Source organism: Onychostruthus taczanowskii, unplaced genomic scaffold (genome assembly GCF_017590055.1).
Source record: "Onychostruthus taczanowskii isolate IOZ18803 unplaced genomic scaffold, ASM1759005v1 scaffold12, whole genome shotgun sequence".
NCBI lineage: Eukaryota > Metazoa > Chordata > Aves > Passeriformes > Passeridae > Onychostruthus > Onychostruthus taczanowskii.
The window spans coordinates 2679102-2821677 of NW_024498351.1; the positions used below are offsets into that span (position 1 = coordinate 2679102).

General features: G+C 41.0%; 4 protein-coding genes across 5 annotated transcripts; all 4 read left to right on the forward strand.

Moving 5' to 3' along the window:
• The first annotated feature begins 8419 nt into the window (after positions 1 to 8419).
• On the forward strand, positions 8420 to 23313 carry TMPRSS11E (transmembrane serine protease 11E). Its single transcript, XM_041395721.1, has 10 exons — positions 8420 to 8516; positions 16489 to 16608; positions 17860 to 17975; positions 18403 to 18470; positions 18924 to 19087; positions 20057 to 20095; positions 21095 to 21275; positions 21494 to 21759; positions 22624 to 22766; positions 23152 to 23313. The coding sequence occupies exons 1-10, from the start codon at positions 8420 to 8422 to the stop codon at positions 23311 to 23313; spliced, it is 1356 nt and encodes a 451-aa protein (XP_041251655.1).
• A 10096-nt stretch (positions 23314 to 33409) lies between these two features.
• Positions 33410 to 72987, forward strand: LOC121331374 (transmembrane protease serine 11E-like). Its single transcript, XM_041395736.1, has 10 exons — positions 33410 to 33573; positions 41973 to 42094; positions 42767 to 42885; positions 55226 to 55293; positions 58477 to 58640; positions 67281 to 67319; positions 69306 to 69501; positions 70285 to 70544; positions 71324 to 71466; positions 72826 to 72987. Exons 1-10 carry the CDS (start codon positions 33410 to 33412, stop codon positions 72985 to 72987), a joined length of 1437 nt encoding a protein of 478 aa, XP_041251670.1.
• Positions 72988 to 79249: 6262 nt separating this feature from the next.
• Positions 79250 to 107528, forward strand: UBA6 (ubiquitin like modifier activating enzyme 6). Of its 2 annotated transcripts, none has more exons than XM_041395783.1 (34): positions 79250 to 79380; positions 79578 to 79792; positions 82024 to 82086; positions 82970 to 83064; positions 83907 to 83935; positions 84726 to 84820; positions 85326 to 85437; positions 86553 to 86633; positions 87189 to 87311; positions 89121 to 89244; positions 90487 to 90590; positions 91009 to 91071; positions 91541 to 91617; positions 92228 to 92294; positions 92692 to 92835; positions 93523 to 93590; positions 93857 to 93935; positions 94124 to 94204; positions 94544 to 94621; positions 95858 to 96039; positions 96395 to 96500; positions 97233 to 97322; positions 97432 to 97512; positions 98085 to 98213; positions 99045 to 99096; positions 99203 to 99266; positions 100115 to 100184; positions 100806 to 100877; positions 101568 to 101685; positions 102642 to 102835; positions 103969 to 104096; positions 104838 to 104925; positions 105288 to 105382; positions 106653 to 107528. In XM_041395783.1, exons 3-34 carry the CDS (start codon positions 82046 to 82048, stop codon positions 106786 to 106788), a joined length of 3066 nt encoding a protein of 1021 aa, XP_041251717.1. In that variant the 5' UTR covers positions 79250 to 79380; positions 79578 to 79792; positions 82024 to 82045; the 3' UTR covers positions 106789 to 107528. The 2 variants fall into 2 exon arrangements, with proteins under 2 accessions (XP_041251717.1, XP_041251716.1); XM_041395782.1 differs by having other exon boundaries at positions 79665 to 79792.
• A 3825-nt stretch (positions 107529 to 111353) lies between these two features.
• On the forward strand, positions 111354 to 137889 carry CENPC (centromere protein C). The gene is made up of 19 exons (XM_041427801.1): positions 111354 to 111456; positions 112282 to 112390; positions 113207 to 113268; positions 113591 to 113688; positions 114070 to 114160; positions 114264 to 114483; positions 115332 to 115535; positions 115710 to 116083; positions 116742 to 117579; positions 118119 to 118151; positions 119339 to 119406; positions 120490 to 120558; positions 122317 to 122421; positions 123234 to 123332; positions 125911 to 126009; positions 126281 to 126435; positions 126863 to 126953; positions 128362 to 128431; positions 137786 to 137889. Exons 1-19 carry the CDS (start codon positions 111354 to 111356, stop codon positions 137826 to 137828), a joined length of 2931 nt encoding a protein of 976 aa, XP_041283735.1. The 3' UTR covers positions 137829 to 137889.
• The last annotated feature ends 4687 nt before the right edge of the window (positions 137890 to 142576 follow it).

A 142576-nucleotide genomic window follows, 5' to 3' on the forward strand; every position in this document is an offset into this window, starting at 1 on the left:
TGTGAGATCATGACGTGCTCAGCACAAAGACGTTGCTGTGTTTTTATTGCAGCCCTGTTACAGCTAAGCATTCCAGATGTATGTCTCCTGCTTTAGTGTAAATATGTGCACCAGGGTGGAGGCTGTCCCCTTATATCTAAAAGAATGGGGGGGGAAAAAGTAATCCTAAATAATGCTGTGTTGCAGCTAGTAAAAAATCTTGAAGCAAAGACTCTTGGGGTTTGCAGTGGAAGGTTGCTGGTTGTAGGAAGATTCTCCCACTGCTGTGTGCACTCTTTTTGGTACTGAGTGTTACAGGGTACTCAAAGCATGGTCTGTACCTTTTGTTTCTTGCAGGTGATGAAACTCCATTCTTACTAGAGAAGTCATCTGTGATTGCTGCTGGGACGTTTTGAGAGCAGGAGGGAATTTGGATCAGTCTGCCAGAATAAACCTTCTCTGAGTACTGGAGCTGGAGGCACAGGCAGTTGTATGCAGCCAGGGCAACACTGTTCTTGCTGGGCATGGTCTGGTGCAGCTCTGCACAGCATGGACTGGAGCAATGAAATGCAACAGGTCATGGGTTGTGTCCCTCACATGTTGGTGGTTACTTGTATGGTGTCTTTGCTCTGTATTCCCCGAGTCTGGTATCTCTGGGACTGTGACTTGGCCTTCAGTGTGGTAGGAAGGTTTCTGAATCCATGAGAGTGCTGGATCCACTGGGTTAGTACTGAAGAGCTGTTCTTTTTTGCTGTCCAGGAGTTCTAACATTGGTATTTCTTTATTTGTTGCTATAGCCTTTAATTTTCCTTGCTCCTTTCTGGATGGATGAGAATAATATAAATTTCTGATTCCCCCCCCCCCCCTTTGTTTAGCTGAGATTAGTTCTTTGTCATTTGTAGGAGCCTCAGCTGACATAGGGAAGTGCTTCAAGGTTTAATTTCCAGCATTTTTGATTCTCATCTTACTGATGAGAATCTCACCACTACTTTCCCTTTCCTGATTTAGAAACTAGGGCTTTGCTCAAGATCATATCCACTTCCATTTCCTTGTGTCTCCTTCTTCATACAGACTAATGACAACCTGAAAATATTTTTGTCCTTTCGTGAACAGGTTGTTAATTTCATCGTTCACAATAGAAATAAGTATTAAGAAGAGATATTTAATTAACTAGCTTTGTAAAGCAGTTATGTTAAACAGAACACACAAATACCAAATTACTTTGCTCTCCGGAGTCATCTTTCACCCCTTAGAGACATATGTAAATCCAAAACCAAATTCTTAGGAGAGATATTTTTGTTAATTGCCCAGTTCTTCTCCCCTTCTTTATTTTGCCTTTAATGAGACTTGCAACTTGGTCTCCAAGCATGTATTACTGTCTGTACATGAATAGTCATCCCTGAAGTAATGGGAAGAAATCTTCAGCTAGTGGGTATTAGCACAGCTCTGTGCTGGGTGAAGATGAAATCATCTGAAGATGATTTGAGTCATCCAACTGAGCCTATCAGTTTCTGTTGTTGCACTAAGTCCTACCCAGGTAATTCATTACAGCAGCAGCTGATTGTTCTTGCTTCTCTGTGTTTCAAGGACTGCCCAAGGAGAGGTTAAATACTATGGTGATGGTATGGACTGTGGGCATGGCCATGTCTCAACAGCGCTTACGGAAGAAAACGAGAGCTGTCCTGGCAAACATGATGGGGAGGAGTCACAAGGGTTGCTGAAACAATTCTTGTGACACATTAGTAGAGCAGGATCTTGTTAATGGATTAGTGTTTAAGACAATTCTTCAGCATTTTGCAAGTCAGGGCAGTTCTGGATAATGTTCATTTCTCAACTAGGGAAGAGATTGACAAGGCAGCAGGAGGTTCCAAACAGAAAAATTTCTACACAGTAATTTAATAAGGAGGAGAGTTTTTTTTAGGATTAGCCTAAATGAGAGACTGATTAAATGCTGCTTGACTCAGAGCCTAAGGTGAAACTGTACGGTTTGCTCTTAAGGGCACAAAGGAAGCAGAACAAAATGGGAAAAAAAGGTGAATGTTCACAGAAATAAAAAATTACATCTGTATCCACTGGCTTTGCAATACATGAGTTCAATTAAGTTCATACTACAGCAGTAAAAAAGGACAGCTGAAGATTTAAGTTCACTTGTGCTGTAAGCTCTGCTGTAAGTAGTATGCAGCTTCTACACAAGGTGTTGGCACTGGTTGCTGCTGAGCAGAATCCTGGCTATTCTGTAGCTTGTGCTGATACAGTTTCTAGCAAAGCAACCTGTCCTGTTAGTGTTTTGTTAGGGACAAGTCAAAGCAGTGTTCTAAAAGGAGGAAGTTATCAAGTGTCTTTTCAAAGGCTGAAACAGCACTTACCTTTGTTTGCTTTTGGCTTGCTTACTGTATCCTTTATGCAAGGATAGAGAATGAAGTCATAGGATGTGGGATTATTTAGGTGACACTAAAGGTGACACTAAATGTATCAGAGCATTTGTGAATGAGGCAGGATGGTGAGCTCTTTATGGGGAAACTCCAAGCTCTGTGCATGCCCTGTAGGAAACTTTGGGGCTTAAGATAAAGCCATGAACCTGCTCTGGAATCAGTCACGTCTCTCCCTTCATGGATTTCCTTCTTTCTCTGTAACAACTGAACCAGAGTTAAGCAACATATATGCCTTACTACCATAGGGTGTTCCTGCTCAGATATCACTAACATTTTTTTTCAAAGTCTAGCTTTGTGTTGAATTTCTTCCAGCTTCAGTTCCTGCAGTTACTGGTGCTTGAGGGCTATGTACATTCTCATGTTCGGAGGGACTTGACATCAGCAAGATTATCTTGTTTGGACATATCAGGTAGACCAAGACTCAGGCTAGAGCAGATGCCCAAGGTGGATTGAAGGCTTCAAGTTCCAAGCATATTTTTTACTTTAATTAAACAGACTATTAATAAAAATAAACTTGGCAGCAAGTCCTCTGGCCTTGGTAATCAGTCAAGACCTGATGATAGCCTCAGATATCGTGGTGCGACTAAGTGAAAAAGCAAAATGTGGGTGAAGGTCCTTATGTATTGAAAACTTCTTTTGTTTCCCAAAGTTTCATAATGAAAGATATTCCCTCAATAAAATGAGAAAGGAAATGTTTAGTAGTTATTTTTTGTGTGGGCCTGATAAAGGATATTCCCTTTTGTGAAAGTACACTCAAACTGTTGCCAATTTCTAAAGTGCATTGGGTGTATACTCTTCTTTTCTCCTTACACAAAAGTTTGAATATACCTTTTCTGAACACTTTAAAATAATGATTTTAAAATATTTTTTTTGCTTAATATTTAAAATATTTTATTTACTAATGTGCTACTGTGCAACTAAAATACTTGAGTGCAACCATGAGGAAAAGCATAAACTATGGAATTTGGATTTCCCTTTGCGATGGGTAACAAGAGAGCTGTGTTGCAAACTTTTTTGTGACATTAATTATACAGATCTTACCTTTTCTATTCCAATTTTGTAATCCTGTAGGCTGCCTTTTTTTCTTCCCAACTGTGGCTGTAGACCACAACTGTGACACAGTTGCAATGTTCTGCACTGAGGACTGAACTCTCTAAACTTGAGGCTACAAAGATGTGGTGATGTGTGTGCCTCAAGAGTTGTAATTGTGTTGACTTTTTCTTGAAGGATAAGGAATTTGTCAGGCAGGAGACTCTGTAGATGCAAATATTCTTTCAGGAGTTTTCTATTCTAATGTTAACTTAGAATTCTTATGAATAAAGGAAATTTTATTTCCTTGGCAGGTGTCTTGGTAACTGGACAGTTTTGGAGGAGAAAAAATGAAAAACATACTTGGCTCATCCATCACTGATGCATTAATGTCTTCTCAGTGTCCCCATGGGAAAGAAAAAGTAACTTTCGGTCTTGACTTCAGGTAAGTGCCTGTTGTATACCATATCTCACCTGCCACATTTTGGGAGGATCTAAGGAAAAAATATGGTATGTCTGAAATTAATTTCAAAAACAAGTGGCAAATTTTGGTCATGTGCAAGATATGAGGTGCTTTGCTTTAAGCTCACTCAGATCAGAAACTCTGTCCAGCTAAAGTGGGGGTCCACAGCCCTTTCTGGAGTCTGATGTGTCATTAGGTGCAGATCACACAGAAAGGGCAGCCTATGGCCAGGAATGCCTTTTGCTGCAGAGCACAAGCCTGTCTGCACCTGGAGCCTTATGTGCTGTCAGGTGCTGAGTATGTAGTGCCTGACCTGGCAGTCAGGCTAAATGATCCCTGTAGGACCATTCCAATTGAACTATTCTGATGAGAAGTTTGCCATCAGCTGTCTAAACGAAAAGACACCAATATGTCCTTCCTGTGGCTCCTGGTCAAGGTAGGTGGATCAGACCACATTTTGCTCAGAACACAGATGGGGAAAACATAGATTCCAAGTTGGTGGTTGTTCTATCAAAGGATTAATAGTACTTTGTTATTGTTGTGAAGGAATACCTGGCAGCTAAATGAGCTAGGTTCCTGTGGAGTAATCAATGAAGGGCACCTAGAGAATATGAGATACAGCAGTCAGATTGTGGTCCTTCCTGAGAATATTTTTTAAACTTCCAGTGATATGAGTCAGGAAATTCTTGGATCACAAAGCTGAATCATCACGTTAAGAGCTCTATGTGGCATTTTCTTCCAGAAAACTTATTATTCCATTTGAATGTGCAAAATAGTTGACATTTTACATACACTGAAGCAGAGTCACATACCTAACCTCTTTTTTTATATGTCAGAATTTTCTTGTGCCTATTTTAAATTGGTCACTCTTGTTTGAAGTCCCCTAGTAATTGTATGAGGAGAAACTGTGAACAGTGGTTTCCTGTTCACTTTCACTCTTCCACATTATACTCCCTAGACCCCCATCCATTTCTATACCTTTGTCAGGTTATACAATCCTGCCTATTTGGGCATACCATACATAGAAGCTGCTTTGTTCCTTTGATCAGGTGCTCTGCTTTCTTTTACTGTTCCTCTGTATAAGCTTTGAGATGGGCAAATGGACCAGAATTTAATGCAGGCATAATATTTATTGATATTGGGATATAAGTTTGTTTCCTCTTGCTTTTCTGTTCTCTTTACAAGTAGTTTCTAGCATTCTTTTTGGGTTTCCTTTTTTTTATTTTTAATTTTTTTTGACTGCTTCTGAGTTGATATTCTCACAGGAAACTGCCTCAGTCTTGTTTCTGAAAGGAATAATAATTCAACTACTGACACCTAGGGGGTATCATTTTGAATGGAATTTTTTTAATATATATCACTTCACACTTTTTAATTCCAAAGTTCATTTGTTGTTTTATTACATGATATCTCAAAATTATGTTTCTGCAGCATGCTGTAGTATTTTTTTCTGTAATGTGATAACTGGACAGTTATTGTATGATTATCATCTCAGTATTTCTTTTTTCCAGACAATTTATGAATATAGCAGAGATTCCTATGATAATGAGCTGGCTTCAGAAAAAGCATTATCATTTATTTATTTTATTTACTTGTTCCAAATGGGTTTGTTGTTTTTAAGATACCATTATATTTGGCTTCAGTCTTCCTCAAGGCTTTTTTATTTTCCTTTACCAGGTAGGATGCATTTGCTCTAAGATTAACATTATCTTTTGAAATAGTCTGTCTCCAGAAAACATGCACTTTAAGGTTTGTGTTTTAGGGGGTTTTTATAATTTTATATAATTTCTATCTTTGAAATTCAGCATGTCAGTAGTTGATCTGGTTTTGGTGTCTTTAGAAATACTGAATCTGATGCTGATATAGTTCAGACAGAAAGATGATAAACCAGTTGTTTAAACTGTTCAGGATGGGATCAGGTGTTGCATCCAATTTTGTGGATTTGCTACTGCCTGAAACAGTTATTTACAACCTACAGAAATCCAGTATTTGTGATCAATGTAAAAGGTTTCACATTTTACTTCAGAGTAATTGAAATAATTGGAATAATAGTTCCTGGGATTCCCACATTCCATTGCCTTCCTGCCACCATGTTTCCTTTATACATGCAGTGTCCAAGTCCGTTTTTAGGGTAAGCATTCTGCGTCTGCTGTCCGTGTCTTGGAGAATCCTGTGGAACATGGAAACCATGGTTTTGGCTCTCTGTCCCTGTATCCTGTTCATATCAGACTTTTTAAAACTTTTTTTTACTATGTTACTTTTTTGTAACTTCTCTAGTAGTCTTTTCTTGAGGTTGCAGTGTCTACCATGGGATTTAGAACAGGATATGTTGTTTCCTGTGGGCACCAGTCTGCTTTCCACTTGTCCATTTGAAGCTTCTGTACTTCACATCAGGAAGACTGAAGCTTCAGTCTTCGTGATGTGAAGTGCAGATCCTGTTTCCCTCTCACTTTAAGCAGAAATTTGTTCATCCTTTGCTGGGTTTAATCCACTCTGGAAGCTCCCCAGTCTCTGGTGAACGTGAGCCTCACTTCCTTACTCCATTGCTGTAGCCAATCATTGAAACTTTTCTCCTCACCAGCTGGATTCTGGTGGGGGTCTTGATCTATGGCATTTTATGTTCTGCTTCCATGGGTCTGTCTTCTTTCTTTTATGTGGTACCCAGGTGGGCTACAACCCTGCCTCCTTCCCAGCATTTCCTAACTTTTCCAGGCTTTTTTAAAAAGTGCTGCAGTTTAGCACAAAAGGGCACATAAGAAGACTGTCTCTGGAGTCAGAAGTCAAACCTGTTTGGTATCTGGCAATGGAACCACTTGTGGTTATTGCCTGTCTCTTTTTCTCATATGAGTTTTTTGCTGCAGTAAAAGAAGAAACTCAGACACCTTGTACAGAGAGGGGACTATTGACCAGGATTATCACATTATTTAGCAGTTCAGTGCATTCCTGTCATGAAATCAGGCCTGGAGGAGCTTTTCAGTGCCCTAGAAAAGCATCCTCAGTTTAACCTCTTTCTTTAAGCAGCAACAGGGCTTTTTTTTCCCTGCAGGTGAGACTATACAAGGATTGCCATGAGGGCTCTGTGTTGTACATTCTTCCACCTATGGCACAATCAAGTCACAAGGCAGAGCTTTATGTCTGAGGATCATGGGGTGCCTGGAATTAATGTCTTTGCATCACCTGTGCTCAGGTCAGGTAATCATGTGACACTTGATACTTTACCCTGGAAATTGTCACCCTCTAGCTAGGCTTTTGACTGCATTTTGCTTGCACATCTGGACTGACTCAGGTTCCTATATGGGATAGCAATGCAGCTTCCAGTTAAAGAATTGAGAAGCAATTACATTAAATGTGTCATTAACAACTGTATTCGTCATGTTTTGTAACAAATTATGCTGAGACATTGAATCCAAATTACGAGAAGCTGAGGCTTATCTTTAGCTTGTGCTTCACTCAAAGGAAGCTGGCATTCTCCAAAAGGCATCTTCCTGTTACTTGGCTATGGACTTTATGTAAGGTGGAAGGAAGAGCTCCAGACATGTAAGGTGTATTTGCATCAGCGTGTTACTAAGCTGGTGATCCCTGAGCTGCAGAGGGGTCAAATTGAGGTCATTAAGGTGGAGGAAAAGAGTCCCTAGAGGTTAGAAAGTTTATTGCAGTAGAGCAAAGAAAATGTGTGCCACTTGTATCTTGTTGTGAGGTCTGACTTCTTTATTTTCCTTCTGAAACAGATCTGTGTGTCAGGCTATGTGGTCACATACATCTTCTAGTATGTTTAGTGATACTGAGAAAACTTAAAACTTTAAAACTTAAAGCAGCATTTCTAGAGGTTCAGAAATGCTACTTTAAATTAGAGTTTGAGCTTGTGATGGTTGTTTGTCAGCTAACTTGCTGTCACTAGCACAAGCAGAACTTCTTATTTACAGCTTGAAAATATTTATATCGCAAATGTTTATGACACAGCAGAATTTTTTCAGGACAGAAATGTATGTGTAGCTAGGTGATCACAATTAAAATGATCATCTAAGGAGTTAAAGAAGAATGAAAAAATTTAATTCAGCTGTTGTTATGAGGGCAGATTATTTTCTGGCCAAATGACCAATTTCAAGGAATTTCAAGGGAATTAAGAGGCACATACTTTTGATTCTGCATCAGTTTGTCAGCTCCATACGTGACCTAGGACTGAATGTTTTCTCTTGACCATGCAAATTTTCTGCATTGATCCTTCCCACAATTTCTGATTTGTTCTTAATTATACCAAAGAAGGAAATAAACTCTGCGTCCTTGCAAAATTTTCATGGCTCTTCTGATTTGGGGTGTTGCAGGGTGTAGCTAATGCTCTGAAAAGGCTTCGGGATTCCTGGATGAAAGGTGTGATGAAAGAAGTGTATTGTTATTGTTTTAGGGGAGGAATCATGCTACTGGGTAAGCCTCTGTCACCGAGACTTGCTGGACTTGTTTGTTCTGACTTGCCTATGACTCCTTTCTTTCTTAATTCAGGAGATAAAGCCTCAAGTCTATGCTGAGATGCTGCACAGTGTGTTGTGGTGCTCGGGACAGTGGATCTCCCAGAGAGAAGAGCTTCTTGCTGACTTCTCAGTGGTACACAGAGGTGAGTGCCACGAGCTTCTGACTTGCTTCTTGGTATTTTGGGCAGCATGGCTACATCGTGTATAGATTTATTGGGCAGTTTGAGCTTTGACCGAAGGTGTGGGGAGAACGGCAGTGGTTCTGAGCTTGCTTCTGATTTCATCTGCCTTTCATGCATCAGTAATCCTTCTGATATTTCAGCCTTTCTCCTCACCCAAAATGCATGTTTTCTGAGAATTCTCCAGCTCATCCACAGCACAGTATGGCAAATCAAGGTGGCCTATGTGGAGGGCAGGTGAGAGTCATCTCACACTGTCCTGACTGACGTAGCATTTGTGCTAGCACAGTTAGAATGTGTTGTAGGCACAACTGCTGGATGAGAGGACAAGCAGAGTACAGTTGGTAAAAGTAGTTTCTTGTGCTTTTGATTATTTTAATGAACTTTATATGCAGCCAGTGAAGTGTTAATCTGTGCAGAATCAGCTTGGAAACACACCAGATCTGGCACCTGACCATTTCACCCGCCCTGCATTGGAACGAAAATCAAACTGAAAACCCACAGAGACTGTAACTACTTGTGTGGTGTCTTGCTTTTGGAGTGGATTTCAAGGAATCAAAGAAGGACAAAAGGAGGCAGGCAGAGCTATTTTTGAGGGCTGGAAAGCAGAGATCTACTATCATCTGTGACTGCCAAACTAACAGAGCAAGATACTTGTCTATGACCAACACAGCTGGAAGGGAAGATGATGTTAAAGTTACAGAAATTTTTCCTAAACCGATTGCAGTCAGTGGCCATGTACTTAACATTTTCTTTACACTGAGAAGGCCTCTCAGTGTTCATGCAAATTGTAAGTCTTTATGTAGTGAGTAGTCCTCCTACTTCTGCTAGAACTTGTTTCAGAACATGAGAGTCTCAAGAGGTTGGCTGTGGCAGTCAGCTGTAGAAAGACAAATAAATGATAAAGGATATCTCAGTCCTTGGCATTACAGTTACATCCCACAGACTGCTGTAGTGGTATGGAAGGCTACCTCTACCCCAATGAGTAAAGAGCTCAAAACTTCCAGTCATGTGCAAAATGGATGGGGGAGTAAGGAGCAGCAAACTTTTTGTGCTGATTGCAGAGGTGATTGGATAACCAGGAAAGCCTGTATGAGCAGCATTTTGGCATCATGGATATAGTTGCTGAGAAGCTCTGACTTAAGACGTCCCAAAGACTGAATGCTGCCCTTGAATCTTGAAGCAAATGACAAGAGCTGTGTTTGGAGCAGTTGTCTTTACCCAGCTGAAGCGTGCTCTGGGGAAGCAGCAAGACCTTGGTAAAATTGGATGGTTAAGGGGAGGAGCTCAATTAGTAAGTGGCAAATACATTACTGATGCTTTATCTGACTGCAGAGGGGTGGCATGCAGCACCTACTGTTTTTGTGGGCTGTTCAAGGGTGTGGGGAGATCAAGCTGATTTAGTATGACGCATAGAAAAACGCACACTTCATTTCCCTCAGCAGATACCTTCAATGTTTGGAAGTCTTTCATTGTATCAGAATGCTTTAGGAGATATCAAACATTGAGTAATTGAGGCTGGTAGGTAACTGACCTCATCCAAAAAAGGGTCTGGCAGTACTTAGGCAGGCACCAGCTTCTTCTGCTCCAGTTCTCAAAGCAGCTGAGGTTGTTGTCCCATTCTTTTAGAAGTGCGTGTCCTGAGCATGCCACAAGAGCACAGGACAAGTGCTAGGTTGGTGTGGTTGTTTGTGGTAAAGGTGGGAGTGAAATTAGCAAGTCTTGCTTTTTCTATAGGCCTCCTAGATTAAGCCAGATGTATCCCATTTGCTGCCATTCCCAACCACCCTGCCAAGGTAGATAGCTCCAGGGACCTAGTCTGGATTTTTAAATCACACTCACCAGGCCAGCAGATTAGTCTGTTCAGTTGTCCTGTGAAAGGTCCTATTTCTAGGAAGAAAACTTGTATTGTACTACTTGTATTGTAGGCATGTACCTGAATCCATAAGCTGGGAAAACTGGTCATGACTATAAATGTGGAGAGACCCTCCCCATCAGATGTGCCACCCAAACTCTGCCACTGGCTCTTCTGAGAATACTGGATTATCAGTTGGCAGGGGTATAATAATAAAAAATATATCAATAAATGTGTTATAGAAAGACAGCAGCAGATCACACAGAAGAGGTTGCATGTTGTTTTTTTTTTTTTTTTCCTGTGGAATGTGGCAAACCACAGTAAAGAGCTGGCACAAGAATACATGGTTTGGATTAATCTAAAAGAAAATCTAGTTTGGGATGCTATGAGGTCTTAGCTTAAGAAGTCAAAAAATATCAAGGGCAGATCTATAAAGCAGAATAGGGTGGCTGTTCCCTGCTTATCCAGAAATTCCGTGACTAGGGCCACATGATAAAGTTACACTTTCTTTTTTTGTCTGAAGACATGGGTTCTGATCAGTTTGCTGGCATTGCTCTTGCTGAAGCTTTTGATAACACACAGTAACTCAACCAGAAGACATGGATAATCTCAATATAGTGAAACAAACCCTGTCAGGCAGAGGTGGGAGCTGAACTTGCATCACTTGTATTGTGAATGAATATAGTAACCTTTTAGGAAGTTTGGTACAGGTTTAGAGGAAAACCAGCTTGTCACCTGTGTATTGTGCTTGTCTTTCACTTTTGGGTAAATGTTCCAAATTCAAAGGTAAAGAATTCATTTGGGGCTGATCAAAAGTCCAACCTGAAATCCTATGTGCTTTCTCATTGGTTTCACAAGGAAGACCAATTTTAGCTCTGTAAAATTTCGGTATAACTCTTCTTCATTATATGGCAATAACTATTAATGTTGCTTTATTTCTTGCTGTATTTCACTTATTAAAATATCTTGTATCGAGGTTTGATTTAATATATCTGTTTTTAAACACAACTTTAGTGCATTTTAAATACTTAATTATATTAAAATATATCTATTTTCAAAATAATTCTTTTGGATTTTTTCTTTTCAGTACCGAATAACTTTTTAGTGATCGCAGTCTTTGTCTCAGAGCCAGGGTGTGTAAGCTAGGAGATTTAATAATTTGCTCTTCCCAACCTGAATTAGCTGTGATATGAACTGGAGCGATGCTGCTGTCTTCATGGATTATCTTGGGCCCCTTGGGAATGACTCATATTTTAAATGAGAACACAGATTGCTGGAGGAGGTTTAATGTTCACTGATAGTATTGCCAAGATAAGCAGGCCTGTACTGAAATAAAGGATCTTGGGTTTGAAACTTCTCACTAATTCACTGCAGACTGAAATCTGCCAGCTACCATAAGGAGGTGGTTTTAAGAGCAGAGAGGACTTGGCCTTTGAGATCTCCCAGTGGTGTCTGGGTCTGATCTCTTGTTAGGGTTTGCTCCTGTGGAATTTGAGTTATCTCATTCATGCTAAAGCGTGAACGCTGAATTCCCCGTTGGCCCTGCTAAGAGTTAATTTGCAGCTTACTGGAGTTTGGGCAGTAAAAACGTCAAAGCCTGTGATATAAGGAAACAAGAAACATGAGGCTGTGTGAAACATCAGACTCTAGAAGGCATCAGAGAGACAGTTGTGGTATTTGGGGTCTTCTGAGGAGAACACCTGTTAGTTAAGTAATGTCTCTTTGCTACAGGAAGAAAGGAAGGATGTATCCATGGTGGAAGGCTTTCATCAGCACTGCAGAGGATCAGTGTTTCTCTGGCCATTGCGTGTTGCTGGGTGGAGCAGAATTTGCTTGGTTACTAGAGTGCGGAGAAGACCATGTCTAATTCCTAAACATGGGGGATCCACCTGCCACTAAATTATATAACTATGGAGCAGGATGTCCCAAGCACAGAAATCCCTGTCAAGGTGGTTATTCTGGTAGTCCTGCCCTCTGTGGCACCATAGCAAAAAAGGCTAGGGAGTGAAGAGCTGGTTGGAGGTGTAATGTGTATGCATAATGAAAGCATTGAGTGGCTATAACCTGAACTGGCTCTCAGTAACCATCCTAGCCTCTGTCTCAGCAAAGCTAGGCATGCCTAGTTGTGAGATAAAACAGAAGAAAACCCAAAAAGCAAAACATGGGGGCTACTGAGCTGGGTCCCACACACAGACATTACAGTTGAAGGTTACTGGTAACTGTACACTGTGGGAGTTGATGAGTCTTGGTGCTTCCATTGCAAAATTTTTTTTTATTTTTTTCCATTCTGTTACTTAGCAAGATGGAAGTCAAAACTATCCTGCTAAAGGGAGGAAGCTGTTTTGGTTTTGAAGAGATATTTCCACTTTAGTTTGTATATCCTGTATACAAATTAATTACCTGTATGTGGATGTTGGTTGACATCTCGTGGGTGTTGGTGGATGAAAAGCTCAACATGACCCAGCAATGTGCACTCACAGCCCAGAAAGCCACCTGCCATCTGGGCTGCATCAAAAGAACTGTGGCCAGCAGTTTGAGGGAGGTGATTCTACTCTGCTCTTGCAGAGTACTGGAGTACTCATCCAGCCCTGGATAAGCTGAACATAGGAAGGACACGGACCTTTTGGAGCAAGGCCAGAGAAGGGTTGTGAAGATATCAGAGGGCTGGAACAGCTCTCCTCTGAAGACAGACTTGAGAGAATTGTGGCTGTTCAACCCGGAGAAGAGGAGATTCATGGGAGATACTGTGAAGAAATTCTTCACTGTGAAGGGGGTGAGGCACTTGAACAGGTTTCCCAGAAAAGTTGTGGACGTCCCGTGCCTGGCTGGAAGTACTCATGGCCACACTGGGTGGGGCTCTGAGCAGCCTTGTCAAGTGCAAAGTGTTCCTGCCCTTGGCAAGGGTGTTGGAACTAGATGATTTTTAAGAGTCCATTCCAACACAAACCATTCTATGATTCTATTATATGAATGCTTTAAATCTTTTTCTTAAAAAAAATGTTTAGTGAAATCACTATCAGAGGTGGCATAGGGTTTTAGTCCTTATATCCCATGTTTCCATTTCCCTCAGCACTACAGCACTTCCTAAGGTTTCTGTTTTTCTTTGCAAGTCTGTGTGATCTATGGAGAACAAGCAGTTCTGAAATATTGGAGGAGAAAGGGGTCTCTGCTGCCAGTGTTTGTGGCTGTAGCTGGTATTTGCACAAAAAGGAAATAGAGACAGATGGCTGGGAGGACAGTGCTGCCTGTGAGAGCATGAGTCTCACAGGCAAGGAGATGCTCAGTTTCTTTAATCTTAAGCTTTGTAGCTTTGGCATAAGGCCATGTTTTGAGGAAACCTGTCTGGATACAGTTCAGAAAATGCAGCAGTTATGATCCAAGAGCACAGTTGCCTCAATATCTGCAGAGTCAGCCATACACTGCCAGGGCTGTGCTGTGTGTCCTCTGTGCCAAGAGCAGTAGAGGGCTGGTGCTCCAATTGCCATTCAGGTGGAAGCCCTTGGAGTGGGGACAGCTGCAGGATGGGAACCAGTCTGATTGAGATGGATGGGAGGGGCTCAGGCTGGAAGCAAAAGCTCTTCAGTGAGGAGAGCAAAGCAAAATGCAAAAGCTGCCTCTTTCAAGCATGAGATGTGGCTACTGAGGAGGGGCAGAGGCGTGTTGCCATAGTGGGCTATTCTGATTAGCCAAGAGGCTTGTCCTCAAGAATAATAATTGACTGCCCATGAGGTGTGTTGCAATTCCCTGGGACTGGGAATTGTGTGAGATGGGTATGGGAGTGTTCTATGGAAGGTTGCAGCGTATTGAAGAAACTGAGGCAGAACAGTTCCACTGGTTTTAGGTTTTTATCTGAATCTCTTTTTCTGCTAAACTCTCAGAGCTGATGGACAGCATATACAGTGCAGGTCTAGATGGTGAGAAGTCAAGGCCCCAGTGGAGCCAGTTGAGTTCTGGTGGATGTTATTTATGTGCTTATTGCAACTTGTAGTTTGCAAAGGAGTAATCTTGGCCAGCCTGGGTTTTCAGACTCCTATATACTGCCCTATAGCCTTCACATCAGGAAACTGAGCCAGTTTGGTGGGGAAAACTTGGGCTATGCATTGTGAGAGCAGAACAAAGTAGGAACCATGGTAAAGTAGGAACCACAGAAGGAGAGGTACTGGCTTTCTCCATACCATGTGACTCTGAAGCAGAAGACTTCATCTTGGTCACCTGTCCTGTATACTTTGGTAACGCTAAGCTGCTGCTTGTGACTACCTGCAGTTGTGATGCTGGCTGAAGCTCCTCGATTTTAACATTTTCTTTCCAGTATGCCACCTCTTTGAATGGGTAAAAAATTTGCCCATTTAGCTAGCACTCTCACTAGCCAAAACCAAGATTTTATATTATGAGAAGATTAAACTTTAAGTTTCTTCCAGCTTCCCTGTCTCTTGCTGAATACACCCTTGCTGCCTGCAGATCTCTCATCTCCTTCCTCTGTAGTGCTATCTGGTTGTTGGTTTTGGTTTTTTTTTTTTTTTTTTTTTTGGGGGGGGGGGGGGGGCAGGGGTGTTTGATTTTTTTTTTCCTGTTTGTTTTTCTTGCCATTTCTTGCTTGTGGCTTTACTTGGTTTTCTTCCCATCAGAGCAGACGGTATAACACCATCCCCCTCTGTGACCACTTCAATGCCATTTGCTGTCTTGGATTTCTGCACCAGACCCTCACATTTACTGCTCATCTGCCCACTCAGCTCATTTCCTGAGGTGGAGCCTCTGCTGTTAACCTGCTCTGCTTTTATTGTGATTTCTTCTTTTCCACCTTGTAGTCAGAAAATCTACAAATTCTTATTCTCTCTGTCTGCCTTTTTTTCCTCTTCCTGCCTGCAGCTTCTCAGATTTTGCCCAGAGATGGTGGTGCCATAGGCCTGAAAAGGGGAAAACAGCATTTAGTATGTCAAGTTCACAGCAATACCAGCATGGATCAGGGGGGTGTAAAGCAGCATGGTGAGTAGCCAGCCAGTCCTCCTTTTGAGGGCTGGCTGCTGCCATTTGTCTCTCCATGATATCTGTGAGATTATCTCAGGTGTTTTTCTGATACCATGTACTAATGCAGACCATGTTGCAGGGGCTCGGTATGTGGCATGACAATTACCACATGGTGTGCTGTGGAATTACTGGGGATCTTTAATAATTGTGCATAAGATTTTGCATCATCCTACAATAAAGCTACTGAGGGCATACACAAAAATGCATTTTTCCTAATGTTCTGTTGCTTAATGCTGCACTGGAGGACGTAAGTGGAGGAAAAAGTCTTCTGTGCCTCTGTCCATGTGTGAGGCAAGTTCTCATTTTACAGGTCTCCTTGTGGCTTTCAGAGAGTTACTACTGGATCTTGTTGCCATGTCACATTTACACACAAGTACCTCTTTCTCTATAGACTGTCTGGCAGGACACAGGATGTGGTCGCTTTCAATATATGTATGGCTTTGGAGCAGTAAGCCCCAAACCCTGTAGGGACTCAAGAAATGTTACTACTCATACCAACTAAATATAATCAAAGCTATGTATGATGTGGCATCTTTGGTTGACTAGAGTATCCTTGGGGCAGAGGTTATTTCATCAGTCATGAATTATTACATTTATGTTCAGTTTAAGTACCTGTGTGGGCAGTTGGCTGCACCTGAAATCTGTGTAATATTTCTTGAAGTGAAATTGTCTCTACTAGCAAATCCTGCCCAACTTTTTCTCAGTGTGTATGTGAGGCAACAGGGACAAGTTAGAACACAAGAAATTCTGACTGAATATAAAGGAAGAGCTTTTGCCATGAGGATGGGCAGTGGCTGGACCAGAGATCTTGGGAGACTGAGTTATCTTTCTCTTTGGAGAGACTAAAAACTTGACTGGACAAGGTCTGGAGCAACCTACTTTAATGGGGCTTAGTTTAAACAGTCAGACCCTTGGAGTCCAGAGGTCCTTCCCAACCTACCTCATTCTGTGGGGTTTTTCAGCTGAGCTAAGCTGTGCCAGATATGGTTAGACTCTGGATAAACTATTGTCTTTGTACTGGAGTTGAATTTCTCCATGTTGTTTTCTTCAATACAGGCAGTGATCCAGATGGACAGAGCAGTAAGGCGCTTGGAGCCATGGAAGATCGCAGTCATTGTTGTGTCAGTGATAGTAGGCTTAGCCCTCATCATTGGCTTGATTACATTTCTTTTGTGCCACGGTAAGTGCCCTGCTATTTTGCTGTGACAAGCTTTCAGGAATCTGCTGTGTTTCACTTGCTACTGTGGTCCTGCCAGATGATTTAGGCCTGCAATTTGCCCCTGGTATGAAACTCACATGAGAACTTTCAAAATGCTCTTTGAGAGCTAGATTGATCTGAAGACCTGTAAGAATACTTGAGATGTGCTTTACTTGAAGCAGGGATTTCAGTTTTAATCCTCCTTTTGTTTCTTGCCCTGGTGTTTCCATTGGTATCCGGTGTCTCCACTGACTGACAAAAGGATAAATGTGTTCTGTATAAGCCAGAGGTGTGTCTAGTACTCAGGTTGCATAGTAAGCTTAGTCTTGAATGGGTTTTTTGCAGAAACTCAACCTGGCCCTTCTAGCTGAGAATATTCCAGAAAGAGAGAGGGCAGAGCTTTAGTCTTTTCAGAGCTCAGAACTCAGTACTGGTTGCCAAGAGCCCAGTTTCAGTAGCAGATCATAGAATTATTAAAGTTGGAAAAGATCTTTAAGGTCACCAAGTCCAACCATCTTGGCTCATGACTTGAGGACAATTAATTTCATTCCCAGTCACTTGCCTCATGAATGAAGTTGAGTCATTCCATTCCGAGTCTCTGAGATAGCAGTGTGAGCTTTTTGAAATGCTTTCCTGCTGGAATGGAATTAATCATGTGGCCATCTCAGCTCACCAAGAGTCAATGAGGCCGTGGCTTGCACTAGGACACCAGAAGGAGCAGTGGCAGAGCTACAGCTCAGCTTTGCTTTTTGCCAGCTCTGTGTTGCAGGACTCCTCTCTGCCATACACCCAAGAAACAGATTTTAAAATTAACTCAACCACTGACCAGATGCAAACAGCTCTGCCCCACCTGCCTCTCAGAAGGGCAGGAATGTGACAGAGTGCAGCTGGGGAGGGGTGGATGTGTCTGAGTCAGAAGGGCTCCTTTGTCTCGTGCTGTGCTCATCTCAGGCCAACAAGAAGATGGACTCCAGGGCAATATTGTAGTGGGTGTAATTTGGAGCGCCTTGGGATGGTCCTCAAAGAAGAAATGAGCCCTTAGATGGTCCCTGGAGCAACAGGATGGTCCAGAGCACCCTTTTACCAAAGTGCTGCTAAAGCTGTAATTTCACAGTTGACAGGATCACTGCCAGGGCCAGGACCCTTGCTTGTGCCATGTTCTGTGAGATACTGTGCGTCTTTGAATTGTACTAAAGATGATCAGCTACCTTTTCTTCTTTTTCTCCTCTGTAGATCAAGACAGATATTACAATGCATCTTTCCTAATCACCAATGTCGACTATGATCCTCAGTATGAAAGGCAAACTACAGAGGAGTTCAGGAACCTAAGTGAAGATATTGAAACCATGGTAAACTAAAAGCTTCTCTGCTTATACCTGACCTATGCCGAAGAGTTCTGCAAACATGTAATTGAAAATAGAGTCAGAGGTGGTTGTACTTCATCCCTACATGGCTGGCCTTACCTTACACACCTTGCTGTTGTGGGTTAGAAATGCATAGCTGACTTTGTACATGCAGATGGTAAGCACAGGTGCTGTCTGCTCTACAAGCCCTGTGGTGGAACTGGCAAGCACAGAGCAGAATGGAGAGAGAAATCAGCCAACTCAGCTGTTTATTTTGGATCTCCATTCCCTGATGGAAATTTAATGGTAGCTTTGGTGTAGGGGTGGAGATCTGAAGGTATTTTCATGTGTTTCAGAGGCTCATGAGACTGTTATATTGTAAAAGCATGTACTTATAGCAGGTGTATTTTAACACACTCTTTTCTTTTAACAGATATCTGAAGTATTCAGGGGGTCCTTTCTAAGTAAAAGATACATCAGGTCCCACGTGGTTAGTCTAAGGTAAGTAATGTGAAGGCCAGGAATAAGCAGGGATGTGCTAAATACCTTTTCTTCCTACCTGTTGACAATATGGAGCATTCCTGGTTGCTTGGGTTACACCAGCAGGGTGACTAAGCCTTGTCTGGTTGTTGCTGTCCTCTAGTGCTCACAACACTGAGGACTCAGTTACCCTTAGAGGTCAACAAGGAAGAGAAGTTTGGTTTTATACTTCTGCAGATTGATTAGTGTTTCCCTAACTGTTCCCAGAAAATTCCCTCTGATCACTGTCATAGCAAGAAGCTTTTGCTCCCTGCTGGCATGTCATTATCTTCCTTTACTTGAGCACAGACATGCTATTTGTTCTGGACATCTGTGCAGACCAGACCTCATATAAAGAAGGCAGGCAGTACAAAGCAGAACCAGGAACATTAGTAGGCAAGGAGAACGACACCGTTTGTTTTTGTTGGTTTGTAGCCCAGATCCTGTTGGAGTGCTTGCATCTGTTGTTCTGGTATTTAAATTTCCCTCTGCTGACAGTGAAGCAGCGACCTGGGGTCAAGTCAACCGTGTGTTACTCAGAAGGCTGAAAGCAATCTCAACAAACCTGAATGTTGACCAGTCTACCATTAAACTCACAGGCAAGTGCCTTAGGTTTGTGTTTTCAGCTTGGCATTTGTTCCTCACACTTGGCTGTTCTCAGCATAATGAGTTTCACCTTAGTATGCAAATATTCTTGTATATTCTTTTTTTCTCAAAATTGTCTGTTAGGCTGACAGCATGGGAAGTTGGAAGACGGAACATGGAAAGAACTAAAACATATTGGCACTGATTTATGAGTGCGAGCTCTTCTCCATGCATCAGAGGCTTTCCCTGTGTGACTTGGTTGTGTTGAATGAGATAGTTCCCCTCAATTAATCAAAAAAGGTCCAGCTTTGTGACCATGGGTTCACAAAAAACTTTAAGACATGCAGTAAATTGAATAAGAGCCTTTATAACCAGGCACTGAAATGCAGAGTCCTCAAGCTATTAAAAATGCAGGGCTGAGGCTGCTCCCTTCTCTATCCTCTGCCATTTCCTTTGTCGTTTGACAGATTTCTGTAGTAAGTATCCATAACAAGATCCCGAGGATAAGGGGCAATAATCCTCTCCCATGAATCTCTTGTGGAGTGTTATCTGACTCTGACAGAGGGGTTTTTGTAGGAAAGAAATTAGAAATGTTGCAGTTTCCCTTCAGACAATCCCAGCACTGAGGACTCGCGAAGACTCATCTGACCACCTTGCCACACTAAACCTGAACAAAGGCCTGTAGGCATTTGCTGGTGGCTGTACACATCGTACATGTAGGTGTAACTTGGACCCACTTGCAGTCATCTGCTGCTTTTGTTAGCTCTGAGCTGAGGCAAGAAATGTGCATCCTGTGGCCTTTCAGTGAGGAACAAAGGCTTAACTAAACTTCTCCAACAGAGCAAATTACTAGTTCTTGTACTGTCACTCCAGGCAGCAATGCAAGCCATTTAATTGTTGTATCCTGGGTACAGGAAGAAAGTCCGGGCTGGATCACGTAGCATATGTGGTAAACTTACTGTGGTCTTTGCTTTTCATTCCAGAGCTGAATAAGGAAAAAGGAGATAACCTTTTAAACAACTGTGAGTATACATTTTTTATAGTAAAGATCCAGGGACACAGTGCTGGAGGTTCTGTACTTTCATGATACAAGTTGAAAATAGAATTTGTTGCAGATATTAGAACAGTAGACAGTGCATGAGCCAGGGGAGACTTCAGCTCATGTCCTTGCTGTATTGCTGGCTCTATACATTTGTAGAATCAAACATTCTGGCTTGGTGGTGGGAAGCACTTGCTTTAATGTTGGTTGTTGGAAGTAGGGGCATGTAGGGAGCTGCTGTTAGCAAGTCTGCAGAAGGACTACAGTTTTGCTGTGGGCCATGATTCTTGCTGGAGTCCTTCAAAAAACATTTTCTCTCTGCCCTCCTCCTCCCTGAAGAAAGATTTGGCAATAGATGCCTGTCAGATTTGACCTAAACTTTAAGGAAAGACCAGGGGGTGGGAGAGGGAGAAGAGCTGTCCACACAGAGCAAGGCAGTGGCACAGCCCCGGAGAGTGACAAGTTCTCAGTCCTCCTGTTATGCTCTCCCTTGAGGTCTTAGAGCTCCTCAGGAAACTGGGAGACAGGATAAGTACCCTCCCAGGGCACTCCATCAGTCCACTGCATGGTCTTGAAGATTTTGCATGTTAGCTTTCCATCTTCAAATGGCCTCTGAAAATTAACTGGTTTGAATCTAACATTTTTCAGCTGATAATACCTGATTGTTGGCACAGTGGCCAAGGCGAATCTGGAGGTGACCTGACAAAATCCTTTTTCTTTCAGTATCTCAGATACACAGTTTTCAGGTCCCATGGGAATTCATATGGGCTTGTGTGTCTGAAAACTGGCTTAATGAAAAGTACTGACTCCTCTACCAAACTTCTTTGTTTACCCTGCATGTATCCTGAGACACTTGTGACCATGGCACTTGGTTTCCCTGCTTTAGGCTGTCTCTTGATGGAGACTCCTGCCCTGTTACACCTGTGCCTGCAGCCATGAGGGCCTTCAATCATCTAAAACAGAGCTGCCTTTTCTCTGACAGGCTGTGGAATACGAAGACAGACATCATCCTTCACAGGAGTGGAAAGAATAACTGGCGGGCAGCATGCACGGGAGGGAGAATGGCCATGGCAGGCGAGCATTCAGCTCGATGGGACCCATCGCTGTGGGGCATCAATCATCAGTAACACCTGGCTGGTGACTGCAGCCCACTGCTTTAGAGGGTAAGGCATCAGCACCTCTCATCCTACAGGCCTAGGAATCTTGGGTGCTCTGATCTTTTGTGACCCTCTAATATCTGTATCTGCTGAAAGATAATTAAGTTTTACTCTTCTCCTTCAGCAAACCTGGTCACATTGCTTTTTGATGCTTAAATGGAGACCTAACCTCCCTTAGGTATGTTGTTTTGTGTGGCTCGGGCATAACCTCAAACATCTTACAGAGTAAGAGATCCTCGGAGGTGGACTGCCAGCTTTGGAATTCTGCTGAGACCTCCAAAACAGAAAAAATTTGTCCGGAGAATTATTGTTCACGAGAGATACGGTGACCTTGTCCTTGAGCATGACTATGACGTGGCTGTTGTGGAACTTGCCTCTCCTATTGAGTTCACAAGTGAGGTGCACAGTGTCTGCCTTCCTGAAGCATCTCACGTTTTCCCAGACAACACTTCCTGTTTTGTCACTGGCTGGGGAGCTTTGGAGAATGATGGTGAGTGTCTCTTGCCTCCCTGTGCCCTGTCACCCATGTCCCTGAGAAGACTGATGTTAGTTTTATGGGGTTTTTTGTTTATTTTGAGTTCCTCAGACTTGGTGTTTAATAGGCGCATGTCCCAGTGAGATATCTTTGGACTTAATTGGCTGGGTTTTTTTCTGACTTGGCCAGTGGATCAGGAATGGGGGGAAAACCCTGAAGGTTAGTTTTACAGGGTTTAAGAGCAGCTTTTCTTAGTTTTTGTACACACAGCACTGGTTGAATACATTTGGTTCTCCAGTTCCTCTGGGTTTAGCTCTGACATGAGTTCTTCTGCTATTAAGATATTTTGCAGATGCACCATGACAATTTTCATCAGTTTTTCTCTTTTTGGTCATAAGTGAGACCTCATCCAGTGATTTGAGTGAGGTTTTTTCAAATTGGTCTGTGTCGTTGAGGTTAGAGAGGATGGGACTATAAATCTGCTTGTGAGAGCCACAAACCTGTTTAGGTTGTGTTTCATGGGAGACCCTTGGGATGTGTAGTGATTGCCCAAAGCTATGCTGCAGTTAACCAAATGGGTCTTTTCAGTCATAGCAAGGACACACTATGTAGCCTACAGTTGAATGCAGCACTGAAATCCATTTGTCCATTACACTAAAGAGCATCTGGTGATGATGAAAGATGGATAGGAGTTATGTTTGGGAATAAGTGAAGGACTTTGGGAGTTGGGGTGGGGATTGACTTTCGTAATACTGAGACATTTTCTGGGTAGCTCCCTTAATTGCCTGTGATGGCAGAAAAGTGGCACGAAAAATTTGCTATTCCTAATTATTGAGGTTTTTACCTATTTACAAATTCTAATGCCACTTCTCCTTCTAGGCTATAGTGTTAACCAGCTTCGACAAGCAGAAGTGAGAATTATAAGTACTGAGATTTGTAATAGGAGACAAGTGTACGGTGGAGCGATAACAGCTGGAATGCTGTGCGCTGGATACTTGGATGGGCAGGTGGATGCTTGCCAGGTAAGTCTCTTTATTGGTAGTAGAAAAAAGGACATAGGTGGGGTGGAAGGTGATGTTTTCTAGAAATAAAATGTACTTTGGGCAATCTTAAGTTTATGAGTTTCAATATGTTGATAGATACAAATGAAAAGCTTCAAGGCTCATATGCTGGAGTCTGCACTTCAGTTTGCATGAAGTTTATATACAATGCAGAAGTGAGAGAATGCAGATGTGAGGATATGAATTAGACACAGGCTGTGATCCTGTGTCTTGTCAGTAAACTGTGTGAGACTTGAATTATAGCTGAGGTCTACAGAAAAATACCCACCAATTGTAACAGAAGAATTTGAGCGTTGCAGTTTCATGACTGTTTACTGGTTTTGTCTGTTGACATTTTTCTCCTTAGGGTGACTCTGGTGGGCCACTGGTGCATGCGAATTCCAGAGGAATCTGGTATCTTGTGGGAATAGTGAGCTGGGGAGATGAATGTGGCAAGCCAAATAAACCAGGAGTATACACACGAGTGACTTACTATCGAAACTGGATCCACTCCAAAACGGGCATCTGAAACCTGGAGCAGGTTAAGTTCTGTGGGCTGTGTACAGCTATTCCCCTGGCACATCCTGCTCTGTGGTCACCCTCTAAGCAGCTGCTGGCTTAGCTTGTGGTCGTGTATAAAGTACCTGTAAGCTTGGAGCAGTCTGGAACTTGAAATTGGTTTGGCCTACAGCCAGACAGGAATGGACTTGATCCATGTGACATTTGTTTGTTCAGGAAGTAGTCTGTCAGAGGAACAACTGCCTTCATCTATATGCAATATATTGACCCTTTTTTCTACATGGCCACATGTCTTGGCCCCAGCTTTTATACCCAAGCAAAGTGTTTGAGCCCAAACAATCATCTACCAGCATCCAAGACAAGCTATAACTGAAACCTGGCCATCCATTTGCTGTGTGCTCACAAGGCCCATTCTATCCTCAGAAAAGCTGCAATCCAGGCCCTGACTCCAAGGCTGTTCTACTTCTGAATTCTTGAGCTTTCTCCTGCATCATTCCAGAGAGTGCACTATAATGAAGAATGGAAGATGGCTTAGAGCCAAGTCCTGGTTCCTAATATCACATTGGACTGTTAATTAAGTGAATAGAGAACTTTTCATTGCCTGAGAAAGAAATTAGTGGAAAACACCAGCTTGTGTCTACCTTCTTTGAACAAGTGAATGTATGCCTGCTCATCATTTCATATAAACAGTCTCTACCACAGCATTTGCCAGGGGAGTGATTGCTGGACTTAAGACAAAAAACCACCTTATGTTCATATCAGTTTGTTGTCATAGCACAATATTTGGCTGAATTAATTTCCAGTTTTATCTTTCCAGACTGTATTTTTCTGAATAAAAGTCCTTTGCCTTTTGTGCAGGATGGATGATTGAAACAATCTTAGTATGACCTTCGTCAAAAAAAAATTCTCGAACTTCTTATTCTTGTGAATGCTGTTCTCAAGTCTTTATAGTCTTATATGTGCATCTTTAGCTATATCCTGAAAAAAAAAAAAAAGGCAAAAAGCTTTTGCATTACAGTGGAAATGTCCCTGTCCTTCAGAGCAGGACAGGACTTCTGACAGACCCAGAAATCTTACATACAGAGCTCTCTCTTCTCATAGGAAGTAAGAACTGCCTGTTTTGCATTGCCAAACTGTAGCTGACTCATTTAATCTCAGCCACAAAAACCTCATATTCTCTCTGGCTTCATGTTTTCAGGAGCCCATGTTTCTGTCAGCCAGGGAGATATCCAATGCTTTCTACAACTCAGAAGCAGAACACACCTATTTTTGGAGGGGATGCACTCCTTGGCGTGTCTGAAAGCTTTCCAACTTAATGTGGATCCCGATCCTAACAACAGCAAGTGTTGTGGACTTAATTGCTGAATAATGAGCCACTCAACTGCTCTTTTCTTCCTCTGTGACCAGAAGAGAAAGAACTCAGGAGATGAGATACTGGCCACACTGCTAAGACTCAGAGCTAGGCCGGCATGGCAAGCAAGAAAGAACCCTTTGCCAGGCTAGAAAAGGCATACAGCAGGCTTTCAGTGTGCTGTTAGTTAGAAGGGTCAGGGGAAACAGGCCCTCAGTGGTTATAGTCTTAGGATCAGAGCGTTGTTCAAGTTGAGCTCCAGTCAGCTGGCTAAGTGAATGGCAGCTCAGGGATCCCCTTTGGACTGTGCAGCTCGCTACCAGAGCTGCCCAAATAGAGCAGTGATCCCTCCAGAGCCATGATAACAGAAGTATTTTGATTACATGTCCTGTGATCTGTTTGTCAGTCCAGAGAACAGTTTTTCTGGAGCCTCACTGGAGGTACTGGAATAGTTGGAAGCCCACAGAAGGTCTGCAGCTGTTGTGTGTTCTACACTTGTGTATACCTGGCACTTGGTTGTTTTTTTTTTTTCTCCTCCAGGAACTTTTCTTGTGGAATGCTGTGAGCTTCAGAAATGAACTTGGTGGTTTAATTTCTAGATAGGGAATAAACACAGTCAGACTGGTTCCATAGGTCTGAGCCCAACAAATTTCATTTCAGCCTCTTCAGCTGAATATGTCTTTGACATATATTGCTTGGTATAGGAAGCTTAAAAATGATATATGACAAATATACATGAAATTTTTTTCTTGGTTATAGCACTTGTCTTGCCAGGATGGTGAATGAAATTTTATACTTTTCTTCATAAATATCATTAAAATACTATGGATTTTCAGTTTTCAAACCACTTTAGGCCTGGGTTTTCAAAGGACATAATGGTTTCTCTATCTGCTGGATTTCATGGTAACTTGCACACTTCACATTTTTAGGATTGCAAACACAAACTTTCTCACTGATTTCCCAAAATAGATAAGTAAATGTCCAAAAAAAAATTCACTTTGAATCTGTGAACTTTCCAGTTTGCTTCTTTTGGGTACTACATCAGAAAGCCTTAAGCATTTAGCTCAGTCTCAATGGCTGGAGTAAATCTCATTCTCCAAAGTGGTGCAAAAAAAACTTAAAAACTCAACTTGTTATTTACTTAAGGAACTGCTATTTCTGAGGGTCTACTTGTAGAGATACAGTACCTAGTCTCTCTTATTGCTGAGTGCCAGCACAGTGCAGCCAGGAGGAGCGAGGATGAAGAGGACTTGGCTGTCCTCCACTTGGGGTGTTTTGGAAGCCTTTATTTTAGACTACCTTGTGGAGATTCTCCTTATAGCATCTGGAAATTTCAGTTCCAGCTTCTTCTGGGATCAATATAATTCACATGCTCTGAGGCCTCTTGGTGATGCAAAGCAGTACAAATGGTGACAATCAAGAAGAGCATTTGAAAGAACAGGCTTCATCCAAGGGAATATTGGTATGGTTGGACGTGATGGGCCCGAATCCCTTACTTGTGCCAAAACTACACTGATGTCAACCTTGTTTGGCTTTTCATGAGGGAAATTAAAGAAACCTGAAGCCAAAACTTTTTACTTGGTTTAGGTGGTCTAGCAGATTTGTATTTCTTTGAAGCTGCATTTTCACCAATTTGTGAAGCTACAAGCAGTTTCTCTCATCTGTGTTTTTATAGGAATTAACATCTTCACTTAAGGCAGAATGGGATATATCTAACTACACAACCATGCATGACACACAGCAATGTAATTTATATGTAAATGTAATAAAATCTGCTAAATTTACCTTCTGTTTCATGTACTTACTAATTTCCTGCATCATGGCAACTGTAAGTTGGAGACTTCTCTGTTTTAGAACTGAGGAGGTTACACTGATTCTATACCATGGATTTATGTGCTGGCTTTTATGTTCTCTTAATCATCTGGCTTTTTCGATTGTTAGAAGCTGTTAGATGAGCAAAACGTCATCCAGACTAGGATGGAATTTACCCACCTGGCCAGTGGTTACCCAAATTTTTGTGCAGGTAAACAGGTCCTGTGTCATCCACTAGAGGGTGAATCGTATTGTACAAGAGCCTTACGCCCCTGGCAGCTGGTGGTGCTCTGCTTCAACTCACTAGAGAGCAGCTGGAGGACAAGGCACTGTGTTCCTGCTGCCTTGAAGATGCAGAGATGCTACACAGTTTGCATGCAAAATCTGGGGAGGCTGCAGCTGCTTAAAGCTGGAAAATTTAAGCACAGGCATCTGCAGCACTGTGTGAGTTTCAGGCTTCTCCCATTGGAAAGCTTGGTGTCCCTCTCTCCTTTCTAAGTGTGTTAAATACAGTAGGCTGTGGCTGTGAGAGCAAGGGCTGAGCAGGTTTTGTCTGCTTATCTGCAACAACAAAGCCAGAGCTTTGTCCTGTGGAAGAGTAGACATGGTCAGGTATTTTTGGCATCGTGGGTCAGTTTTCTGAGCTTGTCAGCCTTCTTGCAAACAAGATAGCAGAGCAGCAGTAATTTTGAGAGCTTGGTAGGATTAGTATAGCGAGGTTTGCAGTGGCATGCTTTGGTCTCCCATCTTGACAATTCCTGATGATTCTTGTAGATTGAAGGCACTGATCAGATTGCTTCTTGTCCACTTCCTTGTCCATAGTGGGAAACTTGGTACAAATTGCACTGTATTCTGAGCTGGAAGGGAGATACACGCTGGAATTCAGCAATCCTGGCCTATAATACCTAACAACCAGCAGAATGAACTTGGAATTTGAGGTAATTTAAGAGGATAAAAAGGAGTTTTAAAGCAACAGCTTTATTGCAGTATTACAGGATATGCCATATTGGCTATAGATGGGAACGTGGCCATTTGTTTGAAAGAAGAGTAGCCCTTTTGTCCCATTTTACTGGGTCCAGTGCAAGAAAGGGAGTGTTAGAGACAGACTTCTTAAAGGACATAATTTTTTATGTCCTTTAATAAAATTTTATGTCCTTTAATAAAAATATTTTTATGGCTTATAAAACAGCTTTGTGCTGATTTTCTAATAGAGCCTGTGTTGTGTATGTAACACATAAAGCATTTATGAGCATTGAGTTACGTTGGTAACTGTGCCATGACCCAAAGATATGCTCAGCTGGTGTGCTTGTATTTGGCTATGTGGGTGGAGTTTCTGTCAAAGGGTTTGAAGTGAAGAACTGAAGAGAAGAATAATTCTTATGATATTTTGTATGTGTGGCTAAACAGCATCCTTCTATAAAAGCTGTCAGTATTTCAGCTTGCTGGGTGTCTGATCTATTACTGCTGCAAAGAAAACTTCAAAACTCATCTGGTTAGAAGACTTCAGAAACAAATAGAACAAATGGTAGTTAATCTGCATTATCTTTAATTTGATTTCTGATTGAACCCTTTCTTAAATCACACTTCCTTTGAAGAACACTTTGTTTGCCACTCATTGTTTTGGCTTTTTCTCAGCTGCAAAAAAATTGTTTCAATTAAGAAAGCTTTGAGGAACTTACCACCCAAAAAATGCAGCTTTATCTTTTATATAAGCATGCATAGGTCTGAGACATACATGGCATGTCTCCAATTCACTTGATTAGCTAATGAATTCCTTCCTCCCTGCAGTAAACCAGAGTTGTGCTTGCTATGTGATGTTTGTCCCTTCTGTGCCTGTGCTTTCCACCTTCCAGTTGTGCCACCTGGCTGTCCCTTACTTGAGGAAGGACTGGCCATCAGCCTGGCATCCAGAGTCTGTTTAAACCACAGATTGTTCTTTGCAAATCAATACAAACAAGCAGCAATTGTCACACATCTCTGACCTTCACCAGGCTCTTGGGATCACCTGCATCCTTTGAAGCTCTGACTCAGATAGTCTGGCACTGATCTCCAGGCCAGCAGATGACCTGCATACCAAAGGGGGCTGCTGATGGCAACATTCCTTCTCCAGTGGACAGACCAGATGGAGGGACAGTGCTAGGAAGTGATGTCTCCTATGCTAGAGCATGATGAAAATGCAAGAAAAAACTTATTTACTGTGAGAGTACTTGAACTTTGAACCAGATTGTCAGGAGAAGTTACGGAGTCTCCATCCTTGGAGATATTCAAAACACAATTGTACATGATCCTCAGCACCCTTATCCAGCTATGCTTGTTTTGAGCAGAGATTTTGGGCTAGGTAATCTCCAGAGTTCCCTTTCTGCCTCAGCTGCTCTGTGATTCTGTTCTCTCCAAGTGCCTTAGCAGCTTCAGGGAAAGGCACCTGGCCGTGTCTAAGGGGTGGGTACTCTCTTGGGTGGACTGAGTGTCCCTGTCAGCTGTGTCTGGGACAGCCAAGTGCCTTGGTAGCCAGCCTAAAGAAGCCTGACACCAGGTCCTTTTCATGCTTGACCCTTAGATGCCATATCACTGCTGTTGTCCCAGACTTCCCTGGGATTGTTGCCTTAAAATAATCAATGGAAACAGCAGGACATGGAAGGGAAAACATCAATTCTGTGCCACCTAAGTAGGAAGCAAGTTACCTGAGAGAGAGCTCAGAGAGCAGGTCTCACAGGGAGGCAGCGAACCACGTGGGACCCTCATTTGGTACTCTGCATGTTTCTATCAGAGGGACTGATCTCCTGAACTGTGGCTGAAAGTACAGCTAGAGTCAAAACAGCTACAGTATGGAGGTCTTCAGCATGATTTTCATTATGTCAAATTCAGTCTATGAAGCCTTGAAGGCTAATGCAGTGTATGATAAATCAGGTGCCCCACGGACAAGAATGCCATGTAGGATCTTGCATGCTGCTGCAGAGTAAACTGAAACAGGTAATATCTGTGGCAGAAAGCATCTCAGACTCTCTTTGGCTTCTACCAGAAAACTTAGCTGCTGACAAATAATATGAGATCAAATTCAAGCTGCGTATTTTCTGGGCATGTAGAGATGTAGGAAAAGCCTTGTTTTGTGTGTGCTGCCATCCACAAAGCTATGTCTAAGTGCTCTCAGTAAGTCCCTCTAGCACTTCAGATTGTGTGAAACAATGCTGCTCTTCCTTTCTTCAATTGGAGTTGTGCCTGTAAAAGATTTATTTGTATTTCAAAGTGCTCTCTTTCTTTATAAGCCCCATCTAAGTCATGTGAAGACCTCCTGTCTCCTTGGAGATGCTGTGTGCCTTACCAGGGAGTGAAGGATTCATGCACTGGATGTAGAGAGAGGCTTGTTAGCCTGACAGAAGAAAATGCAGGCTGCCCTGTTTCACTGCACCAAGCAGCAGCTCTGTCTGAGCAGCTGCAGAGGGCAGGCACACGTGTGCCACCTTTTTGCCTCAAACAGGGTGATGGGCTATGCATTTGTTTTTAATGACCCTGGCACTGGGGGACTTCTGTTGTTGAAGGGCGTTGCTGGTATTCTGGGCTGGCCTCCCTGGCTGCAACTCAGACGGGTGTAGCAGTTTCTGTTACAAGGGCCTGGAAAGAGGGACTGTTTGGAAAGCAGCCAGGGCAGGATCTAGCATACTTCAGAGCTTGAGGCCATTGCTGTAGCATCCCAGAGTCTCCACGTGTTCAATACCTCAAAGCCGCATGGGCCTGTAATAAAATCTTGCCCCAAGTGACTTTTCAAGGCTCAAGATACAGGTCCTGGCTTCTCTCCCAGCCCTCACATTGTCTCTGGAGAATAAGTCTATTTTAATGGATTTTCTGCTTTTGTTTTTCTGCTTATAAGTTATTAACTGCCAGCAGTTGTTAAAAGCCATGGCTGGCATTTCATGTAGCATAGGAAAGCATTGGGATAATAAACTGGTGACCTTTTTTGATCAAAAGAGTAAAGTTGTGCAGTATTCTACAGCTGAAATGAAAAAGTATAATGAAATGCAGCTCATTTACAGCTGATTTTTGAAGGCCATATGCAAGATATTTTTGTGTTTTTCAGGAGGGGGAGGCCTGAAGCCATAACTGAGGTGTCCAGGTGTGCTGATGGAAAAAGGAGTGGACTTGTCCAAGGGAAGGATTTCCTCGCAGTGTACCAGTTTGGTCTTGTCAGATGCTCACAGAGAACCACAGAGTAATTTAGGCTGGGAGAGATGTACAGAGGTCATCTTGTCGAACCCCCTGCTCAGAGCAGCTCTAATTAATTCAGGTTGTTTAACATTCAGGCTGTTCAACAGAGCTTCTGTCAGTTCTGTCAAACATCACTGACAGGAGCACTCACTTCTCAATTTAAAATGATTGATTGCTGTCTTTGGTCTGAAATTCACAGCTTGAGGAACTGGTAGACAGTTATGCAAAACATCTTTGCTTGTAAATTCCGAAGATGTTATTGCTACAGGACTGGCCCGTGGTCTTCTCTAAAGGTGTTCTTTGTCCCCGGAGCCCGCGAGGCTGTGTGAGTGTGCACACACAAACCCGGGAAGTCTGTCATTACCCCTCTTAGGCAAGCAGTCTGTCTGACCGGCTGGGCTCACTTTGCAGGGTTAAACTGAGAGAATGGTCATTACATCTTTTTGCACTTTCATTCACAAAATCCTGTGCACCCACATTCTTGGATTTCCACCCCACGCTTTGATAGCTGGCTTCCGTGCTGCTTCCCTAGTATTAACCAAAAAAAGGTTACTAATTGCCTAGCTTACTGAATGACACCCTCATACCAAGCACTGTGCAACTTGATAATTTATTGTGAGGAAAATTATTTGTTAATTATTGTCTTTTCTTGGTCTGTCTGTACCATTGTTCCTGGGGCACAGGTATGCGTAAATTGATTTTGCATCATCTGAAAGAAGCAAGTGTATATCCTTATTTCACACTGTTTTGCAGGGCAGTTCATTTTAATGTGTAATTAATTTGCAAACAAAGGCAACCTACTTAAAGTTTTATTAGTCAGGTTGAAAAATATTCTTGATTGTAAGAAAATGAAATTTTTTTTAGGAATATCTTTGTTATTCATAATGTGGACTAACCATAGGAATAGTCTGTCCTAGTGTGATCTGAAAGCTACCAGAAGTTCATTCATCTATTGTCCAATTCCTTTTCTCTGGCTCTTCTTCCTGAGAACCTTTGCAATTCTAATGAATGTTTTTCATCCGTGTTTCAGGGCTCAAGATTTCAGGTAAATGATGTCTCAAAATCTAGCAGTTTGCTAAAACCTACTTCTCCTGTAATATTTAGAATATTACATTGAATTCTAATTATATTAGAATATCCTGTTTTTTTATCTGATCCAGGTGGTCAGAGTTTGCCACTGAACTTCTGTGCACATCAGGGAGAATTCTCTGCATCTCCCAGGGTAAGCACTTCAAGGGCCACTTTTTCCCAGCATAAAAAAGAAAAAAAAGAAAAAAAACCCAACAAACAAATGAAAAAGAAAAAAAAAAGACCCCACCAAGGAATTCTAAGGTATTTTCTTGACTCCTGCATTGAATTGGTTTGTAATCAATCTCCATCACTCCATCAAGTGCTTATTCCTGTGTGGATGTGTGTGTTTCTGGGTGGAGCAGGGAATCCTTTGTGCACAATCTTTTTAGAGTTTTACTAACTTTGAGCAGGAAAATAACAGGGTGGCTGGTGGGGAATGGAAGGTACAGCCCAGGGAGGATATTAGTGCTTGACAGGTACCTCTCTCCTCAGTCAGTAAAGCCTCAGGTAAGGCAGGCAACTGCGACAATGCCCTTTCCACAGGGAGCTCAGAGAAGCCAAAAAACCCAATTGATTTGATCAAAGCAAATGAAGAAATCAGTGTTGCAGAAACAGCAGATGCTGTTCAGCAGTGATCAGCTTTTCCCACTGTCCTCAAAAGAGTCTGCCCAGATGCTTCTACAATTGCACTGAAATGCCTGTGAATGGATAACATTGGGGAAAGATGGAAAATGACTTGGTATGTTTTGGTAAAATTTTCCTCAAATTTTCCTCTTGCCTTTTTTCTTTCTTCCCCTCCCTTTATTCTGAGGCTGTTTCTGAAAGAGAGTGAATGTTCCAACAAAAATAACTGAAATCTTGAGACGTCATGGGAATACCAAATGCTTCAAGCTTTTTGGCACAAATGCAAGTGCATCAAACAGCAGAAAACAGGTTTGCTTTCTTGTAATTTTACTTTTTGTGATTTTTGATTTTTGATGTAAATGCACATTTTCTCACTAGAGAATCTCCATTTTCCCCCCTTTCCAGATGGCTCTGAAGAATCACGTTTGTGCTGGGAGAAGGGAATTCCAAGGAGATTGGTGGCCCTTTTCACAGAGTAAGCATTTTCCACAGGCGGGGTTATGCCAACCATTAAATGACTAACATGTAATTAGGAGGCTGGATACTTATAGTTGTCTTGTCCCTGATGCCAAGGGAGTCCAGGACAGCTGTGGATGAGTGAGCACCGAGGTAGATCAGGCTTGGCTGACCAAGCCATTTACGTCCATATTTGTTTCTGTGTTGGCTCTCTCAGAAGACAAGTGACTTAGCGTTGCGGACAGCGTGGTGCCTCTCCGCTGTGGGTTTTACAGTGAGCATGTGGTAGAAGGTGCAGCTACTCAAGGCAAGGCCTGCTGTAGGGATAAAAGCTGGACAGAAAGGGAGTGCTGGAAAAGGGAAATCTCACGCACTTCCTGTTCCGCTGTAGAGAAGAACAAGTCTTCTTGCTTGGGCCGGTTTATCTGCTCACTCCATCTCTGCCTGGGGAGCTCTTTGATGCGGAGCTGATCGGAAGGTTGCAGTCTCCTTATCAACTCCATGCTTACCTCTGTTTGTTTTTATTCTGAAGTTCGTTCCCTCATTTTGCAATAACCCACAGGGTGCTGGGTGTTGCGCCAACCGTGCCTCAATGAAGGATCTTCATTCAACAGCTTTCCCTTCCCGTCACACCAGTCAATGCGACTCCTGCGTTTTCCAGCACCATCCTCTGCGCAGTCCAGACTTTAGCCAAGCCTTCATTGGTGGGCAGAAAGGCTACCAGGCCTACCGGGACCTACCATGGGATCTTCAAAAGTAGGTGGCATGTTTGAACCTGGCAAGTTCAATTTGGGGGTGTAATGGTGCTAAAGGGTACTGTCTGTGGGAAAGCTTTAGGGCTTCAAGGACATAGGTCTGGAGGAGAAATCTGGTTTTTCTCTTAGCTTTGCTGCTCTGTGCTCTATCTATGCCTCTTTCATGCTTTTAGACCTGGGGTACATCCTGGATCTGTTTGAAATGTGCATTCTGAAAAGGGATGATAAACAGAGGGAAATCTGAAGAGGAAATTGCAAGATGAAAGGATGGTTTTGGAGCTTGTGGTCTGGGTGAAAAGAGTAACGTGGCTGGAGTGAGAAATGCAGAAGTAAAGCCTTCTTTTCTTCCTTCTGATCATCTTAATCTGCCTGTAGCAGGCTTTTATTGCAGCAGTGCAGAAACCAAGAAGCTCTTTTTTGTCAAAATGAAGTGCTAGTAACATGATTTTTGAAAAACATGGGGTTTGGTCAGGTGTAGTTGCAATATTATTTCCCTGAAATCCTGCAAAAAATCCTGGTTAAATAAGTGATGTCAGCACAACTACATAAGGGGAACACTATAGATATTCATCATTCTGGTTTTATCCCTTGTATTTTAATGAAGAAGCCATGATTTCTAGGGAGTAATGAATAGGTGATTTGCATCAGAAAGTGTTTCAGGCAGTCAGAGATGCTGGATATCCTTAGTTTTGTTTTACCATAACAATATTTCAGACAGCACTGGAAAGTTCAGAGTATTTTTACAAAAATAAGTCTTCCAGGTGCAGCACTCTATTATTGTATGTTGGGTCAGAACAGAGATTGGGTTCTAGATGTACAGGAAGCATCTTGGAATTTGTAATTCTGTTTAACTCACTGGGTTCTGGATTCATATGGCAATAGGGGAATGCTCAGTCTCCCGTGTGTGTTTTTTTTTTTTGCTGTCTCAGCACTTGATGAAGCTTAAAAGCATGACCTCAGGGACAAAATTCAAAATAAATTGAATTATTTTTTAAAATCCTAATGATTTGGCAGGATGGTTGAATTTTTGTGCGTGATTTTTAAAAACTACAACATTAATCTTCTCTCTGTGTTGCTTTGGACAAATGGCTGTGGATGATTGCAAGATACTACTTATTTTTTCCATCCTCGGCATTTTTAAAAGTTAGGTTTTTAAAGTAATTTCAGGGCATGCTGAAATAGAAACATTGTTTCTGGATGGGCAAAACTTATTCTTTGTGCCCACTGAAGTGTTGCTCTCATTTTGTGGAAAGAATATCATTTTAGTCAATAATCCTGACTTTGCCAGGAGAGGGTGAAGTTCATCTTTGGGCTCTGTGCTGCTTAGTAGTACCCTGCTCAATACCCAAAGATTTTCTGCCCCATTGAATATCCATAACTTAAAATATATGCTACTCTGTCTGTCAAGTAAAGAAGAAATCACCGTCAGTTGTGATTATCAGTTTGTGTTTGTTACATAAGCAGGGAAATCTAAGAGAGTTCTCTACCTAACAGAACTGAAAAGCCTTTTTTTTTTTCTACTTGGATGTAAATCTACTTGTCCTTGTGATATCAGCAGTGGTATAAATAATTTTAATGACAGTGTGCTAGAGGGTAGTTAAATAACCTCTGAGCACAGTTTGGCTGCTTCCTATTTAGGAAAGGATTTAATTGTTTAAATGGTTGTTTAAATTATTATAAAATCTAAAGTACATTGTGGGAAGGGATGAAAACTGCCTAGTCTTAATCAAAGCTCCTGTGTAACCAGAGTTCTTTGCTGGGCAGGGATGTGGATCTGAGTGTGGAGGTGTAAGTTTTGCTGTTTGAGCTCGTCCTCCTCTGCCTTAGTCCCTTGCAAGAGTGGAGTTTCACTGTTAGCTTTATCCAGTTCCAAGATGTCACCTTTTCAAAGCATTTCAAGCTAAGTAGGAACGTGTGCTCTGTAAAATCCTTCAGGAAGCAAACCTGCTGAGGAAAACTGGGTGGAGTAGACAGCCTTGCTGCTTGTGCTGTGTCCTGCACTCTGGGAAGCAGGTGCAGTGTCCTCTCTGCAGCTTCCCTGTGAAGGTCTTGTGCCCTGGCAGGGTGAGGCACAGAGTGGCTGGTGTCGTATAGGGCAGTCTAAAAGTGAATATGCAGGTGGAAATGCAGCGCCACTTGCACCAATTTGTCATGCAGTAGGTGGGCAAAATGAATGCAAATTACAGACTGCTGAGGTGTAGCAGGAAATAGATGCCAGCCCTGGTGCAAGGACACTCATGTGCCACTGGCATTAGTGGGAGTTTACCTCGATCATTGCAGGAGGCAGATGTGATTCCTGCATGGTGCCAATAAGGAACCTATCCTGCTCAGTTTGTCCCAGAGCAGATCCTGAATTTAGGAAACCCTAGTGGAATACTTTTGCTTCTGGTACAAACCACACCTGATTTGACTCATATGGAATTGGAATCGTTGATGTTTCCTTGCTGATTTCCCTTAGTTTCTGACCATTTTAGACAAGAAAACTAGAATGAGACAAGACCTCCTCCTGAGCCTTAAAATCTTGTCATCTGCATTCCCTGAGTAAGCCCCAGTGTAATCCCAGCAGCTTCTCTGGCCTTTGCTGTTCCTTTTAGAGGGTATTTTAGAAGTGTTTCCCTTTATTGGTTTTCCCATGCAGTTTTATGATTGGACATTTCGGGTCAGCATAAGCTTTGCAAATCAAGGCATTCTGCTTCCACCTCATACTCCTTCCATGTTTGTGGTTTTTTATTAAATACAGACTCTCCTTTTGAATGAAGCCAAGCTAACACAAAGCCTGGGATGGCTTAATTTGACATGTTTCTGATATAGGACAGTCTGAAAGCTTCATGTAGTCTGTGGACAGATTTGGTGATAACAGGGAGACAGATTTTATACAGAATTGAATGCAGAAATTACCCAATTTCTCTGCTAGTGGAGAGTTGCCTGGGGTTTCAATATCAGCTGAACTACCTGTCTAGGGAGCTTTCTCTAATTTCAGCAACATTTTTCCCATGAAGAAATTTGTCCATTTCTGTCCAATGAAAATACATTGCTAGATTACAGCATTTCACTGTTTATCTACCCAGCCTAGCAACTGTTTATCATATATTATGGTTTAACCTCAAACAGCAGCTAAGTGCCATGCAGCCACTCACACCTCACACACATCACCCTCATCCCCGTGGGATGGGGAGGATATTTAGGGAAAAAAAGGTAAAAACCAATAGGTTGAGATAAGAGCAGTCTACTAATTGAAATTATTATTATTAGTAATAGAGAGGGAAGAACAAAAAAAAAAAAATCCAAAGAAAGACAACTGATGTACAATACAATTGCTCATCCACTGACCAATGCCCAGCCCATGCTACAGCAGGGAATGGCCCCTTCCAGCCAACCTTCCCCCCATTTATATACTGAGCATGATGCTCTGTGGTACGGAATATCCCTGTGGCCAGTTCAGGTTAGCTGTCCTGGCCATGCTCTACCTCAGCTCCTTTCACATCTGCTCACTGCCAGAGTGTGGCAAACTGAAAAGTCCTCGACTGACAGTGAGCACTACTGAGCCACAGCTAAATCACCACTGTGTTACCTACAGTATTCTCACACTAAGCCTAAAACATGGCTCTGTACCAGCTACTAAGAAGAAAATTAGCTGTATCCCAGTCAAAACCAGGACATAAAGTATAAAGCACAGGAATAGATATTATTATCCAGAAATATAAGCATTTAAACTGCAAAGGAAGGTGGATGAACAAAGGAAGGTCAGATTCTGAGTCCACATAAGCTGTCACAATGCACACCAGCAGAAGAGCTGTATCAGACTTGCAGAGCTCCTTGGGAGTGATGGTAAGTATAGTTTTCATGTACCAGTAAAGAGATTTATTTCAGTAAACAAATTGAAGCACATCACTGTCCTACTGTTTGTGTATTTGTATATTACATTGCATTGTAATGTAATATTACAACTACTGCTATACTGATTTTTATATATTTTTTTTCTCAAAGCACCTTAAGAGATAGGTACTGTATGTATCCTAAAACAGAGGTGAAATTTTGTCGATCTAAGCATGCCTCTCTTATAGGAAGGACTAAAAACAGAGGATGTGTAATAGCCCACAAGAGATCATCTCTAGGTGACTGTTTTGGGTTTGGCTTTTCATCAGCCTGTCCTGTCAGCACCTTTCCTGAGCAGCCACTGCCAGTGGGTGCGTGCCAAAGCAGAGCCTGTGCTCTCCTTCCTGGTGCATGCTGACTTAGCTGGACACTGCCTCTGACACAAAGCTCACTGCAGGTAATGGAGGTCTCCCACTGCTGTCCAAATGTGCTTCCAGCCCTGGTGAGGAAAACCTTGGAGGTTTTTCCTCTGAAGCAGGCAGTTTGACTCCTAGATGGCAGTTTTAACTCTGCTTCTTTGCAAGAAGTGAACCTAAATTTCAGTAGGTAAAAGACACTAATTTCTTCTATAAACTAAGAGTTTCAGGCTGCAGTGAGTCAAGTGCATTTATGATTTATTTAATGCAATGTTTATAATTTGTTTATTAAACATCCTTAAAAACCCAAGTAAGGATATTAGACAATATTTTAAATTTTCCTTTGAGACTGACATTTTTCTTTTGATACTCTTCTGTTACTAAAAGTCAGACATAATTAACTGTGTCCTTCTTATGCCTTCCATAATGCATAATAGGAGGGATCCCTCTGGCTCTGCATTCATTGGTGTGAGCTCCTTGTTGAGGAAAAGGTTCCTGAAAAGCTTCTTTGTGTATGATGTGAAGGAATCAAAGTATGGAATGCAGGGCTCCAAATCACAGACCACTGTTCAGGAAAGGTCTCAGTGGGTATTTCTGGGAAAATGTCAGCTGAATTTCAGTTGAAAAAGCAGAGACAATGTTGGGAATTACTAGGAAACCAAGAGAGGACAAAGAAGTAAAATTGTTATGTCAGTGTAAACAATTCTATGGCAGTTTTTGTTGTTTCTCTTTGCCAACAAGTATTTCACTCCTTTTCCTCACTGGAAAATCTTAATCCCTTGCAGTCTTCTGTCAAGAGATGAAATCCAGTCCTTGTTTGCAGGGTGTTTAAGATTACTGCACAGACACAGTTTCCTGGGAAAGAGCAGAGCTCCTGGGAACAGGGACAGGCCACTTCAGCTGCAAGCAGAAGGGACCTTGTCAGAAAGCCCTCTGAGGTCGGTGGGGAGCTTTCATCTTCAGGTATTTGGTTCAGGCATAAAATGTCCACTTCTGCTCTGGAGGACTTCAGTGACTTTCCCAGCTGGAGTGTCTTTAACCTTATTGTGTATTTCCGTGCCTGTTCCCTTGCTTTGAGCACACTGCTCCCATGGAGTAAGCAAAGACTGCTTGGCTCTTGGTCTGAGAAAAATAAATTCACAGTGTTGAACTTTTATCAGCTCTCTCCAGAGTGTTCAAGCCCCGACAGGTCATCACATGGATTTCAGTTGTTTCAGTTCTGGCACAATAACTGTTCTGGCAAATAAATATTTCTCTTGTGTGTACTGAATCCCTATAAGTGCTGTTCAAGTTTACACAGTGGGACATGTCACATAAAAGAATTAATTTTTTGAGGAATGAACCTTAGGAGGTACAGCAAAGCATTAATAAAGTTCAAAGTTAATGGGAATAAAAAATTATCAGTTCAATAATCTTTCTGGGTTTGTCTCACAGATATCTTTGAAAACCTGGATTAGAAATCCTCTTAGTCTGCAGCCTGTCTATTCAAAATGTTTGTCCAGATGGTACAGCCTAACCAAGAATATTTTGCTCAGAAATACCTTTTGTTTTTAAAACAAAAATTCATTTTTAAAAGAAATTAGGAGTGGAGGATAAAATTTAACAGCTGTTTCTTGTTTATATATTAAAGGAAGGGGAAAGGTTTAAGATAAAAATCAAGAAAAAAGACATGCAAATCCCAAACAGCACCTCCTTCTCCTATTAAGTGACTTTCTAAGATGAATTTGTTTGAGGAAATTCAGTATAGAAGCTGGTGCTGAAACCCCTCTGCACATCTTTGAAATTATGTTCTCAAACAGGTTTTGTGAATTAGGTGAAAGTCATGTAGTGTGAGTAAAATCACATGTGTGAGTAACTGTTGTGAACTGGGGCTTCTGTTTGTTAATGATAACATGGAACTTGAAATAGAAGAAATAAAGAATAAGACTTACAAAAAATTTTACACTATATACCAGAGAATGCTGAGAAGGTTTCAAATTTATAGTACTCTATTTAACTGTGTCCCAGCCATGTTACTTCTGGTCTGAAACTGCTGTTTCACTGATATGATAGGCAGTAATTTCTTCAGGCTCACCCTACTGCGGTGCAGATGTGGCATTCAGCCTTTCAAATGGGCTTCTCCAACCCAGCATTTTGGTTTGAGGTTATGCCAGGATCATTACAGCTGAAAGACCTTCTGAGTGTTTTCCTTCTGTGCAGCCTAATCAAGACAACTGTTCTTTAAATGAGAGGATCTACAAGAAGACAAGGGTAGGTTGTCTTAAATTAAATGCATTTTTGTGTTTGTTTTGTTGGTTTTTCTTGTAACTCAGTTTCATTTCAAACATAATAGACACATTTGCAAAGCATTTAGGCCATGCAAAAGACTATTACCTGGAGTGAGGGAAAAAAAACTCCAACAAACCATAAAACAACACATGCATGTTGAACTCACCACTGACTTTATGATTTCACCTAAAAGCTACAACTTAGAAATAATCTTGTTAGTGAGGTAGAGTCCTGACTACTTATACTTTCTTTTTTTCATTTCTCCAGTTGAAGTTTTAAGGCAATTTTCATACAATAGTCTCAGAAATAATTTTGGAGGTGCTCATCTCTGAACTGTTAACAGGATTATTCAATTTCAGTATTTGCTTTTTGGGGGTCTTTTTGGTTGGCTCGTTGGTTGGTTGTTGTTTTTTGTTTGTCTGGCATTTTGGGGGTGGTTTTTTTTGCTATGGAGTCACAGATGAGTTTTGACGCAAACTTGATGAGAGGTTAATGGCTGTTATACAGGATAGCAGGAGGGAAGGGAACACTAAATAGGACATGCAGAACAAGTCAGAACAGATCCAAGTGACAAATTATTACTCCCATTTTCATTCAATCACGTATCATGATATTTGGCCTGAGTCAGTTGTTTTCCAAGCCAAAGTAATAAGATTGTAATTGTAAGGCATCACACTGGAATTAAAATGAAATATCAGCATCTGCTTTGCTATTTATGAGCCATGCACGGTTGCTTGCTGTCCCTTTCCTGCACACAGCTGCAGGGGTCACTTGCAATTATTTCAGCTTATTTGGATGTATTTAAACTTCTGGCTCATGAGGTGTGTGCTCTGGGAGTGAGCTGCGTGTACTTTGTACATGGGAACTCGCTGAGGGACCTCACACCCTGGGGGGAGGATCCCTGCAGCCTGCTTTTCTGAGGTGGGCTGCACCAGGTGTGCATGTCTGCATGAGTGAGGTGTGAGAAACAGAATGAAGGACTCTTTACCAAAAATAGTGGCTTCTTGTTCTGTGTTTTAGAATGGCTGATAATAGAAAAATGGCTTTAAGGTTCTTAAGGAGTCTTTGAGTTTATAGACAAAGACAGAATTTGCTGTAACAAACTTTTTTTTCAGGGCGTTTTTAAAATAATACTGACTGTCCATTGGCTTTTCTAATGAGTTAATTTGGATTAGTACCCATGCAATTAAGAGCACAGCAGAGAGAAGCCTCTGGTGAGGTTCCTACTCACATGTTTTTGCCCTTCCCTGTCATTCTGTCACTTCAGCAAACACTGCTTAAAGCAGTATTTGCCTTTGTGTTTAGATTCAGTCTGAATAAGGCAGGAAACATAGGCTGGCCATCTGAAATCTCTTTCTCTTTTTTGTTCAGCTCTGTTTTGAAGGCTGAAGTGGACTGAACAGCTGGAATAATGTATAGATGTGTACTATACAAAGTATGGGGTGCTTTTTCCCAATTTTACTGCACAAAGCAGTTTTGGGAGCAAAGGTTCCAGTGTGTCTGATAGATGATTTGCTTAACCAATTGAAAGCTGGATACATTGCTGTGTGAAAGTTCACCTAGCTGAAAAATAAGTTTTGGTCTTGCAAATTTCTAGTTGGGAGTCACATGAGAATCTTAGTAAGACTCTTACTTGATTTGCCCCTAATAATACCTAAAACTGTCAAACCTGTCTGTGTTCTTTGACTTCTAGCACATCCCAACACCTATTTCAAAACAGTCTTGTGTCATGGTTTCATTTTCAAGCATGTTGGGTGAGAAGTCAATTTGTATTGCTGGGAAGAATCAGCTAATGTTGAGGGAGAAAACTTTAGCTTAATTTCGGGGCGGGGGGCGGGGAGGGGGCCTTAAATAGAAAAGCATCTCTTAATAATCTCCCTTTGTTCATATTTTTCCCCAGAATTCATCAGTCAGCCATCAGAATAAGACATTTTGAGCCCTGGAAAATTGCTGTAATCGTTATTGGAACAGCAGCGGCAGCAGCAATCACCATTGGTCTCCTAGTTTATTTTCTGGCATATGGTAAGTTTTGCATAACGTCAATGCTTACTGAATTTCCTCTATGCCTGCTGTGCCAGATAATGCTATGAGTTTTCACCAGTCTGTCTAAAGCTTATTTGGGGGGAAAAACACTTGCTTCTCTAGAGCTCTCTTTCCTTCCTCACTTAGCATCTTTGCAGATCTCCTAGGAACACTTCCTGCGGCGCAGGCTGATATAGGGCTGTGGTTTCTGTTTACTTTCACTCATTTCAAATTTTTCTCATGATCTATGTTTGGGATGAAGTCAATACATAAGTGTGTGTTCTCCCTTACATGAGTGGCAGACAGAGCTTTCTGCATGTGTCTCTGGGGTGTTTCTCTGTTCCCTTTCTCTGATCACTTGCAGCTTCCTGCCAGGGCTTGGTGTTGAGTGGACAGGCAGGAAGGAAGGTAACTAAGCAGCAAGGTGCAGCTTGTGATTCTGTGTGAGCCCCAAGTGCTGTTGGTTGGCCAGAAATGTCACTGCTGGGAAAACTTGGATTAGATCACCTAACCGAATCAAGTGACTGCTCCTAGCTTTTGGAAGCAGTATTGAATGGGTTGGATACAGCTGAAGGCCCATCCACTCCCTAGAAGTCAGGTGCCAGGTGTTTCTCTAAAGTTCATTCATCTTGGTACTTTGAGTATTGCCTGTTCCTCTTCTTTTCCTTACAGATCAGAAGCTGTTCTATTACAGTGCCAATGTAAAAATCACCAACATCCGGTACAATAATGAATTTTCCAGACAATCCTCAGGAAGGTTTAGAGACCTGAGCGAGAGGGTTGAGAGACTGGTAAGTTTGGATCATTGTGCCTTTCCATTAAGGACTGTGTGATAATAAGAGTCATCAATGTGAACAGCACACTCGGAGACCACAGGGTCCGGTGTACCCTCAGTCCCCGGAGCTGGGAATGGATAACAGGAGAGGCATGATCATACCAGGCACACCAGGCACTTGGCACTTGGTGTCTTCTAGCCTGTCACTTCTCTCTGTCTCAGCAGTGGTGAGGCAGATATTTAAAATAATCTCAGCTTCCTCTTATGTCACTGATCGTAGGATCACAGAATACTCTCAAATGAAGGGGTCTCACAAGGACCATCAACTCCGGCTCTTCAGTGAAATGCTCATACAGTGATTGAACCCACAGCCTTGGTGTTTTTGGCTGTAATCAGCTGAACTAATCTCATAATTTGTGTGTGTTCTCTTTCCATGCCCTGAGCCTGGCTTTGTGATTTATGTCCCATTGTCTCTAAGGAAAGCATTCTTTTACACCCTCTCCTTTACAGGGTGGGGAACTCTACCTGTTGGGATGTTACTGTGTGTTTAGAAAACAACACACAAGCCCTTTTCCTGCGCCTTTGGTATGTTTTGTTGGGAAACCCTCCTACAAATAGCAGAGGTTGCTGAGTGGCTCTCAGTCATACAGTAGCTATGGAAATAAATAGACACATTGCAATTTCCTTTCTTGTTTTCTCTTTGGGACACTACCCCAGAGATGCTAATTACAGAGTTCATCTCTATACAGCAATAAGCATGTGATTGTGCTTGTATCTTTTTGTGTTTCATTCATCAGAATCTGATGCATATCTCTTACCTCCTGTTTGGCAACCATGCACAGATACCCAGTTAATAGGACAATGCTTTGGCCCCCACTGTCTTTTAATGTAGGGCAATGTCACTTGTCCACAACAAAATGTGAGCTGTGCTGGATATTGCTCTGCAGAAGTAGGGACTTGGCAGTGCTAGCATCTCTTCACAGCTCCACGGCTGAGGGCTTCAGTGACCTTAGTCAAGTTGTCCTCTTCTCTGTATGTGTCTGTTCTCTTTCTGCCCTCTTTGTCTGCTGGGACCTATACCAGATTTCCCAGGATGTACTTCTGGTGCATATGTATAGAGTCCTACACGAGCTGTGTTTGCTTCGGTGCTACCACTGTACAGCAATTGCCTAATAATTGCAATGATTTTCACCTTGTGACATAGGACCTTGGAGAGGGAATGTTCTCCCTGACCAAGAAGACACTGTGTATTGCTGAGGGGGAATGAAGGCAAGGACTGAGAAGGAGTCTGAGGAATAACACTTCACTGAGTATAGTTGTATCTCTTCCTCCCACTCCATTCCTTCTTCATTTATTTTTTTAAAAACATGTGCCTCCTTTGGCAAAGAAACACTCCTTTTAGCTAAGGAGTTCTTTCAGACAGTGTCCAATGCAATCAGATTTCCTTTGAACATGGCTATCAATTTAGATGCTTGAATGGAAGCCAATGCTTTGGAAACCCCATCTCCTCTCTGGGTGTTGAGCAGCTCTGACAGTAGTGACAGTAAATACCAGTGCAGGTTGAGCAGTGAGAACCATTATATCAGGGCATGTTAATTGTACCTGATAAGTAACACCATAACAAACATACACAGAACTGTGCTGTCTTTCCTTCATTCCTGTAATTTTTCTTAAGAGCTGTCCTTAATTCAGCCATTAAATTCTATGTTTCTGTCTCAAATTTTATGAATTCTTTGCTTCTGTAAATGGTCCCTGCCATAAGTTTGGCTTTTTGTGGTTTTAGTTCCAGGTGTTCCATTTAACAAGGACGTATGAGATTGAGAATTGTCTGTAATCTTATTGAAAACAACTCCATACTGTAATGAGACAATGTGTTCCTTGTAAGTCTGATTTTATAACAGCAAAACTCATCTTCTGGTGATAAAAATCAAAGCAATCTTTCCAGACACACAGTATATCCTCTTGATATCTTGACAGACAGCTGTCTCAAAACATTTGCATTTTTATTCTCAGCATCTTCACAGCAACTCTGTGACAGAGGAGGAGAAACTTGAGTTCTTTATCACATTTTCTAATTTGTCTGGATTTACCAAAACCCTTTGCAGTCTTTCCCTGGCTGGTTTTGGATGTCCAAGCCTTCCCATTGTCATAGTAGTAACGATACCTTAAGCTCATTGTGAAACAGTGAGTCAATGCAGATAAATGCAATGTCTTTCTCAATACTTGGTGCAAAGTGAACAGAAGTGAATCATCTCTGATAATCAGAAGCATTCAAATTACCTGAGTTAGTGCAACTCCCTGCCAAGTGTTCCCTTCTCTGACTCCTTCCTGATGAAGCCCTCCTTCATTTGTCTCCAGAAACACACAGAAAAGAGCTCATTTCAGAGCTGGTGTTTCACCAGGAAAAATGTTTTTGTTTCCATATGGAAGCCATATCTCGACTTCCTTGGGACCTGCAGCAAATGCCTGATGTTTGCTTTGGTTTCCAGATTTGAATAGTAACACCCATTGTGTGAACAACATTCCTGACTCTTATCTCATTGAAGGTGGGAGGGAATGCAGCCAGATCATGCCAGAGAGCTGATGAAGCTGGTGCTCCAGTCAACATCTCAGGGCTGACTGGAAAGTCTGGAAACTGTCTTCTGGGGTGGAGCTGGGGGGACTGAGGAACAGATGATGAAAGGTCTTTGCTCCTTGACTGGCTTCCTGTGAGTGTCTGTGAGTGTTTCCTTTGTGCTCTCTTGAAAAATCAGACTTGACTGAATGCCACTATGGAAAGAGAGATTCCAGCTCACCAGAGCCTCCTCACTTTTCTAGTTGGACCAGTCCCTCTTCCCTTGCCAAGCTAAAGTGCTCTGTGCCAGACTGTCTCCTCTTACACTAAAAAAGGGCACAGTCACAGCTTCTCCAAGGAGCCTCTATTTTATCGTGGGTTCGCTTATTGTGTGGCTCATCTGCACAACTTTTACACACTGTTTTTCTCCAACTCCTTCACCAGACTTGGATTTCTTTTTCTTCTCCCACAAAATATATTAACTCTTTTGGATTTCCCAAGAATGCCTTGGAGACACTAACTACTCTCTTACTAACAGTATCCTGGGGGAGATTTCCAAGGCCCTGCTTTAAGCTTTGCTTCTCCAGCCTCTCTGGCATGCCAAAGAGTGCAGGGAGCTGTGACAATCAGAAGACCTGGGTGACTGGGATGATTCCAGTCACTCTGGGCAGCTGCAGTAACTGCCCTGTGTGCAGGAAGAAGGGTGCAGGGGTGTTGTGTCTAGTGTAGAAAGTCATCTTTGACCCCAAGGAAAGGGGATGTGCAGTCAGGAGAGCTTGAAATGAGTACATCAATCTCAGTGGAAGTTGTCTCAGCTGAAGGCTGGCAAGTTTCTAGCTGTGAGAGAGAGGTGGATATCAAGCAGCCACAGCAGGTGATCCCTTGTGCATGGCTGGTTGCTCAACAGAAAGAGACATCATCCTTTAGCAGGGGTTTGTAAATGTACCTGTTGGCTCTTTTTTGACACTGTGACAAACTTCTGATACTTCCTTCTCGAAGTAGGTGGGCTTTCCCCTCCTCAAGGAGAGCCTATGCAACCCTTCTCCTTTCTCAGGCACCTTGTTATCTCCCTGTCTCCTTCTCTGGCCAGAGCTGCTCCCAGCCCTGCTGTGTGGCTGCTTCTCCCTGTCCGAGTCCATGTGTCTCTGTGGAATCTTCTGCTGGACCCTGTACCCTTCCCAGCTTCTGGGGCTTTGTCCTGTCATTCCCTACTCAGTCCTGCTCCCATATGCTGGTAAGCCCAGCTGGGAGCTGGGTGGATGGATGTTCCTCAGGTGTGAGTGTAGCATGGCTCCCTCCTCAGCTGGTTGGGTGGCTGGGGGAGAATTGAGGTGTTTGTTTTCCTTCCTGGAGTGCCTTGAGCCATGGTATAGACTGACGTGGGTTTCCCCTTTTGTCTCATAATCCAGAAGGCACCTGGACTACCCCCTTGCACCATCTGAAACCAGCACAGAACTAACTGGCTGGATCTGGGCAGAGGGCTTGGGGCTTATATTAAAACAATACCTGGATGCTTCCACTGGGAAACTACTGCCTATCCAAATATTTCTATTGAATTAACAGAATTTCATGAAGTAATTTTCACCTCAGAACTCAGCACGTGTGTGTGCCACGACATCTCCTTAGAAACAAACGTCTTGCTTCAGCTACTTCCAAGTGACAAGAGAATCTTCTATGTCCTTAAGTACAGGTGTTGGGGGAAAGTTTTTAATTAACACAGCTCTTGAAGTTTGTCCTATCTGATAGAGTTGAATTAGTGTGGGTTTAATTTAATGTCTCTACTGGGTATTGCAGAGGCACTTGAGATTCCACAGGAAAATGCTGCACAACTGTTCTGCACAACAGATGCCTGTTCTCGGCAGGTTGAAGGGCTCACTGCTGAGTCCCTCTGCTGGAACTGGTGAGGAAGAAGGCAGTTTTCTCCCTTGGCAAATGGTGATTTTAGAGGGTATTGAGACACATCTCTCACTATGAATTGGGTGGAGAAGAAACAGGAGCAAGCAGGTGTCACGCACCTCCTTGCCTCCCCCCAGCTCTGACACCTGATAACCCTGTTTGCTGGAAGGGTTAGCCTTCAACAGGATGCTTGTAACTGAAAGGCTCTCTGCTTTATACCCAGGGACAAGCTTGCATCATCCCAATATCAGGAAGTATCTTGAATCCTATAAGTTGTGAACAGATTACTGTCACATCTGCATCTGTCAAAGTTCTGATTAGGGTTTCTATCAGAGCTGGACTCCAAGGAAGCCTATCTGAAAACACCAAGAACACTGGTGAGTGAGCAGATGAGGCTGCTGTTTTATAGCACTTGGGCTTTTAGGGTCACACGTGACTCAAGTCTTCCTGGGGAGCAGAAGTGTGTGTATTTGGGAGAGAAAGGTTGGTGAAATGCAAATCCCTTCAGAGCACATAGCTGCAAAGCCAGGAGAAACTGTGCATGAGGTGTGTTTGTCACACCTTCCACGTGGGTGTTTAGATAAAGCTCAAAAGTCTGTGGCTTGCTCCATCAGTGCCTCATGGTCCTTGGGTTGGGAGGTTAATTCAGTAGGAGCAGATCCCCAAGGCAGCAGGTTTTTGAAACACTCCTAAAGAATATTTGTTCTGGGAGACCAGACTGTAAGGATCATTTTAGAGATGATGAGTAAACATGCCCTGAGAAAAGGGAGTATGCTGAAGCTCAAGGCAGTCCAACATGACTCTCATTTTTACAGCAAAAAAAAGTGCAAGTATGTGCAGGTATCTACAAGTACGATGTAGCTTCATTTGCTGTGTGTGCAAAACCCCCACTTATTTTCCCCTCTTAGCCCCTAAAACAAAAGAACATTTAATACAAATTAGCCAAATCAGAAATTGTGGTATCTGCAGCAGTCAGAATCTTCCAAGGACTTTTCAGAGTTTTTCAGCACCCAGACCAAAGTGAGTAAGAATGTTCTCTATGTAATAAATTTCAAAAGAGATTTGGTAGTGTTTATGGATAGAGATCCCAAAATCTAAAATCCAAGTCTCTATTTAAACTCAAGCATTCCTAGGCTTTGTATGTGCTCCCACAAGTAATTACATAGTACCAAAATGAAGTGAAAAGAGTAGAACTTTTATTAAAGATTTTCTTGTTCATCACTAAAGGCAATTTTATTTACAAATGCATCTATAGTACAAAAGCCAGAATAATTAAGCTTTTTAAATTTAACTTTTTAGAGAGTTAAAAAAGTATCTTTTTTTTAATTCTGAAAAACAATATTGTAAAATCAGAAAAAAATCTTTTATCTATGTAAAAAAAGTTATTTAAGGAACATTTTGAGAAGAAAAGTACCAAAATAAATTTAGGGGATTTGACAACTTCCACTTTATAAGCTTAGTTTTAAGGGAATGATTCTCACAAATAGGAAGCATTGTCCTTGGAGTAGCGTGGTACATTCGGGGTGCCCTCTATGGGTGGCTGGGGCTAGAAACAAAGCAGAAAGGATTTTCCACGGTAATTCAGCCAAGAGGGAAACAGCAATGGATCAGTGGCCAAGATGACAGCCTGGCAACATGTTTGTTTAGCTCTGGAATTAGAGGTTGACAGCACACTTGACTGTCAGTATGTATACACACAGGTGTGGCCCTAAAGAGATAGGTGAAATGCTGTACTCTGAGAGAGGAAATAACTCACAGCAAACGCCTGCATCTCACTTGTCATGCTGTTTTTAGAAGTTCCTATTGAAATTAATAGAAGAAAAAGCCCATTGGTGTAGGTATATACTGCATAGATTAAAAAACTGGCATGCTTTCTTGGTTTTTAATTTTGTTTCCAGTTTTTCCTGTTTCCATGGGTCACATGGAAACAGGAGAAACTAGCAGAGGAAAGTAAATATTGAAGAAAATATGGAGCACTTTTAAATGCTGGTGTAAGTTAACGCAGTGTAGCACATGGACCTGAGGCTTAATGCTTTTTGTCACCTCTAAGAGCTCAAACTTTCAGTGAGCTCTACCTAAATTTCATGAACTTTTAAGATGAAATCATTCATTATTAAAAATATGCCTAATATCCAACATTTTTCCTGTGTAAATTCATTGATCCTTCAACTTCTTTCATTCTTTGACTTACTAATGCAATACAATTTTCTCAAGTAAAAGGCATGCAAGCTGATTTTTCTTTTTCATTTTTTTCCTGAGTTCATCAAAGCAGAAGTTATAATATGCATGTACAAATCCAGAAAATTCATAACACACTTCACCTTCAATAAACAAGTAACTTTAGTACTGATCCAGTGTGCATCATTAAAAGCTCTCAAATGTGCACAAGGAGAATGGATGTGAACCTGAGGTGGAAAAAGGAATTCAAAACAAAGCAAAGCACAGCTATCGATAGTGTGTGTGATTAAGGGTAGAACCTTATCTTAATTATAGACTCACAATCCAGAATTACTGCATTGTTTGCAAGTAATTATATCAATGAAGTGATTCAAGATGCAAACCAGTGATCAAAATCTGGCTGGTCAAGAGAGTGGCTGCTTAGATCCTGGTTTTGTCCAAAGGGGGAATTTAAATTCAATACTGAAGTTGTGTGGTTGGTGGTATTTGGGCACTTGTAAGCTGAATACATAGCCAACGATCTCCCTTAGATTTCACAAAACTGTTATTTTCCTAAGAGGTATTTGCTCTTGTATTTCAGCTCCTTACCTCTAAATATTGCTTTAAAAAAACCCCAGAATGCACATGGTAATTTTCCTGGGGAAAGCATGTTATTTTGGGAAGAAGAAAAACCCCAACAAAAAGCCCTTCTCTAGATATTGGCACAGATGCTTTTCTCATCAAACTTGATTTTCTCTCCCAAAGTTGGAAATTGCCCCCCTAAGTGGACAAAATTTTAATAGCAGTGTGAAAGTTTTAGGAAGCTAATTATGGATAATTGAAAGCAGGGAGTAGGAATGAGAATACTTAGGTGACCTTAATTCCAGCTGTCACTAATACACATAACTATAATGAAACACTCATGTCATTACATGCCTTTGAAATTGGTTGCACCAAGAATAAGCATGGTACTTTAAATCCTGACGTTATCCCATGTATTAGTCCTCTTAATTTCTTTTATCCGAAAGACCAGTCTTTTTAGGAACTACAATTGTACAAGGACAATGATCCCTCTTTTGCAGATGTGGCCTCTGGGAACCATCTGGCTGAGCTCCTTATTTCAGTGCAGTCAGGTCAGGCAGTGCTTACTCACCCTCAGCTTTAGCAGCCCTGTTAGCTTAAACCCTCTGAGGAGTTTGTGATGCCATTTGCTGATGTTTGGGATCACACAGCTCTTGCCCACTTTGAGACCTGCTGTCCTTGTGTGTGTGGTTTCTGATGGGAAGGGTTCTGACCCTCTGGTTTGCTGGAGGCAAGGGGACCATTGTGCTTGCTCTCCTTCAGGTCTGTTTTCTTCACCTCAGGCAAGGACTGTGGCTGTAGGGCTGTGCTAGTAATTGGAATGTCTGTTTCCAAGGAGAGTGTGATGTCCACATCCTGGTTTGGAACAGTGCCACATTCTTTTTTTTTGCTGTCCCTGTCAGTCTTTCTCCTTGTGTCCTCTCTCAACCCCTTAGCTGAAATCAGGGCACTAAGAATGTCAGGTTCTCAAAGGAGCAGCTACTGGATTTGGATTATGGTCAGCTCTAGGGTGTCTCAGCATGTTGAGCTGTAAACTGGGGAGAGTCACTGAATCACGTGGTATGTTGCAATTTCTATTTATGGTTAAAAAGCTTTAAATATCACTAATAATAGGCTTTACATCCTAAGTAGCTACTGAGGTAACAGGAAGAATGTGGTATGAGGATAGCTGTTGAAGGGCTAAACTGGCAGCAGGCAAAAAAAGCAATACTATTGAGCAACAAGAAGCTTTGTGCTCCCAAGCCTATTGAATGCTTTGGAACATCCCATGCAAGTAACTCAGTGCATTCAGCAAATATTCCTGAGGAGAGTTCCGTCAAACTAGATTTAAGATAGCTTTCTGATAAACCTTGTGACACAGTGTGCAGTGGCAGAGCAGCGTGTGGTGGGAGAAAGCGAGGGCTTGACACAGCCAGCCTTGCTGGGTCACTTCCAGACACAGCTACACATCTGGGCAAGGCCAGCTTAACTCAGTTCCTACTACCCTGAAGCAATGGGATCCCTGTTGTGACCTATTTCCAGGGCTTTGCTAATTTTTGGGTCCCAGGGAGGAAGGACACACTGTGTGACTTGGAAATCACAAAGATTTTTACAAAAAGAATCAGAAAGATTTCAGTAGATTGATCATGGGCCTTAGAAGGTTGAACATGGCATGACACAAGAAAAAGAGCGTGATGAGATCTGGAGTTTTTTGAGACAGAATAGGAAAAGAAGTCTTGTTCATCAAAGTATAAAACAAATTCAGACTACAAGGAATATAGAAGATTTTCCTTTTTGTCTGGGTTTGTACAGTGGGAATGTTTTGCCCTCCTACGCATCTTTGGTGCTAGCCACTGTTCATTACTGTATTGGATGGATCAGCACTCAGGAATAAAGTCTAATTTGTCTAAGAAAATTGTTCTGCGTAGAGAGAAGTGTTGTAAAAATTTTGGAGAATATGAAATGAAACTGAGGAAATTAGAAATGTAATTTTCTAAATAAAGACTGTCAGGAAAATGCTTCTCATTTGAAAGGAGCAGGACTTGGCACTTGGTTCAGAATGCTCATAGACCTTGCCTGCAGCAACAGCTGTCACAGTTGAGCTGCTGCTAGACAAAAGCCAGGAAAAACAGTGAGATGCACTCAAACAGAGGTGAATTTAAGGGATCTGGTCACGACAGTGTCACTTTTGAGGGGCTGTAATCAAAGAAAAACATTTAAAATTAGTTTAAGTGCTTCTCGCAAGCAGGACCAGATCACACCTGGTCACTGGACAAAGTCCTAGATGCTTTTGCTCCAAAGGTTGTGACTCAAGCTGTAAAGAAAGCTATTAGCAGGCTGGAGAGAAATGTTTTCTGTTTGGTGTGTGAAAGGCTTCACCAAAAAAAGAGCTGTAAAAATATAAGGCAGAACGTTAATCTCTGAAAGTTTTTATCTGACGGCATCTTCCTACATACTCTCCTCTTATATAAACTGTGTATGAATATAAAGATTACTTTTAATAATTCAGGTTACCAAAATCATAGTTGAAGGAAAGAAGAGATTTGGGACATATTTGCCAAGTTAATTCATCAGCAGGTGAGCAGTAGGCCACAGTGCAGTGGTTTGGCTAGCGCTTCTTTCATGGTAAGACACAGTGGATTGCAAAAGTAAAAAATGTTAGCTCACATTTGAAAGTGTTAAAGGACCTGCAAGGTTCACCGAAAACAAAGCCACCCTTCAGTTATTTTTTTGTCTGTGGGTGATGTAGTGCTAAGGCAACTCTTAAGGGTGGGAAAGTTAGTGACAGTGTGTAATGGAAAAAGTGTCTACTTTCTCATTCAGATATGAAAGTGTGAAAGAGAATGGAAGCAACACAGATTGGGTATAATTTTAAATCATATGCTTCCTGTTCTCCCCATGAAAATAACTAACAGGCTTTCTGGATTGAATGTTCTCAAACCAGTGTCCATTGGTGATAGTTTAGTTGCATTTGGATTCCATAGATTCTTTTTGTTAAAAGCACAAACAAAAGTTTTGTCAGCTACCACTGGAAGTCTTTGTCTGTGCTGCAGCACATGGTGTTCCTCATCAGACTGTATGGAACATCTTGGAAGTGGTGCAGGCTGAGGAGAAAAGGACAAAGCTGAACATGTTGGGAGTACAAAAACCACAGTCACACAAGCTGCTTAGGCTGTAACAAAGATACACAAGAGAATGGGTAATGGAAGTAAGAATCCCTGTATCTGCTGCAGAAGTGCAGGTGGAAAGTGTAGCAAAAACACTCTAACATCTGAGACAGTAAGGTATCTTGAAAATCCAGCTGTCAGGAGGAGATAAAGGATTTGGGAATGTCAAATGGACACAACCCTCTCTTGCAAGGAATTGCGAATTCCTGCCCTCTTCACTCCCAAGCTGAAAGTCACTCTGCTTTCACTGTGCTTGTTAGCAATGCAGCAGCTTGAGGTGTATCTCAGCCCAGCTCAAGCCTCTCTTTTGATTGCAAAGCACTCCTCAAAGAAATCTCTGTCCCAAATATCTCAAAAGTTCTCAAAGACAGTGCAGCCAAAGATAGCACAGGCCACTGCATGCCACAAAGCTGGCAGTGCTGCTCAGCCGCATGCTTCTGCTTACACAATCACTGGTGCAGCAGGTAACACTGTGACAGAAATGATAAGCAAATGTTATCATTAAAAAAAAAAACAGGGCAAAAACCCTCCCTTTTTGTCTAAGGGCAACTGCTTCCAATAACCAGGGGAGGTTGTGGTGGAACAGGATGTGGAGTTATAGGAAACAAAACTCATTTTAACTGGATGCATCACAAAATGTAGTGGTAGCAGCTGGCAGTCTGCAAAGTGAGAGGATAAAATGCATTCTGCATATCTACAGCAGCTTGTTGCAGTTGAGATGTCTTTTTCCATAGCATTTTGTCTGTTCCAAATGCCAAACTACTTGCAGATAACTGCCAGTAAGAGCAATGTAAAACATCAGTTAAATGCATGACCATTAAAATGTTTCTTTTTTTTTCTTACTAATGTATGCTTAAAATCACCTTAAAATAATCATTGTGCAGTTTTCATCTTATAATTATTCTGCTTCAATATCCCTGTATAATGCCATGAAGCTTCATCTTGTGACAGCCAAGGCTGGAAAATAGGGGGTTTGTGTTCCTTGGGAGGAATCACCCCCAGATTTCATGCTTACATACTTGTTCCTGTATCTGACATATTTCAACATATTAATAGTTTGAGAACCATTACTTTTTCCTTTCCTTTGGAAAACAGAACATCTTGAGAATTGGCTAAAATAGACTGCCTTTAAGGGCTAAAAACTAAAAAAAAAGACAGCTTACATGATGTTGTAAAGCATTTCTGTGCAGTTTTCCCTGTAATGCATTTGATGTTTACAGGATATGTTCAATTTACTGGGTCTTGCTGGTAGGAGGAGTTGCTGCATAACTCACCAGTGACTCTGCTATTTCTCAATCCTTCAGTGATCCTGAGCCATTCCTGGCAGAATTTCATGCCATGTTATATCACACTGAGCTGCCTCAGACCGATCCTGCAATCTTGAGATGACATCCTGACAGGATGTAGTTGAGCAGGAACTGGTAAAGATGTTATTTGGGGATCGATTCCTTAGGAGTTCTGGATTTCCAGTTTCTGATGAGAATTGCTTGATGATGGTCCAAGCACGTGGAAAATCACAAGGGTGGTAGGAGAACGTGATAATCAAATAATAATTTGAAATTATTGGTGGCTTTGCTATAGATTTCTATAAGACCAAGGGCAAATGCTGTGTCAGAAAGGGCCCTTACAAGAGAGGCTGAGTGCACTGCAGAGCACAGCATCCTGTATCCATTCTGTGGGCAGTCTTTAGGAAGCTGTGCTTTGGAAGAGTGCAGCAGTGTGTTCCAAGGATGTTTGTGTATTTCTCATGCCTGGGAGAGGACAAGACAGCACTGCAGTGGCACACTGATATAGCCATAGGACATTTAGAAAAATGAGTTTCCTTTTTTATGATATGCCTTACGTCAAAGGGGAAATGGTTAGGAAAGGTTTGTGACAAATGTTATCTAGAGGCTGGGCTGCATTATGTTTCTTGGCTCTGTAAGCTGTAAACTGAATGCTGTTTTCTTAATGCTCCTTCCAGCAATATGTCCGCTTCCCTCCTTTTTTGTTGTTATCTTATATTTTTCTTTTTTCAACAGATCGACAAGACATTTTACAATTCCATTTTAAGGAAAAAATACATCCGTTCACGCTTAATCAGAGTGAGGTATGTGAGATTATAATAAATGCACGCAGCTGAGATAAAATTAAATGTACACCAAGCCCAGCTAGATCTGATTCAGTAAAGTGTGTTCGGTAAAGTGTGTGTGTAAAACCAGAGCATAATCCCTAACTGAGCATAATCTGGTTCTGAACCTTGCTCTCCTTTGGATCTTAATGCAGAAGATACCTTTTAGTCAGTCCAAATTCCAACAAGTTTGTGTTCAGATCCTGAGCAAGATTTAGTTATTAAAGCAGAGATAACTAAAGCTATCTAAAACCAGAAAAGGATTTTCAGAACTATTTCTTACACCATAATGCAGATGTCATTTCTAGCATTGCTATTGCGCTGGGCTTGTCAAGTAAAACCAGGCTGTGCTGGCTCAGAAAGTCCGACTTACCATTGTGGCTCTAAGAATGGGCATAAGTAGGCGCCCAGGAAACAGGAGCAGCACAGCAGACCTGTGATAACTGCTTCTTGGTATGCTCCCTGCCTCCAGGTATTTACCACTTGGGAGTTCTTGAAGTGGTTGTGGTTTGTTTAGCAGCCCTCGGTGGCGTTATTTCCCAAGGACTTATCTGTTGTCTCCTGGGCTCTTGAAATCCGTGCACCTCGGTCCTTTAGGAAGGAGATACTTGTGAAGAACCACCTTCTTCCAATCATTCAGTGACCCCTAGCTCCTTTCTCAAAGAGATGATGAAAAGTTGATCACTACTCCTCCTCTCCATGCAATTACTGATACTGGACACTCCCATCATATCCCTTTTCTCTTGTACTCAATAAGATCCACTCTTTTAAAATTTTTTTTTCGGTTGGAAATCCCAGTCTACTCAGCATTCTTTGCATTTCAAACTGTTTCTTATCATCCTGTTCCATACATCTCTCAGGTCTGCTGTTCCTGCTTTTTTCAGATGAAGAGGTCAGACCCACAATTGAGATTATCACTGAGCAATGTGGAGCTTTTTCCCCTCTTTTACTCTCTGTTCAACTGCCAATAATATGTAACGTTTAATTTGATTTTTTTTACCACTGTTAAGTGCTGAAAATGATCTTTTTATAGAACTATTGTAGTACTAAGATCTTGCTCCTGAGTAACAGTGCCCAACACTTTGCAAATATAGACCTTGAATGCCTTCATAATCATAGACTACAGCTGCAAGACTAAGATCTAAAGATCTAATCCTTGTGAATGTGCTCCTTTTTGTTCTTACATGGTTTGTGACATCCTGCCTCTTCCTCTACCTTAGCTTAATCCCAGTTACACACAAGTTGTTATTGGAATGCAGATTTAAGTATATTTTTTGATACTGGCTAGAGTGTTGCAAGCATAGGCAGGGTGATTTAGGGATCTGAGAGGCCAATATGTAGGGATAAGCAATATTTTTCATTACTTCTTTTTCCCAAGCACAGACTGAGGGTACTTGTGATGTTTGCTGTGTTGGATGCAAGATTTGCATGTGCCAAAGCTTGTTTGCTTTTTCAGATGTACACTCTTTGTGCCTCTTCAAGGGCTCAGACTGCAAGTTCTTTTGAGCAGGGTCATGGTTGTGAATTTACTTGGAAAGGACTGTGCATATCTTTTGGCTCAGTATAAGCAACACATCAATAATAATGCCCACTGCTCACTGAGAAAGACAATACTAATCTTGACTAGGTGTCCTTGGCTCTGGATCTCTTCTATATAATAAGTGAATCAGGGTGGGCAGTACTTAGCTGAGGGTTTCGAGAGGTGTGGTTTGCTTGCAAGAGTTGATACGGTAATTCCAGTGTGGCACAGCACAGGAAGAGGAGTGGGGGGACAGGTGAGGGAACACCTCAGAAATGCAGAGCAACACCCACGGTTGGATCAGATAATATCTGGAAAATAAACAAAGTGGCAATCACACTGAAGTTGGAACAAATGGAAAAAGCAGTCTGTTGAAAAGTTCACATACAACCTCTCAGTCTCAATTATGAGATCCTTGAGGCAAGGAGTGTGTCTTTCTGCTCACCTACAAACCACCTGGCATGCCTTGGTGTGCTTAAAGCATATGACCTTTTCTTTCCCTCCACTGGCGATATCAGGAATGTATGTTTCAATTTGGCACGTGTTCCTTTCAAAGATTAAAGCCTGATTGCATGAGTTCTGTATAAGCTGTATTCTCTTTTTCCTTTATGTAGTTACAAATTTCCAAGACAGTGAGATATAACTAGGAAATCTTCTCTTTTCCTTTCCTCGCTAAAGAAAGAGCAACCTGCTTTTAGTTCTTCCCCTATATGAACTAACTGTGATTTCATCTCTTGTGGCTTGGTTCAGGTGGGAGGAAGCACAAGAGAGAAGGTTCCTGGTGCAAGTTCTTATCTTCCCTTTGTGATGACCAGGGATAAGACATCTGCAAGTACAGAGCAAGATTTACTATGCCAGATTAGTCAGTTTGATGTTTGTAGTCTATCATTCCATCTCTTGCAATATCTGATGCTTTGAGGAAAATGAAATACAACTACCAGGTGAATTCAGCCTGTTACAAGACTTTTCTCCCTTTTCCTTTCTGTGATCTTACATTAAAACTGTGGAATTGTTTGCCTCAATGTGTGTGCTGCTTGCACTTTTCAATGAGGTGTTGAAGGCCCCTTTTGTGATCCATCTCTTTGACTTTAATAAATATACTGTGGGTATGCTGCCAAGTTTCATTTATTGTTGCACAACAAAAGGTTATTAGGAATATTCTCCAAGAGGTTGCTGCGGTGGAATTAGGTTATGTGGTCTCTCCCCAGCTCCCAAAAAGGTCCAAGTACCTTTTTGGTGATGATTGTAAATTTTTACTCTGTGTTCAGGGCCATTGAAAGGTCTGTGTAGATACTGCTAATCACTTACATCATGTTTCTGAAGTGCTGTTTATCCAGCTTTTCATTGCAATCAGATCACTTCATCCTTCCTCTGTTCTGTCTCAGGTGTGTAGTCAGCGACTGCTTTTCAGACTCTATTATAAAATTGGTCATTTGTTCACAGAAAGCATCATGCCACCTTCTAGCCTATGATGCATTTGACCATTCAGTGTTCTTGAATTTCTTTTGGAAATTTCTTCTCACAAATGTCTGAAAATGTATCTAATCTTTTATGTTACATTGCCATTGCTAGAGGAGCTAAGATAACAACTAAGAAATGCAGAAGTGGGCTGGAGGTAACGAGACTCTTTCATTGGTTTGTAGCCCAGATACTGATGGTGTGATGACAGAGGCTTTGCTCACATTCTGGTTCTCCTCTACGGATTCTAGAGAAGCACTGCGGGAAAGAGTTGGAAAGATCTTACGGAGAGGCCTGAGAAAATACACAGGGCCTCTGCGAATAAATGTCCGGTCTTCCACCGTCTCAAGTAAGTATATTACTTTTAAAAGTAATTCTTTCCATTTTCTGATTGATGGGATTTGGTTTTTTTTCCTTTTGATGATAGCTTTTGATGTTACTGTGTCTGAATGACAGTCTTTCATGCTCCTTAAGTTAGACCAAAATCAGCGGCAAACCCCCCTAAACCTTTGAAAAATACCTTAAATATGGATAACTGGGAGCAGTTACTTTGTGGTTTTGCTGTACACCCTCAGCCTTCCTCCAAACTGCAGTACCAACTTTATGTTACTGTCATGGAGCCTGAAAGTGCAGGAAGTATATTTGGATGACAAGGGGAAAGAACCAATGCACTGAAAAAATAATATTTGGTGTGAGGATCAATATCCTTGCAAATTCCCCAGAGGAAAGGGAAAGAAAGGCATATGTTTTTATCTACATGACTTCTCAGCTAGGGATTCTATCCCCTTCTTCACAAAGCAGACATAAATCTGCAGAATATGACCATTAACTGCACTACCTTCTACACTTTGGTTCTGCTACAGAATTTTTGTGCAGGCTGAGAATTTTGTCTCTGTCTTGGCTTCAGTTATATATAGTCAGCAATTTTTCTGCGTGTCAAACTTTTCAAGGATGAGTTGCTGGTTGACAGCTAGGGACAGATACTTGCTCCGTTTGTTTTTGCAGAACTGCTTGCTCCTAAGCGCAGGGGTGACAGTACAGTGATAGGGTGGGTGCTTGCTGCTTGCTGTTCCACACTAGACTACTTGAACCAGAGGTTAGACAGCTGTATTTAGAGAACAAGATACCTGGGCCAGATTCCATACTGGATGGATCCAGACTTCCTCCCACTCAGAAATGAGCAGAAGCAACTTCTTGTTCCTCCACTTGGTGCCTGAACTGGGCACATATTTGCATTGTGGTAATGCAATGGAACTCAAATATGAGCTGTCACACTCCCATTGTTTCTTGATGGGCCAACCAGCCTTCGCCTTTGGAATGGCTCAGGATGATAGGTGACATCCCTCTGGGCAAATCATCACCATTTCCCTGCAGTGTTGTTTATATGCCAGTAGTTCCTGTTCAACAAAGTGCACATGTAAATTCTCCCAGATAAAAATACTCTGTGGGCATCAGAGAGATTCAAAGAGATTTGTTTTTGTTTACACAGTTGGGTGATGAGTTAGTGAATTTTGAATCTTCAGTGTAATTTGATGCTTTACATAAAGGATAACATTGGAGAGTGTACAAAAAATATTGTTAAAAAAGGACTGAGATCTTATCAAGTCAAGCTGCTTTTATTCAGTCTGGTAAATGTGGGAAGTGAATCAAAATTGTTTTAGTTGACCTTGAACTGCACCAGGAATGTTACAGTAATGCACTAATAGCTAATTAAAAAATTGGCTAATGTAATTGAATTGCAATTTTTTCATTAAATAGTCTCACTAAGAGATGGCATCTATATCACTTTATCAATGCTGTGTGGCAAACTATGTGTTGCTTTTCTTGGCTCTCCCAGCCTAACCATAAAACACTGACTGTACAGGTCAGCTACTCATTACAGGACTAGCATTGTGCAAGTGCTATGAGTGACACAAAGGAACATAAACAATACCTTGGCATTTCTAAGAGACAACAATAAAAGGCTGTCCAAAAAAATTTTGATCTTTCTTTGTTAAGAGGATTCAGCAGGGGTATGAAGCTTAGGCCAGATCCTGAATGGTGTTGCCATTTCAGGTGGACTCAGGAGAAGAGTATAGAATGGAGAGCTCCTGTGCTTTTAGAGGAGGTGCTGGTCTCAATTTATAAAACTCATTTCTCACACCAGGGAGAAATGACAGTTTTCAACAGATCCCAGAGGTCCACAAAAGAATCTAGATTTTGCATTTTCTACTTTTCTCTCGCCTCCTGAAATATCTTGTCCACTATGAGTATTTAAACCATGGAACCTAAAAAGCCCTAGATTTTTTCCATGCTCTGCAGGCACCTTTCTAAATATTGCTTCATTGCACCTTTTTGCCAACTGGAATCCTTATTTATCCTAAGGCATTTTCAGAATGACATTTTCATAATAGCTTGTAAAAAATCATTAAACTGTTCTTTGTAACCACCTTATCAAAAGATTCTAATTTAGGGGCCATGATATAGCTCACTTTAGCTAAGCATAGCTCACTAGTTGAACAAATCTAGGTCAGGCACTCATTTATATCACATGCTAGGGGGAGTCTGATAAAGGGAACCTCCTTAAGTCTTCCTCCCCTGAAATAATCACCTTGTTGTTCAACACCATGTCTCAACCTGCGCTTCACTCACAAGTATTTGCCTTGAGAATCAGCTCCAACAAACTCCTCCAAACTGGGTGCTACACTTGAAACCTTCAAGCTGCAGTTCAGATCAGCACTACAAACATTAAGCGGTCTACCAGACCAGGGGTAGAACTTGCTTTGCCTCTGCATCCCTGAGGATTGGGAATAAAGATGGGATGAAGTCTATACTGACAATATGTTCGTAGTTTTGGGGTTTTTTTTGTTTTTTTTTTGTTTTTTTTTAAATAAAACAGAAAGAAGCTTCATCATACATATGTGAGAAAATAGAAAATGTGCAGAACTTCAAGGGAAACAATATAATACTGTCTCTGATTTTTCTGTCACTAAACTGTAGATGTTCTTTACACAGGACTGCAAAAATACATTTTTGTCAGGGTACCTTCAAATGTATCATTGCTGAAGTTCCTGCTTTCTTATTTGGCTAGACATCAGAGTCCCCTGGTCAAGGATGGTTTACATCCACACATTCCCTCTGATTTTGATAGAAAATAAGAACCGATAGAATTCTTTGCACTTTTGTACAAACCCCACTAGAAGCCAAATTTTCAGTGAAGAACTCAGCAAACCTTCCCTGAAGAGCAGTGCAAGGGCAATCAAAGTGAGATATCAAAGTGTCAGATGGCTTGGAAACACCCATGTTGGGACTTGCTCTTCCACTGGCACTGAAAGAAGATGTTGCAGTTTGCCTTCTGTATAGCTCTGGCAACAAAGAGTTCTCCTGCAAGGCTGATTTATTTTCCTGAGGGTTTCTTGGTTAGAAGTAGAGTCACCTGACAGTCTGGATCCGTATTAAGTACAGTGTAAAGCAGCTTGCCAGGCTATTTCCCTTTGTCAGGTAGCTTGGAAGTATCCCAAGATGTATTTTTGGGAATGTACTTCTGATGTCAGAAAGAAGCTGGTTGCAAGATCACTGGCACTGTTCAAAGTGAGTAGGAAGGATTCCCATCTGTTGCACAGCCAAAGGTTTTGACCATGAATAATGAGTCATGAATTGGTTTTGATCAACAAGCCAACTGTTATTGTTTCTATTCATCTGGAATCTGGGGCTTGCTAAAGCTCCTAACAACTACAAAGTACAGAACCTGGCAGACAGATTCTTACCTCTTTATCTAGTCTTCTGTGGGAGTCATGCAGATGAGTGTCTGACAGGGTTGATGAGGAATGTTCCATGTCAAATAGTGTATGGAGCAGTCTGGATATTTGCCCTTTATCAGCCACAACAGCATCTCTGGGGAGTGGAACTGAACATGCATCTGTACATTAGGAAACAGTGGAGATCTGATATTCCTCCACTTTGAGGTCACTAGTGTGGCACAAGGTGGTACATTTCAGTAAGAGTCTAGAGAGAATGACTGAAATGGGAGGGACTGAAATGTATCTTAAAATTAGTATTTTGCAAGGATATGCTTGTGATAAAGGCATTAAGCAGAAAGTCATCTTGACCTCTCTTCTCATGACCCAGATACATTAATTTAATTGATTTTCTCACTCAAACCCTGCGTTTTCCCTGCCTTGTCTGCAGAGGTTGAGAGCAATTTGGGCTGCCTTTACTGTACTAAGACATTGATTGCAGCTCAGGCATGAGTGTAGGTCAGGAAGAAAAGTAATGCTAAAAGTCTTATCTGTTTTGGTGCCTGTTACAGAACTGGTACATAGCAGATCCCTCCTCGAGCTACAGGACAACCAGATGGAGCTGTGAGGTATGGACCTATGTCTGCCTCATGGACAGGATTAAGATGCTGATGGGGGACAGTGGAGGGAGTCACAGATGTGAGGACAGGTGCAGTGAACATCAGCAGGGAGGGAACAGCTGGGTGACAGGGACAACTAGAGGCACAAAGCAGTCGTGTCTCTATCAGGTTACTCTACTCTGTTGAAGGAATGAGAATTGCATCACCTGTATCTAAGCCATGTTTTGCTACTTCTACAAGGGTGCATAAATCTGGAGAGGTAATTCCTGTTGTGAGCAGTGAAAATATGGCAAGGTTAGTGGAGAGACATTTTAGGATATATGAACTATGTAACCACAAAAGAGCATGCCTTTCCTGCTAAACTCAAAGCTCATGTTTTGCCATCTTTCATGAAATTCCTGCAGTTCCTTTAAGGTACAGTTTTTGGAACACAACTGAATCTGCTGCTCACTGCTCTTATTCCCATTTCCCCCAGTACTTCAGACCTTTGTGGTCTTTACCGTAATTAAAGAGCACTAGGGTAGAGCTGTTATCCCCACCTCTGTGTGCACTGCAGGACATGTGCTCTGTGACACTCCTCTCAGCTGCCCAGTTTGGTGACCTGCTGAACCTGGCCGGTGATCCTCTTTTTGTCTGCATGTGCAGTTGTTACCCTGCATAACTCTGGGTGAGGCCCCTGTTTCTGATGTACCTGAGAATTTTGTAATTCTCACTCCTTTCAAGAAAGTTGTTATTAAAATGTGGTGAAGGACAGTGGGAAAAATGCTTCCTCTGCTCCCTGGTGCATTTCCCAAAGCTGTGCTTCAAATGCATTTCCGAGAATGTGTTATGAGTACTGAAGCGCCTACTCTTTCTTATTTTTGTTTACAATCCTTTCCTCCATTCATATCCCCTTCAAGAAAATCTCCTCCACCTTAACCTCTCTGTGTGAAAAAACATCTTAGAACAACCAGCAAGAGGTGGGAACTTGATATAGTAGAGGATGGAACATGCAGTTTGCTTTTGAGACTAGAAGTAATGCTTTCACATCTAGAAAATCTGTAAGTGTAGAAACCTATAAAGAAAAGCAAGTTTCTTTTATGAATCAGCACCTGTGAGAAATTATGTAATTTGGTAAAACTGCATCAGATTTTTAAAGCATGTATCTTCTTTAAATTTGCAGCTATCTCTGGCCCTTTCCATGCTGAAAATACATATCCCCTAATAATTCATTTGGTTGCCTTGCTTGCACTATGTCAATTTAATGTCTGATAGTCTTATATCATAGAGTTCTGTCTGATCTTTTCCTTTTAACATAAACACTGAACTCTGTGGATAAAATGAAATGAGGCGGTGGGCACACGATGGATTCCTTTGATACAATGACACTGACATTATTTAGAGATGTAGCCAAGTGAGCACGTTTTTCCACAGGAACCTCTGAAACCCTCACAGATAAGATGTCCCTTTCACTCTGCAGTTAACTATGAGCATTTAATTCCAAGTTTGCTCAGACACATATGTTGAGGAGTAAAAAAGTTCTTTACTGATAATTTATTGGCCTTAAATAGTAAGTGCAAGTTAAACAGAAATTAAGAATTTACCCATGTTTTAGAGTTATTTTGTTTGATAAATATGTAAAATAACAATATTAACAAAATTGCTTGTCCAATTGGAGAACAGAGCCCTCTTCTGAGATGGAATCCCTAAGCTGCATTTCAATAGATTGCTGCCATTTTAATTTAGATATTTGTTTTATCATTAAAGTTAAGCAAGCTTGAATTCATTAGCAAGCTCCATTTTACAGGTATTCAACACAGGTTCGAATTGAACTTGTTTACAGTAGAAGCTTGAACACTGTTTTCCTAAATGTGGCACAAACAACTACTTTTGCAGCCATATGCGGTTGGGACAAGATATGACACTTTAATTGTCACTAATTGATGCTTTTTCTTGGTAGTGCAAACAACCAGGGCAACTAGTAAATGAGCAGGGCAGCGAAATTTTCTCTCGTGCCTTACAAGTGACTGCTTCAAGGCAGGGCTTGCAACACACTGGCTGGCACAATCTGAACATCTGTGCTCTTCAACAGGCCAAAATGTGAAGCTGGTAACAAATGAAGGCAAGCCCCTAGCAAGGTAAACCAGTAAGCAACCTTATTTCCAGTGGTATCATGTAACTCTAATGCTTTTGATCTACTGTGGGCTCAGCTTATCTGAAAATAGGGTCAGTTACTTCAGTTTTCCAAACACATTCATGTGCTCTGCATTTGGGACCCTACCCTAGTGAATACAGCACTGAATTTGCTAACAGTAATTAAAACAGGGTATCACTGGCCTTTTTCCTTCAGCAGAGGATGGGAAGGAGAGTGTAGCAGTTGCATAGCAGTGATATAGTGTAAGACATGCTGACATTCAGAGCTGGATGGACTGGCAGTGTGTGTATGGAAGGCTTGTGTATCCAATTACACAGAAGTTGTTCCAGCTGGAAGCAATGGGTAAAATTTTGCCCATGTGAGGTTTGTACTTTTTTCTAGGTGCCTCATAAAAAGGCAAACAGAGATACATGCATGTGCCTTGCAGAGCACCTATGACTCACAGCAAAACTCCATGCAGTGGGAACTGCCAATTGAATTGCTTCCGGCACTGCACTTGAACAAGCTGGTTGCTCCTTTTGTCTTCTCAATGAGCTTTGCAACATAATGTAAGTGATAATAATTGGCTGCAGGCTTTATAATTATGAATTATGAGGTAAATGTCTCTCCACCCAGAGAAAAGCTAAAAAACATTGTTGTCAGTGCTGCACTTAAAGGCAAAAGGTCCTCTTTCATTGTGAGTTACATTTGTTGGTTTCCTACCAGTTTCCAGATGTAAAGTATTGGTGGGACCCAAATGATGAACTAGTTCTGAAGGTGGTATGAATTTCTAGGAAAACACTGGATGCTCATCATAAAGAGCATCAGAAGAAACAAGTAGGGCTAGATTTTTCAAAGCACTTCTAGCCAATGTAAATATACAGGGGAAGTGGCCAAAGCCTTAGTACAGTTTGGCAAACAGTAATGTTTACACCACTGCTGAATCCCTCTGCTGACCTAGCTTTTGCTCTGTGGTGTTATTCCATTTTGATGTAAGGGCTTTAGGAGACAACCAACCATATTATCCATGGAAATTCACAGAATACAACTAGTGTTACTGAAGTGCACAAGCACGTGTATTTTTAATGTTTTCTTCCTTTTTTCATATGAATTGAGAAAGTACAAATGAGCATTTTTATTTGAAAGAGGACCTTGGAAGTTGTGTTTTGCCCACCAGTGAAATGTAATTATCTTCATCATGGGAACAGTTCCTGTTCATAGGGAATAAGACTTCAGTTCCTTCCATAGTGATTAGGCTATGTTGCTACATAAATGTCCAATGTTAACTCATCTCCCATCCTTATAAAATAAAGCAGTGGTTGCACACACAGGTGGCAGCCCTAGCACTGCCTTTGGTCTGTAACATTCCCTGCAGACAAGCTGTATGTGTGCTGGAGTTCTGCTTGTTTCCTTTTTTCTATCATAATCTGCTTACTGTCATATTAAGAAATGAGCGAGCACACGTCTGGTACTGGTGGATTGCAAACAGACAATTCACCCAACATACCTGAGGGAGTGTCAATTGTCAAGGGTTTGTATCACAAGTGCATGCAAAACACTTGTGATACAAACCCAACAGGTGACAAGTGTGAGCCAGAGCACTTTGCATTCAAAAGAGACTCCTGACTTGGTGTGGGTTTGGCTCAAAACTAGGATAATATTCTGTGTCGCAGCAAAGAGAAAGGAAGGAATTGGATAGGGATAGGGATTTGCTGAGAAAGCCTATCCAGACACAAAATATAAAGTTGTTAGAATCGCTATATAATGAAAAAACTGTATTGAAATTGTGATTGTTTTAAAAATAAATTAGTATTATTTTTTAAATTGTTTCAAATTCTGGAAACTACAGTGGTGGCTCTAGTGAAAAACAGCATTCTGGAAAAAAAGGGATTGATTTAAACCTTGAGCCAGTGCTTGTTATTGTCAGCATGGGCATGCCTTATTTTCAGTAAACACACAACAGGTATGTTAAAGGAAGGAATGCATTGCAAGAACCTGCTGTGCCATGCAATAAATTGCTATGAACTATCTGTTTTATTATTATTAGTGTACCAATAAGATAGGAGAAAGGAGAGTGAACCACTGCTATTGTAAGCAATCTGCAGTGAAATGAGTGCCAGACAGAGTACCAGATCTTCTCTGGCCCTCTCTTGGATGTAATATGTGAATTGTTGATTTTTTTTTTTTTTTTTTTTTTTTTTTTGCAAATAAGAGGAGCTTCAAAAATTTCCACCAACAAAATTGTATATCTTGAGTAATACAAGACTTGTTTTGTCTGTACTCCCCTCCAGAAACACCGGGGGCCAGCAGGATGGGCAGGATGCGTGCCTGGTCCTCAGACAACACTGACTGCAGAGGAGGCCAACAGCCAGCACTTGAACATGAACACATATGGGCTACCTTGCTTTCTCTAGCAGCCCCCTCAGCCATGCCTCCTGTGTGCCCTGTACTCAACAGCTGTTGGGGGAATGACCATGAGGATGGGGAATCTTGTGTGTGCTGGCCTGGCCTTACCCTGATTCTTTGTTTCCTTGTTTCAGATGTGGAGCCGATAAGAGCAGAAGCCATCTTCAATGACAGTAAGTGAGGCTTTTTTTAAACATCAGAAATCTCACCTCCAACTTTTAAAATTAGCGTCAAGAGTCCCTGAGCACTTTTTCTGGCCCTTAAGAGCCTTTCCTCATCCTTCTGTCTAATGAATGTGACCTTGTACTCTCAGAAATTGGGACTTTGTAATTTTCTTTAGCACCCATTGAAAGGAGAGAGGTACCACAAGGAAATGTACAGAAGTTACATCAGCCTGTGATTATAATCAAAATCTTATGGATTTTGGAATGGCTGACAGCACAAAATTGTTCCTCATGGAAATATACAGAAACGTGACTAGTCTTCTCAAGGCATTGCTGTAGGGGTTAGATAGTGATACCTTGTTTTAGAGAATTTTTTTTAAGTTTTCAGAGAAAGAAGTCAGCTTGCTTGGAGATAAAATAGTCATAAAAGCTATCTTTGCTTACAAGTTGTTTCTTTTAACTCTGAGAAGGTTTGATCAGTTCCTTAGCAATAAGCTGTCAAACAGTGAAAGATTAAATTACATAACTTTTTGGGTCTGATGTAGCTGCTGGTGCTCTGGGACTGATGGAACTGAGCTAGTGTTCTGGGACTGAGTTTATTCCCTCTGTTTTGAACATCGACTGCTCAGGTGGTTGGTAGGATTGTGAAGTTTTAGGACCAGTTACTGAGGATTACAAAGAGCTTTTAGGAGGGAAAAACATTTCTTCAGACAGTCCTATGAACTATGGTATATTCTGAAGTTTGTCTTTTACACAAAACTTTTGGGCGGGTAGATTTAGGTTGCACTGATTTCCTTCATATTGGTTTTAAATATCAGATTCTACACTGAGCTCATGAACTCCTCAGTGTGGTGTAACCTTTCTTTCTTCTTCTAAATTTATGAACAGCTTTCAGTCTGCTGTGGTATTCCTGCCGCTTTTGACCATGAAGTACTGTTAACATAATGTTGTGCAGATCCTAGCAGGAAAGGGATGAGATAACACTCTCTGTGGCTCCAGTTTTTCACTTCTGAGGACTTCAAGGGCCCTGGGGCTGGCAGCTCCTCAGTGATGAATTACCAAGTTCTGGTTTGGCCCCCTCCCAGGTCACTGTCTGGGTGACGAGCCTTGCAGCAATGGTTTGGACTGTGTGGTCACTATGAAAATAATTCTCATCTCTGTCTCTTTTTCAATGAATTGGGATAGTCCTGTGTGTCAACTTTCCTAATGTCTAGCTGAAATTGGGACCTGGATGAAAACTAGTGGGTCTTGGTCCAGGTAGGATGGATTTGATGTTGTTTGGATGGGAGAAGACAGCTGAAGTAGGTCTGTTCATTGAGGAAGTTTCTAAAGCTATGCAGGAGCTTCAGCTGCTCCTGAATATCCTCAGTTTAATAGCTGAAACTGTGGATATTTCAATTTCTCTCTGGGTTTGGATAAAAATGCTCATTTTGTGTCATGGATGCATACCATGCTGTAGGTATCCATGCATTTTGTCATCTCTGGTTGGAGTAGTGTGGTGCTCTTTGCTTGAAGTGCCTCTCCAGGTCCACTTGCAGACTGCAGTGATCAGTTGCCTGTCTCCAGGTGACATCTTGCTGATGTAATCTGCATGCATGCATGGTAAAACCCCACGACTTGGATCATTCCCATTCTAGGTTTTGCCTTTTTCATATTTTATCCTAATGAGAAATTACCTGAGACATTAAAGTTGGCAATGCCTCTATTTGGGAATTGTCTTGGGTGTATGGTGAATGTTTTGATTCCTGAGTTGGGCTGCTCACACAGCTAAGCCTGAATGTTTGACCATCATGGCTTTTCATGATAGTCAGCTGTGCATGGGTTGTGCATGAGGAGCTCGGATTTGGGGGGGCTGGTGGAAGGTACATTTTCTTGTTGATGACAATACATTTTTACAGAATAGGTGGTGTGGAATTTTACATATGTTTTCCACAGCCATTGGCAGGATTTACTAAACATAAGAATAGCTAATACTCTCTTTGTCCTTTCTGACAGTCTGTGGGTTACGGCAGAATAGATCAGTCAAGTCAATGGCAAAATCCTCATCGCTGCGAATCGTTGGCGGATTGTCTTCCGCAGAGACCGGGGACTGGCCGTGGCAGGCCAGTCTGCAGTACAATAACATCCATCGCTGTGGTGCAACACTCATCAGCAACACATGGCTGGTGTCTGCAGCTCACTGCTTCAGAGAGTAAGTTCCCATCTTAGAATCTGCAGCAGAATGTGTCCCTTCTGCATCAAGTTGTGTGGCTTTCCAGGTTTGCACCACACCCTTGACTCTTTCCCAGACAAACAATTTTGGAAGAGAAAAGTCAGAGTTAAGTAGGCCCATCAGCTGGATGTTTCAATGAGAAACCAAAGACCGGCCCTCGGGAGCAGAACTGGCAATTTTATGAGTGAAAATCAATAGTCACTTGGTGCACTGACCAAAAAAGTGCTGCAAAGGTAAGGTGTGTGAAATGGCAGAGTATTTGTTTCCTGTTAGACTTTATATTTCTTAAACATATGCCTTCATGTTACAATGGGTTGCTGCTACTGCAGACTGCTACCAGCAGCTACCATCCTGAGTTCCTGCCCCTCTGCTCAGCCGTGCACTCCCAGCATTTTTTGTTTAATGGCAATTGTGAAGCTGCAAGGTATTTTTAAATGGAACAGATTATTACTGTGCAAAAAGAGTAAGGGAAATGAAGAGTTCACAGCAGAAGAGCTTTTGGATTTGATGACACCCTATGGGCCACACAATAGTTAGATCAGGGACAAGGAGCAGGGGAGGAGTACAGGACCATGGCTGAGGGAATGCAGGAGTGCCCTCTTCTAGCAGTAGTCCACAGTTCTGCTACGGAAAGTGATGGATGCCACAACTTTCTAGCATGGAGCTGGCTTGAAGGAGTTTTCCAGTAAAGATACTCTGCAAATTTAAAGTCCCAAACACATATTTACAGCAAAATACTTACAGCACTCTTACCTTTTTCAGCATGACTCACCCTCAGAAGTGGACTGCTACTTTTGGAGCTCTTTTGAAGCCACCAAGCTTGAAGCGATCAGTCAAGACAATTATTATCCATGAGAAGTACCTCTACCCAGAGCATGACTATGACATTGCACTTGTGCAGCTCTCCAAACGAGTTGAGTTCACAAGCAGCATACACCGGGTCTGTCTGCCAGAGCCATCTCAGACTTTTCCCTACAATACTTATGCTGTCATCACAGGCTGGGGAGCTCTCACCAATGATGGTGAGTCCTGAGTCTGCTAGGTGACCTGTATGGTCCATAAACAGCAGCTCTGAGTGAACTGATACGACTTCTGTAGCCACATGTGATATGACAGCAAGCCTAATGTTTGCAATAGGTTTGTTTAGTTTATAGGCATCAGTTTCTTGTTCTAAAACCGGAGTGAATAAAGACAGAACCACAGTCCACTGGAGGAAAAAAAAAAAAAAAAAGACTCTTCTGTTTTCCCAGCCTTTATATTTCATATTGTAAATTCTTAAGACAGGTAGTCCAGCCATGCATGTGTTTATCTAGAACCTAAAAAAGTATTTTGCCAGTACTGGTCAGAAGCTACAGATAACTCTGTGAGCTTTCAGGTGAATGTGCGGAGTGAGCTGTGAATTACACGAGCTCACACTCTTACCAGGCCACACTAAGAGTACATGTAGCAATGGAATCAAATGTCTTCATTTTGTATCATCTGCTCAAGTTTCTGAGTAATTTGTCTTCCATAGAACATGGAATTTGTGTTATGGAACATGTGTAAAATATATGGCTTTACACTTAAGGTGCTGTGTACTATGTGATCATTAGTTCAGCCTTAATGGTACAGTTCCTAAGTGAGTCTGTAATTTTATGTACATTCTCCTTAAGGGCCTGACCTAGGAAGATCAACAAGCAAAATTTCCACATTAAATCAAGTCAAGCTGGTCCTCCAGAAGAGGACATTAAACACTCTTCCTGTATATTAACTACTGCAAAGTAATTATGTTGATAACTACCCAAATTGTATTTTCTCTCAGGTCCAGCCCCAAATGCTCTTCAGGAGGCAACAGTGAAACTTATTGACTCAGACACTTGCAACAGAGAAGAAGTGTATGATGGGGACATAACACCCAGGATGTTGTGTGCGGGATACTTGGAAGGAGGAGTAGATGCTTGTCAGGTAACTGTAGCTGAAAATTAGAAAGGAAAACTATTTGAATGCTGACTGCAGTATCTGGTTGACCACATCTTAATGGACAGTGTATTAGTCCCTTAAATAGGCTCCGTTCAAACAGGAATTTAGGTGTAGAGTGAAATAGCATTTAGTACACATCATTTACCACTAAATGCTGTACTAATTATGAGCTATTATACTAAAATGAGCTAAAAGTTACATGTCTTAAGTAGCTAACACCAGACATCTGCAGAGATGAGAAGGAAGAAGGTTAAGAATGTTAAGTTACCAGAAAAAATGCACTGTCACTCACTGAAATTAAATTCTGGACTGGATCATATCATAACAGATCTGTTACAATGTGATCTTTGGTAACAGACTTGGCTCAGTGAAAAGAAAACCGTCTGAAACAAAGATAACTATAAGGAAGGTAGATGTAAAAGAATGGGAAGGAAACATGCTGCAGGTCTGCAAATGTTGTAAGGAAATGTTTATGTTCAAACAAAAATATTTCCATAGTGATAACTTTTAAAAACATAATTTCTATTTATGTTATATTAAAAGATTTTACTATTAAAGTGCTGATTTAATACAGACTATTCCTGTAATCGCAGTCCTACAGATTTTTGCCCAAATACAAACTCCCTGCAGAGTAAGCCTGGGAAGCTCATTCCTCTGTTCCTGGCTCAGCACCGAAAAGACCTAAGCAGAGGGGTACAACTGCTGTTTAGTTCAGTAAATCATTTTGGTGAAAGTTGGGGAATTTGGTCTGCTGTGTGAGGATTGCCTCTCAGTCTGTAAGGTTTCTAGTTTAATTATTATTACCATGTCACACTATTAACAGTATCAAAATTGAGCCCTGGGAAGTGGATAATACCTTAAGGAGGTATCATCTAACTAGAAGACCAAGTTCTTGATGAAAGCTCCAAGCAAAAAGGAGATCTAAGCTAATTTTTAAATGTTATTGCTGAAAGTGACTAAAATTGTTTCTTTTTAGAATAGCAATTACTATTAAAACCTGTTTAAAAAAAAGGTTCATGCTCTCTTAGATTGCTGCCTGTACTGGTGTTTCCATACTCTGTACAAGGAAGAAGACAAGGCAGGTGGGAAGCAGTGTATCACAAAACAGAACAGAAGCTTTTTGTTAGGTTTTTTTTACCGAAACAGAGGTCAGGAGGTCCCCTGGCAAACAGGAAAATGCCAGACTTTTGACTCAAGTTTCAGAAACAGCCTGGATTCTGTACAAATGCCTGCTCTTGAAATACTGCTTGTTAACTTCTCCTATAGGATAGAATCTCCTGTCTATGGAGAGAATTGCATTTTCTCTTCTGATCAATTAAATATTGCTTCCCCTTCTTTTTCTAGGGGGACTCTGGGGGACCACTGGTTACTCCAGACTCTAGACTGATGTGGTACCTCGTGGGAATAGTGAGCTGGGGAGATGAATGTGCCAAGCCAAATAAACCTGGAGTTTACACGCGAGTGACTTATTTCCGTGACTGGATCACCACAAAAACAGGCATCTAATTCCGACGTAAAAAATGGATGTAACTACATAGACTAGATGTAACTCATGTCTGTAATTCTGAAAGATTATTTTTTTAGTATATATTCCTATGTAATTTTGGTTGAAGCAACCTTAGTCCACAGCAAGTGCTATCTTTGCTGTCAGAGATGCTAACCCCTTCTGAATTCATGCTAAATGTATGAAATTGCCTGCCTCATGTTTGAGCTGTGAAACTTTCCCCCTTACCAGAAATTATGAACTGACATCATTAAAATTACATTTAAAAGCTACCAATTTACCTGCTTTATAAATGCAAACATTTTCCAGTGGGGGAAAAAAAAAAAGAAAAAAGAAATTTTTCTTCAGCCATGGGCAAGGTCTGCAGTTGAATCTTCCTCCTCCAATGAAGCAAATGCTGTCACACCTGTGTTTCTAGCAAAGTGGACCCTTGATGATCATTCTTGTTAGAGACTATCATCTGCACTGACTCCAGTTGAGAACCTGGATGCTCACCTTGCTCTGTAGCCTTGGTAACTAAATGTGGATCAGCAGGACTGAGGTTGGGTCCTAGTTAAAGAAAAGAAGGATTTCTGTGCTTGCAGTAAGTTAGAAGAGTAAAGAGAAAAGCTTCATGTTCTTATTGCAAAGCACATTTTAAACAGGAATGTTTTCGTGGATTGTGTGAAGTTCAAGTTGCTTGAAGTTGCTATTGTGGAAGTGCTTCATCACAACATTGTGCTGCTACCTCTGTACCTGTTGTCTTCCAGATCTACTCTGTTCAACACACAGTATGCTTAAGATGCAGAAACACAAGCTCTACCCAAACTGTTTTTTTTTTTGTTTTTTTTTTTTAAGTGTGCCCCCATGAACAATCTTGCTGGAAATAAATATGGCATTTAAATTTGTTCTAAAGGAAAAAAAAATTGCCACAAATGAACTGGGAACTACATTTTTTGATCAAGAAACAGCACACTTTTCCACGGGCATGCCAGCCAGCAGAAACCATCTCACTGCAAAGCAAGTGATCATTGATACTTCGCTGATGGATTCACCTCTGCCATGAATGAATATGATTCTGAATATGAATGTCTTATGAGGATGAAGAGTAATTTCATATTAAAGAACAGTCCCAATAAGAACTTCAGAGTAAATGCAATCCTTACACATTGGTTAAGCACTTTTCCTACCTCTGTGCACAACCTCTCATGGATTGTTGGTGGAAGGGGGTCCTTTAGAGCCAAGGCCTTCAATGTGGGGATCCAAAATGTCACTTGTAGTCTTCAAATGGCCACTGGACTGCTTAGGCTCTGAATGCAGGACTCACAGGAGTCTATATAAGACAGGATGAAACTGCAAATGTCACAGCTGCACCTACTACAGCTGAATACTCTGCTGAAGTATCCTGCCTCCCCCACTGCTCATGACTGGATCTCTCCTCAGCCTTCCTACTGTGCAAGCTCTCCAATAATCAGCATCCCTGGGAATGAGATGTTTGGCATTTCTTGAAAACTCACACCCTGAATTACAAGTCTACATAAGAATGGAAAAAACTATGTTTAAGGCTTGGTGGTGTAGGAGGGGTTGTCTTGTTATTGGGCTACTTCCAGTCATTCTGTGTATCTTTTGAATTTTGGTAAAAGACAAGTTGCCTTATCTCAGAAAGAAATCTACTGAAGATTTCAGATTAGTTTTAGTTTCAACACAGTAGTACCTTTATTCTTATTTTCCATGTCATTGTAAAAAGAAAAGGATCTTGGGACAGTTAGGAGGATAGTTAGATGCAGCAAATCCATTTCCTTAATTTATTGATGAAGTTTGTAATTTATGCACTTTTGAGTTGCTGCTATTTTTCAATTAAGAACTTACTCCAGTCAGGGTTCAGTTACAAAACAGAAGCTTCATGGAGCTTTGGATTAGATAACCTGAACACACTGATTTCTTCTAGTGCTTAAGTCCCCTTTTTCAAAGGCATATTTTGGGGGAAAAAAAAAAAAAAAGTCACACGTAGGTAATTGTGCCTCTTATTGGTTTGAGGGTGTAAATCATGAGAAGTGTCCTTAACAATCAGCTGATGGATTGTGATTGAAAAGAAACAACAGTTCACTTTCATAGACAGCTAAGGCTTTGTTTTGCACTTAAATCTCTTCTTGCATAGCAAATGGAGGGGCAACAAAAAGGAGGTGAGGCCCAGATACAGCCCCTAGAAACTGGTTCCTACCTCACACAGCAAGTGACATGTAAATGCAATACCTTTAAAATGAGAAAGGCAGCCTTTATTTCAGATTTTCTCGTGAGTGGCTAAATAGCCAAGAGGTGTGTGGGAGAATGTCTACCTTACTCAGGGAGTCCTGAGCCAGCCAGATGCACTTTTCATAAAGTTTTTAGCAAACTGTCTGGCCTGGGTTTGTCTTATATTCTATGTCAGTGTTTTATTTATGATGACTCTATTTGTTTTCTGCCTTAGAGTAAAACAATGAGGCTACTGTGTGATTAAAGAAAGGGTTTTTAAAAGCCTTTTATTATTGTTGATGTTAAGATTTAGCAAGGATTTAAACAAAATAAAGGCAATATGTTTCATAACATTAAATGTATTTAAAAACAACTGATCTTCTTTTGTCCATTTTCTTTGCATAATAATAAGCTAAAGTTTGAATATGATGCAAAATAGACTAATCTTCCTTATTTTATATAAAACTATTCTAAAACTACAGCTTTCTGTCCATTCCCTGTCCTAGGAATCGTTTTGTTATTAACAGTGGTTGAACATTACAGGTGTTTCAGTGATGACAAGGTAAGACATTTGCTTTTCTAAAATACTCAGAGGTGAATTTCAGTTAAGATAGTACTATGCAAATTTGAGAATGGATCTGAAGCCTCATTCAAGAATTCACCACCTTACTTCTGCCCTTGGGAAAAACACATGTGACGTTGCATCCCTACAAATCTGCTATAGGGAGCTCTGTGTAGCTGGTACCAATTTTCCTGAGATTTCCCAGGTAGATTTAAAGCATCAAGAAATGTGTTCCAAACCTCTGGTTATTCCAACTGAGTTGTCTGGGGCTTTCTCAATGCTAATTTTCAGCTTGGAGCCAAAGTAGGAAAGAAAGAAGAGGCTGATTGCACAAGGCCTAATCATGTGAGGAGGTCTGGTTGAATTACATCAATCTGTCATCAGCATTTCTTATGTAAGTAAAGCTTGTAGAAAATCCCATTCTGTATCTGCTATTCCTGTTAACAAATTAGATGAGCTGAGAGCCAAAAGTCATTATTTAACCCAATGAATGTTTATCTGGCAACTTGCAGCCTGTGCTGCAGATTCACAGGCATGGAAAAGCTGGCTCTTCCTTTGGAAATGCATTCACACACATCTCAGTGTGAAATCAGCTTAGGTAATTGGTGCCCTTGTTTATCTGGAATTATCAACATTATTAACATGGTTTCTAGGAAGGTGTCACTTGCTAGAGCAGCTCTAAGTGGCAAGATCCCTCAGCCCATCCTGCTGGGAAGCTGGAGTCCTTTTAAATATGCCATCAAAACACTCCTACACAGCATGGGTTGCCAAAAAGAGGAGACAAAGCCTTGCATCTTGCTCCTGCAAGAGCTAAGGGCAAGCCATAGCCTATGGCAGGACGTTTGGAAACACTGAAAGATGCTGATGTAAATTTATAGTAACTTCTGGACTGGCCCGTGTGCTAAACTGAACTGTGTTTGCCTTAGTATTTTCCAATAACACATTTTCAGGGAAAAAAACTACAGGAGTTTTGCCTGCTAATTTGCTTATTAACTAAATCAATCAGGGAAACAAATGTATGTCTCCAAATCTCCACTATGAAGTCCCCACTAAGAATGTGAAATTGCACCTGTAAACAAGGAAATTAAAGACAAAAATACCCAAGTGGCTTGGATTTTCCTAGCAGATGAAAAGGAGATTTACAGCTACTTCAGCTTCAGCTCCATTTGAAATTACTGGCTCTAAAGATGTATTCAGTACCTGGATGCAGAATGCATCTACAGTGGTGCACATACACTGAAGTTGCAGAGATTTAGGACATGAATAGGCTCAAATCTGGAGGTGGTGATGTTCTCCTGGCCACAGCCTCATCCCACTCATTGCTTCAGAAAGTCTGTAAACTGACAGCGCTGCTTCCTATCTCACTTTAACATGATGCAAATAAGGAGCTGGGATTTCCTTTAAAATTAATTTATTTAACTAAATTTACTAAGGTATTAATGTCATATGTAATTTTTAAGAAGAAGACGATGGGGAAAAAAAGTCAATTTACTCCAGATGTTTCAAATTTTGCAGTCTTAGAAAGGTAAGGGAAAACCTGTATGTTTTTTGATTTGGTACCATCAGCCTAGAGAGTTCCTGAGTACTCCTGCTAATTGATGCATTTGGTCTCTGGGGAAACAGAATCTGTGCATTTCTTTGTGGCACTTCATCTTAGAAGGCCCACATTCATGGTTTCACTAATTGTTACTGTTTGCCTCCTTACTGTTAAAGGATTACGTGAGAATTAACTGGATGTTGCTGTTTCTCCACTTAGGCAAAAGGCTTGTCAGTATTTGCTGTGACTGTGCAAAATCTGTTTCATGTGAGATGACTGTATCAAAGTGGACTGGGTCTTGAAAAATGCAATGACCTGGACACAAAGATGGTAGGTAGCAGATTCTTTTAATTATTATTATTTTTCATAACAGTTTTGATGGGTAAGTGCTTGAAAATAAGGATGGTTATGTTAACCTTGGAAAAAAAAAAATAAAAAGATTAGGTTAATTTTTAAGGAAAGAAACCACAAATATAACAGTAAAAATCGCTGACAAGACAAAAAATGATGCAAGTGACAAAACTGAAGCTGACTTTTTTTGGTATCTTTAAACTCTTCTTCATTTCCCCACCCCTTTTGTCACTGGGACTCCTGTTAATTCCATTCATTAGATACATGCACTGCTCTTTGAAATTACTGTGTTGAAATAATGAAAGTAATTCTTCAATGTTCTGATTTTTATGTATTATGTGAAAAAGCTACAAAGCAAATACCAGCCTTAGCATCAATTCCTTTACTGATAAGGGTCGCAGTCGACACCCAGAACGGCTTTCTCCGATTATCCTGTCTCCGAGTTCGGCATTCCAGGCTTCTAGTGGCCTCTAGTGGCTCTCCAAAATTTGCCTGCATCTTCTCCCATTATTTCTGCGTGTGCAAACAGCGGTGTAGCACCCAAGAACCTTCACCCTGGTCCTGCCAAAGCACAGCCCACGTTTGAACGAGCACAGTGTTGTCCAGCTGCCCTTAATCTTTGTTAATTAAGTGCAAAGGCTATGTGCACTCTTGGATTGAGGTGTAAATCTTGAGGGTTGCTAGAATTTTGTTAAAAGCCAAAATAATGCACTGGATGCTCACGAAGAGCACAAAACTTGGGTCTTAGTTGGTTCCCCTTAGTTGGTTGGTCTGTTTGGGCTTTTTAAAAAGTTATAAATATTTTAAAATACAAGGTGACCATTCTATATTCATTGCATGCAAGGACACTTTCGAGTGCTTGAACCCCTCCCATTCTAGACAAGATGTGCTAATGGTATCAGGAATGATTTAAAGTCATCTACTCCAGCGATCGGGGTAACAAAAGGAAAGGCAGGATTCAAGGTGAAGAGAGGTTAAGCTGGATGATAAGAAGGTGGGCTGTGCTGGGATCTTAATCAAGAGTCTGGGAAACGGGAGAGAAAATATTGATGGGAGGAGATGTTGGTTTTACGGGGGTGGTGTGGAGTTGCTGGTGGAGGCAGCACAGCGACTGCCTCTCTCCTGCTTGGCTTGCTCTCTGCTGCTTAATCACCCCCAAAACAAGAGGAAAGGTTTCCACAAGCCGATATACCACCCTGGCACGGGCCGTACTTTGGTGTTGGTAACTCTTTGCCAAATTTCCTCTGCGGCCTTGGCTACAATCTAGTGTTTCGCAGTTGGCTGCCTACACGCTTCCAATGAAGTTCAGCCCGTTTGTGCGGTGACATCTGCTGGTGCTCCCCTGCGAGATACACAGGCAGGAGTCGCAGCAGCAGGGCCCGGGAGCGCTCTTCATCGTCTAAACTGCTCATGCTTGAACCTAAGGAGGATTCATTGATTTTATTATTCTTAACAGCACGGTGCTGTTAAGCGCTTTTCGGACAGAAAATGGCGAGGATTTCAATGGCTTAGGCGGCTGCGGCCGGGCAGCCGGCGCGCAGCCCCTTCCGCTGCTGAGTCGCGGCGGTCCCGCCTCCTCAGGGCGGCACCGGCCCGGCCCGGCCCGGCCCCTCATGTCGGCGCAGGCGGGGAAGCGCCGCGGCACCGGCGCTGCCGCTTCCCACCCCTTTCCTGCCTCTTCCCCCGCCGCCGGCTGCGCTCGGGCCTGGATCGCCACGCCAAGGCCGCCGCGGGGTGAGGAGAGCGGGCGGCAGCGAGGCCGGGGCCGCGGAGGCGGGCGGGGCATGGCGAGCCCGGGGCGGGCGGGCGGCGGTGCCCAGCGCCGCGGGAGCGCCCGGCAGCGGCGAGTGGGGGCTGCCATCGCCGGGCTCTGCTGCGGTCGGGGTGGTTCTGAGGCAGCCCGTGGGCTCTGTTGGGGCTCCCCGCTGCAGATCCGAGGTGCCGGTGTTCCCGCATTAGCCCGGCTGGGCAGGAACCGGGTTTGAGCTTCCTCTCCCTCTCTCCCGCCGACTGAACAGGGAGCCTGCATCGACTGGGATCAGCCGCTGGAAGCTCCGGGTAGGTGGGATGAGTCCAGGCCTCCGAGCCATCCCGGCGTGCTGAACAGCGAGTGGTTAACACTGCTTCAGCCTGTGCTGACTCGGAGGTAAGAACGCTGTGACACGAGCACGCCGCTACAGCTCCTGTGCCTTTGCTGCTCTTCAGAGCATCTCAGTCCTTCCCGGCAACATGCAGCTTCTCGGTTTGTCCCTGGGTTATGTCATGCAAGCAGCTGAGGCTTTAAAACATGAAGAGCATTACTTAAACAGTTAAATACAAGGTTGACGTTGAAACTGATAGTGTTGGCTTTTAAAAGGAAACAGACAAGTGTGTAAATGTTGGGCCTCTGGTAAGAAGGAGGACATAATGTTAGAATGACTTTTTTACATGCATTTCTTTGAAACAGATTGAATACCAGTGGAACAAAAGTGAGAAATAACTTGGATGCAGAAATACATTAAAACCAATACATTAACCAAGTTTGTTCTACAGTCGCTTGACCGTAGTGTCATTAGATCCTCCTTGTGGAAGGAGGTATTTTTCTCTACCTGGTGGGTGCACTGGCAGCATCTCAGTGCTGTAACTATGATTGCAGGAGGAGAATGGGGAATTAAATAGTATATTGAGAGAGTCACTGTTAAATGAGTCTGTGTGAAACAGGTGGCTGAGTTTCTCTTGCCAGTTGATCACACGTCCTAGTTGTTTACGGAAGACTGGGAGGGCGTAGAGATTGAGATGGCTCTCAGCAACCACAGCAGTGGAAGCTGAGCATTTTTATCCAGGGGTGGATAACCTTCCCCATCTTAGTACCGCAATCCTTTTATGTTGTGTAGTCCCAGAGTGGCAGTGCTGTTTGTGGAGGGTGGCTGTGGAGCAGCAGAACAGCTCTGGTCTGAGATGGCTTGCTTTGAAGGGGACCTTCAGTCTGGTGTCTCAGGCAGCGGCTGAAATGAAAGCCCTTATTTAAGCATGGACTGAAGTCTGTGACTGACTGTAAGGTGTGGTGTGTTGCACTCTGGCTTGAGATCTGGCTCTAGTAAAATGGTCATTGCTTGTCTTCAGCCCATGTGGTGTCAAGGGCATGGGAGCTGCTCTGAAGTGGCTGGTGGTGTGGACTGTGGTGGAGCTGCCTCGAGTGCTCGCTGAAGTGCAGGAGTTAATGTCCACGTGGTGGAAGAGCTTTGTGGATGAGATTGTGGCCTGTGTCCAATGTCACTGTCCCTTGCTGTGCTATTTCAGCGCTTTCTAAAAACCAGAAGGGTGAATTTTGGGTCAGAGTGTTGCAGTCTCCACATTGTGACACACTGCAGATACCATTCTTGAGAAATGTTAAAATGTTTGCCAAAGTCACCTGAACAGGAATTAGATTTTGGGCAGATTTGGCAGCCGTTTTAGGGTATATCTCTGCTCTCCAAAAAAAATGTCCTTAGTATGTCTGGGCCCTTACTTTTCAGTCTCAGGAGAGAGAGTTGTCAGCTATGTGTAGTTTCCAAGGCAGTTTGTAGAAAGCTGAAATATGTGACCCAGAACATCAGTTCCTGTCACTGCTACAGAAGTACACACAGGGTCTGTTTTGGTCATCCTGTGTTTGGTGACTGCCAGGTTCAGGAAGCACCAGTTCCCAGTGTGCATAAGTAAGAAACAAGGTGCCCAGGGCAGATTGTTCCTGATCCTGGTGCTTAGTTATCACCAACTTAACAATGAAAACATCCTTGTTAGTGGCTGAAGGCCTTAATAGCATAGATTACATTTTTTCTTACAGTCCTATCAAACTGTCTAACTGCATGTTTGAATTAAATGTTGCAGTAATTCAGATCTTTGGGTGTTGGTTTCTTCAGTTAGCTGAAATACTTGTTTCTTAAAGGTTTTCAATTAACATAGAAATAATGCAGCATAAATGCCTATTTCAAGCCATTCAGTGATCTTCTATCTTCTTTAAAAAAAAAAACCTACTGATCAGATGGATGCAAGTTGATCAGCTTGGAGCTCTTAATATAAAAAGAAGTTGCTCTTTCAGTAAATCTAACTGTAGCAAATATAATAAGTAAGTCTTGCATTTCCTCAGTGGGGAAATTAATGTCAGTATTTTGAAAGCATTTATTGAAGATTTGCAGATTTTTTGCTGGAGTGTGGGTTTTTTTTGGCTGGAGCATGTTTTCCTTACCCAGGTGCTGTGATGTTCCACAGACTTCTTAATGTTCAAAGTGATTCCTGTGTAGCATCACTTATTTTATTTTTCAGTTCCTTTAATGAAGAACTGAGTGAGACAGAGAGGGGGTGCCAGCTGTGAAATTGCATGTGACATAACAAGCTAATTTCTTTTTGTAACCCTTCTAGTGTAAACAAATCACATTGAATCATGGCAGCAGACTCTATGGAAATTGATGATGCTTTGTATAGGTAAGATTGTCTGATTTTTAAGTGTTGCTCCTGACTTTTCAGGATCACTTGCATTTACATGCAGTAATGTTACAATTTCATTCATCCCTCATCCTTTGCTGTGCTTCTTGGTCCTCATTATCAATATCTGTTACCTTCCAGCCTCAGGGTGTTGGATTTGAGGGGGTTTTTTTAGATTAAAAAAAAAGTTAAATATTTCTTTCGGTTTAGTTTTGTTTTAATTTGTTAACTGGGAATGTCTTGAGATCACTTGGCATGGTAATTGTTCAGAAAGTCTCTGCTGGGACAAATGATACCCCTGTAAAAGTATGGTGGGATGAAAAGCTTCTTTGTCTATCAAGAAATAAAAAATAATTTTTAAAATGCTTGTATGAAGAACAAATAAGGCTTCTTTTCAATTCAGTGCAGTACTTCTGGTGTTGTGTCACTTTACTTTTTGGCAGTAGTCTCATGAAAGTTGTTCTTTTCCTTGATGATAAAGGAGATGTTTAGAGTGGTGTAAGTTTAATTGTACAGTTGGATGTTAGGGGGTCTCCCAGATTTCAAGATCTGACTACAAAAGCTGTGTCACCCTCTGTTCTGAATATTTCTGATAACAAAGAAATTCTTTTGCATGCTTGTCTTCAGTAGTTAATTCCAAAAACTTTGTTTATCCTGAAGTTTTGCAGTGATTTGAAATTATAACTTTATCTTCTCTAAAACCTGGCACTGACAAGGTCTGACTAAATGCATTTCGCTGCATTCATTGTGAGTGCAAATCTTATGTTTGATTGATAAACATTTCAATTTTTAAAAAAATTTTTAATGATTGGAAATTTTTGACTTACTTTACTATGCTCTTGACTTTGTATCTTGTTTTGATCTGAATTTGTCTTTGCTGTAGTCGCCAGAGATATGTTCTTGGAGACACGGCAATGCAGAAGATGGCTCAGTCCCACGTGTTCCTGAGTGGTATAGGTGGCCTTGGGGTGGAGATTGGTAAGTTAGGTAACATTTATTTAAAAAGACACAAGTGTGTGTAAACATTCTGTCCCAGAATACTTGTAAGCCTTAAATTTAAATATAATAAGCATGTCTGAACTGTCTGAGAGAATTTATATGTGCATGATGCATATTACTAACATTGCAGATGCAGGAAAGATCCTGGACTGAAGTTCTCATTTTACTAGAACAGCATTTCAAATTTTACTTTAAAATGTGCTTCCATGAGCCAGATTGCTTTACCCAAATCTTGTGTCCTGGGTGAAGGTTTAGGGTAGGTAATCCAAGTTACTCCTTCAGGTATCAGTATCAATGAATGTATTGTAGGAATAGCTATAGCCCAAATTTTTCCCATGTGTGAAATAGGAGGATGTGTTGCAGAACAGAACTATTTCGTGAAAATACCTAACTGCCCAGATACAAGAGACTCCTTAGCAATTTTCCTTACTCCTCATGAGCAAGATGATTGTTGCTTTGGCTGATTTGTGCCTGGGCTGTTACTCCTTCAGTTGTCTCTAATGGTTCTCTGCACCAGATGCCAGAACAGAGTCACGGGGTTTTGCAGTTTATTGTCATTACTACCTCTGTAATCACAATTGTGGGATGAACAGCGGAGTAATGACAAATGCAGAGAGTCTTTTTAACCTGTCTTATGTTATTTTGCTTTCTGGGGTGCTGTAGAATGCTTGAGCCAAATGTAAAAGAGAAAAAACCCTTAAACTATGAAGTTCTTAACAATGAAATACTGTTATTGTCCACCTGAATAACTACCCAATTACAGATTTGCAAATAACCTGCAATAATCTCTCTCTGGTTTTGCTTTGTCCTTGTTTTTTCAGCCAAAAACATCATTCTGGCTGGGGTAAAGGTATGTAAAACAGTTCTATTGTTGGGTATTCTTGGGTAAGCATGAGAAAAAGGCAAAACACTGCTAGCTAATTAATCTAAAGTTTCTGAATCTGTTTTTCAGTAGAAGGATTGCACAACTTGTGAGAACCTAGGGGTAAAAACTTTCAATAATCTGGGTGTTCTAGTGGTACTGTTAAAATCTCACATTAATGTTCACTGCAGTCTGAAATAGCTCATAAAATATTTTAGCCAGCTGCTGACTAGATACTGAACTCTTTTGTACCAAGTGGCTTCTCCTAAATTGAGTAGTCCAAACTCAAAACCCAGACTATTCAAAATATGTTATCTTATTTTGACAACCATTAGAATCGTTTTGTGTAGACATTAGACTGTTGGGTGTTTTAATCCAACAACTGCTTTTGTGCTGCTGGGATTAATTTTATTAGAAAGAAGCCTTTTAAGACTTCTTTCCAATAGAAAAAATCAAATGAGTCCATTAATTTTCAGATGACAATTGCCCCTGTATCACAGTCTGGCAAAAATCACCCTTGATATTTAAATGCTGTCTGTTATCACTACAAACTGAGAGGAAAATGCTGAATGAAGTGCATGTTGCAGATGTGTTTTGCTCTCTCAAACAGTAAAGAGTTTTCTTGGGAAAGAGATTGGGAGAGCTTGTTCTTATATGTGCTACAACTAAATCTTCTGCAGTGTTAGTCCTCCAACACTTTATGGGGCTTAACCATTCTTTTGGGTGCTGTGACCTTGTGTATTTCTTCCAGCAAATGCTTTTTTACAAACTTTCTTAGGCTCTTACAGTTCATGACACCAAGCACTGCACAAAATGGGATTTGGGGATCAACTTCTTCATCCATGAAGATGATGTTACCAGTCAAAGGAACAGGTTAGTGAAGTCTTAGGAGTGAGAGAGGACTGAGCCTGATGGTCTCATCAGCATCAAAAATAGCAGTTTGTTGTCCAAGAGCTGGTAGTACATATCAAATACCTATTAAACCCTTTCTGGAGTTGCTGGCTGTGAGTACAGTGCCCAGGTGGATATTAGAGGAACTTGTCTAGACTTGGGACTGAGATTCTGAGTCACAAGTGTCACTGCTTGTTATGCAAATTTGATAGTGGGGGGCAGCATGCATTTCTTCCTTGGGCTTTCTCAGCCACCTGTACAAGATTGGACAACAGCCATGACAGCAGACAATCTGTGGGTCCTGTGGGATATTGGACACAGCAGTTTTCCTCAGACCTGCTAGGAATTGAAGTATAAATAAGTTGAGTTGTTTTTATTGCCAGGAGCCATTGTGAGGGTCTCTTGTAGGGCATGTGTAGTATGAAATTCTGTATTGAAAATACAGTTTTGTAGATATGTAAAAAATTGAAAATTGATTTTCTTTCAGGGCTGAGGCCACACTTCCTCGTATTGCAGAACTCAATCCATATGTCCATGTAGCAGCATCCACTGTGCCACTAGATGAAACCATTGATCTGTCTTTCCTAAAGCACTACCAGGTATGTCATTCTTAAAGCAGTTGTATGTGTATTCGTGTATTTTGTTCAGAGAGTACAACTTGGATTTTTAAAGTAAGTAAATAAAATGAAGAACTTTGAAGTATATGTTGAGATGGTGTAAATAAAACAGTAGGTCTTGTATTTAGACTGATGAAGTGTTGTGCTTATTTTTTTCAAGACTGAAACAGTGGGTTTGTGTTCCCACCACTTTCTTGGTACACTTAGTATGGAATTTGCTATGACAATAAATAGCTAAGTGGGGTCGCTGTACAAGTTTTTTTCTTTGAAGGTGAAACTGTGGCCATTCTTTGCAGCTACATAGCATAGATGTCCTATGTGTATTCTGTGTGCTGTATTCCAGGCAGCAGAAGCTCAGGCTGTATATTTAGGTGATTCCTGTATGTATGTATGTGATGAAGGGTAAGTGCCTCTGTGGTGGAGTGAGGGCACTTGCAGTTGTTCAGTCAGCTGTCTCCTGCCTGTGTGCATGGCTCAGTCTGAGTAGGGAACCTTTACTGTGTGGCTGACATACAAGCACACCAAGTTTCTGAATGTCCCAGCTACAGCAGGTCAGTGTAACTGAATGGGTTGCAGTGCACGTGCCTTGGAACCCAGTACTGTCCTAGGCATTAAAGGAATGTGTGTAGAAAATCTGTGTCTGCAATTTTATGACCACAAATACTGGATGCCTGTGCAGACTTCTTGCTGTGCACTGATGAGTATTATTTATGTTTGTTTGCTAGCTTTAATCCTAAAATTCAAAATCTACATTTTTGCTGAGATTATCCATAACGGTTTTGGTAAATATTCTAATTGTGTATTGAATTCCACTGCTGCAGTCAAAAAAAAAAAAACAAAAAAACTCCAAACAAGCAAAAACCTGAGAATTTGCTGTTCCTGTTCTTACTCATTCTGTTTCCAGAACTTGTGGGGTGGTAACAAATCTGCTTTAATGAAAAAACTTCCTCAAGACTGCTGTCTCTTAAGTGTGGAGGATAGGAGTAAGGACACCTAAGTAACTTAGTCTAGGTGCTAGGACTAGACTTAAGTTTTCTATAACCTGAAGATACTGATTGCTTTCAGTGTCTTAGAAATATTTCTGTTCTTGTTCACAGTGTGTCATATTGACTGAAGTAAGTCTGTTGCTGCAGAAGAAGATTAATGACTTCTGTCATGCTCAGCAGCCACCTATTAAGGTAATTAAAAAAATGCAACACATGAATAATCTGTACAGTGGGCATTCTGGACCTCCAGGGTGTTCTTTCCAAAAATGATGAAAGCTGGTTATGAGGTATATAATTCAATGCAGATGGCATGTTGATGCAGCAGCAGGAGTTCTGGGAATACAGTGCTGCTGCTGGTATTATCTGGATACCAGCACAGGTAACCACAGCTTGATCCTTAATTAAAAAGCAGTTGTTTTAAAGAAATAGTTTTCAATGTTAACTCAAAATGGTTCTGAAAGAATGTGCTGGCACTGAAGGACGTGCTGAGGCTGAATGTAAGAGAAGCAGGAATGGCAGCATTTCGCTGTGTAGTGATGTTGCTCCTGTGTCGAGAATGGGCTCAGAAATGCTCCTGCAGGTTCAAGATCTGCTGTCAATGCTGTGCTGTGTAGTGTGGCCTGAGTACACAGCAGGTTTCCACTGCAGAATCAAACCTGCTGGTCTTCAGCAGGCTCCAGTGTGAGGCATCTTATCTGTGCCTTGTGCTGTTCTAGGGATGCTCATGATTTTTACTTTCTCTTGTAGTTCATCAGTGCAGATGTGTATGGAGTATGTTCACGTTTGTTTTGTGACTTTGGTGATGAATTTGAAGTGCTGGATACAACAGGAGAGGAACCAAAGGAGATCTTCATTTCAAATATAACACAAGTAAGGGATAAAATTTAGTATTGTGTTGCTTTAACTGTGTTTAAAAGGACTCATTGTTGGCTCTTGGAAAAGGAGAGTGCCAGAGTGCTTCACTTGAGCAGCCTGCTAAGCAACTTAAAATTGGTGCTATAGGAGAAGCAAAGTTACTTTGGTTACTTTGTTCTTACCCTTGCCTCATGGTTGTTACTTACTATGTAAAACACAATAATGATTTTTTGATTGGAGAGAGTGAGAGGAAAAAATGAGAAGTAGAAAGAAGAGGACGGAATTTTGGTGTGGGAATAGGGTAAGTCTTCCAAGGAAGCATGAAAATAGGCATGAAGAGAGCCCTTTTTATAAGAAACTGCAGCATTTACAGGCAGGCTACTGGAATAATCAAGGGAATTGAGAGCATATTTTGAAAAGAAATCTAAAGGTTTATTTTAACCTACCAAAGCAGAGGCAGTGAGAAGGGGATATTATTGCTAGTACTTCCAGTGTAGAATGTAAGGATGTCCATTTTATCTTGTATTATTGTTTTATAAAGGGAAATTACTCTAGGTCCTCTTTGCAGTTCTGGAAGTCCAGACAGTAAGCTCACTCATCCAGCAGCAAGTCTTTTGTCCTATCTCCAGTCTAGATACAATACTAACCAATCTAGGAGGGGTTGTACAGCAAGTTGTGCTTGGTCTGGATTAAAGTTTGTGATATAATGATTTAGGTAGCCTGTTCCTGTGCCTTTAAAAGGGAATGGATGACTTGATTATTGTTCTCATTAATTACATATGGAGTACATAGTTGATTTTCATGGCTTGTGCTGATTACCTGCCATGTCAAGGAATGAATATATATTTGTATATATGCCTTGTGTTTAATAATCTGATGCTTGAATTTAATTGTATCTTCTTCCACTCTGAAGTGTAAAACTGATGAGAATTAAAACTCATTGCCATCAAGGGCCTGTTCTTGTCCCATAGACGGGGTCAAGGTGGCACTGTGTCCTTAAATCAGAGCAGAATTTTCTCCAGTCAGCTCCTTTGCCATTGTTCATTTTCCACAAAAAACGTGGTCCACTGTAATTAAGTTCTATGCTGCTTAACTGAAATCTTTCCTGTACTGGGTCTCAGGGAGGGATGAGAGGTGACTTTACAGGTCAGGCTTGCTGCAAATCCACCAGGTTACAGCCTGAGGTGCAGCACAAGGTACTTGATGAGCTGTGTTCAGACTGCAGTGAGGTCTCTGTGTGTGTGGCATGTTGGCATCACATCCTATAATAGGATGAGGTGTTGTCTGAGATTCCTGCAACTGTAAGCTTGTCTATGACCTGCTGAAGCTGTGTCTCTTCTTTATGCTGTCCAGCTTTTTAAACTTCCAAACTTTCAAGAATGAGTTTGGATGTCCTTTCTAAGAATACCATAAAGGAAGCATGGAGTAATAAGGACCATTTACAAGACTTAATTTTTTTTATGCCTCTGAAAATTTCTTTGAACATAGGGATTATTTTTAGTTTGGAAAAAGGGGATAAATCTGCTACTATTTTAGAACATAACAATGGATTTGACTGCTGGGAACTAGTGAATGCAGTTTGCTAACATACTGAGAAGTGAAAACAGTGAAAATGAGAAAGTTTGTGTTGTACAAACACTGTTAAATTGAAAATCGTAGGACTGAAAAAGTTGTCATAGGTAACTCTCTTGCTGTGACAGAAATGAGGTGTTAAAAGTATTAGAGGCTGCAGTTTCAGTAGACTAAAAGCTATGTGCCTGCAATACAATGTGACCCCTATGCACAAGAGACTTTCCTCCTTTCTGACTGCCATTTTTATTTCAGTCAAATCCTGGTATTGTCACTTGCCTTGAAAATCATCCACACAGGCTTGAAACAGGACAGTTCTTAACCTTTCGGGAAGTTAATGGAATGTCGTGCTTGAACGGATCCACACACCAAATAACAGGTAAAGTGCTGCTGACTCATTTGCAAGGTGCTTATTTTGTGTCCTGGTTCAGCCATTGCAGTGTTAGTTACCATAGTCAGAGGAGTGCTGGGTTGTGCAGACCTCCAGTGAGCTTGCACAAAAAAATTGCTCTTTGGTGCAAAGGTCTTCCTGGTTTTGCTTTGATATCATTTAGTAAAGTCTACCTGAACTCATCTTGCTGCTTAAGGAGCCAGTGGCATTGCTCAGCTCAAACTGTGGACTCTAGTTGGCAGCCTCTGAGCTGACCATCCTTCGTCTGCTGATGAAACTGGTTTGGTCTTTGGAGGGTCCCATAATGCCTGCGCTTCTGTCATGGTTTTGGATGCCACTTGGTGTGTTACTGTTTGCCTTGTAGCTTTTTTGGGTGACTATTTAAGTGTACAGGGATGCATTGACAGTGTTTTAAGAATGCTTTTGAAATTATTTTCATGATTTACATCTACCCTGCTTTGTTTTACTTCATGCATGTCTCAAGGCATTCTACTTGGTTCCTTTTGGATGCTGGGGAATTTTCCAGTTCCTAGATCTGAATGTCTGTTTGTTTTGAGCAGAAGAGAGAGCAAGTGGGTGGGGGTTGGTTGTTTGTTTTTAACTGTTTTGTGGTCTGAGACAAAAAACAATACCCTTGAAACGTGCTTGAATCTGTTTCCTCTGGGCCCTTGCATTTTGCTAGAGCTGATGCTGCAGTCAGTTCATTCCTCCTATTCATGGCTTAGCTTGTGGTTTTAGTTTTCCATTAATTAACAATTTTTCTGTCTTTTTGCCTTGCCTGAATGATGCTTCCCGTGTATGAGGGGGAAGATGTGACAAAATGCTCCAGCTGCCTTTTTTGATTACCTGTAGTTCTCATCACAGGGCTAAAATCCTACTCAGAGCAGTTAATGCTGGACACTGCTGTGCATGTTCTAAAGAAAATTAAATGCAATTTCATTTTTGTTAAAGAACTGTGGTCATCAGAATTCTTGTAAAATCTGCTGCCTCTTAAAAAAGCTCATTTCATAATAGATCATGTGAAACTAATGCTTTGTCCCTCTGCCAGTTTCTGGGTTAATCCTGTTAGAAGGATCAGCTGTGCTTATGTTTCCAAAACAAGGTTGCCCACTGCAAAATTGCAGCACTAAAAGAAAGGACAGGCAAACCCCCCCCTTCAATGTATACAAAACTGTAGCATCCAATGACACTTTGAATTATCTGTCACTGTTGATTGTCTTCTCTTTTCAGTGGTGTCACCTTACTCCTTCAGCATTGGTGATACATCAGAGATGGAGCCTTACCTGCATGGAGGCATAGCTGTGCAAGTGAAGACACCCAAGATGTGTTACTTTGTAAGTGGGTGCTTGACAGAGCTGGGTTCTCAGGTGTTAATGCTCTGAGCACTGGAAGCAGAGTTCAGCACATACGTGTTTCCTAGAATTATAGAATATCCTTTGTTTGGAAGGGACCCACAAGGATCATGGACTCCAGCTCCTGGCTCTGCACAGGACAGCCCCAAAAATCACACCCATTTAAAGATGAGTCTTGCCACTAGGATATGAAACGTCTCTCACCATTTTTGATAGAACTTGCAGTAGATAATTATTTTTAGCATCTAGTGTGGTATGAATAATGAAAAGAGCAATGGCAGTGCTTGTCAGAAAGGATATGTATTTCTTAATCTCTGTAGGAAGAGTATTGTTTTGTCAGGTAGCAGTGGCTGTTGTGTTCTTAAGTAGTGTGTTGTTGTCATGAGTTCTGGTTTTCCAGGAACGGCTGGAGAAGCAGATAACAAACCCATTATGCCTTGTTGCGGATTTTAGCAAGCCTGAGGTAATTGTCATGTGGGGATTTGGGCATAAGTGCTCTAATAGCAAAAATACATGAATTGTAATCTGTAACTTTATGTTTAGCATAATATAATTTCTACTTTTTGCCCTTAATGCTGGGCTTTGTTATTGATGTTTGGCAAAATGCAATGCATTATAATTTCTAGTTAAAAGAAGATTACTGCACTTTCCAATTTCAGCTGTAAATTCTTTTGGGGACTCTTCAGTTGGACTTAGTTGAGGTGGGTGGTGTATGTGTGTAAAGGGCATTGCATTACTGAGCAACAATTTTTAAAAAACATTAATAAAATGTATTTCAAAGTCACTTTTTAATGTTATTTTAAAACCTTTTTTGAGTGTTGTACTTAAGAGACAAGAAATGAAATGATAACGAAAGAGTTCTGATAGTTGTTTTTGTTTACTTCATTTCTTTCTAGTTTGTAACTGATCAACAGCTGTTTTTGTCTTAACAGGCACCTTTGCAGATCCATGTTGCCATGCTTGCCTTGAACCAGTTCCAGGAGAACTTTGGTCGTGGACCGAACATTGGGTAAAGCAGCAGTTCTGTGTTTGCCAAGCCTTGAATCAGACAGATCTCTCCTTTTTGTATAATTCCTGGGTGGCTGTGAAGCATGGTACCTCCCCTGTCTGGTACCGGATAGACCATGTAGAAATGGAAAGTTGAAAAATGTTACCTGATGGGTGTCTGGGTGTGTAACAAGGCTTTCCCAATATAGCAGTGACACTCTCTGGGCCCAGGTAGACAAGAGATGCTTCTGGAGGAAGGCCTTCTTTGTTCTAGTTTCTTCACATTGTGGGACTGATTTGAAAAGTTGTTTCAGTGATCCTGAATTATCTTGTAGTTCATGGAATTAAAAAAAAATATCTGAATGATCTGAGTTTAATTTTTAGTGGTTTTCATTCAGCTGTAGTTCCTTAAGACTGAATTGCACATGAGCTTTTCCACTGAGTCTCCTGTTCTTAAGCTAACCCTAACATTTAGAAGCACATCTTGAATGCTCACTGTTAAGGGTAATGTGAGATTCTAAACTTCCTACTGTATCCATTGCGTTTTTCTTCCATTGACTGTGTTTCTACACAATCAATGTAGAACTTTGGAATGTTTAAGTCATCATTATTGTTTCTACCCTGGTGTCTAGATGCCTTCAAGATGCTGAGGAAATGCTGAAAATAGCCATTTCTATAAGTGAAACACTGGAAAACAAAGTGAGTAAGCAATTATTATGACTCACTTTTTTATGTGCTTCTTTACTTGCCTAAAAGTCATGTTTTATTTGTTGATCCTTGTTCTGGCTTTTGAGATAGATCAGCTGGCTGTCTGAAGGCCATGTGAGGAAATGGAATGGGATTTCAGCATGGGTTCAACTGAATGTTGACCTGACATGAAGGCTGATCCTGTGGTGATGTGAATCCAGTTTTTAGACAAATGCATGTGACAAATACATGCATTATGGTGGATCTGTCTTGGGTGGAACCCTGGAAACCTTTTTGCTAGGCAGAGTGAAATAATCTGTCTTTTACTGAAGAATAATCATCTGTGAAACTGTCAAACACTGACTTGTTCACTGAGGGGGCAAACCTGTTCCTGTGTCTTACTTTTCAGCCTCAGGTGAATGGAGATGTGGTGAAATGGCTGTCTAGAACTGCTCAGGGATTTCTACCTCCTTTGGCTGCAGCAGTGGGTGGTGTTGCTAGCCAGGAAGTCCTGAAAGCAGTAACAGGAAAATTTTCTCCATTGCAGCAGTGGGTAAGGCTGTCCTGGTTTTTGGATGATTATTTTGACATCTCATGAATGGATAGTTGTGTCTAAGTGCTGTATGATCAGAGTAACCTGAACAACTCCTATAACATGGAACTGAAAAAAAAAATATTTGAAACTGTATTTAGAATAAGTAGTGTTTTTATGTGTACAATAAAATTACAACCAGTTTTAGTAAAAATTTTTGTATTTGGAGTTCACATAGCACATTGTTTTTCCACACTAGCAAAAAGAGCCTTGGCTTGTCACTGCATGGATGCAAAGGTGTGATATAGTGCAGATACCTTAAGCTACTGTACGTAGCAGGCCTTTCAGACTCTCAGGAGAAATGTCAGAGTACAGTTGGATTAAAAAATGTCACAATCTTCAGAGTTACCTATGGAGGGGTGACATGCCTGTCAGAAGTCAAAAACTTGTAGCTCACCTATTTTAGGTGAATGTTTTTTCCCCTCTGTGTCCAAGTACTTTTTCCAGTCCACTAAAATTGTGAACTGAACTGTAGGGTACCAGATGCTGTGTAGTCTTCCAGTAAAAACTTGTGACAGTGACAGTAAAAACTTACTGCTCCTACATTTCCAGATTCTGTTAATACAAAGTACTTAGTTTTCAAATTTACATAACATGAATATTTTTTCACAGGTTTTTAATTGATTTCTTTTTTTCTTTCTTTTACAGCTATATATCGATGTTTTAGACATTGTAACATCTCTAGACAAGGTGGGCTCTGAGGAGTTTCTCCCACGGTAAATATAACTACAAGCTGCTGCCTTATGTGCTGTTCACATCTGAGTCTCAAGCAGGCACAGATGTCTTTTAAAGTTAATTCAGTGCTGTTTGCTGGAGGGACAGGTTGGGGGTTGAGAGTGTGTGTCCTATTTCAGCATGAACAGGAATTACAGACTCTGTCTGACTTTCTTAGTTCATGTCCAGGTGTAGTCTGGCATCAGTGATACTACCAGGATAAATAGCAGCTTGAAGTCTCCTTTTTTTGTCTCCTGTGCCTGCATAGGGGAGATAGATATGATGCCCTGAGGGCTTGTATTGGAGATTCTCTGTGCCAGAAGCTCCATGATTTGAATGTTTTCTTGGTGAGTATGACTGACACTGTTACACTTTTTGCAAATGCTTTGTTGGTACAGCTAATGCCCACTGTCCTCAAAATACATGAGGTCAGCTCTGTGATGTGCCACTGCAGAATAAATGGTCCAGAATTGGAGTGGACTTTTCTTTGTGGTTTCCACTTGCATTTCTGATTCTACAAATATAATGTTTTTAGGTTGGCTGTGGAGCCATAGGCTGTGAAATGTTAAAAAACTTCGCACTTCTTGGTGTTGGTACTGGGCAAGAGAAAGGATTGGTAAGTCACCTGTTAACCTTACTTCCCATTAGAAGTAGTGTGACAGGGAAGAATTAAATAATTTGATACTAAAATTGTTAATAGCTTAAGTCTTATTTCAGGTTGATCTCTGTGCAGAGGATACAATGGCCTTGGCAATTAGAAGGAGACTACACTTGGAGCAGTCTTGCTGTATTTTGATTTTAAAACAAAATTTAGTCAGTCAGTGTAAGCAGAGCTTTGGCCACAGTGGATGCCAATAGCAGTGTTTTGTTTAGACAAGTGTTTATAGAAGTTTCATCAAGATCATTGCTCACTTAAATTGTAACTTCAGCTGTTGCTTTGCCCCTTCTGACTTAGGTTACAATTACAGATCCAGATTTGATAGAGAAATCCAACCTGAACAGGCAGTTTCTTTTTCGACCTCATCACATACAGGTAGGCTTTCTTATTCAGTAAATTTTCTGGACTATTGTGTTTCTCTGTCCTGTGTCCCTACAGAGAGCTGAACTTGTGAGTGTCAGTACTTCTGTCCAGAAAAGACTTAAAGGCTGTAATGAAATCTAGGGTTTTTTTAAACAGTGCCTAGAACTCCAATGGCATCAACTCATCACTAGTACCAGTTAAGTAAAATTGGCTTGTCTAATCTTAGTTTGTACTGGTGTTTTTGACTAATGAAATCTCTCAAATTTGACAGTTGGATGAGTACTGAATTGCTTAAGAGCCTACTATGTCGCAAATACTCTACTATGCCATTGAAATTTGGGGAAAATAAACCAACAAAAAATAGACAGTGCTGGCAGAAGTGTTCTTGGTATAGCTCAGTAGTGCTGCTGCTGATGGAACTTGACCAAAGTTGGTGTTTTCTGACTTAATTCAGTTTTCACTGAGCTGGTAAATAGTTTTGAAAAAGCCCAACATGTACATTCAGTAAATGCATAACACAGAAGCTGTTAATTCCTTAGAAGCAGAGGGAACATCCCTGTACTTGCAAACACAGCACAAAATAAGAAAGGTGGCTTAGATCATGACAGCAGTGCGAAAAAAGGCTTCCCCTGCCCAAAACCGAACAGTTGAATTTTCTGCCTCCTGTTTATGTGTAGCAAGTGTGGGAATAGATTGCACTTTGGATGGTTAGATAAATGGAAGATGAACCCTGCAAGCTTTTAGAAGCCACAGGCTTGAGTGCTGATCTGATCCCTAGGTAATTGTGGTGTGGCTAGAAGTGTTGGGTAGGTCAAGAACTCTATTTCAGTTTAGCTTCTGGAATTGGTTTTGTGTGAATGCCTTGCAGTAATGTGATTATTCACAGGTGGGTGCTTGATGTCTGTGCTGCATAGACACAGTCAGAGTTACTAATGGGTTTATCCTCAGACAGTCATGAGCTGCTCCCTTTTGAAGAAATTCTTATGAGTGGCAGCATCTGGCATCAGTTTCAGTTACTTGATAAACCATTCCACGATGTGGTCTCTGAAAGACTAAATAAAAAATAAAACTAGATTTATAAGATATTTATTAGTGAGGGAGGTATATGATTAAAAATGTTGTTTATTGTATGTTTTGCATACTAATATTTGTCAGTGAATTTTGCCTGATCAGTAAATGAAGTTGCTATTTCTGTGTTCCTGATGTTCTTTATCTGCATATTGCTGATATCTGTATATATGCTTTCAGAAACCTAAGAGCTACACTGCAGCAGAAGCAACTCTGAACATCAATCCTTACATAAAGATTGATTCAGATATTAATAAAGTTTGTCCAGCCACTGAGAACACTTACAGTGATGAATTCTACACCAAGCAAGATGTGATTGTGACTGCTTTGGACAATGTTGAGGCCAGGAGATACATAGATAGGTAGGGGGTGGAAGGGAAGCAAGGGCAACTGTTAACTTTTGATGAGGGTGAGAATACTCTGTCAGTTTTAACGCTGAATTATTAAAGCATAAAAATATGCATTTAAATTTAAAAGTAGAGATATTGACACTTACAAATAATTTCTATTGCTCATAATCCACACATGCTGAGGTGTATGGTATCCTGATCTAACCTGAATAGTTCTTATTTTATATCTTTTTTCCTGAGCTTGGTGTAAGTTTTCCACTTTTCTGAAAGTGCCTAGAGACAACTCTGGTTGCACTTCAGTCATGTGTGCAAGGCAAGAATGTAAAGCATGTTCTGTACTCTGATACTCTGTGTCTTTCCATGTCAGTCGTTGTGTAGCAAACCTGCGTCCTCTTATAGACTCTGGAACTATGGGAACAAAAGGTCACACAGAAGTTATTGTGCCCCATCTGACAGAGTCCTACAATAGTCATGTAAGTCTTTCAAGACCATCACTCACCTTCTGTAGCTTGTCCCATGATTCCTTCTGATTCTTTGATAATTTTTATGTGTCTTTCTAAAATAAATGGTCTGTTTGGGCTGCTGAAGAACAGTAGTGTTAGGAAATAATTGCTTCCTTTGTTTCTGAAGAAAACTCACAGGAAATAAAATTTGAGCAGTTCTTTACAAGCATACATTATAGTTCTGTTTGAATGGGAAAGGGGAAATGAACCTTCGGGCTCTATTGCTGATAGACACTACCTGCAGTATTGCTGTATTTTAAGTTCTTGTGGAGAAATTCACTGGTTGAGAACACCATGAAATACTGCATGTGGACACAGAGACAGGATTTTGAGCATCCTAGTTGTCTTGTTAGGGTCCATACAGAAGTCTTTCAGACCTTCAGTGACAGGGCATGAAAAACTTTCATGTTGAAAGTGTACATGAATGCCAGCTGCACATCTTGGAAAAGCAGTTGGCAGTTTCACCTGTTGTTTGTTTCAAAGTTCAGTTTTGCTTTCCAGTGTTGAGTTTAGACTATTCCTCATAAATAAGAATTGACAATACTAGCTAGTGTTCATAAAACAGATTTCTAAGCATAAAAAGCCACTTGGTATTTTATAACAGCACAGTTTTTAACTTCTGTAGTGTACAAGTTCTTGGTGCTATTACTAGCAATTAACCTGGATAAGCCTGCATTGACATGCAACCCTCTTTAATTACAGCGGGATCCACCAGAGGAAGAAATACCTTTTTGCACCTTGAAGTCTTTCCCAGCTGCTATTGAGCATACAATACAGTGGGCAAGAGATAAGGTAATGAATTAACCTTTCTGGCATTCAGCACAACTCCATGTGTGTTTGGAAAGGTGGGCATCTGATATTCTTCTTGCATAATGCCATATCTGTTCTCTTTATTTTACAGTTTGAAAGTTCATTTTCTCACAAGCCTTCATTGTTTAACAAGTTCTGGCAAACCTATCCATCAGCAGAAGAAGTTTTACAGGTAAGGGAATGTTGCCAGGGTAAAATAGAGGGTTTAAACTACTGCTTTATGGATTTTGTTTCTATTTAAGGCCAGTGAAATTAGGATTAGTGTCTGACGTTTTTCAGAAGACCTGAAGACTTACATGGCCAAGTCATTAGTTGATCATAGGAACAGTAGTTCTGTTGTGTCTCGTAATTAAAAGCTTCTTCAGCTCATGGGCTCTGTACGTGATGTAGAAATACCAGAAAAACTGAGACACTGCTAGTGTGTGATTAGTGTATGTCACACTGATGTGTAACTAGCTGGGAAAAATGAAAGTAAGACTGAGTTTGAAGTGAGTTCAAGTAGTAATAAATTAGATTGGAATTGTTTACTCTCTTTTTCTTTTGAGTCTGTAATGGCCTGTGGTTCAAAGGGCTGATGGAAGTAAATGCGGAAAAAACCCAGTGGAGAGGAGCACATAAAGGATAATATGTCATGAAATGAACCTCTGTTTCCTCTTGCCTGTGGATTACTAAAAACATATTTACTGTTTGACTGGATTAGAAGGTATTTTGTCTGCTTTAACATTTTCATGTTTCTTTATCTAGAGAATAAAATCAGGAGAGAGCTTGGAAGGCTGTTTTCATGTTATTAAAACTCTCAGTAGAAGACCCCGAAGTTGGACTCAGTGTGTAGAACTAGCAAGAGTAAAATTTGAAAAGTATTTTAGCCATAAGGTAGGTAAGACCTATAAATGCGTTAGTGTGATGAGGATGATTAAGATTTTAGAAAACCTGGCGGTCCTGATAACGAGGTGTCCAAGTCTTTGCATTCACTTCCATCTCTTCATAAATAATAAACTATATTTGAAACCTAAAAATGCTGCATTCCTTTCTGCTGTAGCACTTCTAGGTCTGGTTTATTAATTCACTCTTAGTACACTGTTCAGAAGTCTCCATGAGTTTTTTTGGCATTTGTCCATTGTTTTCCGAAGTATCAGGATTATCAGATGTCTTTTATTAGGCAGTGGTTTTTGTTTCCCTCACTAAATTCCCGTGACTGAACTCACCTTTGTAACCCTGATTTTCTCAAAGATTTTTCTGAAATAAGAGCCAGTTGTTCTGACAGTCTGGTCCACAGTGTCTCTTAAAGTATGTGTGTAATTTTGTAGGAGAGATGGGATTGGGATGTTGTGGATTAACAAACATTCCTATGCATACAGAATCCCTGGTGGTAGTTGTCACGTTGAGAAAATATTGCATTCCAAGTTGTAAATCCATATGCAAGAATCCTAAAGTGACAGTAAGGTGGGGAAGAATGCTTTGCTTCTTGGATTAAATGCTTTCCTTGAGCTTTGTACAGATGAGGTGACATTGTCATCTCTGTTCTGTGAACAAAATGGGCAAGCACTCTGTCTAGTAGTACTTGTCTTTAAGTTGTCCATCTTGACAAGGGTGTTTGATGATTTTCTTAACTCTTTAAATTACTTCAGCTACTCAGGCTTGATTTAGTGTGGTCTTGTCAATCTATGTGACAAATTACTAAAGCCTCTCTGGTTTTTCCTCTAGGCTCTTCAGCTCCTTCATTCATTTCCCCTTGATACACGATTAAAAGATGGAAGTAAGTACAAATGCCCCTTTATGCCTGTTTAAAATTCATGTCATATGTCATGTTGTTGCTGCTCCTGGTTCCTTAGGATTTCATCTTAAGTCTGTTTTCCTACCAGGTTTGTTTTGGCAATCACCAAAGAGGCCTCCTTTCCCAGTGAAGTTTGAATTTAATGATCCTTTGTAAGTATGGTACTGTCCCAGATGAACTCTATAGCATCCTATAAAGCCCACCTTACAGCAGGAAGTGCAAGGCAGTGGCTTTATAGCCCTGGAAGTTGGACTGGAATCAATAGCTGTTAGTGCACAGTCTTATCCAGTGGCAGATTTGGTGAGCTGCCAAATACTTTCACTACAGATAATTTAACTTTCACTGCTATGGGATTGGAGGGTGCTGTTCTGACAACATCTAATGTGAAATGGCTTAGAACAACCCATTTCATGTCCTATATGGCTGCACAATTACTGAGTTGTTGCTGTCACACCTCCCTGCCCCCACTGTCCACGTCATAAAATGCAGGATGTGCCAAATGACCTGGTGAAGGGACTACTTTTCTTGTTCATTACAATTTGGGTCTGATCTAGATGGCTTGGGTATTACAGATAATTTTAAAAATGGATGTGGTTGATGAATTAAAAAGCTTTTATCTTCTGTATATCTACAACTGCTTTGAGAAACTGGATCACTGTTTTTAGTTTGAGTGAAAGCTGACATCATGGTAAATATCAAAGTAATTCTGAGATTAAGCTTTTTATCATATTGATGTCATTTGAGCATTGGTAATTGTTTGCTTGACTGTAAAGAATAAGGAGACATGGTTTTCATTAAATAACTCTCTACTCATCAACATTTGCTTAGTTTTGGGGACAACTTCTGAGTCACTCAAAATGTGCTATTTTGTGCTGTGTACACTCAAGGATGGAAATTCTCTTTCTCAGTATGGTTGTTCAAGATCTTGAACATGATTGCAAACCTTTGGGCAACTGAAGTAGAAAAAACAACCAACCAAAAATAATTCTTTTTTCTTTAGGCACTATGGTTTCATCGTGAGCACAGCAAAGCTCTTTGCAACAGTGTACTGTGTTCCTTTCACAGAAAAGGTAATCCCAGACTAACAGTGTTCCTTTAACTTGGTGTTCAGTTTTGGCCTAGGACCAGCTGCCAGTTCTTTTCAAGGGTTGATTAAAGTGATTCTTATAGTAATCTATCTTTCAGTACTGTCTGTTTGGCAGCTGCTTACACTTCATTTATTTAAATCCCTAACCTGGAGAAGAAATGAGTAGTGTATTGGATATTTTCAGTAAGCACTGAACTTAGTAATTATTATTTTGATGCAATGTAACTACTGAACTGAATGAAAATCTCTTTAAGGCTTTTTTAAAAATTTAGTGTCTTAGTTATGCTATGGAGGTTTTATTTTCTACTGCTTACGGTCTCTGCATTGCTTATCCTTTTTTTATTTGTTTGTTTTTTAATTGGACCTTCCTGTAAGTCAGGTTTGCACTTCTGTTCAGTTTTCAAGTGCTAGGCACTTCACACTGCTGTTTGCTGTGGCAAATGAATTGTCACTTGCTGTTTTAATGATGGTGTTTAGCTGAAACATCACTGCATATCTGTGAGACTTTTTTGGGTCTAGTATTCTTTGAAATCCTATTGTCTTTTTGTGGAGGCCTTTTTGAGTTGATGTGAATTTAAATTGTTTTTCTTCAAAACCATAACAGGACTTGTCAGAGGAAACCATTTTGGGGATTATTTCATCTGTGAAGGTACCAGAGTTTAGACCTTCAAACAAAGTAAGTGTAATACTTAATTTAAAGAAAAAAAATATTCCACAAGCAGTGTCCCACATCTCCAACTACTGCATTGATGCTAATGAGAAATAAATACAAATTATAATTTTTTGGGGGGAAATAAGTGTGTTAAGGTTAGAGGGAGCCCCTGAGAAACACCTAGTTCAATCCTCTTCCTTAAACAGGGGCAGCTAGAGCAAGTCGTCAAGGACTATGACCCACTGGGTTATGAATATCTCTGAGAATAGAGACTCCACAGCCTCTCTCTGTGCCAGTGTTCAACCATCCTCACAATTTTTCTGGGATGCTTTTGTTTGATTCTTTTTCTTTGAAGTATGTTTGTGTGTTTCTTAGGGAATTTTATGTGCTTCAGTTTGTGCCCTTGTGCTGTCACTGGGCATGCTGTGCTGTCTGTAGTTCCCACCATGAGATACTTGTGCACATTGATAAATCCCACTGACCCTTGTCTTCTCCACTCTGAACCATCACAGCTCTCTCACCTTCTCCTCGTATGAGAGATGCTTCTGTCCTTTAATGTTCCTAGAAGCTCTTGGCTGGACTTGATCCAGTAAATCCATGTCTCTCTTGAGGTGGGGAGGAAAGCCTGCAAGGAAGACAGGAAATTTAGTACACTTGACACCTGCGCTGTATGAAGTTCATGTATTTTATTACTCAAGCACTGCACACTTGCAGGTTGTACAGACTGATGAAACTGCAAGAAAACCAGATCATATTCCTGTCAGCAGTGAGGATGAAAGAAATGCTATTTTCCAGCTGGAGAAGTCTATACTATCCAATGAAGCTCTGGAAAGTGAGTAATGTAAACCAGTGTCATAGCTGGAATATCCTGCATTTGCATTTGCCACTAGTCACATTCACATCTTTGGATGAAGCAGTTCTGGAATTCTGCAAGAAGTAGAGCTCATACCTAAAGCTTTCTGAAGTGCCATGCAGATACCTGTCCTGTTGCTTGACATTATCTTATGGTTCTGTATTTCTGTGATTCCTGGAAGTTTTAGGGCTTTCTCTTACGCTTTCTTGTAATTACAACACTGATGACAGGGAGCAGGCAACAGTGGGGAATTGAACTTTTAAGGAGGGGGAAAGGGTGCAGGCTGGATCCCAGATAGACTGTAAATGATTTGGGCATGAGAAGGCTGAGTGTCATTACTTAGAGCTCTCAATCTGAAATGATCTTAAATTGTAAAGACTGTTAAAAGTCTTCCTCAGCATCTTCTGGATTTAAAACGAGGATGCTCGCATCCCATTTTGTGCCTGGCCACACGAAGAGGCCACTAGGCAACAACTACATACAAGCTTTTTTAGCCCATGAATCCAGGAGAAAGATTAGCTTATCCCTAACTCATTCCATGGAGTGTCAACCCAAAACTCTGATTCCAATGCTACTGAGTCCATATTTTGAATTTTTTTCAGATAAACTAAGCTTTAAAAGGGAATTCTCTCAGGATGGAGCTTTAGTGAGGTGGGGTGTATGAGAAACATTCATAGGGATGTTCAAAATCTGTTCTTGGTGGTGCAAGGAAAGTAAAATTATAGAGCTCTGTTAATGTTTATTTCATTATTCATTTTTAGCAAGTGATATTAAGAGGGGCATTTCCTAGCATAGGAAAACAAGTAAGGCACCAGGCTCCAGGATGTGAAATGTTTAATTTGTTAAGGTTCTGGTTCCTTTAAATTATGTTTCGGACATCTTCAGTTTTTTAATAATAATTTTTTGCTCTTTTATATTTTCTTTTTTATGAGCAGCTGACTTGCAAATGAAGCCCATCTCCTTTGAGAAAGATGATGATAGTAATGGGCATATAGATTTTGTAACAGCAGCATCAAACCTGCGAGCCAAGATGTACAACATCGAACCAGCTGATCGGTTCAAAACAAAGCGCATTGCTGGAAAGATTATTCCTGCCATTGCAACAGCTACTGCTGCAGTATCAGGGCTGGTGAGATTGATTTTTAAAATGCATATTTCTTTCTCTTACTGTTTCTTGCCTTAAACTGCTGTTGTCTGGGTATTGATTACTGCTACCCTGACAGAGGCTCATTTAAAGAAATAGATTTCTTTCTTATGTACAAATAGCAAAGGTAATGCTTGATTCTAGGTGTGATTGTTGAGGAATGCATGTAGTGCAAGTAGCTCAGCATGGAGCTGCAGTGCCAACTGAAGCTTGAGCTCTGTGTGGGAGCCTCAGGCAAGAGGTTGTGAACTGATGCTGACTCTTTGCACAACGAAGGGCACAGGGACCTGTGGCCCAGCCAGGCGACCAGACACTCAGGGACGCAGCAGGAGCTGAGGACTCAGCTGGAAGACCCTGGACTGTTAAGCACAGAGACTGTAAGGGTACAAAAGCCGAGGTAGTCCTTTGTTCAGGGCCCCTTCTCCAAGGCACCAGCTTGAGTTGTTATTCTGTTGCTGTACCATGATGTTGTTGCACCACAAGTCTGAGACTCTGCTAAGGAAAACCCAGCGTCCAGCCAGCAAGGAAACCTTGTCTGGCTCTGAGAGTGGGATAAGTAGCAAGGCAGTGATTGAGAAGCCGTCCAACGTGAAGGGGATTCGGTCCCAGCAGTGAAAGTCTTTGGTGGTGTGAGTGTGGCTGCTGAAGTGGCCCCTGAATGGTCAAAAAGGGAAGTTTCCTTAACTTAGTGAGCCTTTGATGCTGTTATTCTTGATTTGCAGCACAGAAAGATGGGTTGGAATTTTGCATTTTGATTTGTTTTTGGCCATTAGTACTAACTTCCATCAGAATGCTGCTGCCAAGAGTGGAAAGGATCTGTTATATAGTAGTTCATGTTCATGCATCTCAACAGAACCTCATGCTTTGTGGAGGTTGCATGAGCCAAACAGTTTTGGAAGAGTACTACAATAACTACAGTTTTTGAATGTTTTAAGTATTTCCCTTGGTTGCAACAGAATTTATTTATGTGCCATAGTAGGTTGCATTTCCATGTTATTTACTCTGCTGATTGGACAAAGGCTGATCTCATTAACAACTTCCTTGGTAATTGCTGGCCTCTTAACTGCACTAGAGTTGATAACACTAAAACCTAATAAGTAAATTCTGATTTACTGCAGGTTGCACTGGAACTTATCAAAGTTGTGGGTGGCTACCCAGCTGATGCATACAAGAACTGTTTTCTGAACCTAGCTATTCCCATAATGGTCTTTACGGAAACTGCTGCAGTAAGAAGAACAGAAATCAGGTAGGAAGGACAATGGCAGAAGGGCAAGAACAGTATTTGGAAACCTACTAACTGATGCTTAGAACTTGCTGAACCATTCCAGCAAGTGTGAAGTTTGAATAGTTACTAAATATAGGTCTTATAGCCTTAATGTGAGCTCTGCTATGTGAGCAAAGCTATGATGGAACCACAGCTCATGGCCGTACTCCAGTTAAGCATTCTAGATGTTCAAGGGTATTTTTTTCTTGTTGAAACTTGGAAAATGATGAATTGCTTCATGCTTGCTATTAAACTCTGCTATCCACTTACTGGGTACTGCTAGACGTATAAGTGATCCTTGTATTACTGCCAAGGGTGTCCCATAATGCATTGCCCAAGAATTTCCTGTTTGGAAAATGCAGTCCATCTGTCCTAATTTAAAAAAATAGTGGGTTTAAATGCTTGGTTTGGTTTTCAGTGGAAGCCGTTAATTGTCAGACTTGAAAAATCTAGAGAAGGTAGATGTGTGGCATTGTTCTTAGGAAACATCCCGGACATGCTTTTGCATCTTGTTCAATACAAGAGCTCTTTTTCAGTAGGTCTTACTGTGTCTTGTGCTGAGCAAGGTCAGAGGGCTGGAGAAACAGCAGCAGAGAGGGAAGGGGTTTGTGCTCAAGATTAAACAGCACATCAACAAGAAGACACGGCAGTTCTCCAATACACTTTTAAAGGGAATGACTGAGTTCACACTCTAAAGTAACAACTTTTCACTTTTTAAAACAGAAATGGGATATCATTTACCATCTGGGACAGGTGGACAATTTATGGGAAAGAGGATTTTACTCTGTTGGACTTCATAAATGCTGTCAGAGTAAGTTATCTACTGTTCTGGGTTAATACAAGACAAGAGGAAATGAGTTTCTTGTTTTGGGTTGTTGAATTCTGTTTTGTTTTCTTTTTTATTTCCATCAAGTTACTGTTCAAACCAGAATAATTTTAATAATAACTGATGTCAATGGGAATGTCTCTAATGTCTCTAAAGCATCCAAGCCTGTTTTCAAATTCCGTGTTAATTCAGTTAATAAAACTTACTATCAGCATCCATGCATTAGCAGGTTTTCTGGTTTGGATCCTAAGGATTTGAATAATCAGCTGTAGTATTTGCAGCAGTAGAATATGCTGGTTTGGGCAGCTATTCCAGTCTTTTAACAGGTTTTAATTTGTGAATTCCAGGAGAAATATGGAATTGAACCAACTATGGTTGTACAAGGAGTCAAAATGCTCTATGTTCCTGTGATGCCAGGCCATATTAAAAGATTAAAGTTGACGTAAGTATAACTGGAAAATGGACTTGAGGGATGCAAATGCACATAAAAATTTTGTTCATTGCTTGTATCAAAGGATGTGTGTCTGACAGCAGTATTTTCTCTCAAAGTGGTTTCTAGCCATTAATACTTCAGGAAGAAAAAAGATAATTTCTTACTTTTGTAAAAAAAAAAAAAAGAAAAAAAAAGAGAGATTCAGAGGATCAGAGATTCATCATTCACAGATTTTCTCTGTGATGAGAAAAGGAGACTTGCATAATGCTGCTTTAACTGTTGAATACCAGAATGAGAAATCTAAAGAAGTCTGACAGTAATTTCTTGAGGGGAAAGAATGTACCATGGTTCAAGCAGAACAAGACTACTAGAACCTTTTGAAACTGGCTTAAAACTAATGCTGATATTTAGCAACTAAGCTCTGAAGGATAATGTATTGCTTGCAGTTTGAGATTTCTGTAAGTCTGTTCAATTATAGTCATTGCTTGAGATTCTATATGACTTCAGCCCTTTTAAGAATGATGACATTCACAAAGGCTTTGCTATGCTGCTTACAGACAGGAAATTGAGGTATTTCACCCTGGCAGTTTGGCAGGATGTGAAGGCAAGGCATTGGGTTTTGACTGAAGGTCTTTGCAAAATAACAGCCAGATTTCACCCAGGTTTAGTTCTGCCTTACACCTGTGGATTGAACTACTTTAGCTCAAAATCTGTTCCTTACATCTCCTATGAAGTGTGTGGTAGTCAGTGCTCACAGGCTTTGCTGAAGCAAGTGGATGCACTGATCAGTACTGTTTTGAAGGCCTGACAGTAGGCAGAGAGGTATGAGCAAGCTACTTCAAACACCTGGGGAGAGAAGAGCTGCCAAGCTGTAGAGTGCCTGGCATACTAAGATGAGAATTTACAGCCTGTCTCCAAAAACATTGTTTATATGCTTTCTCTTACAGCTGTGTAAATAATTTTGAATGAGTGGGGTATGTAATGAAGTCAAAGTCATGGTATGAACTTTGGTATGAAGCTGCCTTCTTGTGAATATCAGGATTTTTTACTACTCTGAAGCTTTAATGGGCTGTCAGGAAAAGGGAATACGAATTGCTGAAGCTCAGGAGGAGGAACAGCTTTTGTGTGCAATTTAGAGGTGGCTTATTCTTTATTTTAGTTTGGTCTCTAGTATGCTGGGCCAGTACATATTGCTGGCAGTGAACTTCCTCCTAGTCTGGCCCTGAATTCCCACTGCCAATCCTCCTAGTGCATTTATGAACTGCTCATTTCTTTATAGGATGCAAAAGCTTGTGAAACCATCAGCTGATAAGAAGTATGTGGACTTGACAGTATCATTTGCTCCAGAGACTGATGGAGAGGAAGACTTGCCCGGGCCACCAGTGAGATACTACTTTGTTCAGGAAGACAATTGATGGTAGAGACACAAAAGTCACTCACGGACCATTTGTTCTGAAAGGAGTGTGCTAATTTTCAGCTATTAAAGATGGTACTATATATTTCTTTTTGGTGAAGCCTTAATTAAATGGTGAAAATCAGTGGCTTTGCACTGAAGACAAACTGGATTTGTTTCTTCTGCTCCTATATTCTTCAAGCCTGTCTTCAAAGAAGGATTGGTCACTCCATGAGATGGAATGTCCAGTACAGTCCTTACCTTAAAAGCAAGATTTATATTCAAGAAAGCAAGAAGAATGGTGAACCTAAGAAATGGTCCCCATTTGCAAATTAGGCAATTTGCATTTGCTTAGGGAAGAGTGCAAAAAATAGGAAAAGCACCATTTTATGATACTCCTGGTGTTCTAAGAACATCTCAAACATTTCATATGTTACTCCATTCTCAAAACAAGAATTTCATTCTTGCCATCTACATGTGAGATTAGATCCACCTGAAAGGCTTAAACTCCCACTTAAAAGCAGAGGAACTGCTTTCTTTTGTGGCTGCTTAGTGGAGCCCTGCTCAGAGCAGCTATCTTGTGTCAGTCTCAACATGGAAACAGAGGGAGGGGGTGTAAATTGTCAAAACTCCCCTGAAGTCCAGAGAGCTGGAATTGTTGATTATCTGCACTAAGACTGTTCATTGTGGAATACTGCAGTGAAAACCTACCGGAGAGCCAAATTAGCACTTTGAACAATAAAACTTGGTCTTCAACAAAGAGAAAATGTGGTTGAGCCTTTCTGCCCTCATCAAATTAAAATCACTATAGCACTTGATGACGTTAAAGGGAGGAAAAGACAAATACCACTGGATGTTTGTCAGGGCAAACTGTTACTTCAGCTGGTTCTTTTGGTACCATTTCCCTAGAGCAAATTGTTGTACACCTGTCCTCAGAACCAGTCTGAGCTGCACTGAACCACAAGGTTTTACCCTCACTGGTCAGTTATTGGGATATGTAATTATAAAATTTATGCTTAATTGGAAATCATTATAGACTGGTTTTGCTGCTGTGGTGAGGTAGAGGTGGGTTACAAAAACACCGTAATTTAACTCCTTTAAGCACTGGGTACTTGAGGTAGTTCTTTTTTTCTCCCCATCACAGTAGAGCAAGGCAAGATTAGAATAAAAACTTATAAACTGAAATACTAATGTGTTTCAGCTTTAGAGATTGTTATTGAACATTGTGTCCTGCAGCTGCTGCAAAAGCTATTAACAACTTAGCTCTTTATCCTCAATCATAGTTTATTAAGCTTTAGGGATGTCTTCACATTTAATGTAATGATGTCACTAATTAGTGCTAAGGATCACGTAAAGGTTTAGGTCAACAAGAAAACAGTCACCTCTCACAGTTGGAGGCTGGGAAATGAAACTTTGAGTGAGTATACTTTCTTACGTTAGTGTGGTGTCAACATCATGCTTATGCTTTTGAAATAAGCAGCATTTAAAAATAAAGTCTCAGTACTACCCTAGAATGCCATATGACTGTCCTCAGGGTTTGAAGTAAACTGTCAGATACAATTCATGCAATGGCTTTTACTAATGACAACATGTACACCTTTGAGAGCCTTGTAAAAAGTCCAGGTCAAGGGATCACAGCCAGAATTTACAGATATTGCTTTATCTTTATGCTGCTCTTGTTGTGTGTGTCTGTTGGACGGATGGATGCTCTGTGGGTGGGTTCTGCTCAGTTAAAAAGTTGGTTATGGAAAAACTAAAAATGCACAACGACTCTAGATATTTATTAGCACATCTTCAAAATTTTTGGATATAAATTAATCTAGGTAAAATCTCAGAACTAGTAACTTGGAGAGGACTTTCTGTAGAAGAACTCGGCATGTCAAGTGGCTCGTTAAAACTGTTCTTGATGCTTTAAACATTTTTGAATTTCTGATATGGAGAGTGAAGGTGTTTATATGGAAGATTGTGGAGTACACAGATTCAGTATTTGTGTTTGATAGAGCCTGTTTCTCAATCTGTTCCTACTTTTTATTAAAAGTCTCTGCAGGTAATTGGCATGATCATACTAAAAAGGCTCTGGGAAAGTGAGTTTTGGGGTGCTGATCTTCCAAATCTCCCATGTTGTCACTGTGCTACCAAGCTAGAGGATCATAGCGTTACTTGGAACCTGAGAACTCCTTTATCTCTTTTCCTTTTTTTTTTTTTTTTTGTTCATAGCAGTGAAAGCTTGTATTTGTCTAGGACTGATGCACAATTCCTGTGGAGCAGCTAAAGCTTGCTGTCTTCCTGCCACAATGAAGAACTGTCTTTCCACTGGAGCACTTCAAATAGCTTTCTTTCTAAGTGTTATTCTTTGAGAGAGCAATTGATTTGCAGAAACAACGTTTTTATCAGTAATGAAGATCCTTCTCACTCAAATGCTTTCTTGAAGAGTTTGCTCATATTTATACCAGCTTTCTCTGAATTTCTATCACTCTTAATAGATGCAGTTAATTAATTTGTGCATGCCAAGTATTAAGCAGCCAGATCAACTTTTCTCTGGTTAGTCATCAGGTTTCTTTAATGTTAGAAGTCGTGAGGATTCTGTGTGAGGGTCTCAATACTGTTAACAAGACTGCTTTGATGGATCAGATGGACTTAAGCTTTTATTATCTAAACCACAAGTAAAAAGTAGATGTTTCCCAGCATTTTCCTATGTACAGTGAAATATGTGACTGCTTATTAAAAAGATAAAGCTATTCAAGAATAGTGGTATATAGGGAGAACAACTCTGGCACCATTTAGGCTGTCACCTCTTCATGGCTTTTCACATCCTGAAATAATACGGGTTTGAGCTAGGTACAGAGTTCATACACCTGTCAGACTTGTCATCAAATACAAGTAAAGATTTTAGATAAGTTTATGATATTCATGTTTGTTATTTTCCTTGTGTCTTTGAAGCAATGTGGATGTAGGCCAGTAGTTTGAGGAAAGGAACTGAATTTCAGCCAAAAGCTGAAATTAACTTGAAAGTTTATAAATCCCTGTGCAATTACAGAAAGCAAATGTGCAGCAGAGTGCACCAATCTAAACCTTTGTCCAAAGGTTGATAAATTTGACCAGAGACCTTTTGAATATTTATTTTAGTAAAGGTATATTGTGTGTGGTTGATTAAGTAGCTGGTGCAGGTGCTTATCTGTGGTGCACAAAGTTATTGAGGCTCAAGCTTAAAGGTGCCTTAAGTTCCATAAGCATTCCATAAGCATTGCTAACAGCAGAACTGTGCTGGTGACGTGCATCCTTTTGTACGGCACAGGTGAGAGACAGGGAAGGAGTGTTAAAATTACCACTTCTCCCAGCAGCACACAAGTTTCAATTTCATAGGAAAGAAGCTGCAGCTCTGATCTGCTGCATACTGAGCCCCACCCTCTTGACAAAGTGATCTAAACTATTCGTGAAAACAAAGTGCTAACCTCCCACGTTATGGTGGACTTCGGGCTTTTCCTTTAATGGTCAGAAAGGATAGGGATAAGACTTGGTGTTCCGGTCACAAGTCTGTGATAAAAAGCAGCACTTAAAACTGTACTTTTGGGCAGTGTTTTGCCGGCACTGTAAGGTACTGCGACCTCACGTTCTCAAGCAGTAGTTGTTTTTTGCTCGTTGTTGAGTTCTTCAGTAGAATTTTAAAGAAAAAATTGCAACGCCGCGTGGTGACAAGGGATGCTTTGTAGCGTTTGGAAACCCGAAGATTTGAACTGGCGTTTCCCACGGGCGCAATAAAAGAACGGGAAGCATCCCGCGCCCGTCCCCTCACAGAAAAGCGGACAGGAGAAGGGGGGGGGGCGGACGGGCGCATCAGCTCCTTCTGCGCAGGCGCACCATCTGCGCGCGCCTAAAGGAGCTGCCCTACCGGGCGCGCCGCGGCCGCCGACCAATGGGACGGGGCCGGGGGGGCGTGGCCGGGGCGCTGCCGCCCGCCGGCCGTGCGCGCGCGTCCGCCGGCAACGGCGCGCGGGGTTCGAACGCGGCGCTGGGGGCGCACTGTCGCCGGCTCCGGTCCGCGATGGCGTTGGCCTTGGTGAGAGAGCGCGGCAGCGGCCGGTCTCTGTGTCTGTGTATGTCTGCGTCTCTGTATGTCTGCGCGTGTGTCTCTGTCTGCGTCCCTGTCTGTCTGGTTTGTTATGGGCGGCGGCCGGGCCCGTCCGTAGCGCGGAGGCGCGGCCCTCGGCGCGCTCCTGAGGGGAGGGACCGGGCCGCTCTTGCGCTTCCCCCTGAGGAGAGCCAGGGTGGCGTTGGGGTTCCGCGCTCACTCCGGGCCCGGGCGGGTGGCACAGACATTTGTGCTCGGAGGGCTGGTCTGTCGGGAGCCCCGTTCCCCTCAGCGCACCGCTGTCTGTGCCAGACCCCGTTCCCCTGAGGCTGCCTCTGGAGAGCCGACTTCCACTGGAGAGTGAGCACATCAAGAGCAGGACGCTTGTGCTTAAGTTTTAAAATTCTTCATGTGTAGCGCGACACGAACACAATAATAAATGAACTGTTAAAGGCTCTTTTAGGTCCTTGACAGGAATTTTTAATTTCTTAGTGCGCAAGGTGACTTGCCAATGCATTATGCGTCGCTCTGCTGCGAAGGGAAGGGCGTTTAAGTTGTTGCTGGAGTGCCGGATTGACTGCGGAGCGTGCTTCCGTGTAGTTTCTGAAGTGGTGGCTTTTGGTCAGTTGTTTTCCCGTGTCACTTGTACCTTCCTTCTGCCGATGTTGAAAATTTGCAGTGAAATCTATCCATGTAGAGTTTGATTATTTTTGATACCGAAAGTAATATCCAAAGGGGAATCACAATGAAATGCAAAGTACTGTCATATTGGCAAACTTCAGAGCAACGTGCAGAATTCTCTTGTGTTAGGATTAGATACTCTTCGCATTGCTAAATATTCTAAATTTAATCAGGAAGAGGTTATAGTTGTTTTTCAGCTAAACATTTACATTTTTTGAGATATTTTCCTGTCACGTTTGTGAAGAACTGCACTCTGCTTTGCTGTTGAATTTTTCTTGCCCTTCATTCCCATTTTATCCTCTACAACCATTGCTGGTTCCCAGGTCAGCAGCTTTATTTGATTCCACAGAGAATGTGCTACTGCTTGAATTATTACTGCTCTGGTTGAGGTAAATGACTCGGGTCCTGTCTGCTGTTTGAATGACTGGTTATACTTGGGTTTCAAGTGTATGAAGGGGCTGCACTAACTCCCCCTCTCCCACTACTTCAAGATGTCTCGAGAATCCTCGAGATCCGCTAACTTGTTTTTCTATCAAGTGTCATCATGCTTGGTAAAAATGGATTCTTATTTCTTCACAGAATCGTTTAAAAAAAGACTACAGAACAAGATTCTGCCGTGGAAGAGGGTAATTTGCATTTAAACACCTATTCTTAGATTCTGGAAAACATACCTTGATTTTTATCTTAGAACTAAGTGTCAGAACTACTTGATGTACCTTATTAAACTGATCATACGATGTTTCCCAAATTTTTCGTGTTTCTTAGTGGTAAGAGGAGCAATCTCTGTTGGGGGACGAGGCTCTGAGGTTTTCCTCGCTGAGGCAGCAGACTGTGGTGTGGCTGTACCTAAGGTACTCCTCACTGGGCTGCCTGAGTAGGGAAGCAGTAATCTGTGCAGCACAAACACGTTGCCTTTCAAGGAGCAGAGGAAAAAAATAAGCCCAGGCAGAGTTCCAACATATTTGGACCTTGCTGGTAAATGCTAGAGATGAGTTTGAGCATTTGCAGTGCTGTGATGTTCTTTACATGTGTGTTATGTGTCTGTGAAATTTTTGTTGCTGAAATCCGTTTCTGGAGATGCACTTCATGAGCTTCCCAAATGTACGCATTTAGCTGTTTTTAAAGGTATATCATGATCATTATGGGAGTAAAACTCCGTGGCTTTTCTAGTGTTGTTTTGGTTTTGATCAACATTGTCTGGCTGGTGAATCACTCACATCTTCCCATTTGTGCTGGTTTGGAATAATAATCCAACCAGCTGAGCTGGTCACTTGCTTATGGATAGGAAATCTCAGGCCTGGTTCTCGGTCTGCTGAGACTGCATCACTGTGCTGGCAACATAGTTCCAGGTCTGATTTATAAAAAAATTACTTATTCAAGTGAGACTCGTCAGCCTAAAGCTCATTTACCTCAGGGCTGTTGCAGTAGTTGCATGTTTTCTTTAATGTAGAGAGAATTCTTCATTCTTATTATAATGTGTGGCAGTGAGGCTTTTTTTCCTGGAATTCCTACTTAGACAAATTTCTTTGCAGATATCTATGCATGGAAATGGTAGGTAAAAATATATTAAAGTTTGAACTAGAAGAATTAATAACCTAAAATATTTAGAAGTAAAACTTTGCTGCTTCAATATTTGGGATAAGAGCATTTGGCATTTTTGATTGAAAATATTTTTCCCTCTTCTTTCTAGAAATAAGATTGATCTACAGCCAGGTCAAAATGTACTGAAACTCGTACGGGATTGTTTTGAAAGTAAGCTCTTCTTTGGTGTTTTGTTTGATTTGCTGATAAAAGAAAATAATTCTTTTCTTCCTTGTGTTATATTTAGTGGTAAGTACATAGAAATAAAAAATAGGGATAAAATGGATAAAAATAATATTTCTCAGGGTTTTTAAGAACAGCCCCTTCTCAGCTTTTTAAAACTGTGTCTTAGCTGTCTCATAATCTCTTTCTCAAGCATCTGATTCCTTTCTTGTTTGGATTTACATGACCTTAGTGAGCCTTAGAACTTGTTAAAATAAATAAAACCTGGACAATTCCAAGATTCCCATATTTACTGGTTTTTTCTTCATAGGTTGCAGCAGTGATCTTACAATAAACTCTCCAAATTGCTCAACCTTTCTTTTGAAAAATGAGAAGAGGACTTCAGTCCAGAGACAAAGGCTAAGTTCTGTCAGTGTCATAGTGTAGCACTGGATACAGGTTCATGTGGGTACAAGTAAAGGGTAATTAAATAGTTTAAATTAATTCATTCTAATGACAATAATAAGTAGTTTACCTTGAGATTAGCCAGATGTCTGGTTAAAGCTGCATATAGATTTTTACTCTACGCACTGTTTTACCTGTTGTTTGAAATTTACAGTTACTTTTAGAGAGTTTTACACCATAGAAAGTTGAAGTGTTTAGGTGAAATGGAACTGATTTGAATGAGTATGAATTAAGGGAAGAACATAAATTGTATTCATGTTCTATAGAAATGTATATTCCTGTTAAAATGCTGTTGCTTTATCAAGTATTTTACTTCATCTCATTATTTGTTACCAACTATGACAGCCCAAGGCAGGGTCAGCCAACTCTGTGAAAGGAGCCTGTAAGTCTGCAGAACCCTCACCTGCATCACTGCTAAAACCAGTCAGCAGCAGAGGTTGGTCACACTATTACTGAATTAAAATTTTTAAAGTAACTATTTCTTGGGATTTTGTAAGATTTTAAGTAAAAGAATTAAAGCTGTTCTATATATATGGCAGGACAGTCATGTGAATCACGCCTGAAGCCTGCAACACCTGATTACATAGCTACTTCTAAAAAGACAGAGTCTCCTATGTCTAAAAGTAAAAAAAAAGATACTTTAAAAGACGTTGAAGCACCGTGCCAGCATCCAGCTGTGCCATTGGACCCTGAGAATGATCGTGGGTCTGTTGGATCACCTTTTCCTGTGGAGGAAGCGAAAAGTTCTCCTGTAGTTAAGTAAGTAGAGCTCAACATGGTTGTGGTGTCATATTCCAGGTGTGCCCCCCACCCCAGGGTAAATAGAGTTTGGATTGTGAACTCATAAAAAATAATTGAAAGCTTTTTAGGAAGTACTATATCTGGGTTTAGAAAGGGCAGAATTATATTTTATTTAATATTCTGGTGATAAGTCCAGTACCAAGTGAAGGAAGCCTGTCAAAATAAATATAAACTCTTTTTTCCAGGAAAGTGCACCAAAGTATCAGCTTCTCAGATTGTCTAGACTTTTTCAGTGAATCCTATTGACAGCATTGACTTTAAAAGTTAACAAAAATTTGTTAAGCCACAAATGAGCAGTCATTGTTCCTCTCGCTCTGCTTTATTCAAAACTTCAGTTGTGATTATTATCTCCTTGTTGGAAGACTTGAAGCTGAACTGCAGCACTGGCCAGTGTCCTGGCCACAGTTCTGCTTTCCTAGTGGACTGAATCTCTGGGGTAGATCATAAAGATGGACTGACACTGATCCCATTGACTCCCTTTGATGGAAGGAGATTGGAAAGACAGTGCACTACAGTCTAGGAAACCTCACAATTTCTCAAGCACATCCTCCTAAAATTAGGAATTTATCTTGCTGAGCAGCCTTTACTTTGAACAAGAGTCACATGCTGACTCCGTGTTGCCTGTGGGCACTTGATTCTTTACTGGAAAGCACTACTGCTAACCTGTGTTGCAGCAAGTTTCCAGAGGGAAGCTCATTCATAGGAAGTGAGATGCTGTCAGCAGGAGCATCTGCTCATCCTCACAATACTTTATTGTGCACTCAGGATTTATAGCAGCATATTTGAATGCTGTTTCTCATTCATAGATTTCATTTTGATAACTGGAGTACGCCAGCTACAGCAAAGAGCCATGGAGAAGTGGAAAATTTGGAAGGAGCTCAGCCTGGGAGAGATGAGCCAGTTGTTCCTGTGCAAGGAACAGAACGTGTTACTGCATCATCTGCCCGGACAGACAAGACTTTCTCTGCAGCTGTCTTAGCAGCTGTAGGAAGAAGAACACTTGTACAGAGGTTTGTGTGGAGGCTGAATGTGGAACATATGATAGATGAACTTTATAATAATTCTTTTGAGGAACATTCTGAACTGTGTCTAGGTGTGTGGAGTTACCACTAGATTTGGAAGACTGAAAGTCAATTTCCCCCCCACCCTAGTTGATATGAATGTTTTTTCCCTCCATTCTTTAGATATTCAACCTCCATATCACCACCATCACCTCGTCCTGTGAAATACCAAGAAATGGAAGATGAATGTGAATTTTTAATTGATGAGTCAGGTGATGCATCTTCTACTTCTTGGATTTCGATACCCACTAAGAACAAAAAATCAAAAAATGCTGGCTCTGCAGCTCCCATTTCTAAACCTCACCCCTCTGAAAAGGAAAAGACACAGAATAAGAAAGTCAAGAACAGAAAAGTACAGGTTAAAGCACTTAATAAACAGGAACGGGACCATCTGGATGTTGGAGCTTTTGACTTCAAAGAAACACCAGTGTCAGATCCAGTCTCTGATAGGAAAGAAAATGTCCTTGCATCTCAAAGCCGAAAGAGTACTTGTGTGGGTAAGTTATTTAACAGCTCTTCAGACTTTTACTTACAGGTCACATTACTGGATTATTTTCTGGTGTTTTATAAGAAAATTATAATAAAGTAGATGAAAGACATCAATAGATTCCTTATTTGGTGTTTCAGTTGCGCAGTTAGATTTGGGTGAGACAGAAAGGCAGTGAGACAGTGCCTTCACTTTTTTCACCACATTCTTTGCCTTTCCTGTTAGAACATTAACAATTAAATTAGCAGTGTTGCCTTTTTATATGAGGAGTACCTGCTTTGTATAGAAAGTAGGTACCCAACAAGCTTTTGTTCCTCTCGACATAGAAAGGCAGTTATTTGGATAGAAAGGGGATTGAGTTTTTGGAATTATTTGTGAAGGGTTTTGTAGCACAAAACACTGAAAATTGGAAAGCAGACTTGAATGTAACATTTCTGCCCCCTTTGTTTTATTAGGAACTACTGGAAGTACACCAAAAAGTTTTTTGTAGACTATAGTTTAATGAAAGCCTTCTTTTAGCCAGTGGTGATAAAACTGGTTTTGTGATTTTTTTTTTTTTTAATCCCCATTTTGATTCTTTGGGTTTTTTTGTGCATTCAGATGTCAACATATATCTTCAGGTTTAATGGGAAAAGGTATTAATATCCAAATATTTTGTGTATTGACAGGAAAGACTAAAAAGGATGCTCTTAGACAAGACTCTCCAAACCAGAAAAAGAACACATCCTGGAAACCAGAAGCTGAAGAACGGATGTTGTCATGGGCTGGATTGGAAGCGGAACCATCTGATGAAGAGCAGTGTGAAACAGGGATGCCAAGTGAGGATTTGCCTATGCCCTCATCTGGGCATCAGAAAGAGCAGACTGTGTCACTGAAGAAGTCTCTCAGGTCTTCCAAGAATCTGCAGTTGGCTTCTGAAGCTTCTCAACATTTAGTTAAGAAGAAACAAACTACTAATCAGAAACTTCCAAAAGTCAAAGTAGCTAAGAGAGGGACAGTAACTCCAAGGAAAAAGCTTAAAATACCTCTCCAGAAAAGTCGCAATAAAAAGCCTCAGTTACGAAGAGTGGAGAGTTCTGACAGTGAATCTAGTGAAGAAGAGCTTGAAAGAGAGCCTTTAGAACGGAATGAAGCGTGCACCACATCTTTGCATCAGGAGACTCCCGTGATTCAGAAGTTGACTAAGGCCGAAAAGCCTAGAAATGTGTTACACACACCAGAGTCACCTGGTAATGCCAATAACAGAACTCCTCTAAAAGCACTCCAGCATCCTGTGGAGAGTGTGAAGGATCGTGGAAAGAAAAGGTCTGCCAAGTCTTTAGGGAAGATAACCAAAAAGATTCCATGCAGAACCAATAAAGCTCTTCACTCAAGCCCTGAAAGCCCTGAGTCTCAAACAGATTCTGACAGCTCTTCTGTACAGGACATGGCAAGGAAAAAACAGATGTTACCAGATGTGAAAATGAAAAGTAACAAAAGAAAACATAACAGGCGGCATAGATCACAGTAAGCCTTTTGTGTGATTCTTTACAAATGTGGTGTATAACTTGGTAGATAATTAAATACACCTTGTCAACTTTTAAGCGGTGATGGCCCAGTTCAAGTATGTGGTAGTTTGAGGCTGGTTGAATAGTTAATAGAGAAACCAAGCAGTTTAATCAACATTCTTTTCTCAAAGCTGGGTGTCATACTTAGTGTCTCCTACATGAGGAAACTTGTTCTAGTTAAAGTCTTCTTGTGAGACTTGCAGAGCAGATCTAGTTTAACACAACCCCACCACCCATGGAATAACTTCACTGTCCTTTTTAAAAATAAATTTAGAAAATAGAGCATTTAATTCTTCAGCTATATTTTTTTGTCAATCTAAAGACTAAGTTCAAGTGGTCTAAAACCTGGTTTATAATCATTGGTCTTTGCATTGATTTTTAATTTTTTTAATGTCTTTTTAATAGTTTTCTTCAGGACATAGAATTATTGACCTACAGGTTCCTTTCATTAAGTTTACTTAACACCATATATAATAAGAATATTGTTTTCTTTTCTAGGGATTCCTTTGAGAAGGTTGAGAGTTACGAAAGGTAATTTCCTGAGTTGTCTGAAAAACGTTACTTTAATCCTACTTCTGCCCCATGGAGTCCCCCTGAGACTGGGGTGCAGCTGCTGTGTTCTGTGCCCTACTGGTGAAACACTGAGTAGAACAGGATTGTGATTCCTGCTTGAGGGCTTTAAATACTGTGCTAATAAAGTTAATAAAGTAATACAATTTTTTTCCTGTCATGAATAGGGGGTCGTAATAAGCTTCTTGCCTTTGGGGATTTCTTTCCTTTGAGGCTTGCTTCCACATTAGTGTGTAATTTTTGTACAGAAAGATCAGTGCTTCTAGAACTTGTGACAGCTGCACTAATAAAATTGATGTGAAGTAGGGTATAGAACTCTATCTACAATCCAAACTCTTTGTGCATGTACATAGGCGTGTATCTTCCCCTTTCATGAGAAGGAAACTTAATAATGAAGCAAACAGGAGTGGCAGTCTGTCAGTTTATTAAATTCTTATGCAGTCATTGTACTGAAAATGTTGGGGGCTTTATTTCTAAGGGGAACCTACTGCAGACTGACTTGGACAAATTTGCAGTATAGATAATTTAAATGCACCTTTTGGAGTTGGTGTGGATAGCAGCTGAACTTCACTGGCACAGTAAAAGCAGTGAAGCACAGCCTCAAATGGGGGAAGAAGGAAGGTCAAGGGTACTGATTCTAAGTCTGTAGGAGAAGTTATGTTACAAGTGGCTTGATTGGTAGAGAATCTCTGTTGGAGTTATATGTGTAAGTTGTTGCCATTTTATGGGGGAGGTTTCATGACAGACTCCATATTATTTTACTGTCCTTTCCGTAGAGTATGCAAAACAACTCTTTAAAGCACTTTTATAATTACGGTATATGGAAAATTGTAAGGTAATGCTACAGAGGCGGGGAGAAGGTCTGTTCTGGAATGGAGAAAAAAGAAAAAGTTTAGGAAACCTCTTTAGAGAGGAGGTGTGAACACTAATTGTCTGCCTGATGACAAGTAGGGGAGTAGTTCATGTACTTCTGACCTGTGATTTCTACGGAGTAGTCATTTGCTTCAGTGTCTAATTGGTATAGATTTGTTTAAAAGCAAAATAGAACCCAGCCCACATGATCTAAAAAAACTTAAATTCACTATTCTTGGTAGTGCTGTAATGTTCCTTTGACATGTTGAAGCAGGTGTATTTTTATTCCTTTGCAGTGGGCCTGTTCTAGAAGATAGACTTATTTCCAGCACTAAGTCTCCTGAGCTGGACAATATATCTTCAGGTAATGTTTGAACTTCATAATTCCTTGCATTTTATGTGTAAGCTTCTTATAAACTGTGACTGACAGTTCAGTAATTTCTGTTGTATTCAGCTTGTCCAGAAGAAGAAATGCAGATTTTATTGTCTGTGGTTACATTTCTGTCCAAGTGTATGGTACAGCATGCCAGCTTTATGTGGTTAGCTTTGGGAGAACACAGCCTTCCATGTTTTGGCATCATGCGTACCGGGATAAAGTTATTCTTTCTAAAATACTTGGAACAAAATTTTCAGGCTCAGTTTGTACCATTTTGATGTGTTGCCATGTGATGGTCCTGTATGCAGTCACTTCAGGTAAACCTGAGCCAAATTACAGCACTGATGGAGTCATGGCCTGTTCCCCAAAGAATACTTTGGTTTGGTGATTCTTGGAGGGTGGAGTTGTTTGTTTTGTTTGGTTTTTTTTTTTTTTGTTTTGGGGGGGGGTTTTGTTTGCTTTGTTGTGTTAGAGGTTTTTTTGTTTGCTGTTTGGTTTGGTTTTGTGTTTGGGGGCTTTTGTGTGGGGAGGGTTATTACTATTTGTTTGGTTCCAGTTTTAAATTTCACTGCACAAGTTTCACATGTTACCGTCATGAACGTGAGCCCTGGAGATACAAAGTCTTTTCATTAGTGCTTCAGAGCCACATGTGAATGTTATTAGTCCATGCAATGCTTTTTTCAGATACCTAGTTTTGTGTGTGTTCTGGCAAAAAATTTGTTGTGAAGTTAGGTTTCAGTGATATAAATGACCTTGCACTTTGATCAGTAACATTATGTGTATAGTTTATAATTTGTCAATGTTCACTTTAACAAGAGGGATAGGTCTGAGGAGTATTTACTTGAATGTATAGTTTTCAAGTAATTTTTAAGTTTACTCTGTTTAAAACTAATTACAGATACTGTTTATGTACACTGGATTTCATATATGTTTATAGCAAAAGGTATTGGTGGAAGCACTGTCCTTGGGACTTCTGTTTGTGTTACTTTTGGTTGCTTCTAGTCGGCATATTGAATAAAAGTCAGGAATAATAAATGCCTTTGGTGATGGGGTTTTTGAATGTGTTTTCAGATAATTCTGAAGACTTGAATTGCAAAGTAAGACATCTGTTGTCAGATGAAATACCAAAGCATAAAATAGGTAAGAGTATTTTAAAATGTCATAAGTTAAGTGTCTAAATACAAATGCATTTTCAACTGGATGTAAATGTTGCTGAAGGAGACACAGACAAACACCTAGAAATCGGTTCACCTCTTCATAAGTATTTACAGATAGGGTTTGTTATTTCTTCAGGCCTTCAGCCCTTCTCTTAATTTGAAAGTTATTTTTTAAAACTTCTAGTGTTTCTTTTTTTGTTGCTCCATTCAACAATTATTTCTTTAACTGCCACACTTCCGTTTTTCATGGTATTGTGTTAAGGAAACTTCCAGATCTGACCATCCAGGAGCCACTCTGGCAGTCATGCTCCCACCACCACAGACATAACGTCCTGGGACTGAAACCCCTTTACAGTGGGTGGCTCCAGTGCCCTGACAGGTGCCCCATTTGACTCTCTAGGCAGCCAGACAAGGTTTCCTTGCTGGCTTGACTCTTGAGTTTCTCATAGCAGTGTCTCAGACCTCTGGTTCCTTTAAGTAATTTTATGGTGTAGAAACAGAATAACAGCTTAAACTGGAACAAAGGACTATCTGGGCTTTTGTACCCTCTGTGTGCTCAACAGTCCAGGGTCCTGCTGGTCTTTCCAGCTGAGTCCTCAGCTCCTGCTGTGACCCTGAGTGTCCAGTCACTGGGCTGGGCCACAGGTCCCTGTGCCCATTGTGGTTCAAAGGGTCAGCATCAGCTCATGACCTCTTGCCTGAGGCTCCCATGCAGAGGAGGTTCAATCTCTGGCTGGCACTGCAGCTCCACACCCAGCTATGTGCACTGAATGTATTCCTAAAAACTGAGTCGGGACAAAATCTTACCGTACAGTGAGAACAGTAAGAGTTTGAATTGGTTTTATGCAGTAAAATTGAGGGTGCAAATAACCTGCCTTCTGTGGTGGTCTGAGTCTGGATAGGATGGAACAATGTGCATGCAGTCAGTTGTAGTCCCACTCTCGTCTGTTTTACGTTGGTGGTGTTTTTTATTGGCTTCATTATTACTTTATACACAACACTTTAGTTGCCTACTTTCAAAAATGGTTTCAGCAACTGTTTCGTATTTACCGTTTTTAACACTTAAATATTCTTGATTAATTTGCTTTGAGATCTTAAAGTGCTTTTACTCTTCTTACAAACACTAAAATACGATACTGTATTCATATATGGCAGCTTACACAACTTGAGACTGTGAACAGTCTTCGGTATTTATCTGAAGATAAATATCTGAGAAATCTTGGAAATGTGTGGAGTTTCTTTTCACAAAAGTGTTGCTCTTCTGGACCCTGGAAACAGGACTTCTGAATCTGGAAGAGAACGATGTACTTAGGCAGTCTCTGTTACCCTCCCCTTCCCATAACTGAGGCAGTGCCTTTTCATAGTTGCTGATGAAATCCCCCCAGATTCAGGCAGGATTCTTAGTCTTTGTCGAGAACTTTATCTTCACAGATGTAGCATGTTTGCTGTCCTTGAGCTCCTAATGTCTGTGTATCAGTGGTTCACGAAGACATATAGAATGAAATCTAATATTAAGTCAGGGTAGTGATTGTTTAAGAAAAAGGAGGGTGAAATACTGATTTATGCAAAAGAAGGCATTTGGTGATAACTTGAATTCTATTTTCTTGTCGTGATAGCAATGTGATAAAAATATCAGCTGGGAAGGGCTGACTCACTTGTGGTACAGAACAAGAAAGAATACTTAATATTTTTTGTCTCTGAATTTTTCTTTCATACTTAATGACTTCATCCTTCAAATCAGTTATGCCTTCCAACACACCTAATGTTCGTCGGACAAAAAGGATACGGATGAGACCTCTGGAATACTGGAGAGGCGAGCGCATAAACTATGCTATGGAGCCTTCAGGTATTGGTTCCAAAATACCAATATTTGCTTCCTTCTGATAAAGCACAAAAGAAAAATCTGAGTGATCTTGTGCTGTGCAAGCCTTGAGATGCTTACTGTTGGGTAACTTTTTAAAAAAGATTATTTGTGGTCTCCACTTACTTAGTCATCTCTCCATGTAGTTTTCTGCTCTTCTGACACTCCTGTGTCAGCTGAAAATAATATCAGCAGAGCATGTTAAGTACTTTACCTTCACTGTTGAGGGAAGAACAGAACAGTTTCTCTGTATTAGTGGGTTTTTTATGTCAGAGATTGCATATGATACTGGAAAAAGAAACAATCTACTGGATCAGTCATTGGAGCATTTCTTTTTGTGTGAGGATTGTTTTTGAGAGCAGTTACTATAACATTTTATAGTCTCAGTGTTAAATACCCTAAGTGAGAAAATAGATCTTGTTCTCAGGATTTTTTTTACTGATAATTCAGCCTGGTTTAGTCCTTTCCTAATTAATTAGTTCACTCAAAAATAGTAATATTTTTGTTCATAAAAGTGATATTTTGTCTTAAAAAATTATTTGCACGTCGTGGCTTTCTGAAATGTTCTTTGACTGAAATTTGATCAACTCATTTTCAAAATGTCTCAAGTTGCATTGCACTTCCAAAGTACTTAATTTTGAAAAGTTTTTTGTTTGTTCTGGCTTTCTAAAGTGATCTGAAAAGTTCAGCATCAAGGAAGTCTATTCTCAGTTGAAATGCTGGTTAGTTGTGCAAGTTTGCATTCTTTTAGTTTTACTGTAAGTTAGTGGGCTTTGTTTAACTTCCTTTTGTTTCAGGAGGGCTTGTGATGAGTGGACTAGTGCATCCAGAAACAGAATCTCCCAGGAAGAGTAAAAGGAGAAAGCATTCTTCCAAGCAGAAAACATATCAAACAAGTAGGAACAAAGACTTTTTTCCTTTGGATACATTAAAAAGTCTCTTTAATCAAATGCTCTACTGCTCTAAGATTTTTCTCCTGTAAACAATCAATTCTCTCTCTGGGTGAAAATAATTTTATACCATAATTTATTAATATGATCTGATGAGAAAAAAACTGCTCCTACTGGATCTATAGCAATGCTGTACATTGTTGTAGTAAAATTGTTCACTTTTCAGCCTAAGAAAGGAAGAAATGCTAGACATACCCAGAAGTGCTGTCATGCCTTTTTAAAGCAGGGGCCGAAGAGACTAAACTGTATTCATTTTGTGTTCGGATCATGATGCTAGGGCTGCACAGTTAAGGTATAAAAACTTGTAGCTATTTTACTGATGCCTGTCATACATCTAAAAATGCAGCAGAGAGTGTTAGCAGGGCTTCAAGCTGTTGTAGTTTAAATACAAAATCACAACATGGTAGGTGAAGAGAGAGCTTTAAGAACAGTGCATAAAATGGTTAAAAGTGGGCAATAAATCTATGTTTAAGCAAACTGAGACTCTTTGGCCAGTATATAATAAATATATAAGTAGTGCTCAAAAAGAGAGTCAAAGTCCAAAAACCAAATTATTTTTGCTGTGCTCTCAGGGAAGATGTTGTAATGCTAAAGAGCCTTTCTTTATGGGGACTGTCTAGAGCTTTTGTTTGAAGCTGAAACATTTCTCAGTGAAGTTACAGAACTATTAAAACATGTGCTAACAAACATGTAAAATGCTGTATGGTTCTAGTAGTAAACTAATCAGGACTGACATAATCATCAGAGAAATAAGGAAGAAAATCACTGTTGGTACCAATTTCTGATTTTTATGTGTTTAATTTAAATTTTATTCCTTACCTCAAAAAGAAAGCAGTAGGACTAGAGAAGGTTTAGGGAAAGCCTAGAGGGATGTCTGTAGTGAATTCTCCTCAGCCCTGAAGAAAGTACTATGGAGGCCTGTAAGGAAGAGGTCTAAAAACAACTCTGAAATCATGAGTGACATGGAGAAGGGAAATAGAAGTAAATGGTCTTGTTGGGGTTTTCTTCTTGATTTTTAAACACAAGAACTAGAAGGTGTGGAAGGAAGACAATGAGAGCTGAGTTATTCAGCAAAATAAGGTGGCCATTCTCACTGTGTACTTCCTGCCCAGAATATTGTGTGTTAAAATATGTAGTTTCAAGGCAAGGACCAGATACATTAACAGGAGCGTTAATAGCGCTAAATAAAGTGGGGGCTCCAGGTTCGAGGTGGAAAGTATTCCATCGAATAGATTATATTGAGTCTATTATTATGGCATTTTGAGGAATGGAGGGAGTACCTGCTTTGGGCCACTGATAGGAGACAGGACCCTGGTATAGATCAATATTTGATCCAAGTACAGTTTATATTGTAATATAAATTACTTGCAGCCCATGAGAACCTGAGCTGGTAGTGACTGTTCATACTGTATCTTACAAGAACTATTGGTTGCTTAAGTGCCTTTGAACTGTCTTCCAGAAGTGATTGATTTCCTCTGTGACAGACATTCATCCTCAGAGATAGTCTTTCACTCACATCCTTGAGTCTTAGTGATGTATGTAAGGCCTGTCAGCCAAGTAAAATTTCTAGCACAAATTCTTAAATGTTATTGATACAATAAAAATTCTGTTTTTATAGCTATAGAGTTGTACCTGTTGCTACGTCTTTTTATAGAGAGATGGTTATGTTGGAACAAAGCTGTTCAAACACAGTAACTTTCTTCCTCCCTCTGATTGTCTTACTGTAAGAGTATTTAAGCTGCCGTGAGTGCCTACAAAGTGCTATAGCTTGCCTTTAGCATGCTTCTTCTGTCTGTGGTTAAAGAAATTTCCTGTGCACTGTAGAGCTAAAATTGTCTGCTTAAGAGAATTTTGCAAGAGAGCTTTGGGATATTTATTCTGCTGTGAACATTCTAAAGCATCTCTTTTCTGTTTGAAAAGCATAGTGTTGTCATCAATTCTTAGGCTGTTTCTTTCTCAGGAAAAGTCCTTTTTATTATAGCAGTAGTTCTCAGATTTACAGCTTAGAGTGAGATTCCTGTAATGTTATTTCTTGAGAAAAGGAAAATTGGACATGTGCTTATCTTTGAACGCTTTCTCTCTTAAGTCCCCTGATGCCTATCAACAATAGGTTGAGCAAAACCACCTGTTCTTCACACTTTGTCATGTATTTCATATTCTCTCAGCATCTGTTGGTAGAAAAACAGTTCTCTCAAAACACAGAGTTTAGTTTTGAATAAATACTGTTTTTAATTGCATAGGATAAATAGTTGGCATTTCCCCAGGAAATTCCTTAGGATATAGAGATTGTTCAGCTATAACACACACTGAAACACATTGAAATTATTTCAATGAAAAAGACATTTTCAAAGAATTGTTATGGATGGTTTTCTTTATTTAAAGGAAGAGTATTCAGTCTATTTAGTCACTTATTAAAGGAAATTCAGGTATTTAATGCGTGACATCAAAATTGTGGAAAAGTTGTTGTTAAATTATTAACTTTTTGAAATCTGTATTGATTACTTTTTTGGTCTTTCTTTCTCAGATAGAGAAGAGATACCTGTAAATTTGGACCACAGCCTAGCTGATGCATCTAAGCCAACCACTGTACTGGACCCAGTAACAAATAACGAAGTGCATCTAGGTGAGTTGGATGGATGTGACCAAGGGACTTCCTGAATTATGTAGACTTATGATAAAAAAAAAATGTTCATGCCACATTGGGCATTAAAAAATATTCATTTCTCTTCTGGAGAAAGTTCTGAGGGAGACATAAGAAGTGTCCTAATTTTTCAGCTGAATGTTGAGTCTAGCTTTTGGAGGTGTTGCACTGAAGCAATATGTATTGCACTGAGCTTGTAACAAGACTAGTTACGTGGTAGCATTAATGTTAATCTCCTGGATATTTTTTGTAGATTGTGTAAACACTGCAGACAGTCACACTTACTTCTTCAAAGATGAAGCAGTAGAAATAAAAAAAAGTTTGAATACATCTCTTTTTGCAACTGGTAGATTGATTCTGAAGCCATATAAAGAAAAGGGGCATCAATTTGTCAACATGGATACAATAGTAAGTGTGCTTTTAAAAAAAATTTATGAAATGGACTTTGTAAACAGAAGATCTGTTGGGGTGGTTGGAAATAACATATGAAGTTGAGAGGTCCTCCCTGCCCCCCAAAACAAATGAACATTAATGAATTGTTTGATGAAGGTTCTTTGCATGCACATTGCCCTGCTTGGCTTTGTATTAAATCTGTATGTCCATGTGCTCCTACTTTGTGAATCTTGCAGGCAAGATAGAAATATCAGAAAAATAAAACTGGATGGACTCCTTCCCCCTTTTGAGTTGTGCATCTTATTTTTCATCAGTATGGGGAAAAGAGATTGCAGCTCTGCTGGCTGATTTGGGTTTTTATCTTTGTTATGTGTGTGCAAGTGTTTCCTTGGATATCTTCCTTAAATGGTGCTAACCTTAGAACCCTTTGGCTTCCATTAAGGCTTTCCATATTATCCATGGCAAAGTTATTGTGACATTGCATAACACATCGTATTGCCTGACTGCAGGGGACTGCTTCTACGTTCCAGCAGGTGAGTGTGTGTGTGTCTGAAACCCATTTGTTGGGAGGTGCAGGAGACTAAATCAGCGTGCTAGGAATCAAAACCAAACAGAATGATTGAATAGAAAATGGGAAAGTACAGGGTGAGGAAGAATGGAATGGGACACAACACTGGACATGGGTTGATGATCTAATGGTTGAATGCAGGGATACCTCTTGTTTATGTTAGTTGGCCTCAAAGTTTTGATGACACTACCAAGTTCTAAGAGTAAATTTCTCTTGGTATTCTGGTTCTGTCACTAATGTTGAGGGAACATCACAGCCTAATGCTACTAGTAATTAATATAATTGTTTCTGTCACCATAAGCTTGCTGCTTTTCTTCTATGTAAAATTGTGAAAATCCATTTGGATCAGTTCACCATATTTTGTGCTTTGTACTTGTATATAGAAGGTTCAGACTATCTTGTTGAATAGGTTGTAACTTCATATGTTTTCTTGAGAATTTAAAGTCCTAATTTTGTATATTCTGATATAAAAGTGGCATGAATTCCATATGGGAGGCTGTTCATCAGTGGGTTAAGACACTGGTCTGGAGATTTCATAGTAGTGTTAAGGCAGGCTGTTCATGAAGCTGTAGAGAGCTTTTGTACAGCTTTCTTGTGAAGAGGCTTATCTTCAGAAAATGAAGAATTAGCCATTTTTTCCCTGTTAACTTTTCAGCACAGTGTCCTGACCAATCATTGCTCAGTTAATGCTTGGTGCTTTGAAGCTGTTTTTTGGTGTTACAGTCTTAAAAGTCTAGTGGGTCTGCAGTGACAATTCTGTCATTTGCTATTTGGGAGAGCAGATTATATAAAATGCTGAAAGTTTTGTGTGACCATAAGGATCTGCTCTTCATTCTTCCCTGCTTTCTGATGGCCAGTCTCAGTATGGCTGGAGGGGCAATGCAGTGTAGCAGGTGATCCCTGTAATTCATCGTGTGGCTGTATATGAATGTGAGGGTGTTTTTCATTCCCAGTGTTCAGGGCCTATTAGATAATTCTATTTTGTTGTCATGTTAGTGTGCAAATCTCAAGTGCAGATCTGCAGATGAGTTTCCATGTGCAGTTTTTATTGATAGTTTCTGTAGGAATAAATTAAAGTAAATTCAGTCACCTTAAAGTTTTATTAGGGGTTTTGAGAGTTGAGAGCTCATGCCTGTTATATTCTTCTCAGTAAAAATCTTCTAAGCATAGATGAAAGTAAATGACATTAGATGTATGCCTTGTCATCTCTTTGAAATGCACTGACCTGCATTTAAGAGTAGTATCCTAGATTAAGAGCTAATATTCCTTCTGTTAAAATATATAAAATGGAACTATACTTGGCTGAAGACAGGAGAGGACTTCAAAAATTGCCAGTGGATCCTAAGGAAAACTTACTCTGTTTTTCTTTGTAGGAAATGGATATAACTTGCGTAATCTTCTGAATGAAGAAAGTGTTCTTCTCTTCACACAACTCAAAGACAGGTGAAGAACTTTCTGCAAAGAAGTTTGCTTAGATGGTTGTCAAATTTTCGTATGTTCTGAAGTCCTTTTTACGTACAAAAACGTTTGAGTGGACCTGCCCTAACAAATGAATACAGAGCAGCTGAAATCAAGATAAGAAGAGTTGAGGGAAAAACCCAGAAGAATGTTGGTAGTTTGCTGTCAAACTGAAATGACATACTTAAGGGCCTTGCTCTCTGCATCACTTGCTGTTCTTGTGCCATCCAGTGACAGAAAGATATAAGTATGAAATGTGTGGGTGTATTTGTTGTTCCAAATTGTATCAATATGCTTAATCTCCCTAAAGAAGCTTAGCACTTGAAAAAACGTTGTCACCCTCAGCTAACATCTGATAGATAGTCTTAACGACTGCCTGGTACAACCTGCTTAGAATAATCTCTGTTTAAATGACAAACCTGCTGTTTGCATTCCAGTAATTGTTGTCTAGGAGATGGGCTGCTGCAAGGCTGCTGTGCTGGGGTCCAGCTGCCTCCTCATATGTTAACGACAGGCAACCCTTCCTTGTCTGGCAGCTGGATGATTAGTGCCTCCAATCTGAATAGGAAAATAGGAACTCTTAAGTAGGAGCTTATCAGTTGTGTCTTTTGTGTGGAAGCTATGGCCTGATTAGCTCTGAACATTGTTGATAGCTTTATTTTGTGTAACAGTGATAGGTCATTGCTAAATGTATTACTTTAATATCTCCTTTTGATTTGCTTGCTGTGTTCTTGGATAATAATGAGGACCTTTGGGAAAGCTGTAATTATACTGTATACTCCAGAAGCCAAGTCTAGACAGCAGATGGTATACATAGCATTTGTCTCCCAAGCTCTTCGAGGTTCCTTCTGGCTGAAGATAAGGATAAACTACAGCTATTCTCATCTGCTGCTTTCTCTCTCTGGTCATTGCTATCCTTGAAGAGAAGGAGATAAGGAAAATTGAATTGGAATCGTAACTCTTAAGGACTTGAGGATTGAGCACTAACCTTGTAACCAGTCTTGGCCATGATCTTTATGCTAAATCTAGAGTATACATTAAAGTAGGAAAGAGGAATTGCCTTTCAGCTGTCAGCTAATTTCCTGTGTCTGTGAAAGGTCTTGGACACCAAGATTGCCATGCCTCTGTGTAAGATCCTTTGGATTGTAGAATTTGAGCTAATACTGTCATTCTCTTTCATGAAGCAGTAGTTCCTGTGGTTAGTGCATATATAGACTGATGATGGAAATACTTGGTAGAAGTTGTGTGCTGTCTTTTCATTCATGGCTAAGTCACATGTAACTCTAAGAAGATGAAACAGGAACATGCCTATTGCTATTTAGTTCTATCTTGAAACAAACTGTTTGCTATCAGAGTTCAGACTACAAAGAAAGTCCTTTTTTTTTTTCCAGCCTCAACTTTTGTAAGGAGTTTAAGAGTTAAAAAAGAAAAAGTAATTTATATCACTAGATATACATTAGATATTGGCAGCTCTTCTAAATTTTGGGTTTGGGTTGGTCTCTTCAAGGTCAGCAAGATTCAAATAATGTCCTTCCTGTGCTGGAGCCATACCAGCTACCAGATGGGCACACATGCTGTCTCACTGCTTGAGGGGATCCCACCCACTAAAACGTTTAGTTTTTAAGTCTTTCAGCTCCTCAGGCCTACAGAGATCTGGAACTTTGCCACTTGGAAAAAGTACAGGGCTAGGATTAAACCTAAGACTCTGCTTCTAACCCAAGCAGGTCTCTCAGTGGTCAGGCCATGGATGTGTTGGTCTCTGATCCCAGCAGCAAATTGGTTCCAGTTAAAAATGAGAACAAGAAAACTTTTCAGTTGTGTTAATAGCCAGGGAGTTCTGAACAAAAATGCCCTGCAGATTCTTTTCTGTATTACCTGTCTGCAGATCGGGTAGCAGAAGGATGGATACTTAAAGGGTTAGTGTAGGTAACTTATGTGTATGGACTACAGGGCTCGTGGTCCTAAAGGAGAGTGTGGGTGGATGCTGTGGCAGAGCTCAGGAGGCTATTGCTTGCCAGGGATGTGTTTTCATTTGGTGGGCTGGGATGAGAAGTGATGACAATGCCTTCATCAAAGGCACAGATGTGTCTTTGCCCCCTGCAACTTGGCAGCGAGACTGTGAGGGGGTTTTCTTCTGAGTCAAGAGAAAGAAGTTCTTCAGGATGCTTTCTAAAGCAGATTTAATTTGTGCAGACCTTTTCCTGGAAAGTGCAGATGTTCAAGTGCAGATTTCATGTCAGCATGCCTGTTTGTGTTTTCCTAATTCTGTAGCTGGGAGTTTCAAGGAGAACAGGGCAGATTTGGTAAAGTATGTAACTTTTTAGGCTGGATGGCTTTGTTGCTCTCTGGCTGGTTGGTCGCTCAAGAGAAATGTCCTGTGTAGTTTGCAGAGGTTTGTGGATTGCTTTTTTTAAGAAGCAATATCAGGTTTGTTAAGGGATGTTTTCTGGAATATTGCTCTGGTTTAGCAACAGTTCTATTATTTGTCAGTAGATGGGGCTTCAAGCACAGCTCTTAGTCCTTTGCTGGCCTCTGTGCTCATTAGGGTCTGGTTTTTGAAAGGCAGTGTGTTACAGGTGGAGATAAATTTAGTTGATTTCTCTTGCAAGGAGATGTACATCAGCTGCCATTCACAGTAGGACTTAACTACTGAAGGTTGCTACTTGTTGCAGCTACTTGCACAAAATTGTTCTTTAAAACATTAGTACACAGCAGGACCTGGGTTGTTCACTGTTGGGCTGGATTGCATTTCAAATTTTTTTCTTCAACTTGGCACTTGTTAGAAATTTGCTGCTGTGTCATTAGCCTAAATATAGTGTGAGGAGGTGCAGGAGAATCTTCTGAGTGCCAGGACTCCTATGGCTGCTGAGTTCTGCGGTGTGTCAGTCAATAATCAGTTGCTAGTCAGAAGCAGCAGCTGATGTTTCACCTCTGCCTGGTCTTGTTTTATTTTTGTGTACAGCAGGCCAAATAGGATAGTGCAAAGAAATAAGCCTTTTTTGAAATGTGAGAAGTTAGTGTTCTGCCTGCATACCTGGGATTCTTCTTGCCAGCCTGTTTTCTGCTCTGCTGAGTTATCTCACTTCCACTAGCTACTGTGGTTTAGCCAGGTGTTTGTGGAGCTAGGCTGAAGTTGGTTAACCAGTGTTACCTGTTGTGGAATGAAGTTGGGATCTTTGTCTTGAAAGAGACAAAATGTGGGATACACTTACTGTTTCTGGAGGATACATACTGATATCCTAGTGGCTATCCCTGTTTTTCAGTATTTTAATTCATTGCTTTCTATCAGCAGTAATTGAGAGAGCTGGAAACAAAAGCCAAGTCACATATTTCAGCTTTATGTTAATAGGTTCATGCGTTCTATATGCGTTCTATGCTTCTTTTAAGAGGCTTAACTGAGAAGTCATGTCATAATAAAAAGCCACAACTTTGAAGGTTGTGGCTCCCTTCAAAAAAATTACCGGTTAGTAGGCACTTTTGCAAATCCATCTTTTTGTAGTTTCATTTGGTTAGAAAGCTGTTCTGTTTTACTAAACAAAGCTTTTTGAAGCTTAAATTAGCAGAAGAGTGCTTGCAGAACAGTCAGATGTGTATGCACATCCATATTTGTACATCTCTGTAAACCTAAAATAGGAGATTGTGAGTTGAGTAATTACAGACAAAATAAACAGGACCAATAAAACAAACTGTTGAGTCACGTGTGCAGCAGCTTCTGTTTTGCAAGTGCACAATTAAATTGGTTATCTGCAGATGATTTTAAATTAACATTTGGGGAATACAATAAACCTAAAGAGCTATTTCCTCATTTCATAACAGTTGAAAAGGCATTTCAGCATGAAGGAATATTTCCTGTATTTCTACTGCTGTATAGACTCTGCATGATGACTTTTGTAATACAGAATTTACTTTAAATGGTGATTGATTGCAGGTGATACATCTAAATGAAGAGCATGGGCCATGCCTCTTTTAATGGTATTGACAGCTGTTGTAACTATCGTAATTCTTCCAAGCTGGTACATTTCCTTGGCAGAATTCTGTCACTTCACAGATGTTCACAAATACAGTCAGAAGAGATCTCAAAGGCAAACTTTTCAGGTTGCATGGATGAGCTTCAGTTAGGATTTGACAACCAAAGTGAGTCCTACGGTCCAGTTCTAAGATGAAAACATGGTTGATTATCAGTCAGAACAGTGGGCTGTAGATTATTAGAAACAAATCTGTTGAAAGTTTTGTCTGCAGAGCTGCTCTGTGTTTTTAAGCCCACTCATAAAGTTCCTGTTCTGATCTGCTTCATTTGAGCTTCTTTGTCCAAGTAAAAGGTACAACACAAAGGGTTGTAAAACCACAGGTACTTTGTACTCCTGCAGTCCTGTTTGGAGCACAAGAGCAATGGTGATTGAAACAAGGAGCTGTAAGAAACAAAATGTTTACTTCGTCAGCTTGACTGTTGAGATGCAAGTCTAAAAGTGTTCACAGAAATAATTATTGATGTCTAGAATAAGATTTTTTATTTCTCTTTTCAGCTTGATAGGTAAGGACTTTTAAATTTGAAAATTGAAGAATTCCAGTACTCTTGACAAATATTTAGGAAGTTTATTAAATGGATATGATAACTGTTAACACACATTATTTCATTTAGCTTATTAAATTTTTTCACTGTGATGGTGTTTAAAGATCCCTTTTCCTGTGTTTTCAGTAACAGTATCTGAAATGAGAATTGATCAAGATGGCAGATGCATGGTAACGCTGTGAGGGTGTCTTCTGGAGTCCATGTGCTGTAAAGAGGGAGGGGAAGGGGGTGATGAGAGGTGTGAATGTAATGAAGAACTCTGTGTTAGTGCTCAGAGGTGTTACAGACTGACTGGTCTAGGTTATGCAAAGCATTTTCAATGAAGCTCAATAACTTTGAAAAGATTGATATGGTAAAGGTTTTCTGGTGTTGGTGCCACAAAGACACAGCTGTCTCTGCTGGTAACCCACACTCCACTGGTTTGGGATTCTAGTAGTGATCTGATCACCTGCATTTAAGAGCATTATGTCATCTTATCTAGAACTACAGGGTTCAGCTAATGAGCATGATGTATAATCCACCTAAAAAGAGACCTGAATTTAATGAATTTTACCCTTTCTTTATGTTAGCAACACTTTTGTGTTGTAGTACAGTGGGGGTAATTACAAGAATTGAAAGTTAATTACAAAAAAGTTTTTTTCAAACACTATCTGGACTTGAAATTTTATTGCTGACAAAGAGGGGGCTCCCCTAGGATGCAATAGCCTATTCACTGAAGAAACTGAGCACTTCTCCTACATTTCAGTTAGTGCCAAGTGAGCTCCGAGGCTAATTAATCAAAACAAATTCACAATTAAGCCCAGGAAGGAAGACTAATTAAGTAGACAGTTAAGAAAAGTGCTGAAGAAGGGAGCAACCTTAAGGGGAAAGTATGAGACTCCCTGTACTGGCCCATGAAGGACAATTAAGTGATAATTGCAGAGGCCTTTTTGCATCTAGCAAATGCTGTCTGTCTTTTATTATGGCTGATTTTCATAGCAGAAGCAGACATTTGCCTGATGAGCAGCTAAGCTCTACTATGCACTTTTAAGGTAATTCACAGGTAAAGCAGAGAGGTTGCTATAAATTAGAACTCGGCTCCCAGACTTGAACAGTATTTTAGATAGTGAAGAAGCCCCACTGTGTTTTAAAGACAAACATAATGTTTGCTTTATTTCCCTCTTCATTTTGTGGCATACCAAGTCCATGTTAGCATCCTGTTTAACCTCTGAGACAAATTACATTGAGTGAACTGTCAGAATTTAGAATAGCTGAATTTTGTTCAGTTGCTTACCCCACTGAAGCTCACAGAATCATTACCTTATCAGGAAATGATTCCTGCTGCTTATGACCTTGTATTGGGTTTGTACGGCCAGGTTTTGATGGTGGCGGGGGCTGGTTACTGGGGTGCCTTCTGTGGGAAGCCAGTCACAGCTTCCCTGTGTCTGACAGAGCCAATGCCAGACAGCTCCAGTGCCAATCTGCCACTGGCCAAGGCTGAGCCTACCAGAGTTGCTGGTAACTACTCCGTGGTAACATTTAAGAATGAAAAAATGTTACTGTGCAGAAGTAATTATTGCCAGAGAAGAGAGGAGTGAGGATATGTGAGAGAAGCAGCTCTGTCCCCACCCAGGTCAGTGCAGAAGGAGCCGGGATGAGATCCAGGCACTAGAGCTGAGATTCCCCTGCAGCCTGTGACAGTAATGGGTGAGTGATCTCTCCCTGTCCTCATCTCAACCCAGGAGCCTTTCCTTGTATTTCCTCTCGCCTGTCCAGCTGAGCAAGGAGAGTGATAGAGCTGTGTTGGTGGGCACCTGGCATCCAGCCAGGGTCAGCCCACAGTCCTGCACTTGTGCTGCATGATACATTTGTGGGTTTTGCTGGAAAAAAAAGACGAGGAACCTACAACACTGGTATTGTTTTAACTGAAAATATTTTAAATTTTCTTCTGAAGAACTTTTTAAGTTATCAAAACTAATCTCTGATAAGATGCTGAGGCTTTTAGACAAGGTGCAAGCCCCAGATTTCCTGCATCCCTCCTTGCTCATTTCCATTGAACTATGATGCTAATGAAGTACAAAACCTCTCTTAATTTATTTGACTTAGCAAAAGTGTTCCTTTTTTTTCTCCCCCCTCATATCTGGAACTTGAATTATTGCAGAAATTGCAGTGGAGAGGTCTCCTCAAGTATTTATTGAAATGTTGATAATAATTTACTTTTTTTAATGAAATTCCATGTGAACACTATACCACTGTGATGTACTGTGTATTTATATGCAAGTTGGCAGTTGTCTTCTTGAAGTATCTGCCTGAAGTTCACTTTTGTCTCTTTTTTCTTTTTTATTTCCTTCTCTTGGAACAGGCTGCAGGATGAGGCATTCACCTGCTGCTGTTTCAGCTCAGCTGTTCCATCATGTTTCAGACTGCTCCTTCATTTTTTGTCTTGCTGCCTAAACTAATTTCCTGCCCCATTTGGATCTATTTTCCTTACCAAAGGTTTCTTTTCTTTTTGCCACTTGCAAGGATTGAATAATTTTTTAGCTCAGTTCCAGGTGTTTGAATTATTTCAGAAGGTTCCTTTGCTACCTCTCCTGCAAGTTTTGTACAGGGCCTGGCATAGCTTCCAATTTTCACCCTCAGAAGTGATGCAAAGCTTTCTTTGGCCTCTGTTCTTTGAAGGACTTTTGTGTAGTTTTAATCCCAAGAAGGTTGGCTAGGATGTCACTGGCAAGGTGTGTGCTATTGTCATCATCTGCCGTTTTTCTGGCTGCAGAAGCAGAACTGAGACTGCTTCAGGCCCACTTGGTTGCCCTTGAACCTCGTCCATCTGCTGAGGCTGGCTCTGCAGTGCTGGAAGAATCCATCCTAGCACCATTCCCCAAGGCCAGACTTACCCTGGAGCACTGTAATATTGTGCTTTTTGCTCTCTTAGAGCACTAATGCAGCGTGCTGGTGGCTTCCTTTTCCTTGGCACAATCTTGATGTGTGTCTGCCATCACTTAGGCACCACGCCATACCCTGATTTTGTACTGGCAGGCTAGTCCAGGCATTCACCTGCTCTTACAACTTCATTCCTCTTGCCAGTGGGGATGCTGCCTGGCATCAGCTGGTTTTGGCACAGAGGTGTGCCCACTGCTGTATATGTGGGTGTGATCTCATGTGCCCTCTCACACTCTCTTGCTGCTTGACTTTTTTGGTAAATTCCAGGAGAAAGTAATCTTCCTGGTTTTTAGTGTTTCTGTGGTGTCTAAGGAGTCTAGACTGAAAGAGCTGTGTTGGGTGGCCCCTCAGCTTCATCCATTTCTCCTGGTGATGAGGCTGAGACCTGGCCAAGCACATGACATACTCTTCCACGTGGAACAGTTCTGTCCACAAAGTTCAGATCCCATCATCTCTGTTTTACCATTTGTAGTGCCATGGGTGGGACTGTGTATTTGCAAAGCACATCAGAGTGTTGGTGTACACGCTTGACATCCTCGTTCTTCTTGCTGTGGTTACTGCAGAGAGGTCAAGAGGTCTAGAAGAGATCAGGAAACAAGCTCATGTGAGGGGAAGGAGCTTATCTGAATCCAGGGCAGCTGGCTCTTGGTGGTCGTGCTTGAGCAGAAGTGTTGGATCCAATGACTTCCAGAGGTCCCCTCTGACCTCAGACGTCCTGTGAAGTTGCAACCTGTGCTATGGAAGCTGCTCTTGTATAAGTTTAGTTCACGCTTTTGTTGGGAAGACTCTTTATTTCTGTACCCCTCCAGTGGAGAGCAGTCTTGTTCCATGTCACACCGGTACTGCCACCAGAGTGTGGGGTGTGCCTGAGCTTCAGCCATTGCCAAACAGCGAACCACTGCCATCCCTTTCTCCACACTGAAGGACAAAATGTGCACATAAAGTAGAGTCACAAATGTCAGCTTTAACCTCGCCTTTCTGGTCTTGGCTCTAAGTCTAGGGCAGACACATACCTGGGTTTGATGAGAAGCCCAGTGCTCAGTTTGGGCGAATTAGCTAACACTTTTCTGCACATACACCCCAAAACATTTTACTGTATTTGGATAGTGGCTTATTATTTTCACCTGCAAGTCTTGTCAGCAGTCTTTATTCTGTGCATGGGCTTTAAACCAGTTGAAAATTTGGCATCTTGCACAGTCCAGGCTATCAAGTTTCTGCTTTTCCCATATAACTCTACATGTGGAGTAGCAGTCCTCAGCCGTCACTTGATGTGGGGAATTGCATCAGATATTATTCTCCCAGCATTTTAGTTCCTGGTTATTTTCCCTACTGTCAGCAGCTTTTTGTGACCTTTGGAACTGTGGACCAGAGATTGTGAACCATTTGTGTAAACCCAAGTTAAAGGGAATTCAAATACATGCAAAATCTTTTTATGTAAATAACAAGAAACTCACATTCACATTAACTACTGAGGCCTCTTGGTCCTTCACAAGATACATTTCATATTTGAGATAGCTTAGGAAAATACCCGGAGAGCAAGTGTCAGTGCCACAACCAGGTGTGGCTTTGACAGCTCCAGGTTTTGCACAGATGAACACATTTGTCAGAGACCACTGTTAGTGAAATTAAATTAGGCTAATGTGCTCTTTTGAGCATAATTGAAATGATACTAATGTTTTTATTGATTTGCCACTGGAGTAGGTGAATGCTGTGATGTCCTTGCTGCTGTGAGTACATTTTGCAGTTGTTCCACTTTGCTGTCTTGTAACTCCCCAATATTATGGCACAGATAGGCCTATTTTTAACTGTGTTAATTTGAACTAATTGCTGGTGTTTTTTTTATAATTTAGGACAAGTTCAAGAAGTGTGTTGTTGGACACCTCTTCCCCATAACTTTACCTGCAAATTGAAGATCATCTAATGCAGAGGAGTTCTAAAGAACATTGAACACTTTCATTCAACACCCCAGTTTTAGGGGCATGTTGTTTCAATGATCTTAAAGATCTTTCTTCAGTGTAAATGGTAAATAGTTTGTTATGAATTATTTTTCTTTTGCATCAATAAATATTAAGTAATGCAAATCAGTTTTGATTTCTTTGATTTTAAATAATTTTAGACTCAGTTTTCTAGCATTCCATGTAGTTTTGAAAATGCAGGTAATTGCATGAATTTGACTTGTAAATATTTATGAGTAAATATGTGAGTTATCCTGAGTGGCTTCAAAGATGTCATGAACTGAAATGTTTCACTGTTTCTATGGAATTGTTGAAACATTCAAAGGGAGTTTGAAAGCAAAATAGTTTTCAAAGGATCAAGTTATAGAATCATTAAGGTTGGAAAAGACCTTTAGGACCGTCCACTTCAACCACTAACCCAGCCCAGCCAAGTCCACCACTGGACCATGTCCCTGTGTGCCATGTCTTTTAGATACTTCCAGGGACAGTGATACCACATCCCTGGGCACTCTGTTTCAGTGCCTGAGCACCCTTTCAGAGAAGAAACTTTTCCTAATATCCAGTGTAAACTTCCACTGGTGTAACTTGAGGTCATCTGCTCTCATCCTGTTACCTGGGAGAAGAGACCCACCCTCACCTGGCCACAGCCTCCATCCAGGTGGTTGTAGAGAGAGAAGGTCACCTCTGAGCACTTGGCCTTGTTGAACCTCAGATGGAAATGGAGGTGAGATTTGGAAAACAGTTGACAGTGGCTTTGGTTGCAGTTTGAATCCCTCATGTTCCTGCCAAACTTACATAGGAACATCTGGTTGGAATGGTGTAGAATTATTTTGGTTTTCAAGTAAATCATAATCAGAGCTACATTCTGCTGCAGCATGTTATCATTCAGGGCTCTTCATATTTGGTATGTGATGACTTATGCTCTCCTCCACATTTTCTACAAAATTTTCAAGGTGTTTCCATTTAGCTGGAGATGGTGCTCCCTGAGAACAAATCTTGCCTAGTCATCAGAGTGAAATAAAATAGAAACACCTCCCATCCTTCAAGGAAAATATGGTTCATTAGTTTTCCATTTGCCAGGAGCATCAGTTTTTAATGTTTTTCCCTTTCCCTTTATCTCCTGGGAATATCAATCTGCATAGATCTATTATTAATTCCACAGCAACAAGCTCATTTTCTCAAAAATCTTTACAGTGGGTGGTAAAAGTAGGTCTCCCCGGGAATTATTTAATATCCAAATTGAACTCAAGTGTCCTATGCATATTGGGTGTCTGTTGTTGTGGTTGGTTGTTTTCTCCTAAAGCGTCTGCCTCATCTGAAGTCACTGTTTTCTATGATCAGGTGAGTGTTGTAGGGTTGTCCAGCATTTAAAACTCGGGAGTCTGGATGAGTGTTAAAAATAATTCCAGAGCCAAAACAATTTTTGGAGGTGGAAGGGTGAGGAAAAATCCTCTTGAATAGCAGCATACTATGCTATGAATGATAGTGTATTGTATAAGCATTGCAGAGAATGGAGCAAGAGAGGTTTTTCACTCTTGGAAGGTTCTGGAAGCTCTGTTTATAGTGTTCATTCCTATCAGCCATGCCCCAGTAGCAATGGTGAGCATTTCACTGGCAAGAGCCTTGCTGGAGGGCAGTATTTCCACCTGCAGTTCTCGTGGTTCTTGAAGGCCTGTCTCGTTTCCTGTAAGTATTTACCATTCACTGAAGCAGCAGAGAACCTGGCTCTACAGCTCAGCCTCCTGTGGCCTCTGCTGTGCACCTGGGAAAGCCCCCACCCACCCCCAGTGCTTGGTGTCCCTGGGTGTGCAGGTCGGGAAGGGGAGGGTGGGGCTGGTGTTTTCCAGAGAGCCCAGACCTGGTGTGGCCTGAGGGCAGTGTAGGTCACAGGACCTGGATCTGGAGTCTCTCTTTCTTCACCCTGACTCGCTCAGACAGAGTTCTTTTCCTTGTGGTCTGACATGAGGAATGGTTGCTGCTTATGTTCTTTGCAGTGTTCAGGAGATACTTTCACTCAGAACAGTCTCACAGTTTCTTGTTAATTGGCTCAAACCAATGCATCAAACAGAAACGGCAATAACCACATAGACCATGTGCTGTATTTTGATAGTCAAGAAGATTGTCTTTTACCTGCCCTAACGTGGAAGAATCAGAACATTTGCTCTTCCTATGCCAGTTAGACTCAGTCATAATTTAATAGAAGGAGGGCAGTTCCAGTGAAACCTGCACAGTGACACAACCAAAACGTTTTGTAAGCAAGGAGCTTTGTCTGTTACATTGATGTATCATTTGGAGTTCGTCGTGTCCCTGGAAAATCACAGTTTGAGGAGCTATAAGAAGTGATAAACAGGTGAGGTGCGCAGTTCATGGGGGCACATCAGAAGATGAGGCTGAATTTTTTTTTTTGCATGTGAAAGAATTCAACTTAAATCTTTTTATCTTAGGGGATAGAAAGCAAAGTACGGGTCTTAAAAATTACCTCAGTCATCCGTCTTTCCCCAGTGCACAGCAGGAAGGAGGTAGGGTGTGCTGTGGCTCATACCAAGCAAAGGTGCTGGTGTTTATACAGTTCTGGGCATGGCATGTGCCACAAGCCACAGAGTCACTGCTTGGGGATTGCCAAGCCAGTTCTGAGCTCATGTGTTTACTTGTGCTGTGACATGTGGTAGGCATAAAGGCACATGCTTGTACTTGGGGCTTGGGAGCAGCCATGGAAGCTTCACGTTTTTGAGTGGTGGTGGAAGAGATTATTAAAAGTCACATTTATTACATCTTTGGCAGCTCAGTGTCGGTTCTACCATTTGAGTCTCTTGTTCATTTTCAGTGTTTTGAGTTAAACAGTTTCTCTCCTGTAGGAAGCCACTTGGTCACACTGGTATGTGGTCTGCTGGTGCACATCTGTGACTGCTTTCTCATGGGATTCAGCTGTTACTAAAAAAGATTTTCATTCCTCTGCAGATAAGCAGGTTTAACTTCTCTGTTAAGGATAGTGTGATTTTTATTTTTATTTTTTCTTCTTTTCTGTTTTCTGCTGAGTCTTATCCATATGCATGCTTAACTAAAAGGCCATATATCAAACCAGTGCCAAACGTTTTGTGGCCTAAGGAATTAAGATGAAAGTGAGTGTGGTGCAGACAGCTCTCCTGGCTGCCTCTCTTCACACTGAGCAGAGCTTTCCTGTGCTATAATAGCCTTGCTTTGCTTCAGGTGCTGCCCCAGCCTGGTGAAGTTCTGCCACACACCAGTCCTGCTGCCATTGCATCTGCTTTCTACTGCTCTGAGATCCCAGTCAGTGCAAGAGACACCGAGAAGCCCATTTCCAGCTCAGGCTGATTGTATTTAATATATTTTCTTTTTTTTTTTTCTTTCCTCATGAAGGAAGTAAATAGAACTAATCTGTGGGATTTACAAATGGGAGTTCAGCCAGCCCTGATAAGGATTCATGGTCCTGAAGTCCTGTGCTTAATTATTTTACATTTATGTCACTAAAATCAGGCTGCATTAGGTTACTCTGCTAAATGTTGCAGAAAAAAAGGCACTTGAACCAGCACTGAGCCAAGGATACTTAAGCAGAAGGTAGCCTGGTAGCTTTCGGGCTGCTGGTTGCATTTCTGCCACACAGCACAAAAGGTAGTGGGTGAGAACACTTCTGAACTCACAAATAGTATTGAAGTGATTGCTTTTGGATGTTGGTCTTTTCCCTTCTCTCCCTGAAAGGAATGCAGCCAATTTGACCAAAACAAATGAGTCAGAAGATTGCATGTGGTTTAAAAAAAAAAAAATATATTTTTTTCAGATTTTTTAATGTAGCTCACATCATCTTGCTCTGAATGAATGGTGTTGTTGTGTTGCTGTGTTGTTTTGGCATGGGGGTTGTTTGCACTTTTTTTGGCAGTTCAGCCTGCGAAGAAACTTCTAATAGCAACTCCCTGTAGTCTTGGCAAGCAGAGAAACTGCTTATATGAATGCAGGAGCAAGTGGACACAAAACCCAGTCAAAATACAAAAGTAAGTTTCGAATACTTTTTTTCTCATGTTTGAGAATGCCTGTTGGTCTTTTCCTTTTTCTTGTGTGCCACAGTTCCCAAGGGCCAAGCGTCTGCAGAGGATCGCAGACACATTCTGAGAGCTGGCGGCAGGACCACCAGCCTCTGCTGAAGGCCAGCCAGGCAGCCCATTGCACGTGGAGGCTGGAGGTTCCATCTGCTTTCCACCATCTCCAGACTGCTGTGACAGATGCTGTTTCCCAGGGAGCAAACCTTGCTGCGTTGCCCTGGGTTCCAGAAGGCAGGCGTTGGAGGAGGGAGGAAGCCAAGCCGAGCTTACGGAGTTATTGGAGGGATGCAGAGAGATTGTACTCAACCAGAGGAGGATAGCACCAGCACCCCTGCCCTGCTCAGGAGGATCTGCTCATTGCTGGTGTGCACAGTTCTGCTGGGGGCACTGTTTGCTTTTCCAGCTGGCCCTGATTTTGAGGGTTCTGCTCTGCCCAGTAGGATGTCTTGCTGCTGTCTGTTATCCAGTAGCTCTGCGCTGAGCCTTCTGCCGTCCATTGACTCACCTTCTCCGAGGTTTATTGCTGTGATCCTGCATAGTGCTTTTTAAATTCTTGTTTGTATTTTTAATGAGTTGAGGAGAGGTGTCATCTTGTTTATATCCATGGAAACTGGAGCCATGGGTTTTGAGT

Coding starts and splice junctions, on each gene's coding strand:
- CENPC (XM_041427801.1), top strand. CDS start 111,354: ATGCGTCGCTCTGCTGCGAAGGGAAGGGCGTTTAAGTTGTTGCTGGAG. Junction 112,391..113,206: donor CTCCTCACTGGGCTGCCTGA/GTAGGGAAGCAG, acceptor TCTTCTTTCTAG/AAATAAGATTGATCTACAGC. Junction 115,536..115,709: donor AGAAGAACACTTGTACAGAG/GTTTGTGTGGAG, acceptor TCCATTCTTTAG/ATATTCAACCTCCATATCAC.
- TMPRSS11E (XM_041395721.1), top strand. CDS start 8,420: ATGCTGAGATGCTGCACAGTGTGTTGTGGTGCTCGGGACAGTGGATCT. Junction 20,096..21,094: donor AGATAACCTTTTAAACAACT/GTGAGTATACAT, acceptor TTTCTCTGACAG/GCTGTGGAATACGAAGACAG. Junction 21,760..22,623: donor GGGAGCTTTGGAGAATGATG/GTGAGTGTCTCT, acceptor TTCTCCTTCTAG/GCTATAGTGTTAACCAGCTT.
- UBA6 (XM_041395783.1), top strand. CDS start 82,046: ATGGCAGCAGACTCTATGGAAATTGATGATGCTTTGTATAG. Junction 100,878..101,567: donor AGTTTAGACCTTCAAACAAA/GTAAGTGTAATA, acceptor GCACACTTGCAG/GTTGTACAGACTGATGAAAC. Junction 102,836..103,968: donor CTGCTGCAGTATCAGGGCTG/GTGAGATTGATT, acceptor GATTTACTGCAG/GTTGCACTGGAACTTATCAA.
- LOC121331374 (XM_041395736.1), top strand. CDS start 33,410: ATGAAGGATCTTCATTCAACAGCTTTCCCTTCCCGTCACACCAGTCAA. Junction 58,641..67,280: donor CCGGTCTTCCACCGTCTCAA/GTAAGTATATTA, acceptor TCCTTGTTTCAG/ATGTGGAGCCGATAAGAGCA. Junction 69,502..70,284: donor GCAGCTCACTGCTTCAGAGA/GTAAGTTCCCAT, acceptor TACCTTTTTCAG/CATGACTCACCCTCAGAAGT.